This window comes from Bombina bombina, chromosome 7 (assembly GCF_027579735.1).
Source record: "Bombina bombina isolate aBomBom1 chromosome 7, aBomBom1.pri, whole genome shotgun sequence".
NCBI classification, from domain to species: Eukaryota; Metazoa; Chordata; class Amphibia; order Anura; family Bombinatoridae; genus Bombina; species Bombina bombina.
This window is the reverse complement of record NC_069505.1, coordinates 563263778-563385673: the sequence shown is the minus strand read 5'-3', so window position 1 is coordinate 563385673 and position 121896 is coordinate 563263778. Positions and strand designations below refer to the sequence as shown.

Genomic DNA, 121896 nt, shown 5'->3' with positions numbered 1-121896 from the left:
TGCCTATGCAAATATATGCAAATCAGTCATTCCTCCTGTATCCATTTTGGTGGTGAACTTGCAAACTATAGAGGGCACGGTGTTATGATATTTTTGGGATAGTTCAACCAATAGATGGCACTGTGTCACACATGCTCCCACAATGGGCACTCACACCCTGTACCCATCCTGTATCTATATATACAGGGTGACATGGACATAAGACAGAGTTATGAAAGTACATGGGGTGTCCAGCATATAAAATTCCACATTTCAATGCAGTCTCTGGTTATCCTTAAGTCAATGTACCGCCGGCCCAAAGAGTGTTCCATAATAGGCTGCCAGATGATGGTGACTCGCGTCACATAGAGTAACACTGGAGTAATATAAGGTTGATCTACTTGTGTATTAAGTTACAACTCCCTGTGAGTTCACACAGCGCCGAACACCAACCGACTGTGAGATACATTCAATCCCTTTGTTGCAATTTATTGTGCAACAATCTCACCATAAGTATTGGGGTACTTTAGATAATCGAGATAATCGAGAGGTAGACATTTTCAGGTGTATAATCCTCAGCAATATTCAAATAGAAATTAAACCTGAATAACCACCAGAACAATGACTGCTTCTTCATAGTAATTCACAATACTATACAACATTGTCAGAGGTGTACAAGATTAACACTGGATTAATAACAGGTTGATTTATTTATTCATTTGCCCTTAACTCCCTGTAGGCTTTTATAACATTATACTCCTACCCAATCTGAATAATATTAAATTGTTGTGTTGCAATTTATTTTGTAACAATTGTACAAGAGTGTTACATAATTACATCTATCTGTTAACTCCTTCCTATTAGTAAGACTCAATTAACGGGCACAATTTAGTAATTTAATCCCTTGCTGAAATTCATTTCAACTAAACAAGTCATACAAATACAGGTTGATATTATACGCTAGTGGTAAAACGGATAAATCAAGCACCCTTTATATATCAGTTACTTGTGCTCATGTGAAGTTGTCAAACACCCTGTATAAAGTGACCCTAGTGGTTGCTGTTACTCTGTTACACCACGTTATAGGTCCAGTACTGACAGTTATGCCACAACAGGTTTATTAGTTCTTATATACCAAACATATACACTTGAACATAGTAAATTATAGGTATTACCAGATCAACTAGAATGCTATAATAGTATTATGATATTGCATTTCCAGAATCTCTCTTGTATTTTTTAACTTCACACATTTGTTTTTAATTTATGCATTAAAAGTTATATTTTAATTATAGATAAGGTTTTTCACCCCGTGGAAAAAAAAATGTATAAAACCTTAGGGGACACAAAAGTGCTATATTTGTCCATACTTTCTAGTCAGACTGTCCTGACTCAACTCTGTAAACAAAGCATTACGTAAGCTCTCAAGTCACGCTAACCCGATGAGTGTAAATCACGAATGCGCTCCAGTGAAGTCATTTACTTTCAACTTGTAATGCGACCGCAATTTCCATTGTGCAAAAAGAAAAACAAAACTGACAGAGTTTGCGTACAAACGGTAGCTCTCCACTCGTAATCTAGCCCTTAATGTTCATTTGTTGTGGAAGGAAACATTCAGATTAAGGTCCAGACAAGTTGAAAGTAAAAAGTTATTGCTCTGCAGCTAACCCGTAAAAAGCCAAACTTAGAATATTGCACACACGATAACCTTTTCCCCCATGCAATTCAATGGAGCAAAAAAAGTGAGTGGAAAAAACTAACAACCTACTCATGTGCAAAGCTGATTGCATATTCTCAAGTGCCCTAACCCGATTCCAATGTTCTTCACATAGCAAAATATGTTTTATTTATCCACAATACATATTTTTACATATATCTGATGTGTTTTTTTTTTTTTGGTACAATATATATATATATATATATATATATATATATATATATATATATATATATATACTGTATATATATATATATATATATATATATATATACACACACACATTATTATATATAGGTATAGATATATACATCAATATATGGGAACATCTATTTACAAATACATAGAACATATTCTGCTATGTGCAGAACATTGGATTGTGAAATAAACAGTATAACACTTTATTAAATATGAATTTTGCATACATATGATTCTACATGTTTTCATCTACTTAAACTGCAAAGGGCTACAAGGCACTTATATATATGTCTATATATGTTTACATATGTATTTATGTGTATATATATGTCTGCCTTTTTTTCTAACACCTAAAACCTCATATCTTTGAGCCATTATAAATTTTGTGTGCAATAATTTTGTGAATAATTTTTATTAGATAGTGCGCTCTAACTATTAGACAGGTCGCTCTAACTAGTCGCACATTAACTTCAATTGCTCTCAAGAGATAGCGTTTCCTTTAAACACCTGCTTTGACACCCCCTGCTAGCGGCCCATTGGCCGTGAATTTGCAAGTGGCGGCATACGCTTTCGGCATTTAGCGAGGTGCAGCATAATAAATAGGCCCTATTGTCTTGAGAACAGCGCAGTGACATGAGGAAGACACTCTCGGACAGTGTTTCACTTGTACAGAGCGCAGAGATTGATGAAACACGCTTCCAATCGAGAGGACTGCTGAGCTGCAAGTGTTTATCAAATGGGTTCTGCTGATTGATTGTTTTATGAAATACATTACCATGTTATATTTCTGTATATGTCTGACCATTTTAGCAGGTTTGCAACAGTTAAATATACTGTTAACCTGATTCCCTTGTGCTTCCAGTTTCTTTTGCATTTGTGACTCGGATATTAACAGAATAAAAACCATTTAAAGGGATAGAAAAGGTCAAAATTGGAATATGCACAAGTGCATTTCAATTTTAAATTGGACCAATTTTTAAATTTACTTACATTTAGTAGAAATAGTTCTAGTAAAATCTTTTACTGGTTTTGAGCAGCATATGCACATATTCTGCGAGGACCTGTGAACCAGTAAGCTCAGAGAACTGAGGGCAGTGTGTATTGTGTTGGTGAAGACTTAGAGGCCCATTTATCAAGCTACGAATGGAGCTTGAGGGCCCGTGTTTAAAGACCGCTGCTCCATATCCCTGTATGCCTGCTCTGATGAGGCAGACAGAGATCGCCGAAATTCAACCCGATCGAGTACGATCGGGTTGATTGACACCCCCCTGCTGGCGGCCCATTGGCCGCAAGTCTGTAGGGGGCGGCGTTGCACCAGCAGCTCACAAGAGCTGCTGGTGCAATGCTGAATACGGAGAGCGTATTGCTCTCCGCATTCAGCGAGGTCTGTTGGACCTGATCCGCACTGTCAGATCAGGTCCGACAGACATTTGATAATTCAGCCTCAATATTTGTGACATATAAGCCACTGCTGACTGACTCTCAAGGAGCGTTGCTTGAATACTGGTCCATGGGCCCTCGCAGCATATGTGCATATGCTACTGAAAAACAGTTAACCCCTTAATGACTGAGGACGTGCAGGGTACGTCCTCAGAAAAAAGGCAGTTAATGCCTGAGAACGTACCCTGCACGTCCTCAGTCTGGAAAGCAGCTGGAAGCGATCCTGCTCGCTTCCAGCTGCTTTCCGGTTATTGCAGTGATGCCTCGATATCGAGGCATCCTGCAATAACATTTTTAAGCCATCCGGTGCAGAGAGAGCCACTCTGTGGCCCTCTCTGCACCGGAGATTGTTGGCTTACCGGCGTTGGTGGGTGGGAGGCTGGTGGGAGGCGGGTGGTGGCCATCGATGGCCTTGGCGACTTGCAGGAGGGGCGGGATCGTGGGCGTGGGCGGTTGGGGGCGCGCACTGGCGCGCGCACGTGCACGGAAGGGCGGGGGCGGGCGCGTGCACGGGGAGGGAGCGGGTGGGAACCGCTACACTACAGAATAAAGTAAAAAAAAAAAGCATACAAAAGGGAATAAAAGTTTTTTTAATTATAAATCAATTAAGGTGTTGGGGTTTGTCTGTTAGGGGGGGTGAATCTACACTGCAGAATTTATATTTTTGTTTTAAAAAAACACTTTTTTTTCTTGAAACTGGGTACTGGCAGACAGCTGCCAGTACCCAAGATGGCCCCCAATAATGCAGAGGGGGAGGGTAAGAGAGCTGTTTTGGGGGTGGATCAGGGAGGTTGGGGGCTAAGGGGGGATTCTACAAAGTAGCATATGTAAATATGCTAAAAAAAAAAAAAGAACAAATTAAAAAAACCTTTTATTTTAGTACTGGCAGAGTTTCTGCCAGTACTTAAGATGGCGGGGACAATTGTGGGGTGGGGGAGGGAAGGGAGCTGTTTGGGAGGGATCAGGGGGTCTGATGTGTCAGGTGGGAGGCTGATCTCTACACTAAAGCTAAAATTAACCCTGCAAGCTCCCCACAAACTACCTAATTAACCCCTTCACTGCTAGCCATAATATACGTGTGATGCGCAGCAGCATTTAGCGGCCTTCTAATTACCAAAAAGCAACGCCGAAGTCATATATGTCTGCTATTTCTGAACAAAGGGGATCCCAGAAAAGCATTTACAACCATTTGTGCCATAATTGCATAAGCTGTTTGTAAATAATTTCAGTGAGAAACCTAAAATTTTGAAAAATTTAACGTTTTTTTAAATTTGATCGCATATGGTGGTGAAATGGTGGCATGAAATATACCAAAATGGGCCTAGATCAATACTTGGGGTTGTCTACTACACTACACTAAAGCTAAAATTAACCATACAAGCTCCCTACATGCTCCCTAATTAACCCCTTCACTGCTGGGCATAAAACACGTGTGGTGCGCAGTGGCATTTAGCAGCCTTCTAATTACCAAAAAGCAACACCAAAGCCATATATGTCTGCTATTTATGAACAAAGGGGATCCCAGAGAAGAATTTACAACCATTTATGCCATAATTGCACAAGTTGTTTGTAAATAATTTCAGTGAGAAACCTAAAGTTTGTGAAAAAATTTGTGAAAAAGTGAACAATTTTTTTTATTTGATCGCATTTGGCGGTGAAATGGTGGCATGAAATATACCAAAATGGGCCTAGATCAATACTTTGGGATATCTTCTAAAAAAAAATATATACATGTCAATGGATATTCAGGGATTCCTGAAAGATATCAGTGTCCCAATGTAACTAGCACTCATTTTGAAAAAAAGTGGTTTGGAAATAGCAAAGTGCTACTTGTATTTATGGACCTATAACTTGCAAAAAAAGCAAAGAACATGTAAACATTGGGTATTTCTAAACTCAGAACAAAATTTAGAAACTATTTAGCATGGGATTTTTTTGGTGGTTGTAGATGTGTAACAGATTTTGGGGGTCAAAGTTAGAAAAAGTGTGTTTTCTTCCATTTTTTCCTCATATTTTATAAAAAAAATTAGAGTAAATTATAAGATATGATAAAAATAATGGTATCTTTAGAAAGCCCATTTAATGGCGAGAAAAACGGTATATAATATGTGTGGGTACAGTAAATGAGTAAGAGGAAAATTACAGCTAAACACAAACACCGCAAAAATGTAAAAATAGCCTTGGTCCCAAACGGACAGAAAATGGAAAAGTGCTGCGGTCATTAAGGGGTTAAAGGGACACTAAACCCAAATTTTTTTCTTTCATGATTCAGTTAGAGCATGCAATTTTAAGCAACTTTCTAATTTACTCCTATTATGAATTTTTCTTCGTTCACTTGCTATCTTTATTTGAAAAAAAGGCATCTAAGCTTCTTTTTTTGTTCAGAACCCTGGAGAGCACTTTTTTATTGGTGGATGAATTTATCCACCAATCAGCAAGAATAACCCAGGTTATTCAACAAAAATGGGCCGGCATCTAAACTTACATTCTTGCATTTCAAATAAAGATAACAAGAGAATGAAGAAAATATGATAATAGGAGTAAATTAGAAAGTTGCTTAAAATTGCATGCTCTATCTGAATCACAAAAGAAAACATTTGGGTTTAGTGTCCCTTTAATACGCTTCACTAGAAGCGTTTTTTGCTAATGGAAGTGTATTGCAAAAAAGACTACTATTTAAAATTGAAATGCACCCATGTACATTTCATGTTGGCCTTTCTGCACCTTTAAGATATTGCAGCTCCTTGTGCTAATTAAATGAAGAAAATAAACAGATCATTGATGTTGTCTTATATCATACTCTGATGTGAAGTAACATTTTAGCAATGTGAAATTTAAAGGGGTAGTCTACAATATATATTTTGTTTTGTTTTAAAAGATAGATAAATTACCCATTCCCTAGTTTTGCATAACCAAGACAGTTATATTAATATACTTTTTACCTCTATGATTACCTTGTATCTAAGCATTTTCTGACAGCCCCCTGATCGCATGAGTTTTTTATTTATTATCTATTGAGTTCCATTTAGTACTGTGTTGTACTAACTCTTAAATAACTTTCCGGGCGTGAACGCTTTGTTATCTGTATGGCCCACATGAACTACCACTCTCCTGTTGTGAAAAGCAAATACAAAAGCATGTGATTAAGAGGCTGTCAATAGAGCCTTTGAAACAAGCAGAAATTTAGAGGTTTAAATGTTATTAAGTATATTAATATATCAATGTTGGTTGTGCAAAGATGGGGAATGAGTAGTAAAGGCGTTACTTATCTTTTTAAACAATAACAATGTTTGTGTAGACTGTCCCTTTAAAGGGTTGTGAAACAGTAAAACACATGCTTGATATAATGATGTATTCAAAGCAAAGTCTAGCTTTAGAATACTATGGAGATATATTTTTACAATTATATTACTCCCTGAAACATTGAATATATAAGTGTAAAGGTTTAGTTTCTATAAATTACTTTAGTTTCTATAAAGTAATGGGCACCACCATGTTTGAACTAGTTTTCTATTTTTGTTTGTGCAAACAAGGCTGTGTGGAATCCTTTTTTTCCCCACACAGTCTTGTTTTGACAGTGTCTTTGCCTATGTCTTTTTTTTTTATCTGTTCCTAATTGTCATCAGTGGGAAAGATAGATAAGGGAAACTTACGTTAACGTCAAACATGGCATTGCTCATTAATTTATGGAGACTTGGTGGAATTTAGAAAATCATCAATTTCCAGCATTAAATTATAGGAAAAGGAGACAGAATAAATAATGAAAGTGTATTGCAAAGGTTTTAAATAATTTTACAACCCAGAGAGGTGACAGATTCAACAGGATATTTTTTTCAAAGTGACAGTTTATTTTATTGAGATTTAAGCCAACAATAAATATTCCTTATTTTACAGGGATGTTCAAGTGTTTTTGATCATTATGTAGTATTTGTGTTACATAAAGAAAATGCTGCCTAATGCTTGTTTGTAGTCATTTGAATTTTCAGATATTCGGCATTCATTTGCATAAACAAATGTCAGCTACAGCAGTGGATAGCAGTGTTTGGCTATTCAGGGGCCAGATTTAATTGTCTTATTAGTGAAAAACATAAAGATCTGGATTTGCACAGATATTTGTGTCTTGTAGTATTAGACAAATAAATCTGTCTCCGAAGAGCTAAATGACTCAACCCACGGCAATATTAATTATTAGTTTGTGCAAACAGATGCCAAATATCCGAATACACCTACCTGTTAGTGTGTATGTTGATGTTGTACTGCTAATTAATTTAAAATTAATTAAAAAATAAAAATAATAATGTCTTAGATATACATTTTCAGTTTTCTTGCAAACAAATTAAATCAAGTTTTATAGTTGAGATAGAGAGAGTAAAAGAGAGAGGGGGAGGGTTTAAAAAATAAAAAAAACATTAAAAATGCATTACAAATAAATATAAAAAGTTCTAGAGGTACAATCAGAGAGCCTTTTCTGAGCAACCGCTTGTAAAAATTGGGGTTCTTCTAAAAATACAAAATACAATTGTACTTTTACGCAACCTTTCTTCAAAATTCCCCAACATATTTGACAACTTTGTCCTTTGTCAGCTTCCATTGGGAGTTTCCATTAACCAGTAGTCCTGTGTTTCTCATCCCTTATTCCAGCCTTAACCTTAAGATACATATCTTCAAAGCCATGATAGAATGTTAAAAAATTCCATCTCCCATTTAAAACATACTATGAGGTATTTAAAAGAGTGGTAGGTGATGATGATTCCAAACTTTGCTTTGATTCCTCAGTGCTTACTTTGTGGTGTTGAACTGAAGAAGAAAATAAGGGGTTACAGAGTTATAGGTGGGTTATATGGGTCATAGCAACAGGTCATATGGAACAACATACAAAGGTATATGCCGTTATATTGGGCAATAGGAGGAGATATAGGGAGATGCTATAGGGCTCAACAGAGGCAGCAGTTACATTGGTCAAAAAAAATAATAAAATAAATCTAATCTTAAAAAATAAATAAATAAACAAAAAATGAGAGGTTATATGGATCAATAGGAAGGTTATATGCAGAGGTAGGAGGAGTTATATAGGGTATATAGCGTAATAGGAGGAGTAATAAGGAGATTTTCTCAGAAGTAAAATGATGGGTTATTGGTAAAGCTTTTATGGGACACATTAGTAGGTTATAGGAATTTATATATAATCAATAGGAGGAGTTATACAAAGATAATTTATGGGACAATAGGATCGGTTTTAGAAATAAATTATGTGGTGTTATTAATAGGTTAAAAGAGACAGTTATATGGGGTAATATAATGCTTTATAGAGAGAAGTAATATTGGGTAATAGGAAAAGAGTCGGCATATTTATCAATGTGCGAGTGGACATGAAACAAAGTAGCGTATCATGTCTGCCACACATTGATAAATGCCGACAGCATTCTTGTGAACTGCTGGTGCAATGTCACCCCCTGCAGATTTGCGGCCAATCAGTCGCTAGCAGGGGGTGTCAATCATCCCGATCGTATTTGATCGGGTTGATTTCTGTCCGTGGCCTCAGATCAGGCGGACAAGTTATGGAGCAGCAGTCTTTAGAGGGGCACTCTAACAACAGGCAAGCTACGGAGCTTGGTAAATATGCCCCTAAGTAGTGGTTTTATGAATCAATATGATGGATTTTAACAATGGTCTATATGCATAGTACATAGTTATAGTAATAAGTTATACAAAGCAAAAAAAAGAGATGTAAAGGATGGTTGTGTGGAGCCAAATACTGAGTTAGTGAGAGAAGTTATATAGAACAATAAAAAGACTGTAGATAGATAATGGGGGAATTAAAATGAGAGGGTTATTTGGTAAAGTAGGATGGATTCTGTGTTAAAGTTAAATGGGGTAATAGTAGATATTAAAGGGACATTAAACACTAAATAAATGCTAGATAGAATGATGCATTCAAAGTAAAGATTAGCCCATGACTAACATGTAGATGTATTTATTAAAGTTTCTTTAGTTGTTTAAAAAGTGACAGAATAAGTGTAAAGTTTTAGTGTCTATAAAACACTGGGAGCTGCCATGTGGTAACTTGTGTTACCTTCTCTGCTGTGGCCAATTAGGGACAGTTATAAATAGGTCACTAGAGTGTGCAGCCAATGGTTGTGCTGGATTTAACAGTGTTCTGTACTTCCATTTCTAACAGGAACTGAAAAGCTCACAATTTCAGAATGGAATTACAGGCAAAGAGGACAAAATAAATAATGAAAGTATATTGCAGAGTTGTTTTATTATATACAATTTATCATTTTATATTACCATCTCAAAGTGTTTTATGTCCCTTTAATGAGCAAGGTTATAAGGACCTTTATGTGGTGTTAAAGGTTTTATGTAAAATCTTATAAGATTTTACAGAGTAATAGAGGGTAATAAATACAGTTTTATTGTACAGCAATAGGAAGGGTTATAGTGACACTTATAGTAGGAGCTATAAGGCGTAGGTATATGGGGAAATAGGAGGAAATGTAAGCTAATTTCATATGGATAAAAAAATGCTGTTATAACTCATGATTTTGCACCATGTAACTTCCCCTTAAAACTCCTTTTTTATTTAAAATCCCTTTAAATCTACAGATTCTGAAATCTAAATTCATATACAAGACACCCACCAGCTATGCTAGAAATTATGTTAGTGATTACTGGTAAATACGTTTTTATCCAAGATGGCTGCCAAGTGTAGCTTTAAAAATCAGATCACTTGGTAGCCATATATTAAAATAATAAGTAGAATTTTCAATGAAACATTAAGGAAATTGTAAAAACATTGGGACATTGATGGAGACAGCTGTGACTTCAGTCCAAAATGGGAATAATTCCAAGGTTTCCAAGACAATTGGGAGCTATGAAATGGAGGTTTTAGTTAGGATAAAACAACTAAGTAGAGATTCCATGGATGTTTATGTCAGTCTATAAAAAACAAAGCTATATAATTTATTCATCTGAAAAAAATATGTTTTACAATATAGAGAATTAATCTGTAATTAATCTAACTCACCTGAAAAACTCTTGTATATGAATATTCCAACCCCAGCGAGAATGACAACAGCAAGAACAGTAATTATACTGATGATGACACCAAGCACAAGGTTGTCAGTACTTATTCTTCTGGGTTCTGTTAATATAAAATTTAACAAGAGAAAAGAGAAAAATAATAATAATTATTATTGTTATAGTTTATTTAGAAAGTGTCAGCATTTTACGCAGCGCTATACAAATGTATATTACAATGATAAGGATACAATACAATAAAAACTCATAAGAAAAGTTCATAATTTCAGAATGGAATTACAGGAAAAGGGGACAAAATAAATAATGAAAGTATAATGCAGAGTTTTTATATACAGGTAGCCCTCAGTTTACGCTGGGGTTAGGTTCCAGAAGGAATGGTTGTAAATCGAAACCGTTGTAAATTGAAACCCAGTTTATAATGTAAGTCAATGGGAAGTGAGGGAGTTAGGTTCCAGGCCCCTCTCAAAATTGTCATAAGTAACACCTAATACATTATTTTTAAAGCTTTGAAATAAAGACTTTAAATGCTAAACAGCATTTTAAACCTAATAAAATAATCACACAACACAGAATATATAATTAAACTAAGTTAAATGAACAAAAACATTTCCTAAACAGCATTATAAACCTAATAAAATAATCACACAACACAGACTTTACTTGCATTTTTCTGCAAACAGTTCTTTCTATGCATTTCAATCTGGACTGATTTATAGACAGGAAGATCTTGTTCCTTTGAAAACTGCTCAATAGCTCAGGTCTAGTTACACAAATTAATTTCAGCTTGCTTGGCTTGCATATCTTTTCTGCAACACAAGCGGACAGCTCCACCTACTGGCTATTTTAATCAATGTACTGCTTCTCAATGCTTTTCAATAGCAGTCACATGACTGAAAAAAATGGTTGTTATTCTGAAACGGCTTAAATTGAACCGTTGTAAACCGAGGGCCACCTGTATACAGGGAGTGCAGAATTATTAGGCAAGTTGTATTTTTGAGGATTAATTTTTATTTTTTTTTTCAAATAGTTTTTATTGATTTTTAACAATATATAACAGTAAATGGGGACTCGCAGGTCCCCTGCAAATTTCAGTGCATAACATGTAGAAAGTATTATGGAAAAATTACAACTGAGACATTCAAGTTTCAAAGATAGGGTCAGTACATTTCCAAACAGCTGTGAAAGAAGGGTAAGAGGGTGGGGGTGGGGGGAGGGTTCATCTGTAAGGATGGGAGAGGGGGGGGGGGGGGAATACTGCCGGGGATCGCCTGAGGCCTACGTAACGAGGATTCTTAAACTCTAACCTGGGGAAGCCATGTGGTGTCATGTGTGTCTGTCCAGTCAGTCCAAACCATTTCAAAAAGGTCACTTCTGTCCAAACTATAGAATATGTCCTTTTCCATAGCATGTAAGTAAGCCATTGTTTTGAGAATATCAGGCCAACTAGGGGGGGATGTTTTTTTCCAGTACCTGGCAATATTGGTTTTAACCGATGACAGGAGATAAACGCAGAGAATCTGCTGATGTTTAGGAAGGGCCTGCAGGTTTAGGTGTAGGAGTGCAGTGGCAGGGTTTTTTGGTAGCTGAATCCCAAGAGCAGACAGAGTACGGAAACAGGTGTTCCACAGGGGAGTCAACTTAGGACATTCCCACCATATGTGAAGCATATTCCCGTGGGAGCCACATTCCCTCCAGCACTGCGGAGAAGATGTCGGGAACATCTTAGATAGCCGCGCGGGGACCAGATACCATTGGGAAATAACTTTATAATAGGTTTCGAACATTGTCACACAATGTAATGATTTTTTGGTTAAGGTGAGGGACCCCTGCCAGGCATCAGCCGAGATTCGAGAGTGAAGAATAGTGTCCCACTTACGTAGGTGCGGGGCCAAGTCTGGGGGCACAGTACCGTCCAGCAGGCTATAATGTCTCGAAAGAGGTTTGTGGAGTCTACGTCCTCCTTTCCATACAGACTCCCATGGGGTGAGCTGACGTGGAGCAGAGGGAAAAAAGCCCCAGCTAGAGAGGAAACTCTTGATCCTGGTGAACTCGAATAGGAGGTAGGGTGGGATGTCTTCGCCTGGTCTGTCCTTAGACAGCGAGAGATATCCATCGACATTAGTCTCTGACCAAAAGTCTGAAACTTGTTTTACACCCAACCTAGCCCACGTATTGGGGTGTGTTTCTGCTAGACCTGTAAAGAGGCCTGGGATGGAGGTGATCGGGGAGGGGTGTGGCGCAATTAGTTTACGGTGCCGGATCTTATCCCAGATTGCCAGGCATTCCAAAACTACAGACTTATGTATCTTTAGGGTTCTGCGGCTATGGACCGGAGTCCAGATTAGATCTTTTAGGTATATATCAAACGGTAATGAGGCTTGTTCAATGTCTCTCCACCTGTCTTGTGAGTGGAGCACTCCCCACTGGGAGATGTGCGTAAGCATAGCTCCCTCATAGTACTTTACTATGGATGGGGAAGCCAGACCCCCAAGCTGGACAGGGAACTGCAGGATTTTGTGAGCTATTCTAGGAGTTTTGTTTTGCCAAATGAATTTTGTACACTCACTTTGAAACTGTAGCAAAAGGTGAGTGGGTATTCTGATTGGAAGGCATCTAAATATATAGGTGAGCCGAGGGAGGAACGACATCTTAAGGGACGCTATACGGCCCATCCAAGAGATGTTCTTATGATCCCAAACATGTTTTAACGCCCTTAGGTCCGCTAGGAGGGGTAAATAGTTGTCCTTAACCATCTGTTTCAAATCATTAGAGATTTGAATTCCAAGGTGAGTAATCCCTTTGCTAGACCACTTGAAGTCAAATTGTCTTTGGAGGGCTGTGGCATATTTTTGGGGAAATCCCCACAAGTAAATTTCCGTTTTGGGGGTGTTTAGCTTGTAGAAGGAAAGGGAGCCAAAGTCCTCAAGGATCTTCAAAAGTCTAGGGATTGTGCTAAGCGGATCAGCAGAAAACACCGTCACATCATCTGCAAACAATGCGATGTTGTGTTTGGAGCCAGAAAGTGTAATTCCTACAATGTCCCTGTCAGTACGAATTGTTTCCGCTAGAGGCTCGATTGCCAGCGCAAACAAGAGCGGGGAAAGTGGGCAACCCTGCCTTGTGCCATTAAAAATGGGGAATGGAGACGAATGGAACCCTACCCCCCTGACCGTTGCCGTGGGGTTGGAGTATAAAGCTTGGATCGCGAGGTGTATGTCAGATGGAAATTTGAAGGCGACAAGAGTCTCCCACAGGTAACTCCATCTGACCCTGTCAAAAGCCTTCTCGGCATCCAGAGAGATAACCGAGAAAGGCTTGTTCATTCTTGTCGATTCGCAAGCAATATTGATAAGGCGCCTAGTGTTATCCGGGCCCTCACGATTATGTACAAATCCTACTTGATCTGGGTTGACTAGGGTAGGCAGAAGTTTGCATATTCGATTAGCGAGAAGTTTGGAATAGATTTTTATATCAACGTTTATAAGCGAGATGGGCCTATAGTTGGGGCAGTAGGAGGGGTCCTTGTTTGGTTTGGGAATCATGATAATTTCAGCCTCCAAGAATTCTCGGTTGAAACTTCCCTCTTGCCTGGCAGTATTAAAAAACCTAAGGAGCAGCGGTATTAGTTCTCGACTATAAGTTTTGTAGAACTGTGCGGGGAACCCATCTGGGCTGGGGGCCTTAAGAGATTTGAGGCGCTGGATGACCTGCTTAATTTCCAGCTGTGTAAATGGGTTGGACAGAGACTCTTGTTGTTCCGTAGTTAAGGACGGTAAATTTAGGGACTCTAGAAATGTTTTAATCTGTTGTGTGGAGGCAGGGGCTTTAACTTCAGTGCCCTCAAGGTTGTAGAGTTTAGAATAGTAGTCTGAGAAGCAGTCCCCTATCTGTGAGGGAAGTTTATGGGTCTTTTTGTTGTGACAAATTTGGTGTATGCGAGAAGAGCTATTCCGCTGACGCAATTTGTGTGCTAACAGAGTGTCGGCCCTATTGCCTTTATAATAAAATAACTGCTTAAGTTTTGTGAGGTTCTCTTGGGTGCGCCGTAACTCTAGGTGATTAATATGCGCTCGTACGGCTGAGATCTGAGAGGTCAGTACTTCAGAGACGTTAGCTCTGTTGGAGGATTCAAGCAGCCGAAGTTTGCAGTGGGCTTGGGCTAAGGAAAGTCCAGCCAGTTTCCTAAGGCGAGCTTGCTTGCGGATAATATAGCCTCTGGATACTGCTTTAATAGCTCCCCAGAGTGTATCATCAGTTGTCTGACCATTGTCGTTAAGTTGAATAAGTTCTATAAGATCTCTTCGCCGCTCTTCCCTGAAGGGGATGTCTGCTAGAATGTTGCGCGGAAGGGACCACCTGCTTTTATGAAGACAAGGGTCACTGGTGTGTAGGTCCACCAGTACTGGGTCGTGATCTGACCATGAGCAGAGGGGGATACTAGATTGGAGTACTGAGTCCAGGGTCGTTGCCGAGCAGAAAATATGGTCTAACCTAGAATAGGTTTTGTGTGCCTGGGAGAAGTGGGTGAAATCCCTGTCTGTAGCGTGTAATGAGCGCCAGATGTCATAATATCCAAATTCAGACATGATTGATTTAAAGCGTGTGGAGAGGAGAGTTAGTTGGGAGTTGGTCTTGGTTGGGGATAACGTCTTGCGGTCTAGTTTAGTGTCCCAGATCATGTTGTAGTCCCCCGCTATTATGACTCTGCCCTGTTTGTGTAGGTCGATTAATCTCAGAATTTTTCTGAGGCAAGCAGGTTGTTGGGTATTGGGAAGGTATACTGAAACTAGGGTGTGTGTGGCGTGATCAAGCTTGCAGACTACTATAGTGTATCTAGCCTGGGGGTCCCTTATTACCTCAATTTCCTCGTAGGCTACCCTCCTGTGAATCAGGACCGCAGTCCCTCGAGCTTTTTTTGTAAATGAAGAGCATTCTATGGTCGTATATGAGCGAGAGTGGAATCTATGGGGAGCGTCTAACATCCAGTGCGTTTCTTGCAGAAACACAACATCGGGGTTGTGGTGGTTAAGCATACGAGTGAGTAGGCTCCTTTTGAAGGGAGAGTTTAAGCCCCTGGAATTATGTGTGCATATTCGTAATCGGGACATGGTCCACTACCAGCCCAGGGGAGTGGGTGGGCAGTAGGGAGATCTGGGAGACTTAGGTTAAGGTCTTGGAATGAGGTATGTAGGGGATGGGAGGGGAGGGGGTTAGTCAGATTGTAAGGCGGAAATGTACTGACAACACAGGTGGAAATAGTCCACCTAGGTGGAACCCTGGTGTGGGTTAACCTATAGGGGGGGGAGCTAAGGGCAAATGTATGAGAGGAGCTGGAAGGTCCAGCCCCACTCCACTAGCTGAGTGACTAGACAATGAGATAGTGAACTAAGGTGCAAGAAAATGTAAACCTGTGGGCCCCATAGAGGGCGTGACCAAAACATAATGAGCTAAAATGAACACAGGAACCTGATAGGAAGCAGTGGATACAATAAGCAATCTGCACATACATGCCAACATAAAACAATAGAACGTGGTTACATATGATCAAAGGCTGCATATTTTAGTCAATGCGGGCCCTACTCAAGAACACTTTAAAATATCAACAAAGAGTGAGGAGATTGAGGTTAAGGACATTTTATCTTATTGTGCCTGTAGAATAAAAAACAGGGTGAACTCAGAGGTCTGGCATGAAACGACAGAATGTAATGAACATTGTAAACACATAGTTTCAATCAATGTAGACCTAGCTCAGTGACGCGTCAGCGTATCAGCAAAAAATAGAGAGAGCAGAGGTAGGAACATTCTATCGCGTCATGCCTGTATTATATAAGACTAGTGGAACACAAGGGCCTAACCTGAAACATCGGAAAGCAATGAACAGTGAAAACACATAAGTCTAGTATGAAACAGTAGAAAGTGGGCATATATGATTAAGAAGTCACATTTTTGAGACAATACAGCTCCTACTCCGTTACATGTTAACATAGCAACACAAGGTAATGAGAGTAGGGGTAGGCAAATTGTATCTTATCAGACCTGCAAAATAAACATAAGTAAGCTCATATTCAGGAGGATGGAGACTCTAATTGGATTTCGTCAGTAGGCTGCTGTGTTCTCATCCTCTTAGGCCTTTGTTCCTTAACAGACCATTCGGGGGCTGTGACTCTTAGCTTAGACTGAACAGCCGGGGGTCCTCGTGAGTCCACCGCCATGAGTCCCCATTGGCCAAGGAGAGAAGTCCCCTGAGAAAGAGAGGTCACAGTGAATGATTTGTTGTCTTTTGTGATTATTAGTTTAGTAGGGTAACCCCATCTATACTTAATACTCTCCCTGCGAAGAATCTGTGTAACTGGCTGGAAGTATCTCCGGTGCTGCAGAGTGTGTGCGGATAGGTCGGGCAGCAGTTGAATGTCTTTAAATCTTTCCGATGTCTGCGGCTTCTGAAAGGCCGCCTGCATGAGTCTGTCTTTAAAGATAAAACTGTGGAAGCAGACTATGACATCTCTCGGTTTCTCCTGAGAGACTGTTCTAGGTCGTAAGGCTCTGTGGGCCCTTTCCATGGTGTCTGTCAGCCCCTCTGTTGGTCCCAACAGTTCTTTAAAGAGATCTTTCAGGAAGTTTTGAATCTCTGCCGGTTGGATGTCCTCTGATATTCCTCTAAACCTTACGTTGTTTCTGCGTGCCCTATCCTCCACATCAGCAAGTTTGAACTCCAGCTGGCTGATTTGATCCGCAAGAGATTCCGAGTAGGACAGTAAATTTGTATGGTCAGTGGCAAGATCGTCCTGTTTTCTTTCCAGGGAGTCCACCCTGTCACCTATCTCAGAGATGTCTTTACGGAGTTCAGCATGATTGCGCTGGATTTCCTTGGTTATGGAGATAGTTTGGTTTGCAAGCATTTTCTTAAGAGTTGCCTCCGTTATAAGATGTTGTGAGCTCACATGGGGCATATGGTCAGGTTGGGATCCATCCCCCAGAGACTCAGACTCACTCAGACCTTCATTGGAATCCTCAATCTGGTCTTTGGGAGGTTGTGTGAAATGATCCAGGACCGTTTTTTTCACAGAACCTGGTGTCTTCGAGTGTCTCCTGGCGTTGTGTGACATTTTCGTATGAGAAGAGAGAACCTCCAACTAAACCAATGAGCCTGAATTAGGAATAGATAAGGGGGCTATTGGACCCGACAGGCTAATAAAATAAAAAGAGGATAATACACATGCACATTAGTATTATGTAGCGGAGTAGGGCCAGCCGACCACCTGTAACCTCTACCTCCCCATAGCGGCGTTTATGGGCAGCATGTTACCCTACAAGGCTTTGTATATATCAAAAGATGCCAACTCAGGTGGAGAAAGAAGCCAGGTGGGCGCCTTATTTAGATTACCCCTTTACTTGTGGTGAGGCACCTCTAAGATTCTTAAGGGAGGTATGCCCCTCGGACTCAGGGAAGGAGGGATACGACCCGGAGGAAGGGAAAAAGGAGAGTGGTAGTGACCAGCCCACGTAAGCAGGCCGGAAAGGATGAGTCCGAGAGGGGGGGGGGGTTCAATGATAGAAAGTGATATTAACACACAAATGGGCTGCTAAGCCCAGAGTACCTGGAACAGTGACTTCTGCCGGTCAGCGCACAGGGTGAGAGGCTAAATTTGCGCTCTCTATTAGTTAACGGTTTACATAAGTGCGACAAACAGGCAGGAGCAACTGGGTTCTAAAGAGTTAAATACCAATCGACCTGTGAAAGGAAAAATGCAAGTTATGCAAGGTCACAACACAAAAATAAAATAAAACACTACACTCTGAGCTGGGCCGCAGAGAAACAGAAGCTGACGCAGCAGCACAATAAATCACAATTCTATGACAGTGGACTCAGTCCAAGGGATCAGCAGTGATTAAGAACAAAGTCTGCCTCCCAGTAGGTACTGTGCTTAAGGGGACTTGGGAGTGACCTGGGATGTAACTTTGCAAATGTAACCTTGAGACCCAGTGCTGATCCAGTGAGAGGATTTGGTTTCTATTGTTAAAGAGATTTAAGTGAAGGTAATACAGTGACTTTAAGCTGTTATTTACTGCAATAATAGATTTGTGTAGACCAACAAATGAATGAAGTTATGGGTGGCTACCTGTGTTTGGCAAGGGTAGCAGTTCATCCGCACTACACGTAAGCAGGACAACAAGCTGTCAGAGGTAGCAGCTCAAACGGACAGAACACAGAATTTCAATGCTGCCCCTGTATGGAGAGCCTTATGTTGATAGCGCCTCTGAACAGAGATCTCTCAATGTAAAAGAGGTGGGTACACTGTTTTTCTCTTTATTTTTCCTCACACACACAGCCACATAAATTCAAGCAAGGCCCAAAGTAAATGTTGCGGTGCAATTTAGAACGATGACGCTGCAGAGTTAGAGAAGGAGCAATGGCGGATTTTGGCGCCTTTTCACTTATCAGGCTCAATTGTCCCAAAATAAGCCCCTTTGAAAACCCGGCTTCTTAATTTAACCTTTTAGGGGTCTAACCCGAAGTCCAGCACCATCCGGCTGTTCCGGTATCAGGGGGAGTACGCTTTTGTCCTTATGTACCTCAGATCGGACCTTAGGCGGTGCACTAATTATGACCTCACAGGCTTGATCGGGCAAGATGTAGGGCCCGGACTATACTTTCCCTGAAGTGACCGGGAACAGCTTTTAGGAGCGTGAACCAAAAGAGCTCAGGGATAGGGGACGATTAACCTCACCTTTCTTCAACACCTCAGTGTCCTCCAAGTAGGTCCCCTCTGCGTGTTGTTACTGAGAGGTAGGAGGCATCCCAGTCTGCAGGACGGGTGATCTCAGCTCCGGAGTGGAGCCCCAACCCTCCGGAGCCAGTGCTGAAGCCTGACGCACCCACGTGGAGAAGATCGCCTCTGCCGGAACTCACAAGTTTTTAGGCTGAAAGGGACCACTGCTGCGGCTAACAGAAGAGGACCTGGGATGGTCAAGAACAGCAACCGAAACTTGTGATCTGCGCCAGCCGAGCCCAGTGTCGAGGAAGCTGGTGTGAGCGGGAGGTCGGCAGGCCCAAGATGGCGTCCTTTAGCGCCGTTTCACCCTAGGGGCGCAGGCAGGCTCATCCAGACCCAGTCCAAAAGGGCCCCAATCTATACTGTTGTTAGGTGCAGATTCACTCACCGGCTTAGCCTCTCTCCCTCTTAGCAGCCGGAACAGCGGTCAGGGCAAGTCACCTCCGATAACTGTAGGGGCCCAAATGGTGTCGGGCCGATCCGCAGCAGCAGCAGCTCTCCGATCTTGGTTATGTGGAGGATGAAGCGGGTGTCACTGCCGCAGCTCTGGAGCGGAGCCCCGACCCTCCAGAGCTGATCTCAATGCGAGCCTGGTTGTGGAGCTGCGTGGTATGTTTTCAGCGTCTGCCTTGCTGGTTAGTCTCCTAGCCGCCGTGATAGGACTCAGCCTTGAAGTTCCTAGCTCAGTGAGGGACACACAAATATAAACTGTTGTATAGACCCACCGACCAGGGGGATACAGATAGGTGATAAAAGTCAATAATAAAGTGCACTGATGTGGTTAATTAATATTATATAGAGTATTTCTATCAGAGCCTCTCTCAGTTGCGACTGATCCGTTAGGCAGTTAGCTCCGCCCCCCTTGAGGATTAATTTTATTATTGAACAACAACCATGTTCTCAATGAACCCAAAAAACTCATTAATATCAAAGCTGAATAGTTTTGGAAGTAGTTTTTAGTTTGTTTTTAGTTATAGCTATTTTAGGGGGATATCTGTGTGTGCAGGTGACTATTACTGTGCATAATTATTAGGCAACTTAACAAAAAACAAATATATACCCATTTCAATTATTTATTTTTCCAGTGAAACCAATATAACATCTCAACATTCACAAATATACATTTCTGACATTCAAAAACAAAACAAAAACAAATCAGTGACCAATATAGCCACCTTTCTTTGCAAGGACACTCAAAAGCCTGCCATCCATGGATTCTGTCAGTGTTTTGATCTGTTCACCATCAACATTGCGTGCAGCAGCAACCACAGCCTCCCAGACACTGTTCAGAGAGGTGTACTGTTTTCCCTCCTTGTAAATCTCACATTTGATGATGGACCACAGGTTCTCAATGGGGTTCAGATCAGGTGAACAAGGAGGCCATGTAATTAGATTTTCTTCTTTTATACCCTTTCTTGCCAGCCACGCTGTGGAGTACTTGGACGCGTGTGATGGAGCATTGTTCTGCATAAAAATCATGTTTTTCTTGAAGGATGCAGACTTCTTCCTGTACCACTGCTTGAAGAAGGTGTCTTCCAGAAACTGGCAGTAGGACTGGGAGTTGAGCTTGACTCCATCCTCAACCCGAAAAGGCCCCACAAGCTCATCTTTGATGATACCAGCCCAAACCAGTACTCCACCTCCACCTTGCTTGCGTCTGAGTCGGACTGGAGCTCTCTGCCCTTTACCAATCCAGCCACGGGCCCATCCATCTGGCCCATCAAGACTCACTCTCATTTCATCAGTCCATAAAACCTTAGAAAAATCAGTCTTGAGATATTTCTTGGCCCAGTCTTGACATTTCAGCTTGTGTGTCTTGTTCAGTGGTGGTCGTCTTTCAGCCTTTCTTACCTTGGCCATGTCTCTGAGTATTGCACACCTTGTGCTTTTGGGCACTCCAGTGATGTTGCAGCTCTGAAATATGGCCAAACTGGTGGCAAGTGGCATCTTGGCAGCTGCACGCTTGACTTTTCTCAGTTCATGGGCAGTTATTTTGCGCCTTGGTTTTTCCACACGCTTCTTGCGACCCTGTTGACTATTTTGAATGAAACGCTTGATTGTTCGATGATCACGCTTCAGAAGCTTTGCAATTTTAAGAGTGCTGCATCCCTCTGCAAGATATCTCACTATTTTTGACTTTTCTGAGCCTGTCAAGTCCTTCTTTTGACCCATTTTGCCAAAGGAAAGGAAGTTGCCTAATAATTATGCACACCTGATATAGGGTGTTGATGTCATTAGACCACACCCCTTCTCATTACAGAGATGCACATCACCTAATATGCTTAATTGGTAGTAGGCTTTCAAGCCTATACAGCTTGGAGTAAGACAACATGCATAAAGAGGATGATGTGGTCAAAATACTCATTTGCCTAATAATTCTGCACTCCCTGTATATATATATACATTTATCATTTATATTACCATGTTAAAGTGTTTAATATCCCTTTAAAGTACTCACCCCATAAAATAATCATAGTATTATCCAGGCTGCTGTGGGTCACATGACAAGTGTAATTGTCTCCATCCTTTGGAATAACTTCAACCGTTACGCTGACCTGATAGGTCCCATCAGGGTTGGGAAGGATCTGTTTTACCTCTTCTGAGTAAACCTCATTCACACCGTTCTTCACCCAATTGACAATCACAGTTTGAGGGTAAAATCCGTACACATGGCAGTGAAGCTTTGCCGCATTGTCTAATTGGCGATCAGAAATTTTCACTTTGGGTGGAACTAATAGAAGAAACAAAGAGATTATCAGACTTTATGATTCTAGTAAATGATACCCAGGGGTCAATTTATTAATGTATGGATAGACATGATACAATGTAGCTTATCTTGTCCGCCGCACATCGATAAATGCCGACAGCATACACTGTCAGCATTTATCATTGCACCAGCAGTTCTGGTTAACTGTTGGTGTAATGCCGCCCCCTGCAGATTCGTGACCAATTGGCCGCTAGCCGGGGGTGTCAATCAACCTGATCGTATTCGATTGGGTTGATTTCTGTCCGCCGCCTCAGAGCAGACGGACAAGTTATGGAGCCTCATTCTTTAGACTGCTGCTTCACAACTTCTGTTCCCGGCGAGCCTGAAGGCTTGCTGGAAACACGGGGCATCAAGCTCCATACGGAGCTTGATAAATTGACCCCTCTATGTTTATCCTGTCCATTATATAATATATTCAGTTTATGCTAACAGAACATAACAATACCTTACTGGGTTTTACTAATACATTGATTGAATAAACAATCTTTACATTTCAATCAACTAGAAATGCTTGATTTCTATATAATTAATGTTAAACTTCCTATAGCTCAGAGCTTAACATATATTAGGAACCAGGTCAGGATACAGAATGAAAATTAGGGCCTGGCCCCCATTAGACTGTTTCCAGGGGTCAACTGAAATAAAAGAAAAGGTCCATGCCTTGCCTTGAATGTTTCTTCACCCTCTTCTCATTTTATTGTGTCCACCTACACCACACCACACATTGGGGGGTAGTTATCAAGCCGTCAACCTCAAATACGCTGGAATTCCGCAGCGTATTTGTGGCGAGGCTGATTCGCCTTAGTTATCAAAGGCTAGAGACCGGCAAAAGTAGAATTTTGTGACGTAAACTTCGATCCGCCGGACTCAGTCTGACACAGATCGATTCTTACGTCACTCCAGATGTTCCGCACACAAGTGCGGCACAATCTGACTACTTTTGCTAGTTATCAAAAAACTAGCAGGTACGCTCGGCACTTTTACGGCCCAGCGTACCTGGTTTTCAAACCGCCACCCTGGAGGCGGCGGATCCCATAGGAATCAATGGGAGTCTGACCATAGCGAAAGTACAAGTTCGCTGCTGCCAGACATCCCATTGATTCCTATGGGAGCTGTCTACACCTAACACCCTAACATGTACCCCGAGTCTAAACACCACTAATCTGTCCCCCCTACACCGCCGCAACTAAATAAAGTTATTACTCCCTAAACCGCCGCTCCCGGAGCCCACCGCCACTATAATAAATATGTTAACCCCTAAACCGCCGCTCCCGGAGCCCACCGCAAGCTACTCTATACATATTAACCCCTAAACTGCCTCTCCCGGAGCCCACCGCCACCTACATTATACCTAGTAACCCCTTATCCTGCCCCCCTATACCGCCGCCCTCTATAATAAAGTTATTAACCCCTATCCTGCAGATCCCGCAACTCGCCGCAAATAAATAGTTTAACCCCTAAACCGCCGCTCCCTGACCCTGCCGCAACCTATATTAAATTTATTAACCCCTAATCTGCCCCCCCTACACCGTCGCCACCTATAATACATTTATTAACCCCTATCCTGCCCCCCACTACACCGCCGCCACTGCAATAAAATGATTAACCCCTAAACCTAAGTCTAACACTAACCCTAACACCCCCCTAACTTAAATATTAATTAAATAAATCTAAATCATATTTCTATTATGAACTAAATTAATCCTATTTAAAACTAAATACTTACCTTTAAAATAAACCCTAATATAGCTACAATATAAATAATAATTATATTGTAGCTATCTTAGGATTTATTTTTATTTTACAGGTACCTTTCAATTTATTTTAACTAGGTACAATTAGCTATTAAATAGTTATTAACTATTTAATAGCTTACCTAGCTAAAATAAAGAGAAATGTAACTGTAAACTAAAAACTAACCTAAGTTACAATTACACCTAACACTACACTATACTTTAATAAATTATTCCTATTTAAAACTAAATACTTACCTGTAAAATAAACCCTAAGATAGCTACAATATAATTAATAATTACATTGTAGCTATCTTAGGCCTAGATTTGGAGTTCGGCGGTAAAAGGGCTGTTAACGCTCCGCGGGTTTTTTTCTGGCCGCACCATAAAATTAACTCTGGTATCGAGAGTCCAAAAAAATGCTGCGTTAGGCTCCAAAAAAGGAGCGTAGAGCATTTTTACCGCAAATGCAACTCTCGATACCAGAGTTGCTTACGGACGCGGCCAGCCTCAAAAACGTGCTCGTGCACGATTCTCCCATAGGAAACAATGGGGCTGTTTGAGCTGAAAAAAAACCTAACACCTGCAAAAAAGCCGCGTTCAGCTCCTAACGCAGCCCCATTGTTTCCTATGGGAAAACACTTCCTACGTCTGCACCTAACACCCTAACATGTACCCCGAGTCTAAACACCCCTAACCTTACACTTATTAACCCCTATTCTGCCGCCCCCGCTATCGCTGACCCCTGCATTACACTTTTAACCCCTAATCTGCCGCTCCGTAAACCGCCGCCACCTACGTTATCCCTATGTACCCCTAATCTGCTGCCCTAACATCGCCGACCCCTATGTTATATTTATTAACCCCTAATCTGCCCCCCACAACGTCGCCGACACCTGCCTACACTTATTAACCCCTAATCTGCCGAGCGGACCTGAGCGCTACTATAATAAAGTTATTAACCCCTAATCCGCCTCACTAACCCTATCATAAATAGTATTAACCCCTAATCTGCCCTCCCTAACATCGCCGACACCTACCTTCAATTATTAACCCCTAATCTTCCGATCGGAGCTCACCGCTATTCTAATAAATGTATTAACCCCTAAAGCTAAGTCTAACCCTAACCCTAACACCCCCCTAACTTAAATATAATTTACATCTAACGAAATAAATTAACTCTTATTAAATAAATTAATCCTATTTAAAGCTAAATACTTACCTGTAAAATAAACCCTAATATAGCTACAATATAAATTATAATTATATTATAGCTATTTTAGGATTAATATTTATTTTACAGGCAACTTGGTATTTATTTTAACTAGGTACAATAGCTATTAAATAGTTAAGAACTATTTAATAGTTACCTAGTTAAAATATTTACAAAATTACCTGTAAAATAAATCCTAACCTAAGATATAATTAAACCTAACACTACCCTATCAATAAAATAATTAAATAAACTACCTACAATTACCTACAATTAACCTAACACTACACTATCAATAAATTAAATAAACACAATTTCTACAAATAAATACAATTAAATAAACTAGCTAAAGTACAAAAAATAAAAAAGAACTAAGTTACAGAAAATAAAAAAATATTTACAAACATAAGAAAAATATTACAACAATTTTAAACTAATTACACCTACTCTAAGCCCCCTAATAAAATAACAAAGCCCCCCAAAATAAAAAATTCACTACCCTATTCTAAATAAAAAAAGTTACAAGCTCTTTTACCTTACCAGCCCTGAACAGGGCCCTTTGCGGGGCATGCCCCAAGAAGTTCAGCTCTTTTCTTTTGCCTGTAAAAAAACACATACAATACCCCCCCCCCCAACATTACAACCCACCACCCACATACCCCTAATCTAACCCAAACCCCCCTTAAATAAACCTAACACTAATCCCCTGAAGATCTTCCTACCTTGTCTTCACCATCCAGGTATCACCGATCGGTCCTGGCTCCGATATCTTCATCCAACCCAAGCGGGGGCTAGACATCCACTGAAGAAGTCCAGAAGAGGGTCCAAAGTCTTCCTCCTATCCGGCAAGAAGAGGACATCCGGACCGGCAAACATCTTCTCCAAGCGGCATCTTCTATCTTCTTCCATCCGGAGCGAAGCGGCAGGATCCTGAAGACCTCCAGCGCGGAACGTCCATCCGGCCCGACGACTGATCGACGAATGACTGTTCCTTTAAGGGACGTCATCCAAGATGGCGTCCCTCGAATTCCGATTGGCTGATAGGATTCTATCAGCCAATCGGAATTAAGGTAGGAATTTTCTGATTGGCTGATGGAATCAGCCAATCAGAATCTAGTTCAATCCGATTGGCTGATCCAATCAGCCAATCAGATTGAGCTCGCATTCTATTGGCTGTTCCGATCAGCCAATAGAATGCGAGCTCAATCTGATTGGCTGATTGGATCAGCCAATCGGATTGAACTAGATTCTGATTGGCTGATTCCATCAGCCAATCAGAAAATTCCTACCTTAATTCCGATTGGCTGATAGAATCCTATCAGCCAATCGGAATTCGAGGGACGCCATCTTGGATGACGTCCCTTAAAGGAACAGTCATTCGTCGATCAGTCGTCGGGCCGGATGGACGTTCCGCGCTGGAGGTCTTCAGGATCCTGCCGCTTCGCTCCGGATGGAAGAAGATAGAAGATGCCGCTTGGAGAAGATGTTTGCCGGTCCGGATGTCCTCTTCTTGCCGGATAGGAGGAAGACTTTGGACCCTCTTCTGGACTTCTTCAGTGGATGTCTAGCCCCCGCTTGGGTTGGATGAAGATATCGGAGCCAGGACCGATCGGTGATACCTGGATGGTGAAGACAAGGTAGGAAGATCTTCAGGGGATTAGTGTTAGGTTTATTTAAGGGGGGTTTGGGTTAGATTAGGGGTATGTGGGTGGTGGGTTGTAATGTTGGGGGGGGGGGGTATTGTATGTGTTTTTTTACAGGCAAAAGAGCTGAACTTCTTGGGGCATGCCCCGCAAAGGGCCCTGTTCAGGGCTGGTAAGGTAAAAGAGCTTGTAACTTTTTTTATTTAGAATAGGGTAGTGAATTTTTTATTTTGGGGGGCTTTGTTATTTTATTAGGGGGCTTAGAGTAGGTGTAATTAGTTTAAAATTGTTGTAATATTTTTCTTATGTTTGTAAATATTTTTTTATTTTCTGTAACTTAGTTCTTTTTTATTTTTTGTACTTTAGCTAGTTTATTTAATTGTATTTATTTGTAGCAATTGTGTTTATTTAATTTATTGATAGTGTAGTGTTAGGTTAATTGTAGGTAATTGTAGGTAGTTTATTTAATTATTTTATTGATAGGGTAGTGTTAGGTTTAATTATATCTTAGGTTAGGATTTATTTTACAGGTAATTTTGTAAATATTTTAACTAGGTAACTATTAAATAGTTCTTAACTATTTAATAGCTATTGTACCTAGTTAAAATAAATACCAAGTTGCCTGTAAAATAAATATTAATCCTAAAATAGCTATAATATAATTATAATTTATATTGTAGCTATATTAGGGTTTATTTTACAGGTAAGTATTTAGCTTTAAATAGGATTAATTTATTTAATAAGAGTTAATTAATTTCGTTAGATGTAAATTATATTTAAGTTAGGGGGGTGTTAGGGTTAGGGTTAGACTTAGCTTTAGGGGTTAATACATTTATTAGAATAGCGGTGAGCTCCGATCGGAAGATTAGGGGTTAATAATTGAAGTTAAGTGTCGGCGATGTTAGGGAGGGCAGATTAGGGGTTAATACTATTTATGATAGGGTTAGTGAGGCGGATTAGGGCTTAATAACTTTATTATAGTAGCGCTCAGGTCCGCTCGGCAGATTAGGGGTTAATAAGTGTAGGCAGGTGTCGGCGACGTTGAGGGGGGCAGATTAGGGGTTAATAAATGTAATATAGGGGTCGGCGGGGGTTAGGGGCAGCAGATTAGGGGTACATAGGGATAACGTAGGTGGCGGCGATTTGCGGTCGGAAGATTAGGGGTTAATTATTTTAAGTAGCTTGCGGCGACGTTGTGGGGGGCAAGTTAGGGGTTAATAAATATAATATAGGGGTCGGCGGTGTTAGGGGCAGCAGATTAGGGGTACATAAGTATAACGTAGGTGGCGGTCGGCAGATTAGGGGTTAAAAATTTTAATCGAGTGGCGGCGATGTGGGGGGAGCTCGGTTTAGGGGTACATAGGTAGTTTATGGGTGTTAGTGTACTTTAGGGTACAGTAGTTAAGAGCTTTATAAACCGGCGTTAGCCAGAAAGCTCTTAACTCCTGCTTTTTTTCTGCGGCTGGAATCTTGTCGTTAGAGCTCTAACGCTCACTGCAGAAACGACTCTAAATACCGGAGTTAGGAAGATCCCATTGAAAAGATAGGATACGCAAATGGCGTAGGGGGATCTGCGGTATGGAAAAGTCGCGGCTGAAAAGTGAGCGTTAGACCCTTACCTACATGACTCTAAATACCGGCGGTAGCCTAAAACCAGCGTTAGGAGCCTCTAACGCTGGTTTTCACGGCTACCGCCGAACTCCAAATCTAGGTCTTAGGATTTATATTTATTTTACAGGTAACTTTGTATTTATTTTAGCTAGTTAGAATAGTTATTAAATAGTTATTAACTATTTAATAACTACCTAGCTAAAAGAAATACAAAATTACCTGTAAAATAAATCCTAACCTAAGTTACAATTAAACCTAACACTACACTATCATTACATTAATTAAATAAATTAACTACAAATAACTACAATTAAATACAATTACATAAACTAACTAAAGTACAAAAAAAAAAGCTAAGTTACAAAAAATAAAAAAAATAAGTACAACAATTTTAAGCTACTTACACCTAATCTAAGCCCCCTAATAAAATAAAAAACCCCCCCAAAATAAAAAAAATGCCCTACCCTATTCTACATTAAAAAAGTTCAAAGCTCTCTTACCTTACCAGCCCTTAAAAGGGCCTTTTGTGGGGGCATGCCCCAAAGAATTCAGCTCTTTTGCCTGTAAAAGAAAAATACAACCCCCCTAACATTAAAACCCACCACCCACATACCCCTAATCTAACCCAAACCCCCCTTAAAATAACCTAACACTAATCCCCTGAAGATCATCCTACCTTGAGTCGTCTTCACTCAACCGAGCAGTGATGGAACCGAAGAGGACATCCGGAGCGGCAGAAGTGATCATCCAAGGGGCGCTGAAGAAATCTTCCATCCGATGAAGTGATCCTCCAAGCGGCGCTGAAGAAATCTTCCATCCGGGCGAGGTCATCTTCCAAGAGGCGCTGAAGAAGTCTTCTATCCGGGCGAGGTCATCTTCCAAGCCGGGACTTGAATCTTCATCCCGCCGATGCGGAACATCCTTCTTTCCCAACGGACTACCGACAAATGAAGGCTCCTTTAAGGGACGTCATCCAAGATGGCGTCCCTTCAATTCCTATTGGCTGATAGGATTCTATCAGCCAATCGGAATTAAGGTAGGAAAAATCTGATTGGCTGATTGAATCAGCCAATCAGATTCAAGTTCAATCCGATTGGCTGATCCAGTCAGCCAATTAGATTGAGCTCGCATTCTATTGGCTGATCGGAACAGCCAATAGAATGCGAGCTCAATCTAATTGGCTGACTGGATCAGCCAATCGGATTGAACTTGAATCTGATTGGCTGATTCAATCAGCCAATCAGATTTTTCCTACCTTAATTCCGATTGGCTGATAGAATCCTATCAGCCAATCGGAATTGAAGGGAAGCCATCTTGGATGACGTCCCTTAAAGGAGCCTTCATTCGTCGGTAGTCCGTCGGGAAAGAAGGATGTTCCGCGTCGGCGGGATTAAGATTCAAGACCCGGCTTGGAAGATGACCTCGCCCGGATAGAAGACTTCTTCAGCGCCTCTTGGAAGATGACCTCGCCCGGATGGAAGATTTCTTCAGCGCCGCTTGGAGGATCACTTCATCGGATGGAAGATTTCTTCAGCGCCCCTTGGATGATCACTTCTGCCGCTCCGGATGTCCTCTTCGGTTCCATCACTGCTCGGTTGAGTGAAGACGACTCAAGGTAGGATGATCTTCAGGGGATTAGTGTTAGGTTATTTTAAGGGGGGTTTGGGTTAGATTAGGGGTATGTGGGTGGTGGGTTTTAATGTTGGGGGGGTTGTATTTTTCTTTTACAGGCAAAAGAGCTGAATTCTTTGGGGCATGCCCCCACAAAAGGCCCTTTTAAGGGCTGGTAAGGTAAAAGAGCTTTGAACTTTTTTAATGTAGAATAGGGTAGGGCATTTTTTTATTTTGGGGGGGTTTGTTATTTTATTAGGGGGCTTAGATTAGGTGTAAGTAGCTTAAAATTGTTGTAATATTTTTTTTAAATGTTTATAACTTATTTTTTTTATTTTTTGTACTTTAGTTAGTTTATGTAATTGTATTTAATTGTAGTTATTTGTAGTTAATATATTTAATTAATGTAATGATAGTGTAGTGTTAGGTTTAATTGTAACTTTTACAGGTAATTTTGTATTTCTTTTAGCTAGGTAGTTATTAAATAGTTAATAACTATTTAATAACTATTCTAACTAGCTAAAATAAATACAAAGTTACCTGTAAAATAAATATAAATCCTAAGATAGCTACAATGTAATTATAATTTATATTGTAGCTATATTAGGGTTTATTTTACAGGTAAGTATTTAGCTTTAAATAGGAATACTTTATTTAATAAGAGTTAATTAATTTCGTTAGATTAAAATTATATTTAATTTAGGGGGGTGTTAGTGTTAGGGTTAGACTTAGCTTTAGGGGTTAATACATTTATTAGAATAGCGGTGAGCTCCGGTCGGCAGATTAGGGGTTAATAATTGAAGTTAGGTGTCGGTGATGTTAGGGAGGGCAGATTAGGGGTTAATACTATTTATTATAGGGTTAGTGAGGCGGATTAGGGGTTAATAACTTTATTAAAGTAGCGGTGCGGTCCGCTCGGCAGATTAGGGGTTAATAAGTGTAGGCAGGTGGGGGCGACGTTGAGGGGGGCAGATTAGGGGTTAATAAATATAATATAGGGGTCGGCGGTGTTAGGGGCAGCAGATTAGGGGTACATAGCTATAATGTAGGTGGCGGCGCTTTGCGGTCGGCAGATTAGGGGTTAATTATTGTAGGTAGCTGGCGGTGACGTTGTGGGGGGCAGATTAGGGGTTAATAAATATAATACAGGGGTCGGCGGTGTTAGGGGCAGCAGATTAGGGGTACATAGGGATAACTTAGCTGGCGGCGCTTTGCGGTAGGCAGATTAGGGGTTAATTATTGTAGGTAGCTGGCGAAGTTGTGGGGGGCAGATTAGGGGTTAATAAATATAATACAGGGGTCGGCGGTGTTAGGGGCAGCAGATTAGGGGTACATAAGTATAACGTAGGTGGCGGTTGGCAGATTAGGGGTTAAAAAAATTTAATCGAGTGGCGGCGATGTGGGGGGACCTCGGTTTAGGGGTACATAGGTAGTTTATGGGTGTTAGTGTACTTTAGAGTACAGTAGTTAAGAGCTTTATGAACCGGCGTTAGCCCAGAAAGCTCTTAACTACTGACTTTTTTCCGGCGGCTGGAGTTTTGTCGTTAGATGTCTAACGCTCACTTCAGACACGACTCTAAATACCGGAGTTAGAAAGATCCCATTGAAAAGATAGGATACGCAATTGACGTAAGGGGATCTGCGGTATGGAAAAGTCGCGGCTGAAAAGTGAGCGTTAGACCCTATTTTGAGTGACTCCAAATACCGGAGTTAGCCTAAAACCAGCGTTAGGAGCCTCTAACGCTGGTTTTCACGGCTACCGCCAAACTCCAAATCTAGGCCTTAGGGTTTATTTTACAGGTAAGTATTTAGTTTTAAATAGGAATAATTTATTAAAGTATAGTGTAGTGTTAGGTGTAATTGTAACTTAGGTTAGTTTTTAGTTTACAGGTACATTTCTCTTTATTTTAGCTAGGTAAGCTATTAAATGGTTAATAACTATTTAATAGCTATTGTACCTAGTTAAAATAAATTGAAAGGTACCTGTAAAATAAAAATAAATCCTAAGATAGCTACAATATAATTATTATTTATATTGTAGCTATATTAGGGTTTATTTTATAGGTAAGTATTTAGTTTTAAATAGGATTAACTTAGTTAATAATAAAAATATTATTTAGATTTATTTAATTAATATTTAAGTTAGGGGGGTGTTAGGGTTAGTGTTAGACTTAGGTTTAGGGGTTAATAATTTTATTACAGTGGCGGCGGTGTAGTGGGGGGCAGGATAGGGGTTAATACATTTATTATAGGTGGTGACGGTGTAGGGGGGGCAGGATAGGGGTTAATAAATTTAATATAGGTTGCGGCGGGTTCAGGGAGCGGCGGTTTAGGGGTTAAACTATTTATTTATTTGCGGCGAGGTGCGGGATCAGCAGGATAGGGGTTAATAACTTTATTATAGAGGGCGATGGTATAGGGGGGGCAGGATAGGGGTTACTAGGTATAATGTAGGTGGCAGCGGTGTCCGGGAGCGGCGGTTTAGGGGTTAATACATTTATAAGACTTACGGCGGGGGTCTAGGAGTGGCGGTTTAGGGGTTAGTAACTTTATTTAGTTGCGGGGGGCTCCGGGGGTGCCGGGGGCGCCGGTATAGGGGGTAGAACAGTGTAGTTTAGTGTGAGTGCTTAGTGACAGGCTAGCAAGAAAGCTGTCAAACAGCCGAAGAGCAGCGAGATCGGATGAGTGATAACTCTCACAGTCCGCTGCTCATCGCCCCGCGGCTTTTTGACAGCTTTACTTGATAACTTAGGCGAATTTTTTCAGGTCCGCGGCGGCGATGTGAGGCGAGCTTAGGCGGGCGTATTGGGCCGGCGAAGGCAGGAAAGTTGACACGTTGATAACTACCCCCCATTACATCTGTTAGACCATCCTCTCCTCCCTCCCCTGAAAATAAATACTATTTTTTATGTAAAGTTAAATCTCTTTCTTCATGTTCTATGTGAAATAAATCAGGAGAAGATTCTTTGCTAATCTGTTAATAGCAAACTGCTCCAAACAGATATTTGAGCTAAGATTCCTCCTCAACTTGCTCACTCTTTTCTATGTCCAGTTTTATACTCTAGCCTGGTGAAAGAGCCACATTGTGTAATAGAGATCGGAGCCACGGATGGGAGGTTGTTCAATGTCACTCAGAATGTAAAGAAGAGCATTTTACAGTAAGCAGAAAATCCTGTTTTTTAATGGTTCGTTACTAAAGTAGTCCAAACCATCTCTAGAAAAGCAAATGGTGCTTTGGCCAAGTTTCAAAGATGACTTTGACTAAAATCCATATTGTGTACTAGTGAAGTATAAGTGAGAATGTTTTATAGCCATGCATACTCCTGTTAGAATGAACTGTTGCCTTGAACATTCAGGTTCTAGTGTAAAATCAATATTAAACTTTCATGATTCAAATAGGGCTTGCAATATGAAACAACTTTCCAGTTCACATTAATTATAACATTTTCTTGGGGCTTGATAATCAGAAACTCATCAGTATGGAGAAAACAATTTGCAAAAACTTTTTTTTTTTAGCATCTTTATTTGTAGAAGAATAGAAGGAATCATTGAATCAACTTGAACATAAGGGTATAAAGAAAAGTTATCAACCGCTTCATATTCACTGTTCCTATAGTTGACTCACTAAAGAATTAAGAACTGAATGGGCTTTTAGTGAATACGGCATAAAGAATAAGATCTTGTTTGGGGAAAAAATGCTTTATATGTAGGAGCAGATACTTTTAAGAACTTCACTTTTATGTCAATTATAGACCAAACACAAGATAGACATGAGATTCAAAATTAAACTTTCATGATTAAGATAGAACATGCAATTTTAAAAAATTTTTATTTTTACTTCTATTATCTAAGTTTCTATATTCCCTTGGTATCCTTTCTTGAAAAGCATAACTAGATTTAGGAGCAGCTAGCTGCTGATTGGTGACTGCACATAAATGCCTCTTGTTATTGTCTCACCTAATGTGATCAGCTAGTTCCCAGTCATGGCCGGACTGTTATCCGATGGACATTTGTCTGACTGTCATTTGTGTGCCAGATAATATTCTGATAGACAAATGGCTGACAGATAACAGTCTAGCCAGGAGATAGATAGATAAAGATACAGTTTTACCCAGACATAGATCCACAAGACGTGTGGGTGGGACGCATGGTTAGGTTCCCAGAGGCAGTTGTGGCGCCCAAGGCTCTGATTAGAACACTCTGGAGCATATTTGCCCTCGGCCGAACTTGGAACATAGTCTCTCAGACATATATCTGACGGACAAATGTGCTTCAGCATTCTGTCAGTCCGGATTCTGTTCGAGAACTGTTCCCAGTAGTGTATTTCTAGGCTCCTTCAGCAAAGGATAAAAAGAAAATTTAAGACAATCTGATAGATGTAAACTGAAAAGCTTAAAATTGTATGCTCTATCTGATTCATGAAAGAAAATTTTGTGTTAATGTCCTTTTAAATAACTAATACTGAAACTAGTAACTAGAAAACATTACATGTGTTATCTAACCTTTCCTCTCCAGTGTATTGTTCCCATGGCTGAAGTACGTCTTCATCCACTTTATGCAGTGGTGCTCAATTAAAGCTTTATGTCTTTCCGCTGAACCTGGATTAACGTTCCACCTCTGTGTTATTATCTGAGCCTCTTGTGTCAATGGAATAAAAACCAGTCTCTTTTTATCAAATACAATGATTTCCTTCCCATCGTAACCAAACTCTTCACCTCCATTAATGGTTCCATCGTTATGCAATTCACATTCAAGCTTTACCTGGAGAATGTTGTTTTCTGCATGAAAAATATAGAATACACATATTACTGAGGTTATATGCAATTCACAATGTAATTACACAAGGAAAAATATGATAATATAAGAAATAAAATGATGGTGACCATGCAATAGAACAAGCTACTGAGCTGCTGTTCGTTCCTGGAAGAATGCCTCTCTTTCTGTATGAACTTATTTTAAATTTTGACTCTAGGCCCCTGATTTAGAAATGTAAGAGTTTTATAAGGAAAAATTTAAAAAGAGAATAGGCTTAAGATATAACACTGGTTCTATTGCATTAACAACATCAAAGCATTTATATGATGCAGGGGATGATACATTTGATATTCCTTCCACTAATAGATATAATTATCTACAGATTCATTATATGGCTCCTGGAAGAAGACTGCAATTGACAACTTTGGAAAATTGTTCTTTGGTTCTTTGTGTCACCAATATACAAATCCATTAATAATAATAATAAACCACAAAAATCCTTTCAAACTAGATGGGAGATGCTTGGGGTAACCAATTCACTGATAACTAGTCTTAAAGGGATTAAAGGGCACATACAAGGCAAAACCTAACTGCCAGCAAAAGCAAATCATATTTATTTTCATAAACTCCATTTTTATTTTTTAAGAGAACCTACGAGGAAGATGGCAATTTAACTTTGAAAAGTCTTGAGGGCAGGGAACTAGATATACATCTAACATAGCATAGTTAGTTGAGGAGACAAAGTTTAGTCAAATTTTGGTGTCATACGGAAAAGAGGTGGTTGTTGTTGATTGTTTTATGTTTTAAATTTATGGGGAAAAAGTGGTATAAGAAGGTCAGAGTATTTTCGGCATTGGTTCAGTTAGATATAAAGCGTTCTTGGCATTGAGATAACCAATTGATTCCAATTTGTGGAAACAGTAGACATGTCTTAGTATAATGACTCATGATGAGACAATGAAATGTACGGTAAACAGGTTTGTAACTTTAAGTCAAGTTTAATTGTCCTATATACTGTGTTTAAAATTAAAGAGGACAAAGTACCTTAGATACTGCATCTTACCCGTTCAGTTTACATTTACAGGTGGATAACAATCTTATGTTAGCAAAGTCAAACAGGTCTTTATGTATTATTTATGTAAAATAACATATAAAGCTTATAAAGCTAATTATAACCACCCAAAAGTGTTTGCCATCTATTTAAATTTCTCAAGTACCTTCCTCTGGCATAGAGCCAGGCACTCCCTTTCAACTCAATTTTTCTTTCCTATGACCCAGGAGGAACCAGCACCCAACCACAATATTTATACCAAAAGCGCAAGCACCCAACCACGTGGCTGTGAAAATCTACCTAAAAAAATTCTGGAGGGAGGGCAGGAGCTTTTCTTTCCCCAACTCCTCTCACTGACCTAACTCTGACCCCTACTCTAGGACCTGCATTGGATCGCCAACCTTTCATACAGGGTTTCATTTATCAGTTGGGTTCGATTGGCACTTCTATTAATATATAATGTTAAGTATTGAGGTGGAGATCTGTTTAATGTCAACCTATAACAAAAAATGGCCAATCAGTCCACAGTAATCTTATTGGCTGTGTTATTTTGGCTAATGAAAGTTACCTTATAAATTACTAACATCCTATTTCTTTGTGTTACACTTACCAGTTGTCTGGTTAAACAGAGCTTTTAACAAACCTATAAAATTTTTGTGATAGCTTTCAAAGTATTGGGCTATTTTATTCATCTCTTTCCAGTGTTCAGGTTTAATTTTCTTTTCCATCCATTTATAAAAAGGCTGAGCCTGACCCGTTTCACTAGAGTATCTCCCAAGTGGCATGTCATCGATGCTTCCAACAATGGAGAACATAGGCAGCCCAGGAATAGGTACAGAGGTTGTGGTGACAAAATATCTTAGACTGTGCCTCTCTAAAAAAGGTAAGAAAAAAGGTTATGCATTAGTAATTGATTTGTATTTAACTTTAGCAAAATCAAAGCCGTATCTAATGGCATAGTTTACGAGAATCAATCATTATGTTTATTAGTGTAAAAAATGCAAAACACAGATTTTTTTTTATTTGAATAGTAGAAAGGAACGTGAACTTATACACGGAGCTAGTAAGGAAAGAAAGATCTATAAACCTACAAAAAAAAACAGGTACTGCAAACACTCTACAACAGTCAAAATTATTAATATTTTATCTAAAATTTTTCAACAACAGTGTAAACATTCCCTAAATGTATCATAGAATTATTTTTTGTTCAACGTAATAAAGTTATTAAAAAAAACAGCTGAATTCCTTCCTTTTTATAGGGCGTTATTTTCTCTCTACCAGGTTGTTTTTGGTTGGTTATATGTCATTTGAGATTTTGCACCAGTGGTTTAATATATATTTTTGAATCTGATGTATGGCATAATTTTATAAAAGCACACTATTTTTAGTTATGCAGATCACTATCTATATGAATCCCTCTGTCTTGCAGACAAATAATATTATATGATCTTCAAATATTATCCTTTTTAAAGTCTATAAAATCTAGCATTATAAAGACAATAATTAAATGAGATGAGTTTTATTTTCTTGGAATGAATGTTTTGTTTTTCTTTCTATTTTTAACATTATCCCAAAATCCATAATATCCAATCCTTTCAGAATTCTATATCACATCTTTATTGTGCAATAGGTAATAAAAATGGTTTAAGCGTAGTTCATAAAATACTACAATTTGCAGAATTTGCCTTCACCATAATGTTATTTTAATTTATTGCATGAGATACATTTTAAAGATTATTTTATGATCGATGGGAACGTCTATCAATATTTTACAGCAATAGGTACATTAATAAGACCATATTTTGCTTATATTTTTGCTAATTTGGACTTTTTCAGACTGAAAAATATATTTAATCTAATTGCAATTTTTTTTTACAATTTACTGTTTTTATGATTTACTACTAAAAGATATATAGATGATGTTTTCATAATCTAGAAGAACACTTTAGAATCTTTCAATACATTTTTAATTACCTAAATTAAATTTTAGTTTTTATTCTTCATTATAAAGTGAAGCAGTTATAAATGTAATTTTAGCTATTTTAATTAAAATGGAAGAAGTAGAAGATGTATTTAAAATATTTACATTTAAATATGTAGATCAGAACAAGCATTTTGTCCTGATTAAATGTATTTATACAAAAATAAGTGTTAAATAATGATTTATATATTCAGGCTAATATGCTTAAAAAGAGGTTAACCCTTTCCGGTCCTATGTCGGAATCCATTTGACAAAGGGTTTTACTGCTTGCAGTCCAATGTCGGCTATATTCCGACATGACTTTTCACAGGGGAGACACGGAAGTAGATCGTCATCTGCATAATGTACAGATGGAGACGATTAGATCATCTGATGATGAGACATAGCTGCCAACTCTGACAGCTGTACACAGGGGTGGAACTACCGCGGCCATATATTAACTAATTAGAATATTCTTCCCGTAGAAATCTGTCTCCCCTGCCGCTCGGCTATTTCAATAGCCGCATCGCTCCTGACAGAACCGCCCATCACTTCTTACATCACTGTCAACTAATGTTCCCTGGGAACTTCCCTCTAAAGTGAGTGGTAGCGCACCTTCCCTCTTGGTTAAGCGCAGGCATCATGTCAGGCCTCGTGACACTGGAGGGATGTAAAAAAAGTACTGCTCTTCTCGCTATTTCTTAGGCTCACTGTGGGTTACTTTATGGAGAAGCATTGGAACCCTGAGTCGCCTTTTCGGCCTCCCACTGTCCTTATTGCGAGAAATGCAGAGAGCTCCCTGCCCGAAGTGCTGGGGGCTGTGGATAGGCTGCAGTATCCCAAGGACAGGATCTCCCTATGGTAAGAACTTTACTGGCTATTGTGCATGCTGAAATATACTGATTATTTACATTGTGGGGAACATATGCTGTAGACTCCTGCGGATAAAGAACAGTATAGTATAAATACAGGGAGCAGCACAACTCCTGTGGATACACTGAGTGAGTAGTATAGGCTGCAGATTCCTGAGGATACAGAGCAGTAAGGGCACATTTTTTCTTTTGTGATTCAGATAGAGCATGAATATTTAAGCAACTTTGTAATTTACTCCTATTATCAAATGTTCTTCGTTCTCTTGGTATCTTTATTTGAAATGCAAGAATGTAAGTTTAGATGCCGGCCCATTTTTGGTGAACAACCTGGGTTGTCCTTGCTGATTGGTGGATAAATTCATCCACCAATAAAAAAGTGCTGTCCAGAGTCTGAATAAAAAAAAAAGCTAAGATGCCTTCTTTTTCAAATAAAGATAACAAGATAATGAAGAAAGATTGATAATAGGAGTAAAATAGAAAGTTGATTAAAATTGCATGCTCTGTCTCAATCATGAAAATTTGGGTTCAGTGTCCCTTTAAATAAGACCTACTGACACACTAAAGTGAAAATGTATAGGACCGGAAAGGGTTAAATGAGAAGGAATTTAATAAAGCAAAAGTGAAGACGTTAGTGCTTGTCAAAAAAGAAACATACAGCTAGATTACGAGTTTTGCGTTATGAGTGAAAAAGAGCCATAACGCTGCTTTTTACTGCTGGTATTACGAGTCTTGCAGGTATATCTGTACCGCACACTTTTTTGGCCGTAACGCAATGTAACTACTGCAGCTTTCAAAAAGTCCTTTTTCAATGGACTTCCACAACGCAGGTATTATGAGTTTGCCTCTCCGGCCAAAAAGTGAAAGTCAGTAGTTATGGCTTTTATGTTACAAATCCGTAACATAAAACTCATAACTAAAGTGCTAAAAAGTACACTAACACCCATAAACTACCTATTAACCCCTAAACCGAGGCCCTCCCACATCGCAAACACTAAAATAAAATTATAACCCCTAATCTGCTTCTCCCGACATAGCCACCACTAGAGTAAACATATTAACCCCAAAACCGCCGTACTCCCGCATCGCAAACACTAGTTAAATATTATTAACCCCTAATCTGCTGTCCCTAACATTGACGCAACCTACATTACTGTTATTAACCCCTAATCTGCTGCCCCCAAAATCACTGCCACTATACTAAAGTTATAAACCCTTAAATCTAACCCTAAGTGTAACCCTAACACCCACTAACTGTAATATAATTTAAATAAATTGAAATAAATATTGCTATCATTAACTAAATACTTCCTAATTAAAACTAAATACTTACCTATAAAATAAACCCTAAGCTAGCTACAATATAACTAATAGTTACATTGTATCTATCTTAGGTTTTATTTTTATTTCACAGGCAAGTTTGTATTTATTTTAACTAGGTAGACTAGTTAGTAAATAGTTATTAACTATTTACTAACTACCTAACTAAAATAAATACAAATTTACCTGTAAAATAAAACCTAACCTGTCTTACACTAGCACCTAACCTTACACTACAATTAAATACATTACATTAATTAAATACAATTAACTAAATTACAAAAAAATTACACAAAATAAAAAAGGAATTATCAAATATTTTAACTAATTACACCTAATCTAATAGCCCTATCAAAATAAAAAAATCCCCCCAAAATAAAAAAAACATAGCCTAAACTAAACTGCCAATAGCCCTTAAAAGGGCCTTTTACGGGGCATTGCCCCAAAGAAATCAGCTCTTTAACCTGTAACCAAAAATACAAACAACTCCTCAACAGTAAAACCCACCACCCACACAACCAAACCCCCCAAATAAAATCCTATCTAAAAAACCTAAGCTCCCCATTGCCCTGAAAAGGGCATTTGGATGGGCATTGCCCTTAAAAGGGCATTTAGCTCTTTTCCAGCCCAAACCCTAATCTAAAAATAAAACTCACCCAATAAACCCTTAATAAAACCTAACACTAAAAAAACTGTAAGTGGATCTTCGGGGGTTAGTGCTTTTTTTAAGGGTCTATTGGCAGTTTAGTTTAGGCTAGGTTTTTGTTTTTATTTTGGGGGGGGCTTTTTATTTAGATTAGGTGTTATTAGTTTAAATATTTAATAATTTCTTTTTTATTTTGTGTAATTTAGTTTTTTTTTGTAATTTAGTTAGGTAAGTATTTATTTAGTTTTAAATAGCAATTATTTAGGTATTAATTGTAATTTTTATTTAGATTTATTTTAATTATGTTCAAGTTAGTGGGTGTTAGGGTTAGACTTAGGGTTAAGTTTAGGGGTCAATAACTTTAGGATAGTGGCGGCGACGTTGGGGGCGGAAGATAAGTTAATAAGTGTAGGTAGGTGGCAGCGATGTTAGGGGAAGCAGATTAGGGGTTAATAAGTATAATGTAGGTGGCAGCAATGTTAAGAGTGGCAGATTAGGGGTTAATAAGTGTAATGTAGGTGGCGCCGATGTTGGGGCAGCAGATTAGGGGTTAATAAGTATAATGTAGGTGTCAGCGATGTTGGGGGCGGCAGATTAGGGGTGTTTAGACTCTGGGTTTATGTTAGGGTGTTAGGTGTAAACATAACTTTTCTTTCCCCATAGGAATCAATGGGGCTGCGTTACAGAGCTTTACGCTCCGTTATTGCAGCTGTTAGGATTTTTTTTAGCAGGCTCTCCCCATTAATGTCTATGGGGAAATCGTGCAAGAGCACGTAAAACCAGCTCACCGCAGCGCTGGTATTTGTGTGTGGTATGGAGCTCAACGCTGCCGTATTGCCTGCTAACGCCGGGTTTTTGAAAACCTGTAATAGCAGCGCTGTAGGGAGGTGAGCGGTGGAAAATACAAATTATGAGTACCACAGAGATACACATGACCCCTTATTTGAAAGAGCTAAGTTATATAATTTAATAGGTCACATGGTTCTTTAAGTTACAAAGGAGAAAACATTTGGGCTTTAGGAAATAACCAGACAGTACCATGAGCAATAAGGAAATGCCCCTGCCTCATTGTGTGCAATATCATTGTTATAACAGTATTGGAACCTAAGCTAATATTGAGTGCTAAGAAATTAGAATGAGGGGAGAAGCACAGTCCCTCCTAGTTCTTGCATTATAAAAAATGTGAGCTACTATAGAGAATAACACTGTCACTCTCATAGAAACCCATGGCTCCGTAAACCCTTTTCCCAAAACTGCCTTCCCTGTCTTATCTTTACATATTGTACTCCCGTATAGTGTACTGAATCTGTGCATTACAAATAAATATCCTATATAATAAAAGACAAGAGTTTGTCTGAAGCCGTCATGCGCAGTTCAGACAAACTCTTGCCGCGAGGACCCGGCAGCAGCTCAGCTGTAGGAGGCGCGCGAGGACCCGGCAGCAGCTCAGCTGTAGGAGGCGCACGAGGACCCGGCAGCAGCTCAGCTGTAGGAGGCGCGCGAGGACCCGGCAGCAGCTCAGCTGTAGGAGGCGCGCGAGGACCCGGCAGCAGCTCAGCTGTAGGAGGCGCGCGAGGACCCGGTGGGGGGGGGGGGGGGGGGGGGAAGAGGAGAGAGAGAGAGAGAGAGAGAGAGAGAGAGAGAGAGAGAGAGAGAGAGAGAGAGAGAGAGAGAGAGAGAGAGAGAGAGAGAGAGAGAGAGAGATAACACGGCCCGTGTCAACGGGCTTTAGGACTTGTAGATGATAATAGATAAGAAATGAAATGATAACATTACATTATCTGTTGTTACCCAAATAATGAATCTCATGAAAGTGATTCAGCATATCTGTAAAAAGCTCACTAGATAATATCACATGTACATAGTGTAAAACAGGAAATTTACTAAATAGCCACATCTTATCGCAAAGGGAATTGGAAGGAACAGGAAGCCTTATTATAGAGATTGCCCATAACATATACTTACGCCAGTATTACATATTGTGCTAATAGTTTTGCTCATTTGGACTTTTTTGGACTGAAAAAAATATATTTAATCTAATTGCAATTTTTTTTACAATTTAATTTTTTTTATCATTTGCTGCTAAAAGATATATAATGTTTTTATAATCTAGAAGGATAGTTTAGAATCATTCAATTGATTTTCAATTACCTAAATAAAAATGTAGTTTTTATTATAAAGTGAAGCAGTTTTTGAATGGAATTTTAGCTATTTTTCTTTTTTTCTTACAAAGCACTTAGGCCTAGATTTAGAGTTCGGCGGTAAAAGGGCTGTTAACGCCACGCGTGTTTTATGTCTAACGCACGGCATTGTTTGACTCCGGTATTTAGAGTTAAAATAAGACCATCTAACGATGCTCCTAACGCGTGTATGTCACATGCGTAATACTGCCCGCGTAAGACAGTCTCCCATAGAGATCAATGGGAAAGCAAAAAAATATCTTTTTTCACCTAACACTCGATCTCGCGAGAATACGCACAGCTCAGTCATATGACGCATACCACATCATGCACAACAATAACACGCCGCAAATGTCACAACAACAATCAATCAACAAATCACACAAGCATTACACATTCACAAGCGGGGGATGTTTTAATAAAATTTTTATACGGGGAATACGCATATACTTTAAGATGCGGAAAATCGCAAAATAACAACAAGGATTAAAAATGATATACATACACTAGAAAAAAGATCGTATTCAATATCACTATATATTAGGACAGACATACATATACAACACTTCACTAATAACACACCATCGCAAATTCACATTTAAAATGAATACTATTGGACAATGTTAGAGAAAACGACCACTATGACATCATCGCATTCTGCACATTCCACAAATACCAACTCAAAATGAGCATGCGCAAATTCACACACCTAATACACATTGCAATAATATTAATTGCTAATAAAGCACACCTGAACACTATTTACAACGCAAATAGGTACATCATTAAACATTTACACAGGGTATATAAGCACCACACAAGCATGGCTTCTTTGACTGTGTTGCTGTTGGGTCTTTGGAGATTGGAGGTTTAAGAATAGAGAGTTTGCGAATTTTTGAGAGTTAGTGTTAGCGTGAGAGAGTCAGTTGGTAGTGTTAGCGTGAGAGAGTGAGTGAGTTAGTGGTAGTTAGTGGGAGTGGGAGAGAGTCTGTTAGTGGGAGCGTGAGTGAGTTAGTGGGAGTTATTAGTGAGAGTTGTTAGTGTGAGCGTCAGTTAGTGGTAGTTAGTGAGCGTTAGTGGGAGTGTTTGTTAGTGAGAATTAGAAGTAGTGTGAGTTAGCGAGCGAGTGATTTTTCTGTACACTTAACACATTTACACGCAAACACATTCAATACATACATACACTTATCAATAACACTACATACACTCCATACCCCCTACCCCCTCATACTACACTCCATACCCCATTCCTTGTAGTCCCATTCCCTTTCATCCCATTTACTCTTATCCCATACCCCATACCCATCCCATACCCATCCCCTAGTTACATTTAGTTTACATATCCTCCTTTTAGTCTTATTCTTTTCGTTTATTTAAAGACTCCTTACCCTCTTTGTTTTTTACATCCCTCTCACACTTTAAGCACCTTTTTTGTCTTTTTAGTTCTTTATTTTGACCCCCTTTAATTTCATCACACTCACTTTTTGTTTGATTATTTGGGGTTTAGTTTAGGGAAGAGATGGAGGCCAGGCAGGGGACAGGTAGAGGGGGGAGTAGAGGGAGGGGGAGAGGAACAGGGCAGGAAGGGGGGCAGGAAGGGGGGCAGGAAGCGGGGGTGGAAGCGGTGGGTGGACCCAGCCACTTGGTTCAAGATGACCAAGTGGCTGGGCCCAGTGGCGGTCAGAGTAGGGCTTCACAGTCCGGGAAACAGAGGGCATCATCACAGGGGAAGGCCAAGGCGACCAGGGAGGCGAGGTTTTCGATGGAGGAGAAGGAGGCCCTCGTAGAGGCCTATATGGCCAGGCATAGGATGCTGCAGCACCAAAAGACCACCCCGACTGACAGGAGGAGGCTCTGGAACGAGATTAGGAATGCAGTCAATGCAGTGGGTGGCCGGAACCGCGATATGGATTCTATCAAACATCGGTACCGGGACTGTAAACTTGAACTGAAAAAAAAGTTAAGCCTGGAGGCCCGACATGCCGCAGGGACCGGTGGCGGCCCTGCCATTGAAATGGACTACTGCCGATGGGAGGAAATGTTGCGTCCCAGCATCTCCGAGGTGGAAGTAGTCGGTATCGGAGGAATCGATACCGGGAACCTGCCACTCTCATCTGACGGTAAGCTTATTGAACAATAATTTCACATACAAATGTATTTCAAGGGACACTATACGCAAACATTTACTTTCATGATTGAGGTAGCGAATACAATTTGTCAAAACATTCAAATGTACTTATATTACCTCATTTGATTCATTCTTGAGATATATTTTAATGAAGAAATAGCCATGCACACGGTGAAACAATCACAGGAGGCAGCTATATTCAGCTAACAATCAGCATCTTATAAGCATATTTAGATATGCTTTTCAGCAAAGAATATCCAGAGAATGAAGCGAATTAGATAAGAAAAGTACATTCGAAAGTTGATACAAAATGTATGCTTCTAAATCATGAAAGATAAAACATTGGGTTTCATGTGTTAAGTATCCGATTAATGCTATAACGTTGTTTACACGCATTCAATTACTTTGCGGTTACATCAGTATCTAGGCTATAGGTTAGGTGTGCATTTAAACAGACTGAAAACAAACGCAAAAACATTCACATTGACCAGATATCACAAACACGGTTTATGAAAAAGATGAAATCGTATTGATTGTTTGTTAGATTTCAAAGTGGATTAATGATTCTGCATTTGTAATTGTATCGGAAGCTAAGTCATTTAAACCTTTATTTGCAAATATGCTAATATATACTTTTTTTCTTTTTTTCTTTTTTTTTTTATATACAGAGTCTGGGGACGAGGCAGCACAGCCTCCTGCATCTCCCCGGGATGAGAGTGGTGGTGAGGAATTTCCACTTCGGAGGGAAGAGGCCCCCCGTGACGAACAGCGCACGGGAGATGATCAAGAGGCCCCGGAAGCACAGGAGGAACCCGCGGAACCCGAGGTCCCTCAAAGACCCGCACTCCGCCGTGCACGGGCACCCCGCCGTGCACGGGTTCAACATGCACAACAAGAGGAGATAGCGGAGGTGCGGGTTCTACTGGAGTACATAGACCAGATGCGTACCTCCCGGATAGAAAATATAGAAGGACGACACAGAATACTTGATGGCCAAAATCAGATTATTCAAGGCCAAAATGAAATCATAAACATACTGAATAGAATAGAAGAAGGCCAAACAAGAATATTTAATCTTCATCAACAAATGTTCACATTTTTCCGGGAGGCGCATGCTGGTCTACCTCCTGTTGCTGTGCCTCTTGTTGCTGGGCCTCTTGCTGCTGGGCCATCTCCTCCTGCCGGCCCATCTCATCCTCCTCAGCCATCTACTCCTCCTACTCAGCCATCTACTCCTACTCCTCCTCAGCCATCTACTCATCCTCCTCCTCAGCCATCTTCTCCTCCTCATCCATCTTCTCCTCCCCAGCCATCTACTCCTCACCTTGGTCGTCCCAGTACTCTTCCTTCCACTCCTCCCACAACAGCTCCAAGGAGGGCTCTTCGGAGTCGGCAGTTGCCTCTCCCAGAGCCTCAGCCCCGTGGGAAGAGGGGAAGGAAGAGGAAGTAAGTATTTTTTTCATCTTCACTGCTTTTTTTAATTTAATGTGTAATGGATAGGTATGTGATGATGTGGTTTTCATACACTTGTGGACCACACTCTGTATATAATCGACTTCTATGGGGCCGGGTCCATGGAGGCAGATTGTTTGCAGAGTGTGGGTTATAAGTGTGTGAAAACCACATCATCACATACCTATCCTTGTTCATGATATTGATTGGTTTCTGTGATGTGATGTCCAAACTGTTTCCCCAATCGCTAACTCAATTACCATAACAATTTTCCATGATGGCATATTACTGTTTGAATGCCAATAACACAGCTTAAAGGGACAGTCAGAAAATTATTGATTACAAATAAAACACTGTATTACGCATTATAAAGTTTGAAACAACAAAACATGGAGAAATACATGTGTGACTTATGTGCTTACCCTTGTATCTATGACTATGAAAAATGACCACTTATTTGTTGTTCTGACATAACAACATTTTAGATATCAATGATCAATACATGGTCAATAATATGCTGTATGAGCCCAAGGTTTTACATATACAAATGCTATCAAAATGCCCTCTAGTGCTCAAATTGTATAATGATTACAAGCACTCTTCAAGATGGAAGAAATGAGCACACCAACCTCATAAGTTTAGATAGCAAATTTAAATAAACCCAGACAAATGTTCAATTGTTGAGAAACATTTGATATCCTTGATATTACAGAATTGACTTTTAGAATAATGACAAACATTATATATTTTCTAAACTGTCCCTTTAACAACATTACATATGCTAACACATATTTTAAACTTGTTGGTATATCTACATGTACTTTGTCAAATTAAAAAAAATTGAAATCACATTTATATTGACGTGTTAAATAAAGTCTATTTTCTTTAAGAGACATTATTGTGTTAATATTTTATTGTAAAGACATTTTTATTTAACAATGAATATGGTTTAAAGTCCTTTTAGGAGGGGGGGGGGGGGAGAAAATATGCTAACAATAATATATTTGAAGATTAAACTATGTGGATCTCATACATGATACAAAAAACAACATTTGCATTCAAGGGACAGTATCCTATATTTTTAACATAACTGTATGTAATAGACACTACTACAAACAACAAGATTAACATATACTGATATCAATCTTAAAAAGCTTCAAACAATTGAAAATAAAATAGGGTTAGCTATATTGAAAATATAGACGAAACCCCCATTACAACCGTAAAACAACACAATACACCATCATTAACATATGAAAAGACCCTTTACACAAACTGGAGAAAGCTGGAGAATGTACTCACATGAAACTCAGAGGCTTTGCGAGGAGTAAGAAAATTACTTACATTTTCTTAGAACAGAAGAAAAAATAAACGTATTGGTTAAACAATGGACTATCTAACTAGAGACAAAATCCAAGCTTTTGATTTATAATGTGAGTGTCTAATGAACCTTTAATAAAATATACAACGAAATTACATTTAGAAGAAGTCGGCATCATATATTTAGCATATGATAAAGATAAATGCATATTGATTAATTTATTCAAACACAATAGCGCTTATTTATTAATTAGATATATTCAACATTAAACACAACATTAATTTTTTAAGAAAAAGGAACATATTGTTGACAAACATATTAAACATGGACTGTAGAGATTTGCACTTGCCTAGAAATATCCTATGCATGAAAACATTTTTCTTTAGTTCGATGATTCAACCAGACATACAGCAAAAGAGAATGTGGTGGTCTTTATCAGCTACGGGTCAACAATGTAACATGATGCAAATAATACATATTCGCAAGCTTTTTAAAATTGGATGCAGTCACAAACGTTTTTAACGTGCACAAATATTGCGGGACTACGTAATCCAATCAGACGTTTTTTTAACTTTACATGTGCCGTCTTAACATCGCGCTTCCTTGATCACGTAAGAACGCCATCCAATGAAAGGCACATTATTGATCACGTAAGAACGCCCAAAATAAAAGGCGCATCCTTGATCGCGTCAAAACGCAATCCAATAAAAGGCATATTCCTGATCACGTAAGAACGTCAGTCAATACAAGGAATCATTGGACAGCCTGGCAGGTGACGTCTTAAGCAACATGGCGCATCCGAGATCGCTGAAAAACCGCTGACAATACAAGGACTCAGTGACAGCTTGGCATATCACTAAGAAACGTATTTATATTTTAGGAACTAGTATGTGTGTAGATTGCTATCTAGGAATGACAACAAATCCTGATTCATCTTTTCGGACTTGACTGTACCTTGAACTATAGCTATGGTGTATATCTTTAACATTTAAAAGATACACATGAGAAATACATATGCCATTGATGTTTTAAGATATGTTTGGATTGTTGTTGAATAACAATAGTTATACATGTATTGATTAAACGTGTCATTTATTCAGGTTTAATTATTGTCAGCCTACCTATAGCCATATATGGGAGGAGATGTATTTTGTTAACATATTAGTTAACTAATATTCATCATCTAAATTATTTGCATTACACACAGAGATTTATTTGGTTACACCTTTACACTAATATAGATTTGAAAATGAAATACAGGTGCTGTCAACATTACAATAAGATTGTTTATTAATAAAATTATATGTCTTTGTTCTTGTAAAAAGGACAAAAACGCTTTACAAATGGAAAAACATTCATTAACAATTGTGATCAACATCACTTAAAGGGACATTATTTTGTTTTTAAAAAGAGCATACACATAGTCAATACTATTTCAATAAAATGAAGACTTTACAGGGATTATATCATTTTATCAATACTCAGATCATTTGGTAAAGGTGCATCAATTCATGCAGACTTTCTAAATACACACATGGATCTGAACATTTAAATATACATATATACACAAATACCAATCTATATATACATATATAAAGAAATTACTCTGCTAATCATAATCAGGCAATGATAGAGCTAAGAGAAAATAATATAAAGACAAATAATAAGATTACATTGGAGATGTTAATCTTAAAGTCATTTACTATTGTCTTACATATATGATTTCAGTATAACAAATATATTTGGTAGGTCCCTTTAAGGATCAACAACATAAACTAGAGCTTTCAAAAAATAACAGGAAGAATGAGGACAATTATTTGTGAAATAAAATGTATTTTATTAGTATGTAAGAAAACATACACAACGTTTATAAATAATCTTGTAAAAATAAGGAATCTATGAGCCATATGACAAGGTAACACAGTGCATCACAGTCCATGAAGAGAGTTGCCAAGGGCCAGCATAGCCCCATTGGAGACACATGGCAAGGTAACACAGTGCATCACAGTCCATGAAGAGAGTTGCCAAGGGCCAGCATAGCCCCATTGGAGACACATGGCAAGGTAACACAGTGCATCACAGTCCATGAAGAGAGTTGCCAAGGGCCAGCATAGCCCTATTGGAGACACATGGCAAGGTAACACAGTGCATCACAGTCCATGAAGAGAGTTGCCAAGGGCCAGCATAGCCCCATTGGAGACACATGACAAGGTAACACAGTGCATCACAGTCCATGAAGAGAGTTGCCAAGGGCCAGCATAGCCCCATTGGAGACACATGACAAGGTAACACAGTGCATCACAGTCCATGAAGAGAGTTGCCAAGGGCCAGCATAGCCCCATTGGAGACACATGACAAGGTAACACAGTGCATCACAGTCCATGAAGAGAGTTGCCAAGGGCCAGCATAGCCCCATTGGAGACACATGACAAGGTAACACAGTGCATCACAGTCCATGAAGAGAGTTGCCAAGGGCCAGCATAGCCCCATTGGAGACACATGGCAAGGTAACACAGTGCATCACAGTCCATGAAGAGAGTTGCCAAGGGCCAGCATAGCCCCATTGGAGACACATGGCAAGGTAACACAGTGCATTACAGTCCATGAAGAGAGTTGCCAAGGGCCAGCATAGCCCCATTGGAGACACATGACAAGGTAACACAGTGCATCACAGTCCATGAAGAGAGTTGCCAAGGGCCAGCATAGCCCCATTGGAGACACATGACAAGGTAACACAGTGCATCACAGTCCATGAAGAGAGTTGCCAAGGGCCAGCATAGCCCCATTGGAGACACATGACAAGGTAACACAGTGCATCACAGTCCATGAAGAGAGTTGCCAAGGGCCAGCATAGCCCCATTGGAGACACATGGCAAGGTAACACAGTGCATCACAGTCCATGAAGAGAGTTGCCAAGGGCCAGCATAGCCCCATTGGAGACACATGACAAGGTAACACAGTGCATCACAGTCCATGAAGAGAGTTGCCAAGGGCCAGCATAGCCCCATTGGAGACACATGGCAAGGTAACACAGTGCATCACAGTCCATGAAGAGAGTTGCCAAGGGCCAGCATAGCCCCATTGGAGACATATGACAAGGTAAAAGAGTGCAACAGGCACAACAATAAACCGAAAAAAAGGCCAAATGGCAACACTAACAATAAAAATTCAACATGTGGACGGAGGATTCTTATCTGCCACCATGGAGCATATCCAGATCCTCCACTTACTGGTCATCCTCTTCATTGTCCTGTGCATGTCCAGCTCCAGATTCAGGCCTTGAACGTAATTGCATAATTTCACGCAGAGTCAAGTCCTGAACCCGGAGCTGGGCCTGCATGGTGTCGTTCATCCCTCTCAGGACAGCTGCGTTCCTCAACACGGCCTGCTCTACTCTTGCTATCCCTTCTAGCATGAGCCATGCTGAGTCACAGCCTAAAATAAAATAAAATTAAAGATTAAGGATAATTACACAACAGACTAAAAATTTTAATACATACATTGTCATCATAAAGACAAATAATTATTTACATTAATTAGTTTACATTTATTCTTTACACATGAATTAGGTTATTCAGACAGACAGAAATCATTAAAGGGACATGTTACTCAAACATGTTGTCCCCTTTAATTGGTTTTAGATGATCCACTTATACAGCTTGAGTGTATCAAATCTTGTTAAAGGATTTACATTGTACTTACATCAGAAATTTAAAAATTTAATTTAGACTGTGGTAGGCACACCTATCCTTAAACATTTTTGCATTGAGGACAAGCTGTGTAAACATAGCAACCAGAAGAAATTACATTCCCACTGGGTTAGACAAGAGATAATGTATCCACATTTGTACATAAAATTTTGGATCCAAGTAGTGGTGATTGGTATATGTAGTGATATCCAATTAAAGGGACACTGAACCTAAATATTTAATGGACTCATTCAGATAGAGCATGACATGACAAATCTTTATAAATTACACATATTCATTATATGTTTTAATTCTCAAGCTATATTTTGAAAGCAAGAATGTTGCTTTTTATGGAAGCAAATATTTGTTTATCAACTTTGTTTGTGCATGCTGGTTGATGGATACATTCATCCAACAATAAAGAAATGATGGCCAGATTTATTTTATTGTTTAAACTAATTATAGTAATTACTTTTTTTACAAAAATATATCAAGAGAATGACGAATAATTAATAAGAGTATGAAATTATAAATTTGATTAACATTGCATGCTGGATTTGATTCACAATTTAACTTCACTGTACCTTTAAGTATCTTATAAAGTGTATTTAGAATGATACTTACAGCTGTGCCTGGGAAGGACAATCTGACACCCAGGACAATGAAGGTTGAGACAGGGGGGAGGGATGGGATTGGCTTGGGGAGGGATGTGAATGGCTTGGGGAGGGGTGAGCTGCCGCTCCGGGGTAGGCCGTACAGCTGGGGAGTGGGGAGTTTGGGTCTGGGCAGCTGTACGGGCCAGAATACGGGGAGAGCGGCGAAGGGGGGTGTATGGGCGTTTTTTGGGAGGGACAGGATATGAAATATGGGAAGGGCTGGCAGTGGTCTGGGCATGGTCATGAGTTTTGTCATGGGAAGGGCTCTGGGTCTGTGCAGGGGTGTGGCCATGGTCATGGGTGTGTGCATGGGGAAGGGTCTGTGACTGGGCAGGGGCGGAAACCAGATGACCAGAAGTGGTGGATCCATCTGAAAATGTAAAGAAAATATATTAACATCTCATACATCCTGACATCAAATCAACGCATTTCAAATTGATTATGTTTTCAATATACTTCGAAGTGTGTTTGAATTTTTAAAAAATTCTGAAATGAGGATATGGTATGTATATAGGCACTCAGATGAATATCAATGACTGTCTGTACAATTTGAACCTTATTATTATTGTTTTTTGGCATGGAATATGCATGTGACATAATGATGGCATGAATTAGAAATATTTCAAAATAAATATACAAGCAGAATTTCATGCTGCCTGATATAGAAAGGGGGCAGTAGTGTATTTGAACAGACAAATAATATTCCTTTTTAAAGGGCAAAAGCTGTAGACTTTTAAGGTCTTCAATAAAATGATTTCCAAAAAAAAAACATGTTGGAAACATGATAGATATATTTCACATACCATCAGACTCCAAGGCAGCCTCTTCCTCCTCCGTCCCACATGTGACAGCAATCTCTGTAAAACATAACATGTTGTGTACACGTTAAGATCAGATATTATAACATATGTTACTGTTGCTCAAATACGCACATCAATGTTGCATTAAAGATATACACACACAAAGTTATGATTTACATCATTTTGATGGAGCATACAAATGACAATAGATTTGTTATTGTCAATGAATATTAATTTTAATGTATTGTTTGTATTAATGTTAAATTCATAAAAGCATAGTACATAGAACATTTAAGATTTCTCATGTGTGTATAACTTGATGACTGTTGTCAAAAAATCTAATGGAAACAAACATATGTTATACATCTTATGAATAACAAATGTGTAGACTAATAAAGTAGAAATTATTAATCGTTCAATATGAAAAATAAATTAATATATAATCAGAAGATAAATATTTTGAATTTTTATAATGTTATGCTTCATCAGAATCATGATCATAATATTGATTAGCAATACACCTTCAATTACATATAAATGAGTCAATGGACTTACCAGGAGACCGCAAAGGCGTCTCTATGTCACTGCTGGATTCCTGTGGGCTCACCACACCAACTCTCTCTATGAATGATATAGATATATATTATTAAACACATTTTGGATATCACTAAATCACATCTGTCTAGAATTTTAACATGAATCAACTTTAAAATGTGAAGAATAGAGCAGTCATTACACAAGAAAATGCTTGATTGAATCAAGGGGATTCTGTAAAAATATCTGTATTGAACATATGTTTAATGTCAGACTACATTAGACATCAAAGTCATCTCAGATGCTGCTATTGCATATCTAAATATACCCAATGATCAATGTTCTTAACCCTTTAAGGACACGCCTTTCACTTTGCTCAATTGTTTTATGACAGAATAATTCCGTCATATGTCCTTAAGAAGTTACAAGAATACACACAAACCACATATTGAGTAGCATCTGTTGACAAATCTAAACAAACACATGTGTCACATCGACCCATTTTTTCAATGTACAGTAATCTTGTTTAGGACACAACACATATTTATCACAATACAAAACAAAATTGATTATTACAAATATGTAATCATGGTGCTGTTAGAGTATGCAGATATCTATAAAGTAACTCCAACAGAGAATGTGATTTATATATCAATAGTTTTTAATAAAAAGAATGTAAAGATGAATGAATCTATTTTGTCTTAAAGGGACACTGACATGATTAATTTAAATAATTGATTTCTATGTTCAAACTGTAAAAAATGATTTAACATTGACTCCTATTATAATTAGAATGTTGCTCGATATTAATCTTAAAGGCAGATAAGGAATATTGGATTCAATAAATATTGTTTGTTGAAGGTATCCACCAATCATCAATAAAAACCCAGGTTGGTCAACCAAAATTTAGATGCACATCAACGTACTTTCTTTATTTTACAATACATTTAGCAATAGAATATGTCACATATGATGATAGTATTATATTTTTGTGTTTATTAATATTGCATACTGTATCTGAATGACAATATTAATAATTGTAGCTCAGTATCCCTTTAATGTAAAATTAAATTGATTCCACAATGTTGTTGTTAATGAATTATCTACTCCATATGTTGATGTCATGAATGGTATTGAGCATGCAATTAAAATGTAATATGTTATTTAAGGATATCCGAATAATTATTTAATTTTCATCTATTAAATAGACATTACATCTAAATATTGAACAATGTGTATTTAGTATGTAATGTTCAGTCCATGTTTCTAAGACAAATGTCAATTAAAAAGAGACATACCATACTGTGACAAGCCCTGGCTTGAGGATCCAGCAGCCACATCCATATCTGTAATATATTAAATGAGGATTGCATATCATTAATACTAATCATGCCATGTTTAAAAAATTTACATTAATAACAAATCAATTGAAAAATATTAATCCTTTGGTAGTCCCATGAGTTAATAGTTTCCTCAATTAAATTAATTAAAAATATATCCTGGACTCTTATTTTCAATCAGTTGTGTTGTTTACTGTATCTTTAAGAATATCTGCTTGTTATTACATAATCATCAATTGATGGCCATATGTTATAATTGTTTTGTATTATTGGTTTTTTATTAGCTATAATATTGAAAATAAGAATACTGTATTCTTCACTAATCTAAGAATTCCCATTTAATTTTTAACAACATGTATAAAGCAATGCCACTTTCCGCAAACCCATGTTAACGTGGATGAGAAATGCCATTTTCGCGATCATTGCGCAATGATTCCAAGCGGAATTACGCATCCGTCATTTCACCAATATGTATAAAGCAATGCCACTTTCCGCAAACCCATGTTAACGTGGATGAGAAATGCCATTTTCGCGATCATTGCGCAATGATTCCAAGCGGAATTACGCATCCGTCATTTCACCAATATGTATAAAGCAATGCCACTTTCCGCAAACCCATGTTAACGTGGATGAGAAATTACATTTCCGCTCTGTGACGCATATTCTGTAGAGCGCAAGAAACATCATTCCTATTTCATGTGTCAATAATCTAAAATCAGATATCTAAACATCATATGTAGTGTATGTTGTGAGATCTGTATAGGTTTAGTATCTGACTATATGCACATTTTCTAAAAGTCTAATAAAATATTAACATATTATATGAAGTTGGAGAATTACCTGGTTCAGATTCTCTATCATCTCCTCCCAGGCCACCGGACGGAGAAGCATCTGCCCTGTCCCCCGCGTCAGGACTTTCAGATCCCGCAGCTGGGAGGGAAGAAGAGGAGGCCGAGGATGGCGAGGATCTAAATCTTTTGGGGACCCGGAGATTGAGGAGCTCGCATAAAGTCACCTCATAAGGGAGTAGGTACAGTTTCCGCGGGGCCTCTCTTTTGCCACCTCTTTTACGGGCTTGTACCCAGTCCCTTATGAGGTTTACTTTTTTCGATAAACGCAACCTCATATCTCCGAATCTCCTCATGATCTGATCCTGGGTCCTCTGGACGTCACACACCAATCTAACCGCATTGGTGATAGACTCCCAGAGGGCCTTCTTAACATGCGCATCTGTCAACCTCCTCTTGTTCCCAAACAGCTGGGGATAAAAGTCCTTGACGGCGTGGACCAGTGCAGCGCTCTCCTCCTTGGTGAACCTGGGAACTGACATGCCTGCTGGGTTGTCTTCTCAAATATATATATATATATAAAAATATATCTAGTACGCCTGCAGGCATTAGAGAACTGACAAAGATGGCAACGTGTAATGGACTTTTATATGGTGAAGTAAACATGAGATGCACCATGGGACAAGTTATCTGTACATCTGATTGGATAAAAGTTTGAAATATTGTTAGAATGTGTGTGAGACCATCCTGACTCAAGTTGTGTTTGTGTGATGAACTCTGATTGGCCGTTCCTTAATGTTTCATATCTTAGTAACTTCCTTACACATACCTCATGGTGGTGCTGTAACTTCATTTTTCATGTATACTTATTTGTAACTCATGGGCCTGTCATGCGGATATGTGTGACGCAGATTTAATATCCGTGATACGTTAAATATTAATGATTAAATACTCTTTAAAATCTAATACTGTCACATTATTAATGTTGTCGACATTTCTCGGTTTAATAACGGTCTGTTTCTTTAATACAAATACAAATTTCATATTGTATGTCTTTATTGTTCTTTAAATACATTTATTGTGAAGTATTGACATTGCTCTATTAAATGCATTTCATAATGCACATTGATTGTGTGCTATTGCGTGACATTAGACTCTAATGTTTAAAGATGCTAATCTGGTGTTTCAAGATGCGTTTCCCACGCAATATTTATTAATGTTAAAATTCAGGTTAGAATGTCAGTAACTTGGATAATCTGTTTATAAATATTAAACTACAGCTTTGTTATTCGCAAATAAACCTCGAGCTTGTATTTGTCTGAAGTGCTCATATATGTTATTGTGCAATGGCGTCTTTAGTTTTAAAGAGACATTACAAACAATTGTATCAAATGATCTGTAGAGATAGAAGATTGTTTAGACTTTAAAATGTAAATCAATTTCTCTTAGTATTTAGATATCCTCAACATAAGAAATTTAAATGCACATGGTTGAGCCAATCACATAAGGCATCTCTGTGCATCCACCAATCTTCATCTACTGAGCCGATCTCGATATGCTTTTCAAGCAAAGTATGTGAAGATATCAAGATAAGTAAATACACTCTTTAAATCTCTTAAAGGGACAGTGTACTGTAAAATAGTTTTTCCCTTAATGTGTTTACAATTGCTTTTTTTACCAACTGCAGAGTAAAAAATTTATGAAAATTAGCTTTTTGAGGTTTATTTCTGTATATTAAAGCTCTGATTTTGTGTTTTGAAGCCACAGCCTAATAAAATAGGTTGAGCTTGTAGATATAATCAGATCTTATTACTGTATCACATTGTGCACATATACTTGCTTCTTTATCTTACATCTGTTCATAAAACAATCACCAGTACTTTGAGAGAACAATGGAAAATCAACATTTTATTACCTTATCTCTGCTTTATCACACTGGGAGTGTAATTTCTTCTGCTGGCTGTGTTTACAAAGCTTATCTATAGCTGGTACGCGCGGCCACAAACTTTCAGAATAGGTGGGGATACCACATGCTAAATTTACAATTTCAAATGCCAATATAAGGGTAAAGGAGTTACTTGTAAACAATTTAATACACTCCAGCAGGTAAAGTGGATCAATGGGAACAAATTAAAGGGAAGAAAATTTCCCAACAAATTTAGCATTGGTGATTGAGCATGAAATGTTAATCAACTTTATTCTTTAATCAGATTATCAAATTTTAACAGTTATCTTGTTATGTTTCTTTGCAAATCAATAATGATATTTTATATTACGGACAATTGTTTTATAAAAACATGGGTTGTCCTTGACGATTGTTGCATCAATTATTCCAAACAATCAAGTTCTGTCCAGAGTACTGAAGCAAATAAATTAGCTATTTACTGCCTTAATTTTAAAGTAATGATAGCAACATCACAATGAGCATTCATAATATGAGACAAGTTTTAAAGTTGATTCCAATAGAATACTCATTCAGAATGTATAAATCATTAATTTTTTAACTGTCTACCTTTAAGTATATTTTGAGTTCATGTCCCTTTAAATAAACATTTCACAATAATGGTTAAAATATCATAAACCTAGGCACCTTCCTTTTGCTAAATGAGTCTAACATATGAGTAAAGCAAATTAAGATTAAATTCTAGATTGTTTTACACACTGACTGAAATATATTTATTAAATGATGTATTTTTTAGCCTTCAGTGTAGAGGGACATTAAGCTATATGTTATGTATGCATTTTGTATAATATTCTTATATTTGAACAACTTAATATGTTTTGTTATTCAATCATTATATTGTAATTATATATATTCTTGGATTAAATACATCTCTACATAGGCTATTTTGATGCTGATTGTTGTTTGCATATAGATGCCTTATATCATTGACTAAGATATGTGCATTTTTTTTTTTAGAAAACAAGTATATTTAAAGACTGAATGTAATTCTATAGTACTTTCTAAATATGTTTAAATTCTTGTATGATATTTTTTACAATCTATACAAAATATACTTTGTGATTGTCCCTTTAAGGACCCAAACATTTGGTATTTTTATTTAACATTGACAAAATAAACAAAAGGGGAATTTACATTCTATATAGATATTTGATGTCGAACCCAAGAGGTAAGATTGTAATAAATACATAATATTACTAAGTATAGTTAAATGACTCCACTAGAAAATTACATAGATTAACCTGGCATCCAATTACTAATTTTTAAAAATTATCAAGTTAAATGACCTACCATTCATAAATGTAATAATTTAAATAATTTCTATTAATTTTTTTAGATACCTAAGGAAGATACATGATCTTATACAATTATTTTTACATTCAACAACACTGTCACTTTCATGTAATTGAACCACTTCACCTTATTATATGTTAAACAAAAAATTATTTTACTACATATCCTAAATAATTGTAATATATACATTTTCAATATAAAAGCATTGAAGAATCTGACTCCCCAATTAATGTTATAAAATATATATTTATATTCTCGGAAGCATTTTATTTTCTAATATTAAAGCATTATTTTATCTTATGCATGTGCTTGTCAAATAGCCAACTACCAGTCATGGGAGTCCAAGTTTGATTTATTTACAGATTATATTGATATTTAGTAGAATCTGTTCAAAATAATGTATTTAATAATAAAATGTTTAGTATTAACATGTCAAAATATAATTAATCAAAAAAAATTAAATATTCCTGGAAGTCATCAGATGCCAATCTGAAAAGAAAAATAATAAAAATGGAACAAAGTTAATACACACGTTGTCAAATATTCATAAAATACATTTAAAATCATATGGTGTCTATGCTCTAACTTTGATCAACATTTTTTAAAGATAATCATTAAATTGATTTAAAATTCATGAAATACATACACCATTATATTGTTGATTAAAAATTCAATTTAAATATCCAAATTTCAAATTATACATAATAATGTATATCACATTTCAACAATATATGTATGCTGAACATAAATCTAATATTTCATGTCCATTCAAATACCTCTATATCAACTATAATATGTATTCCTTTTTCTGATTGTGATCCCTAAATATCTAATGATGAAATAAGTATGACTAATGTATGTAAGCTAACAATAATCAACATTCTTCATGTGATTCTTAACTAGCATGCACCAACCTGGATAATGCATGGTCTTTGAAAGTCAATTCAGGGGTAAACAGTTGATCTTCAATAGGTGTCTTATTCATCAGTTCATTAAATAGAGGACTGGGAAATACCATCTACAAAATAGAAAATCATCTAAGTGTCTCCAATAGGATGTCTCCACAGCCTTATTCTATCAAATAGTTTGCACTTACCATGTGAACATGTCTTTGTATGGTTTTCAAGGTCAGCAGAATTGAAATATAATGCCAGACATGATCCCATTGGTATACTTCAATTTCAATCTTGGCTTTTTCCCCACTGTCAGTCTGGGCAATCTTGACTGTCAGGCTTCAAATTGTTCCCTTTCAGTCTTTAGATTAAGTCATCTCCCTAATGTAATAAATTTAATAAAAAAAAATTCATACAAGTGTGTGAATCAGTTCAGTACCCCTCTCCCACCCCCCATTTCATAATAAATATCTGTCACTAGCTTACTAAGCCTGTGTATGAACCTGTGTTATTTTCTAGCAAGTGTGAAGATGAGTCATATTGAGCATAAAAAACCTCTGTGTGACATTGAACCATAGTCATTCTAGAGTATCCCTTTCTGATTATGTACATTTTAAGTAATGTGTAAACAAAAATCTATTTATTAAAATGTATGCCATATGATGTTTTTGTGTACAAATCATGCCAGCAACAGTCCAAACATTTCTACTTACCATCTGATGTCCTCTTTAAAAACCAGGTGGCAAAGACTCGCTATAGGACCCAATGCCCAGAGCATCACCTATATTATGAAAATTAAAATTTATTCTAACATTTGATCAATACTAACATGTTTGCACAATTCTCTACTTGTCATTTCCCTAGAGTTCACATCTATTGAAAATACTACACAGTCTAACTTCTATTCTTTACCGTCTAAAGTGGCGGTTGATGACGTCTGCTCTGACATCAAGTCCCTCGTCCTGGAATTCCCCCTCTAGAACAGGATCATCCTCCTCATCTCTGAGGAGGTCTCTGTCCACCGGGACGGCCTGCAGCATCCCAGCCCGCTGTGCAATATTATGCAGGACGCTACAGGTTACAACGATCTTCGCCACCTTCTTTGGGTTGTACTGGAGTGCTCCTCCAGAACGGTCCAGGCACCTGAACCTCATCTTCAGGAGCCCGAACATCCGTTCAACCACCGCCCTGGTTCTCTTATGAGCCCTATTGTAGCGCTCCTCAGACACATCAGTCGGGCTACGCAAGGGGGTAATGAGCCAAGGCCGGCTCATATACCCAGAATCACCTATAAATTTTGAACAGAACATAATTCAAACAGAATACTTAAACTAGTATATTGTTGTATAATTTTTTTTTAGTTAAAAACCATAATCCATATTAAAACTTTTCAGAAACATACCAATAAAAAAATTTCTATATTATTTTGTATCTTCCCATTTCAGCTAAGACATGCTACATATGCGTATTGTTCTGAAAACAAACCTTGTTTTAAATGCTAAATACATGGTTACATTGCATTCTCTATCTGAACACTTAAGGTAAGACATGCTACATATCTGCATTTAAATAAAACTAGACATTAGCAGAAAGAGACAATGACAGGGTTAAATTGCATGAGATAATAGCTTCCCATTTCAGCTAAGACATGCTACATATGCGTATTGTTCTGAAAACAAACCTTGTGTAAAATGCTAAATACATGGTTACATTGCATTCTCTATCTGAACACTTAAGGTAAGACATGCTACATATCTGCATTTAAATAAAAATAGACATTAGCGTCGGTAAATAACAAATGGTTAAATTTAATTCTATAGCTGAACATGACGCTAACAGTTAAAAAATACAGGGCCAATTGTCAACATTATTAACCATGTTGAGCACAAATACTCACCAACGAGATAACCAGGGGGCATTTGTCTTTCCTCAAACTGGCTCCACAGGGACGACAGAGAGAGGATGCGGGCATCATGACAAGCCCCTCCAAAATTCGCATACACATGCATAATCCTCATCCGTGCGTCACAAACATACTGCACGTTGAGGCTATGAAAATGTTTGCGATTTCTGAAGGGCAAGTCATCAATTGGAGCACGCAGCGCAATGTGGGTACAATCTATGGCTCCCAAGACATTGGGCAATTGAGCAATATCAAAGAATTCCCGCTTCAGGCGCCTCCAATCACCATCATTCTGTGGGAATCCTATGTATTGCTTACTGATACGTACCATGGCGTTCAGAAAGTTATCAAACACCCCAGAGAATGTACCTTGAGCCAGGCCATGCATGTACAGTTCTCCGGATTGAAAACTCCCGGAGGCCAGGACGTATAGACAGCTTAGCATCTTACTCATGGGGGGAACAGCAGTCCTTATTTGTATACGTGGCTCCAAATGAGGTTTAAGAAGCTCGTAAAGGCCAATGAGCTGTTCGCGATCGAGCCGATACTTATCAAAAACCTCAAAGTCACTCATGTTTTCCAAGGTGGGTCTCACCCTGTAGACACGAGGACCTCGAACCAGACGACCCCTTCGTCTCAGTCTGAGCCGCCGAGGCTGCCTGATTCGACCAACAGCTAGTTCGCCAATAGCAGCACCAGCAGTGTCTACCATGTCATCGTCATCCATCTTTCAAAACAGCGTAACAAGGTATGCACTTGATCTGATGTGGATCACAAGTGATGCATTGGCCATGTTGTTTGGGGGATTTATAGTACAATTAGTCCAATGGTATTGAGTTTGTAATGATTGCTAATTGTATTCACTTGTTTGTATGTGAGCGGCGCGAATGCTTTCACAGTGGGCGTTTATTTGTTGTTTGCTGAAATGTTAGTTTCAAACAATGATTCTCAATGTGAAAGTGTCAAATATCACACATACAGTGCATGTTTGTAATGTTTGATCATATGCGTAATCAATATTTCTTAAACGCGATCTTCTAGTAACAAGCACACGTCCAGGTTAACATGAATGAAAGTGCATAGTTGTGTATAATGTGCATCGAATGTGATCGATCAATGTTGCTGCAACATTGTTTGTAAACGATAAAGTAACATCTGTAGTATTGTATATATAAGTGATTTCAGAGCTGTCAATATTGTATGCGTCCCTTTAAAATCGCAATAATAATTCCGAACTTCCCGTCTGCCATCTGTAGTATTGTGTATATAAGTGATTGCCGAGCTGTCAATATTGTATGCGTCCCTTTAAAATCGCAATAATAATTCCGAACTTCCCGTCTGCCATCTGTAGTATTGTATATATAAGTGATTGCCGAGCAGTCAATATTGTATGCGTCCCTTTAAAATCGCACTAATACTGAATAACTTCCCGTCTGCCATCTGTAGTATTGTATATATAAGTGATTGCCGAGCTGTAAATATTGTATGCGTCCCTTTCAAATCGCACTAATACTGAATAACTTCCGGCTGTCATCTGTAGTATTGTATATATAAGTGATTTGCGATCTGACAATATTTCTTAATTGTCCCATTCAAATCTCCCTAATAATGCTGTTCCAAACAGTTGTTTACGTATATGTTGTATTGTAGTATTGAGTGTTAAAGTTCCTAAAGGGGCGGTACAGTGGTGAATCTGTGATGTGTATGGTTGAATCTTGTAATGACGTAATGATATTATTAACCTGCCTATGTAGTTGTGAAATCCTCATTGTGTTGTTGCATTGTGCTACATTGTTATTGTGTGCTGAATAAAATCTAAATGTGTGCTTTGTGGTTGCGTGATGGGTGATGCGTGTTATGTACATATACGTATATATTGTGATTGTGTCCCACATATGCTGACTTCTATATAGCGGTGTGGCATTGTTGTTCCTTCCCATAAAGTGACATCTGTAATCTGGTGTAAGGATGTTCTTCTTGTACGTAATTCCTAATGGTTTATTGTGAGTGAATCATGTTGTTAAAAGTACAGTAAAATCCATATGTTGTGTTTTGTGATTCCTCTAGAAAATGTAATGTGTTTTTCCCCCATCATTTGAATGCACATGTATGAGTGAATGTTAAAAGTAATGTATGTGCATCCATGAGTGATCATGTGTTAAGCCTATGTAGATATGCTGTTGCTGCAAGCATATGAGTTGAATAACTGAAATGCAATAATAAAGGTAAATGAGAGGTGTTTCCCATTGTGTAGTGTTTGTGAATCCAGAAATGTGTCTAGAATTTTATTTTAATTTTAAATGTAATTTTATTGAAATAATAATGTGTTACTAGTGATGTGGATTTGTAGTTGATGTAATCTAAAAGTGTGAAACAAATTTATGGTGTTGTGAATATTTAATAATTAAAAACCATAAGTCCACCATAGGGAAATAGTCATTTCTTAATCTATTTATCATCGCTAGGTCTAACGCATAAAATCATGTATTTTCTAGCGCTGGTATTTGGAGTTTTTCAGTCTACGCTATTTGCGTGCGTTAGGGAAATGAGGGTTTCGCGTGCACGAGCACGTCTTCCCAATAGAAGTCAATGGAGGCTCTAAAGATTTCTAATTTTTTTTTCTAAGACTGGTTTTCCTCGTAAAGTGAGTGACGTCATGAGCTTGTGTGAAAAAGTAACTAAATCGTGTTGTTTTTGTAATAAATAAAAATTTTGTGCATGTCATGTGGTGTATATTGTTTGTATGCATCGATGAGTGTATGTTTGTGATAATGTTATTAGTTAGATGTAGGTATATGAGGGTCTTTTCCCGTGTGTCAATGTAAGTCAATGGGAAAATGGATTTTTGTGGATTTATTTCAAACACCCGAGATCTCGCAACTTTAATCCTTTGTATTTTAACGAAAACAAAATAAATATTAAAAATAAAGATAGTGTAGTGTTTGTATGAGTGTAAGAGTACTTTGTGTAATATTTGTTTTGTGATTCGTGGATGTTTTTTTTGTCGGTATATGTTTACTACTGGGTCTGAGGTGGCGGTAGAAAGGTGAGCGTTAGGTGTATTTTGAGTCGCGGTAAATAAACTCTAAATACCGGAGTGCGTAAGAAACCAGCGTTAGGAGCCTCTAACGCTGGTTTTCACGGTTAACGCCGAACTCTAAATCTAGGCCTTACTTTGGTGAGTATGCTTTCTTTTTCATAGAGATGGTCAGGTGATATTTTCTAGACTATTTTCTACAGATAGGCTACATCACTTGATTATTTAAACAGAGTTTAATATTAAAGAAATAAAAAACCTTGTAATTCCAAGACTTTTTGTAGTATTGTTATAAATTAACATACCAACGGAGTATAAATACTATATGAACACATTAACACCTTCCTTTAATTGTTTATCAAAGTCTAAACTCCCCCAACACTTTTCTTATTTAGAGGAGTGCATCCCGGTTGATTATAGACATAGACAAGGCTAGCCACTGCCATTATATTAGTAAAAGTTCCATTGTTATGCAGTTTTCTTTAACATTTGTATTAATTATAATTCTGCTTTAAAATATTTGTTTTGTTCTTTTCATAATAATGTTAAAGGGACAGGACCCCCCCCCCCCTCTTAAAAAAAACAAACCTTTCATGATTCAGACAAAGCATACCATTTTTAAGCCTTGTCATTGTCAGAGTAACGAACTGTAGTAGGTTAGACCAAAAGCTATGGCTATATATAGCTATTTTACTGGTATTAAAGTCATGTGCTTCTATTTTAAAGGGATATGAAACTCAAAAAAGTTATTTCCAATTTACTTCTATAATCAAATTTGCTTCTTTATCTTGCTCTACTGGGGGCTATGCCTATGACAAGAGTCTTATATAAGCAGCCACCAATCAGCAGCTAGCTCTCAGTAGTGCTTTGCTGCCCCTGAGCCTACCTAGGTATGCTTTTCAGCAAAAGATACCAAGAGAATTAAGCAAATTCAATGAATGTTGTATTTGAAATAGCTAGCTGTGCTCATTGAATCCCCAGCCATAATTATCATTCCAATAACTAACAAGGCTGTGTGTTTAGACATACAGTAGATGACATTAGCAGTTCTGTTTTACCTTCAAGCTCAGCCCACTTTTATGGACATGTCCATGAGAACAGCAGGTGGTGGTTTTATTGAGCAAAACCAGCTATTTCAAATATAAAAATAAACATAATGGGACAATTTCCCATACATTTTATACTCTGTACTAGGTTAAACAAGTTATTAAGAACACATTAAGGGGAAGCACATTTTAATCCCAAGCAAACAAATTATGCTTACAGTTAAACATTGCTACTAGTATATTAAGAAGAAAAACAAATAACCCTCTCTTATTTAATGGTAATACAGTATCAATAAACATACAGGTTATAACATATTAAATACATTTAACATTCTTTGGTGCAGTAACATCATTTGTGAAAACAATTTCAGCAAATAAAGAAATAATTTTAATGTGTTTAATCATAACAAAGCTGTAACACATAATAAAAAATAAAGTACAATGATCTCACACACAGTTACCAGGAAGTAGAAATGTATTCAGAGACTTCAGACTCTTTACAAAGTGAACAATTAAATATCAGACTATGGCAGTTATACAAAACAAATACTCACCACAAGCCACACAATAAACCAGCAGAGATAACACAAATAGTGGTTGTATTTCCATAGATTTGTGAGTAATCCGCAAATTCCCCTTTAATGTCTTAGACAAACTGCCAGAACTGAAACAAAACCACTGCTCAATGCTTAATTTCTACAAGTTTTCTCCAATTACAAAACTACTTATTGTTGTGGTAAGTAGTTACTAGGGAGATTTGTAAGCACCGCCCTTATTATATAGATCTGTGCTGTTTGTTCATGTTTCACGCTGTATACATATTTCCTGTAATTGACACACTTAGAGAGGTCTAAAGTTAGCACCTACAGAACATTTCTGTTCAAATCCTCTAGTTAAAGGGACAGTTTAACCTAAATTTTTCTCCCCTTCTTAATGTGTTCCCAATGACCCATTTACCTGTTGGAGTGTATTAAAATTGTGCCTCCTTTACCCTTATTTAGATATTTGAAATAGCTACTTTTGCCTGCGGTATCCCTACAATACTGAAAGTTTCTATAATTAAATATAGGCTATTGACAAACAATGCAAACACAGCCAGCAGAATAAATTATACTCCCAGTGGGGTGTAGTAGAGATACATAATAAAATGTTAACTTTATATTGTTCTGGGCTTTGCTTTACATGCAGATATAAGATAAGGAAGCATGTGTGTGTGTACAGAAAGTAATAAAATAAGAACTGATTTTCTTGCAAGATCAGCCCATTTTAGTGGGTTGCAGAGCACAAAGCCAGCTATTTCATATACACAAATACACCTGAAAATGTAATTTACAGTACAATGTCCATTTAAAAATAAATTAAAAATAATAGTTGGTGAATAATCTCATTGTGAAGGCTGAGAAATGTTTTGTCACTTTGAAAACACTGTTTATAATTTCTGGGTTAAATCCTACCTGAAGAGATTGCAGATAGATTTAGGGCAGATGTGCACTTCTGGAAGCTATCTAAACACACTGGGTGAGCCAATGAAAAGAGTCATATAAATGCAGCAACCAATCAACAGCTAGTAGTGCATTATTGCTTCTGAGCATACCCATGTATGCTTTTCAACAAAGAATTCCAAGAGAATAAAGCAAATGAGATAATAGAAGTACATTGGAAAGTTGTTTGAAATTGCATTCTCTGTCTGATTAATGAAAGCTTAATTTTGACTTTACTGTCCCTTTAAAGATCATGGAGTTGCAGATGAAAGATATCAGAACTCTTAAAGGGTAGTAAACACCTTTATATATCTATATAAAATGTTCAGTCATGCGTAATGAAACAAATTTGCAATGTAGTTTAAGAAATTATTTAGCTACATTTTCATGTAAGGGTTAATACAGCTCAAGCCATCCAACAGGTTGCTTGACCATTTTTTATTTTCCTATTTTTTTAAGTGATTACCTCTAAGTATTGGTATTGCAAGAACACCAGATTTTATTTTTATTTTACTTGTTTAACCACGGCGGCTGTCTTTGTGTCATGGCGAACAACAAAGTTTGGTTATACAGATGTTTACGTAAACCTAAATATCTCAGCTCCTTGTAACACAAACTGATCTCTATATCACATTACGCGTTTTGCACATTCTTGATCCTTAGATTTAAAAATTAAGGGCTAATGTAAATTTAGGGTCAATTTATAATAGAAAGTGTTTGATCCTCAGTCCTAAAATTTTAGAGGATATATATGTAAGTATAGTGTGCATGCAGAACATTTCAGGTATGAGACTTCTCTTATTTTTGTTATGGGGGTTAGAGAGCCTGAAATGCACTCTGCTGACTTCTTATAACTCCATGTGTGTCTCTAAGTGGATTTATCAGATAATAACTGCAAAACAATGCACTTTATACAACATTTTGAGAGTAGCGTGTGTGAGCACACATTTTTAAAACAGAGCGCACCAACATTTTTAAAATGCGCACAGTCCTGAGAAATACAGTTTTTTTTGTTTGTATTTATTTATTTTTAAATGTGGTGGTCAGGGTCAGGCTAATTAAAGGTGAGAAGAGTGTGCACTATTTGTATAGAGCAGTATTACAGGGTATTGGAGAGCACACCCCTAGTAATATAGCGCAGGCAAAAGCAGAGACAGAGAGAACAGTAATTACTTACATCAGCAGTAGTTAGCAGAGGGAGCACAGTAAATACTTTTTAATCGGTTGCACTTCAGTCTGAGACTTGCCGTCATTCAGATGGAAGGCATAAGAGTCATACGGCTAGATTTAGAGTTTGGCGTTAGCCGTCAAAACTAGCCTTAGAGGCTCCTAACGCTGGTTTTGGGCTACCGCTGGTATTTAGAGTCAGTCAGGAAAGGGTTTAACTCTCACTTTCCAGCCGCGACTTTTCCATAACGCAGATCCCCCTACGCCATTTGTGTATCCTATCTTTTCAATGGGATCTTTCTAATGCCGGTATTTAGAGTCTTGGCTGAAGTGAGCGTTAGAAATCGAACAACAAAACTCCAGCCGCAGAAAAAAGTCAGGAGTTAAGAGCTTTCTGGGCTAACGCCGGTTCATAAAGCTCTTAACTACTGTGCTCTAAAGTACACTAACACCCATAAACTACCTATGTACCCCTAAACCGAGGTCCCCCCACATCGCCGCCACTCTATTAAAAATGTTTAACCCCTACTCTGCCGACCGCACACCGCCGCCACCTACGTTATCCCTATGTATCCCAAATCTGCTGCCCCTAACACCGCCGACCCCTATATTATATTTATTAACCCCTAATCTGCCCCCCACAACTTTGCCGCCAGCTACCTACAATCATTAACCCCTAATCTGCCGACCGGACCTCACCGCTACTATAATAAAGTTATTAACCCCTAATCCGCCTCACTCCCGCCTCAATAACCCTATAATAAATAGTATTAACCCCTAATCTGCCCTCCCTAACATCGCCGACACTTAACTTCAAGTATTAACCCCTAATATGCCGAACGGACCTCGCCGCTACGCTAATAAATTTATTAACCCCTAAAGCTAAGTCTAACCCTAACCCTAACACCCCCCTAAGTTAAATATAATTTAAATCTAACAAAATAAATTAACTCTTATTAAATAAATTATTATTATTTAAAGCTAAATACTTACCTGTAAAATAAACCCTAATATAGCTACAATATAAATAATAATTATATTGTAGCTATTTTAGGATTAATATTTATTTTACAGGCAACTTTGTATTTATTTTAACCAGGTACAATAGCTATTAAATAGTTATTTACTATTTAATAGCTACCTAGTTAAAATAATTACAAAATTACCTGTAAAATAAATCCTAACCTAAGTTACAATTAAACCTAACACTAGACTATCAATAAATTAATTAAATAAAATACCTACAATTATCTACAATTAAACCCAACACTACACTATCAATAAATTAATTAAATAAAATTCCTACAATTATCTACAATTAAACCTAACACTACACTATCAATAAATTAATTAAATACAATACCTACAAATAAATACAATTAAATAAACTAACTAAAGTACAAAAAATAAAAAAGAACTAAGTTACAAAAAATAAAAAAATATTTACAAACATTAGAAAAATATTACAACAATTTAAAAAAAATTACACCTACTCTAAGCCCCCTAATAAAATAACAAAGCCCCCCAAAATAAAAAAAATGCCCTACCCTATTCTAAATTAAAAAAGTTCAAAGCTCTTTTACCTTACCAGCCCTGAAAAGGGCCTTTTGTGGGGCATGCCCCAAAGAAAACTGCTCTTTTGCCTGTAAAAGAAAAATACAACCCCCCCAACATTAAAACCCACCACCCACATACCCCTAATCTAACCCAAACCCCCCTTAAAAAAACCTAACACTACCCCCTTGAAGATCATCCTACCTTGAGTCGTCTTCACTCAGCCGAGCCACCGATGGAACTGAAGAGGAGATCCGGAGCGGCAGAAGTGATCCTCCAAGGGGCGCTGAAGAAGTCTTCCATCCGATGAAGTGATCCTCCAAGCGGCGCTGAAGAAGTCTTCCATCCGATGAAGTGATCCTCCAAGCGGCGCTGAAGAAGTCTTCCATCCGGGCGATGTCATCTTCCAAGCAGGGTCTTCAATCTTCTTTCTTCAGGATCCATCTTGCAGATGGAATCAGCCAATCAGATTCAAGTTCAATCCGATTGGCTGATCCAATCAGCCAATCAGATTGAACTCGCATTCTATTGGCTGATCGGAACAGCCAATAGAATGCGAGCTCAATCTGATTGGCTGATTGGATGTAAGTGGGTAAGTGTAAGTGTAAGTGGGTTTATTAAAGGGTTTCTTGGGTGGGTTTTATTTTTAGAGTAGGGTCTGGGCAGGTAAAAGAGCTAAATGCCCTTTTAAGGGCAATGCCCATACAAATACCCTTTTCAGGGCAATGGGGAGCTAAGGTTTTAGATAGGCTTTTTATTTGGGGGGGTTGGGGGTGGGTGGTGGGTTTTACTGTTGGGGGTGTTTGTATTTTTTTTATAGGTAAAATAACTGATTTCTTTGGGGCAATGCCCATCAAAAGGCCCTTTTATGGGCCATTGGTAGTTTATTGTAGGCTAGGGTTTTTTTTTATTTGGGGGGGCTTTTTTATTTTGATAGGGCTATTAGTTTCGGTGTAATTCTTTTTTATTTTTGATACTGTGGATTTTTTTCTTTCCGTAATTTAGTGTTTTTTATTTTTTGTAACTTAGCGTTAATTTTGTTTTGTAATTTAGCTATTTTTAATAGTAGATTTAAATAATTCGAGTAGGGTTAGGGTTTTTTAATATGTAATTTAGTTAATTTAATTGCTAGTTTAATGTAATTTTAGTATAATAGGGTAGGTTAATTAATAGTTTAATATAGTTTCTTTTAATTCTACAGGTAAGTTTTAATTTATTATAAGATAGGGATGTTGTAATTTTAATGTAAAGTTAGCGGGTTGTTAGGTTTAGTGGTTAATAGCTTAATTTAGTTGATGGCGATGTGGGGAGCTAGCGGTTTAGGGGTTAATAGGTTAGTGGCGGCGGGATAGGGGTTAATAAATTTTATTTAGGTTGCGGCGGTGTCCGGGAGCGGAGGGTTAGGGGTTAATAACTTTATTTAGTTGCGGCGGGATAGGGGTTAATACATTTTATTTAGGTTCCGGCGGTGTCAGGGAGCGGTGGGATAGGGGTTAATAACTTTATTAAAGTTGCGGTGGGGTCTGGGAGCGGCGGGATAGGGGTTAAACATTTTAGTATAGTAGCGGCATTTAGTGACAGGGTATAAATAAAGTTTGTAATAAGCCGAATAGCAGCGAGATCGATGACTGCTAGTTAACAACAGTCCGATGCTCATCGGCCCGTACTTGGTGCGCGTCTTTTTGTCGGCCTTTTTTCTAAATATGGAAAATGTATTCAGGTCCACGGCCGCGATGTTAGGTGAGCATATTGGTGCCGGCGAATGCAGCATAGTTCAGGCTTTGATAAATATCCCCCTATGTGTGAGTTTTTGTACGTGTTATTGCCATTACTATATTTTCAAGTTTGACTACACTCAAGAATAAATTGCATGCACATTTTAGTCACCTGGCCAAAATTTGCTCAGATAAAAAAATGTTGTGCACAGAGCTAAAAAAGCTTAGAGAGAACATTGGTAACAAGCCTTGTTGTCTGTAAACTAAAGCCCAGATTGACTCCTATAAATAAGGCAAATGGTGGTTGGAGGTGGCTATTGAACAACTAATTGCAATAAAAAACAATATTAATTTGTTCTTAAAATATTTAGATTTGGCTGAGATTTTATTCTATACCAAGACAACAGAAATGTCTTGTCATAACAAAGTGTTTACTTTACCTTTTGAATTTATTGACTTGGCACGATGACCACATGAAATCTTAACTTTATTATTTAATTAACAAAATATATGGTATCTGCAACTTTTTGAGACAAGCTCTTAGTCATGCATAAAGAAATCACATACAGGACCGCTTTTCAAACACTTAAAGGGACACTAAACCCAATTTTCTTTCTTTCATGGTTCAGATAGAGCATGTAATTTTAAGCAACTTTCTAATTTACTTCTAATATCAATTTTTCATTGTTCTCTTGGTATCTTTATTTAAAAAGCAGGAATGGGATGCATAGGAGCCGGCCCATTTTTGGTTGAGAGCCTGGGTTATGCTTGCTTATTGGTGGGTGATTGTAAGCCTCCAATAAGAAAGTTCTATCCATTGTGCTGAACCTAAAATGGGCTGGCTGCTAATATTTACATTCCTGCTTTTAAAATAAAGATAGCAAGAGAATGAAGAAAATTTGATAATAGGAGTCAATTAGAAAGTTGGTTAAAATTTCTTGCTCTATCTGAATCATGAAAGAACAAATTTGGGTTCAGTGTCCCTTTAATTTTACACCATTTTCTCATTATATATTATCTTAATATCATATCACAATCCATTAAAAAAACTACAAATAGCTACAAATATGAAACAATATATGTTTCTCATTTTTTATTTCACCTCCTGCTAGTTTCTAAGGCTAATAAGATACTAGCATGTATTAAAAGAAGCAAGGGAGGAAAGCATAATTTTGTCACTATATACATCCCTGGTAAGACGTCACCTTGAGTATGGAGTGCAGTTCTGGGGACTAATCTCTAAACAATACATTGAAAAGGTTCAGAGAAGGGCCACAAAACTAATAAGGGGAATGGAAAATTTAAGCGGAGAGGTTAGCCAAACTGTTTCTGTTTTCTCTAGAAAAAGGTGCTTGAGAAGTGATATGATTACGTTATATAAATATATTCAAGGCCCATATACAGAAATGGCAGAAGCTCTGTTTATTCCAAGAAAATAGTTTGTGACAAAAGGTCACAATTTAAGGCTGGAGAAAAGGAGATTTAATCTCTTGCAACATAAACTTTTTTCACTATAAGAGCAATAAAATTGTGGAACTCATTACCTAAGGAGGTAGTAAATGCCAATACCTTAGATACATTTAAAAATGCTTTAGATACAGTTCTGGCTAGAAATAGAAAATTAGGGATATGATTGCTTGTGTTAAATAGGTCACCTTTTAATGCATTCATGTAAGCTCAACTGGAGCTTTTTTGTAAGTATATTAAGATTTGGGTTATGTGAATCTGGCCCCCCTGCACAAATAAAAAAATCCACTGTGTTTTGTTAGTGCTACATTTGTGCTGTTTTGTGCCGCAAAAATTAAGATTTGTGCTGCTTTTATTTTTAACATAATAGCAATTGTTTTGTGAGTTTTTACAGATTAAATAAAGGTCACCAAAGGTCACCTAGCCCCCCTAAAACAGCCAAAAGTCATGAAACTGTGTTTGTGCTGTTAAAATTTTTATTTGTGCTGCTTTGGTTTTTTAGTTATAACAGTTAGTTTTTTTGTCAGTGAAAATTATGTAACCTGCCATCCAATTCGCCTCAGCTGTGTATACTTTTCACTCCATGTTTTTAAAATGTGAATACAAATATACCATCTATTTGTGCTGTGTTTTTGCTGTTTTTTGCTGCAAAAATTAACATTAGTGCCAGTTTCAGTTTGGATATATTAAGCATTATATTTGATAAAACTCCGCCCACTTTGGACTCCACATTATTCAAATTTTAAAACCAATCATACCATTCATTTGTGATGAGATTTTGTTGATTTGTGCTAAAAAAAAATTAAGTTTGTGCCACTTTGGTTTTCGAAATATTGATTATTATATTTGATCAGACTCCGCCCACTTTGCACGCCACATTATAAAATTTTAAAAACAAATATAACATTTGTTTGTGCTGTGTTTGTGCTGTTAAAACTTTTATTTGTACTGATTTGGTTTTTTAAATTATAACAGTTTTTTCTTTTTCTTTTTTAGGGAAATCATGTAACCCGGCACCCATTTTGACTCCAATGTCGCCCAAACCTGACTGTTTTGCTAGGGTTGTGTATGCACCTGTTAGTGCCATTTATATAAATCAAGCTTCTATTATAGTTACTGAAATATTAATGATGATTTAAAGATCACAAAACAGTACGTTTAGTGCTGCATTTGTGCTGTTTAAATCTCAGTTGTGTTTCTTTTTTGTTTTCGAGTTATTAAAGGGACCGTATACACCAATTTTCATATAACTGCATGTAATAGACACTACTATAAAGAATAAGATGCACAGATACTGATATAAAAATCCAGTATAGAACGTTTTAAAAACTTACTTAGAAGCTCTCAGTTTAGCACTGTTATAAAGGTTAGGCTGTGAGACACCCGCTCCCGGGTAGAGTTTGATCATATATAATTCTCAGTATTTCAAAAAGTAAACTGGCACAAATGATCGATTTTGCTGCACAAATCAGCACAAAGGCAGCACATACAAATGGTAAATTTGTTTTTAAAATTGTAAAACTTGGGGTGCGAAGTGGGTGGAGTCTGATCAAATGTAATAATCACTATTTCCATAACCAAACTGGCACAAATGTACGTTTTTACAACACACAAGTCAGCACAAATGCAGCACAAACAAATGGCATATTTGCTTTTAAAGTGTAATAACATGCATTGAAAAAGTGTGCGGGCGTTGATCAAATATAATGCTCAATAAAAAAACAAAACCAGTACAAAGTTAATTTTTTTAGCACAAATCAACAGAATCTCAGCACAAATGAATGGTATGTTTGTTTTTGAAATTTTAATCATGTGGAGTGCAAAGTGGGCAGAGTTTGATCATATATAATGCTTAATATGTCCAAAACGAAACTGGAACTAATGCTAATTTTTGCAGCAAAAATCAGCAGAAACACAGCACAAATGAATAGTATACTTTTATTAACATTTTAAAAACATGGAGTGCCAACTTTACACAGCTGAGGCGAATTAGATGGTGGGTTACATAATTTTCACTGACAAAAAACTAAACTGTTATAACTAAAAGAAACAAAGCAGCACAAATAAAAAATGTAATTGCAAAAAATGGCACAAACACAACACTAACCAACCAGCCCAGTTTCATGTGTTTTGGCTGTTGTAGGGGGGCTGGGTGACCTTTAGTGACCTTTATTAAATCGTTAATAAATCAAAAACGAAATGAGATAGAACAGAGATTTAAACAGCACAAACCAGCACAAACGCAGAACTATTCAACCAGCCAGTTTCATGCATTTTTGCTGCTATAGGGGGGCTGGGTGACCTTTCATGACCTTTGGCGACCTTTATTAAATTGCTAATAACTCAAAAATGAAACAAGATAGAACGGAGATTTAAACAGCACAAACATAGTACTAACTAACAAGCCCAGTTTCATGACTTTTGGCTGTTGTAGGGAGGCTGGGTGACCTTTGCTGACCTTTATTTAATCTGTAATACCTCAAAAAACAATTGCTAGTATCTTAAAAATAAAAGCAGAACAAATCTTAGTTTTTGCGGCACAAAATAGCACAAACATAGCACTAACAAAACACAGTGGATTTTTTATTTGTGCCGATTGTAGGGGTCCAGCTTCACACAGGCTTTTAGGTTTGTATAGGTTGAACTTAATGGACGTGTCTTTTTTTTTTTACCTCATCTACTATGTTACATATTGTTTCATATTTGTAACAATTTGGTGTTTTTTAATGTGTAAAATTGATAAAAAGCTGCAATAGTTTTTTCATGCCAGTAGATGGCGATATATTAAAATTAAATATAATTGCCTAGATTTAGAGTTCTGCGTTAGCCGTCAAAACCAGCGTTAAGGGGTCCTAACGCTGGTTTTGGCCGCCCGCTGGTATTTAGAGTCAGTCAGGAAAGGGTGTAACGCTCACTTTCCAGCCGCGACTGTTCCATACCGCAGATCCCCTTATGCCAGTTGCGTATCCTATCTTTTCAATGGGATCTTTCTTACGCTGGTATTTGGAGTCTTGGCTGAAGTGAGCGTTAGAACTCTAACGACAAGACTCCAGCCGCAGAAAAAAGTCAGGAGTTAAGAGCTTTATGGGCTAACGCCGGTTCATAAAGCTCTTAACTACTGTGCTCTAAAGTACACTAACACCCATAAACTACCTATGTACCCCTAAACCGAGGTCCCCCCACATCGCCGACACCTACATAATATTTATTATTAACCCCTAATCTGCCACCCCCCAATGTCGCCGCTACCTTACCTACACTTATTAACCCCTAATCTGCCGACCGGACCTAGCCGCTACTCTAATAAATGCATTAACCCCTAAACCGCCTCACTCCTGCCTCAAAAACCCTATAATAAATAGTATTAACCCCTAATCTGCCCTCCCTAACATCGCTGACACCTAACTTCAAGTATTAACCCCTAATCTGCCGACTGGAACTCACCGCTACTCTAATAAATGTATTAACCCCTAAAGCTAAGTCTAACCCTAACACTAACACCCCCTAAGTTAAATATAATTTAAATCTAACAAAATAAAATAAATCTTATTAAATAAATGAATCCTATTTAAAGCTAAATACTTACCTGTAAAATAAATCCTAATATAGCTACAATATAACGAATAATTATTTTGTAGCTATTTTAGGATTTAAATTTATTTTACAGGCAAATTTCAATTTATCTAGGTACAATAGCTATTAAATAGTTAATAACTATTTAATAGCTACCTAGTTAAAATAAGTACAAAATTACCTGTAAAATAAATCCTAACCTAAGTTACAATTAAACCTAACACTAAACTAGCAATAAATTAATTAACTAAACTATCTACAATTATCTACAATTAAATCAACTAAACTAAATTACAAAAAAAAACAAACACTAAATTACAAAAAATAAAAAAAGATTACAAGAATTTTAAACTAATTACACCTACTCTAAGCCCCCTAAAAAAATAACAAAGCCCCCAAAATAAAAAAATGCCCTACCCTATTCTAAAATAAAAAGTTAACAGCTCTTTTACCTTACCAGCCCTTAAAAGGGCCTTTTGCGGGGCATGCCCCAAAGAAAACAGCTCTTTTGCATTTAAAAAAAACATACAATACCCCTAATCTAACCTAAACACCCCTTAAAAAAACCTAACACTAAGCCCATGAAGATCTCGCTACCTTATCTTCACCACGCCGGGTATCACCGATCCGTCCAGAAGAGGGTCCGAAGTCTTCATCCTATCCGGCAAGAAGAGGTCCAGAAGAGGGTCCGAAGTCTTCATCCTATCCGGCAAGAAGAGGACATCCGGACCGGTAGACATGTTCATCCAGGCAGCGTCTTCTATCTTCATCCATCCGGCGCGGAGCGGGACCATCTTGAAGCAGCCGACGCGGATCCATCCTCTTCTTCCGGCGACTCCCGACGAATGAAGGTTCCTTTAAGTGAAGTCTTCCAAGATAGCGTCCCTCGAATTCCAATTGGCTGATAGGATTCTATCAGCCAATCGGAATTAAGGTAGGAAAAATCTGATTGGCTGATTGAATCAGCCAATCAGATTCAAGTTCAATCCGATTGGCTGATTGGATCAGCCAATCATATTGAGCTCGCATTCTATTGGCTGATCGTAACAGCCAATAGAATGCAAGCTCAATCTGATTGGATCAGCCAATCCGATTGAACTTGAATCTGATTGGCTGGTTAATACATTTATTATAGTGGCAGCGAGGTCCTGTCGGCGCACTTTAAAAAATAATCCTGCAGCCAATATAAATCGCATTACGCTGCTTTCTGTTTATAGCATCTTACAATCGCCTCTATTCTTGTATGCATGTGTTCTTCTATTAGGGTGTTAAATATTTTTTTTATATTTAGATAAAAACTCGCCACATTTGAATTTGAGAAAAAAAACTGTGAGATCTGTACAGTAGGGCAGAAATGTTTACAGAATTAAGATGTGATTAGAGACATACGGCTAGATTACAAGTTGTGTGTTAAGGTAAAAAAGCAGCGTTAACAGGTCCTAACGGTGCTTTTTCACTACCGCTGGTATTACGAGTCTTGCAGGTATAGGTGTACCGCACACTTTGTTGGCCTTACCGCAAACCGACTTACGTAAAGTTCGGAAACCCTTTTTTCTATGGGAGGCCAAAAAGTGAGCGGTACACCCTCTACCTCCAAGATCCCTAACGCATTCTAAAGTCAGTAGTTATGAGTTTTATGGTACAATGCTGTAGCATAAAACTCATAACTAAAGTGTTACAAAGTACACTAACACCCATAAACTACCTATTAACCCCTAAACCGAGGCCCTCCTGCATCGCAAACACTATAATAAAATGATTAACCCCTAATCTGCTGCTCCGGACATCGCTGCCACTATAATAAACATATTAACCCCTAAACCGCTGTACTGCTGCCTTACAAACATTAGTTAAATATTATTAACCCCTAATCTGCCGCCCCTAACATCGGCGCCACCTACATTATACTTATTAACCCCTAATATGCCACTCCGGACATCGCTGCAACCTATATTATATTGATTAACCCTTAATCTGCTGCCCCCAACATCGCCGCCACCTACATTACATTTATTAACCCCTAATCTGCCGCCCCTAACGTCGTCGCCACTATATTACATTTATTAACCCCTAAGTCTAACCCTAACACCCACTAACTTAAATATAATTTAAATAAATATAAATAAAATTACTATCATTAACTACATTAGTCCTAATTAAAACTAAATACTTACCTATAAAATAAACCCTAAACTAGTTACAATATAACTAATAGTTACATTGTATCTAGCTTACAGTTTATTTTTATTTTACAGGCAAGTTTGTATTTATTTTAACTAGGTAGAATAGTTACTAAAAAATACAAACACCCCCCTACAGTAAAACCCACCACCCACACAACCAACCCCCCAAATAAAATACTAACTAAAAAAACCTAAGCTCCCCATTGCCCTGAAAAGGACATTTGGATGTGCATTGCCCTTAAAAGGGCATTTACCTCTATTGCGGCCCAAAGTCCCTAACCTAAAACATAAACCCACCCAATACACCCTTAAATAAATCCTAACACTAACCCCCGAAGATTCACTTACCGAGAGAATTCTTCATCCAAGCGGCAAGATGTCCTCAACAAAGCCGGCAGAAGTGGTCCTCCAGATAGGCATAAGTGGTCCTCCAGACGGGCAGAAGTCTTCATCCATACGGCATCTTCTATCTTCATCCTTCTGGCGCGGAGTAGGCTCATCTTCAAGACATCCGACGCGGAGCACTTCTTCAAATGACTGCTTCTTCATAATGAATATCTCTTTAAGTGACGTCATCCAAGATGGCGTCCCTTAGATTCCGATTGGCTAATAGAATCAGCCAATAGGATTGAGCTTGCATTCCATTGGCTGATTGGAACAGCCGATAGAATGCGAGCTCAATCATATTGGCTGGTTTGATCAGCCAGTAGGATTGAAATTCAATCCTATTGGCTGATCCAATCAGCCAATAGGATTTTGTCTACCTTAATTCCGATTGGCTGATAGAATTCTATCAGCCAATCGGAATCTAAGGGACGCCATCTTGGATGACGTCACTTAAAGAGATATTCATTATGAAGAAGACGTCGTTTGAAGAGGATGCTCCGCGTCGGATGTCTTGAAGATGGACCTGCTCCATGCCGGAAGGATGAAGATAGAAGATTCTGTCTGGATGAAGACTTCTGCCCATGTGGAGGACCACTTCTGCCTGTCTGGAGGACCACTTCTACCTTTAGTGACCTTTATTAAATCATTAATAAATAAAAAACGAAATGAGATAGAACTGAGATTTAAACAGCACAAACGCAGCACTATTCAAACAGCCAGTTTTATGCATTTTGGCTGTTGTAGGGGGCTGGGTGACCTTTCATGACCTTTGGCAACCTTTATTAAATCGCTAATAACTCAAAAATGAAAAAAAGATAAAACAGAGATTTAAACAGCACAAACCAGCACATAGTACTAACAAGACCAGTTTCATGCCTTTTGGCTGTTGTAGGGGGGCTAGGTGACCTTTGCTGACCTTTATTTAATCTGTAATACCACAAAAAACAATTGCTATTATCTTAAAAATAAAAGCAGAACAAATCATACGCCTAGATTTAGAGTTCTGCGTTAGCCTTCAAAACCAGCGTTAGGGGCTCCTAACGCTGGTTTTGGCCGCCCGCTGGTATCTAATAATTTTTTTTAACCCCTAATCTGCCGACCGCACACTGCCGCAACCTACGTTATCCCTATGTACCCCTAATCTGCTGCCCCTAACACCGCCGACCCCTATATTATATTTATTAACCCCTAATCTGCCCTCCCTAACATCACCAACACCTAACTTCAAGTATTAACCCCTAATCTGCCGACCGGACCTCACTGCTACTCTATTAAATTTATTAACCCCTAAAGCTAAGTCTAACCCTACACTAACACCCCCCTAAGTTAAATATAATTTTTATCTAACGAAATAAATTAACTCTTATTAAATAAATTATTCCTATTTAAAGCTAAATACTTACCTGTAAAATAAACCCTAATATAGCTACAATATAAATTATAATTATTTTGCAGCTATTTTAGGATTTATATTTATTTTACAGGCAACTTTTTATTTATTTTAACCAGGTACAATAGCTATTAAATAGTTAATAACTATTTAATAGCTACCAAGTTAAAATAATTACAAAATTACCTGTAAAATAAATCCTAACCTAAGTTTCAATTAAACCTATCACTACACTATCAATAAATTAATTAAATAAAATACCTACAATTATCTACAATTAAACCTAACACTACACTATCAATAAATTAATTACATACAAATACCTACAAATAAATACAATTAAATAAACTAACTAAATTACAAAAAATAAAAAAAGAACTAAGTTACAAAAAATAAAAAAATAATTTACAAACATTATAAAAATATTACAACAATTTTAAGCTAATTACACCTACTCTAAGCCCCCTAATAAAATAACAAAGCCCCCCAAAATAAAAAAATGCCCTACCCTATTCTAAAATAAAAATTGAAAAGCTCTTTTACCTTACCAGCCCTTAAAAGGGCCTTTTTGAGGGGCATGCCCCAAAGAATTCTGCTCTTTTGCCTGTAAAAAAAACCATACAATACCTCCCCACAACATTTACAACCCACCACCCACATACCCCTAATCTAACCCAAACCCCCCTTAAATAAACCTAACACTAAGCCCCTGAAGATCTCCCTACCTTGTCTTCACCACGCCGGGTATCACCGATCCGTCCAGAAGAGGCTCCGAAATCTTCATCCAAGCCCAAGCGGGGGCTGAAGAGGTCCATCATCGGGCGGAAGAGGTCCATCATCGGGCTGAAGAGGTCCATCATCGGCTGAAGAGGTCCATCATCTGGCTGAAGTCTTGATCCAAGCGGGGCTGAAGAGATCCATCATCTGGCTGAAGTCTTCTATCAAGCGGCATCTTCAATCTTCTTTCTTCCGGATCCATCTTCATCCCACCGACACGGAACATCCATCAGCCAATCAGAATTTTCCTACCTTAATTCCGATTGGCTGGTAGAATCCTATCAGCCAATCGGAAATCGAGGGACGCCATCTTGGATGACGTCATTTAAAGGAACCGTCATTCGTCGGGAAGTCGTCGGCCAGGATGGATGTTCCGCGTCGGCGGGATGAAGATGGATCCAGAAGAAAGAAGATTGAAGATGCCGTTTGATAGAAGACATCAGCCGGATGATGGATCTCTTCAGCCCCCGCTTGGATCAAGACTTCAGCCGGATGATGGACCTCTTCAGCCCGATGATGGACCTCTTCAGCCGGATGATGGACCTCTTCAGCCGGATGATGGACCACTTCAGCCCGATGATGGACCTCTTCAGCCCGATGATGGACCTCTTCAGCCCCCGCTTGGGCTTGGATGAAGATTTCGGAGCCTCTTCTGGACGGATCGGTGATACCCGGCGTGGTGAAGATAAGGTAGGGAGATCTTCAGGGGCTTAGTGTTAGGTTTATTTAAGGGGGGTTTGGGTTAGATTAGGGGTATGTGGGTGGTGGGTTGTAATGTTGGGGGGGTATTGTATGTTTTTTTTTACAGGCAAAAGAGCAGAATTCTTTGGGCATGCCCCGCAAAAGGCCCTTTTAAGGGCTGGTAAGGTAAAAGAGCTTTTCTATTTTTATTTTAGAATAGGGTAGGGCATTTTTTTATTTTGGGGGGCTTTGTAATTTTATTAGGGGGCTTAGAGTAGGTGTAACTAGCTTAAAATTGTAATATTTTTATAATGTTTGTAAATTATTTTTTTATTTTTTGTAACTTAGTTCTTTTTTTATTTTTTGTACTTCAGTTAGTTTATTTAATTGTAGGTATTTGTATGTAATTCATTTATTGATAGTGTAGTGTTAGGTTTAATTGTAGATAATTGTAGGTATTTTATTTAATTAATTTATTGATAGTGTAGTGTTAGGTTTAATTGTAACTTAGGTTAGGATTTATTTTACAGGTAATTTTGTAATTATTTTAACTATTTAATAACTATTGTACCTGGTTAAAATAAATAAAAAGTTACCTGTAAAATAAATATTAATCCTAAAATAGCTACAATATAATTATAATTTATATTGTATCTATATAAGGGTTTATTTTACAGGTAAGTATTTAGCTTTAAATAGGATTAATTTATTTAATAAGAGTTAATTTATTTTGTTAGATAAAAATTATATTTAACTTAGGGGGGTATTAGTGTTAGGGTTAGACTTAGCTTTAGGGGTTAATACATTTATTAGAGTAGCGGCGAGGTCCGGTCGGCAGATTAGGGGTTAATACTTGAAGTTAGGTGTCGGTGATGTTAATGAGGGCAGATTAGGGGTTAATACTATTTATTATAGGGTTTTTGAGGTGGGAGTGAGGCGGATTAGGGGTTAATAACTTTATTATAGTAGCGGTGAGGTCCGGTCGGCAGATTAGGGGTTAATAATTGTAGGTAGGTGGCGGCAACGTTGGGGGCGGCAGATTAGGGGTTAATAAATATAATATAGTGGTCAGCGGTGTTAGCGGCAGCAGATTATGTGTACATAGGGATAATGTAGGTTGCGGCGGTGTACGGAGCGGCAGATTAGGGGTTAATAATAATATGCAGGGGTCAGCGATAGCGGGGGCGGCAGATTAGGGGTTAATAAGTGTAAGGTTAGGGGTGTTTAGACTCGGGGTAATTGTTAGGGTGTTAGGTGCAGACTTAGGAAGTGTTTCCCCATAGGAAACAATGGGGCTGCGTTAGGAGCTGAACGCTGCTTTTTTGCAGGTGTTAGGTTTTTTTCAGCTCAAACGGCCCCATTGTTTCCTATGGGGGAATCATGCACGAGCATGTTTTTGAAGCTGGCCGCGTCCGTAAGCACCGCTGGTATTTAGAGTTGTAGTGGCGGCAAATTATGCTCTACGCTCCCTTTTTGGAGCCTAACGCAGCCCTTCTGTGAACTCTAAATACCAGCGGTATTTAAAAGGTGCGGGGGAAAAAAACACGCGTAGCTAACGCACCCCTTTGGCCGCAGAACTCTAAATCTATCGGTTAATTTTTGCGGCACAAAATAGCACAAACGTAGCACTAACAAAATACAGTGGATTTTTTATTTGTGCCAATTGTAGGGGTCCAGCTTCACACAGGCTTTTAGGTTTGCATAGGTTGAACTTGATGGACTTGTCTTTTTTTTTACCTCATCTACTATGTTTTTAATATGTAAAATTGGTAAAAAGCTGCAATAGTTTTTTCATGCCAGTAGATGGCGATATGATATTAAAATTAAATATAATGTGATTTCTTTATGCATGAAAAAGAGCTTGTCTCAAAAATGTTGCATATACTGTAATGTCTGTATATTAATAAAGAAGAAACCATTTTAAACTTCAAGTACTGTGGACCATATACTTTGTTGCATAAACTGTGGGGATAGTGGCAGAAACCCTGGTTTACATGGGCACTTAATATTCATTTGACTTGCTGCTGTTGAAAGTATACTGTGTTATTTGTTAATTAAAGAGACTGTACTTGTAATGTAAACTATTCTCCTCTTTAATGTATACCCATAAATCTGTTTTACTTACCATAGTTCTTCCTTTTCCCTAGTTTGTCATATGAAATAGCTGTTTTCTCCTGTTGAAACCAACCACTTCTACTGAGGGGCCGATTATCTATTCCTTGCCAGATCAGAAGTTTTTTTTTTTCACTCGAACCCTCGCAGGGGATACCCTGGTGGAATTATCTTAAATAAGGGGCAGTCCCTGCGACTGACGAGATGTCGCCTATATTAAGTAATAGAGCTTTCTGGAAAGGGACACTTTGCACTGTAGAGCAGTTAGCAGTGAGCACGGAGCGCACTTTAAAAATTAAATCCTGCAGCCAATATAAATCGCATTACGCTGCTTTCTGTTTATAGAATCTTACAATCACCTCTATTCTTGTATGCATGTGTTCTTCTATTAGGGTGTTAAGTATTTTTTTTATATTTAGATAAAAACTCGCCACATTTGAGTTTGAGAAAAAAAACTGTGAGATCTGTACAGTAGGGCAGAAATGTTTACAGAATTAAGATGTGATTAGAGACATAATTTCCTATACGCCTATGCAACACCCATGTTCAGCCATTGTACAAAAAAACAAAAAAACAATTAAGCTTTGTATTTTGAACTTATAAATACCAATTTCTTTGTATGTTTTGCACACCTATTGTATTTAAATTACGATGTACATTGTGCATATTTAATACAATTTATTTCTGTGTAATTTACATACACATTTTTATGTTTTTAATAAAATATGATTTCTGGTGAACAATTTTGTTATGATTTGTGATTAGGGATGTGCGAATGTGTTTATATTTGAATTTGAATGTTAGAACTAATGTTATTGCAGAAATTCAATTTACATAATAGAATGTTGATAAGAACGAATATTCTTAAAAATTCAATTTTCGAATGTTATTTACAGTTTTCGAATGTCACTTTCGAATTCGAATATTACATTTATAAAACACAATTGTAGACTAGAAACACTATTTTGAATTCGAATGTCACATTCAAATCTAATATCACATTTGAATCGAATATCACATTCGAATTTGAATATTACATTTAAAAAACACAGTATTAGACTAGAAATACTATTTCAAATTCGAATGTCACATTCAAATTCGAATATTACTTTTCGAAAATTGAATGAATACATAGCTAAATATTCTATTATTCGAACGAAACAAAAATTCGAAAATAGAATGTTATATAAACATTCGAAATTCGATTAGAACGAACGAATGTATCAAAATTCGTTTTAAATTTCAAATTTTTAGAAACATTCGCCCATCCCTATTTGTGATGCACCTTAACAATACATTTTTTTACTGAGTATTTCTGTGTGAATGGTTATATTTTTAATCGTGTGTGATTTTTAAATTACGATTTTCATTGTGCCCTTTTGTAATGTATGTATCTCCTCCCCATACGAAAATGCAGTATACATCCCTAAGCGAGACACCCTGTTTTCTGGGTAAAAAACGGCTTTATATAATTACACCAGAGAAGTAGAAAGACTGACGAGCATTCTTTATAGGGTGACCATATTGCCGCTTTAAAAAGGGACATATATGAAAAGAAATGTTTTGTATAAGAACCCGGACATTTGTATTTTTTAATATGTTTACCTTTTAAAAGCGACAATATGGTCACCCTAATTCTTTAATAATCTCATCAGGCCAGAGAACTTTAGATAATCTGCTCCGTGAGAGCGTGAGCCAAGCCCTTTGCATATTGGTATTTCTGCAGCAGCTATGAAATCTTCACAGCTGCTTGCCTGAATACAGTGTCACTTTAAATGGACATAAAAAAACCTTGCAATTATAATTATGTTGCTTCAGAATAACATGTCACCCAAGTCTAAATGTTTTTAAAACAACTTAACATAATTTTTACTGCAATAGTTATTCAGTACTACAGTAGTCAAAGTCCACCCAGAGTTTGTTTTATTGGAAGTAGCCAATCTGGACTGAGTATAACATGAATTGTTTTGCAGTTGTTATCTGTTGAAGCCAATTGGAAACACATATGTAGCAGAGTTCGCCTTGAGTAGGGCAGTGAAAGTAAAACAAAAAAGGTAAAGAAAAAAAGAAGAGAAGCTAGTTGGTTCAGGTGTTAAGGGACCATTAAAAAGACAGTAAACACATGGTAATTCCAAGACATTTCTGTTGTGCTGCTATAGAATACCAGGTCAGCTAAGTCTTAATGTTTTTAGAACAAATTAACATAATTTTACTGCAACTACTATTCAATAGCCAAATTCCCCCCACTATTTGCCTTATTTGGAGAAGCCAATCTGGGCTTTAATCCACAGACAACAAGGCTAACCACAATCTTAATGTTAGTAAACAGTGAATTGTTTTGCAGTTGTTATCTGATAAAGCCAATTATTGACTGATATGTAGCAGAGTTAGCCTTGATAAGTCAGTAGGGAGCCTTTAATGGTCTGCCAATAAAAAATCTACTCATTTTCAGAGCTACATTACATGAAAATGGGCAAAATAAATAATGGAAGTATATTGCAAAGAGAGTCCCTTTTGGCTAATTGTAAAGGGCAGTCCCTTCCATTGAGACAAGGGAAGCTAAAATGTGTCACTTCATATTCTAATCAATATGATCAAATTTGCAAGATTGTGAGTAAGAACCTACCTATATTGATGGGGGACAAGAAACTGAGACACACAATTGAGTATGGGGGCATGTTTAGAACCAAAAGGAGTGCCACCTTGGGTAATCTTCTGTCTCCAAGTACGCTTAAGGATGGGGCATCTCAAAACTTATGGCTACATTGTCATGGCACCTACAAGTGTGGGAGACATGCATGTACCTCTTGTGATCATATCCAGGTTGGCAAAACATTTACTTCCCTCCATACTGGGGAGGTTTTTGAAACAAAAGGTTGTGTTAATTGCAAAAGCACTTTCACTGTCTATTTGATTGAATGTACACAATGTTACAGATACTATGTGGGTAGAACTACTAGGGAAATAGGTTCCCGGATTAGGGAACATCTTTCCTATATATCAAGTAAAAGACCTTGTTCTGCCCTTTCCAGACATTTTCTGGAAGTACATAACCAAGATGTGAATAGTTTCAGATGGAGAGCTATAGAACAAATTAGGAGACCACCTCGGGGAGGGGATAAATTATCCCTGCTCTGTCGGCAGGAAATCTACTGGATTTTTAAGATGAAAAGTTTGGTTCCAGTAGCTTTCAATTCAGAATACAATATAATTAATTACTGGCAACGTTAACTTGGCCTTTGGTCCAGTAAGAGAAAATATTTTTCTGTCTATATAACCTTTTGGTTTACATATCTATCTATATATATGGATATTCCATTAATGTTTGGTTCTTAATCCTTGGAGCTATTTAGCTCTATTATATAAATGTTATCTTTGCTATGGTCTATATATGTATGCACATACCATTTATGATTATATTATATGGCTTTTTATACTTATTCGATCTATTTTGTGTATCATCTATATTCATCAAATAGTGTTTATTATATGGGGATACTTTAGTATCCTAAACATTATGCCTATAACTTTGTAGGATTATGCATTATCTATCTTATCCCTCCAGTGTACTTATTCATATACTTTGTTAGTCTCATGTATACACTTGTTCATCACTTAAGGAGCTATAGTGTCTCTTTTTATGGGGCCTTGCATATGTTTGTATATGGGTTAAATACATTGTACACTAGCCTCCTGTTCAATTTGTTCATTATATATTGGCTCTGTTTACTATGCTCTATAACGTTAATCACGTATATTTGGTGTGTATTGTGCGCTAACTATCCTCGATGTATCTGTACCTTTAAGCAGCTTCAATTTACAAGCCATTGGTTTTAACCAATTAGAATGTTGTTTTAACCTTTATATTGTTACTCTTTATGTCTATGATTAGGGTCCCTGGGACCGAAACCGGTCAGACTTGCTTTTTGACTGGGACTGTTTTTTTCCATTTTTCCTGCATCGATTTTTAATTATGCATTAAAATAAAAGTTGGTTTTACTTTTACTAAAGAACTTTGTGTGGAGACCTCTGGATATTTCATTGTTCACTCATATATTGCAAAGTTGTTTCATTATGCATAGCTAAATATTTTATATGAATATCCCATGATGTTTACTGTCCTTTCTTGATAATAAAAAACATGGTGACACATAAATACATGGACCAAAAGGGGCAGGGGCACCAAAATAAAATAAAATGATAACAGGTAAATAAAATACACCATAGTCACACAACAGAGCCCTAAAGTTAAGTTAAACAACACCATTCAGCATTCACATTAAAAGTACTTTATACACTAAGGGGCCTATGTATCAAAGGTCTTGCGGATCTGATTCGACAGTGCGGATCAGGTCCGCCAGACCTCGCTCAATGCGAAGAGCAATACGCTCTCCATATTCAGCATTGCACCAACAGCTCACAAGAGCTGCTGGTGCAACACCGCCCCCTGCAGACTCGCCGCCAATCAGCAGGGGGGTGTCAATCAACCCGATCGGACAGGGTTATGGAGCAGCGTTATGGAGCAGCGGTCTTTAGACCATTGCTTCATAACTGGTGTTTCTGGCGAGTCTGCAGGGGGCAACACGGAGCATCAAGCTCCATTCGGAGCTTGATAGATATTCCCCAGAGCATGCAATTTTAAGCAACTTTCTAATTTACTCCAATTATAAATTTGTCTTCGTTCTCTGAGTATCTTTATTTGGAAAACAAAACAAAACAGGAATGTAAGCTTAGGAGGCGGCTCATCTTTAGTTTAGCACCCGCATAGCGCTTGCTTATTGGTAGCTGAATGTAGCTTACATTTCTGCTTTTGAAAATAAAGATACCTGGAGAATGAAGAGAAATTTATAACATGATTAAATTAGAAAGTTGCTTAAAATTAAAAGAAAAAGTTGGGTTCAGTGTCCCTTTAATTAATATATCTTACTTATAACAATGTGAGATCTGTATTTTATTGGGGAGCCCCTTATATTTGTCTCTACACAAATTATTGAAAATTCCCCAATCACAATTATAATATCAAAATGTTGTATAAAGTCTGTTCAATATTCCCTTTGTCTGGCAATTATAATACAATGAAAGCCATTCTCTCTCTCCCTAAGCCTGTTTTGTGATTTTAGTGTTAAAGGGACACTCCAGACAAAATTGGAAACCACATGGGTGCGTTTCGATATTGAACAGAAGCAATTTTGTAATATACATGCATTAGCAAAAATGCTTCTAATAAAAGCTATAGCTGTTTCAAAAGTGTATTTAAGTATGCACCGTGCACCAGCATTTTACACGCAGCACTTGCTGAGAGAGCCTAAGGTGCTTGTACCATCTGTTAATCACTCAATTTGTTACTTGCTGACATGATATAAGCCCCACTGATGATCTGAGCATCTGCATTATTTAAAATGTGAGTGCAGTGACAATATCTAGCTATGCTTCACATGCACGTGCAAAAAAAAATGTTAACACTAAAACAGTGATAACGTTTACTAGAAGCATTTTTGCTAATAAGTGTATATTGAAAATATGTTTCTATTCAAAGATGTAATTAATCTATGTGCATTTACATTTTGACCGGAATTAGGGATGGGCGAATGCTTCGCAACATTCGAAAAACGGCACGAATTTTAACACATTTGTTCGTTCGAATCAAATTTCGAATGTTTACATAACATTCTAACATTCGATTTTCGAATGTTCGGTTTCGAATTTTACGATTACATTCGAAAATATTCTTGTCGAAAAATTTGAATTTAGATTGTAATAGTATTTCTAATGCTTTTTCTTTAAATGTAATATTCGAATTATGCAATATTCGAATTCGAAAAATTTGAATTTAGATTGTAATAGTATTTCTAATGCTTTTTCTTTACATGTAATATTCGAATTATGCAATATTCGAATTCGAAAAATTCGAATTTAGATTGTAGATTGTAATAGTATTTCTAATGCTTTTTCTTTAAATGTAATATTCAAATTATGCAATATTCGAATTCGAAAAATTCGAATTTAGATTGTAATAGTATTTCTAATGCTTTTTCTTTAAATGTAATATTCGAATTATGCAATATTCGAATTCGAAAAATTCGAATTTAGATTGTAGATTGTAAAAGTATTTCTAATGCTTTTTCTTTAAATGTAATATTCGAATTATGCAATATTCTATATAGAAACATTCAAAATGATATATTTGTATCTATTATGTATCAATTTACTAAATTCCCGCCCTACCACATGAACTATTGAACTTCTGAATAGTAAAATAAATAATGGAAGTATATTGCAAAGAGAGTCCCTTTTGGCTAATTGTAAAGGGCAGTCCCTTCCATTGAGACAAGGGAAGCTAAAATTTGTCACTTCATATTCTAATCAATATGATCAAATTTGCAAGATTGTGAGTAAGAACCTACCTATATTGATGGGGGACAAGAAACTGAGACACACAATTGAGTATGGGGGCATGTTTAGAACCAAAAGGAGTGCCACCTTGGGTAATCTTCTGTCTCCAAGTACGCTTAAGGATGGGGCATCTCAAAACTTATGGCTACATTGTCATGGCACCTACAAGTGTGGGAGACATGCATGTACCTCTTGTGATCATATCCAGGTTGGCAAAACATTTACTTCCCTCCATACTGGGGAGGTTTTTGAAACAAAAGGTTGTGTTAATTGCAAAAGCACTTTCACTGTCTATTTGATTGAATGTACACAATGTTACAGATACTATGTGGGTAGAACTACTAGGGAAATAGGTTCCCGGATTAGGGAACATCTTTCCTATATATCAAGTAAAAGACCTTGTTCTGCCCTTTCCAGACATTTTCTGGAAGTACATAACCAAGATGTGAATAGTTTCAGATGGAGAGCTATAGAACAAATTAGGAGACCACCTCGGGGAGGGGATAAATTATCCCTGCTCTGTCGGCAGGAAATCTACTGGATTTTTAAGATGAAAAGTTTGGTTCCAGTAGGTTTCAATTCAGAATATGATATAATTAATTACTGGCAACGTTAACTTGGCCTTTGGTCCAGTAAGAGAAAATATTTTTCTGTCTATATAACCTTTTGGTTTACATATCTATCTATATATATGGATATTCCATTAATGTTTGGTTCTTAATCCTTGGAGCTATTTAGCTCTATTATATAAATGTTATCTTTGCTATGGTCTATATATGTATGCACATACCATTTATGATTATATTATATGGCTTTTTATACTTATTCGATCTATTTTGTGTATCATCTATATTCATCAAATAGTGTTTATTATATGGGGATACTTTAGTATCCTAAACATTATGCCTATAACTTTGTAGGATTATACATTATCTATCTTATCCTTCCAGTGTACTTATTCATATACTTTGTTAGCCTCATGTATATACTTGTTCATCACTTAAGGAACTATAGTGTCTCTTTTTATGGGGCCTTGCTTATGTTTGTATATGGGTTAAATACATTGTACACTAGCCTCCTGTTCAATTTGTTCATTATATATTGGCTCTGTTTACTATGCTCTATAACGTTAATCACGTATATTTGGTGTGTATTGTGCGCTAACTATCCTCGATGTATCTGTACCTTTAAGCAGCTTCAATTTACAAGCCATTGGTTTTAACCAATTAGAATGTTGTTTTAACCTTTATATTGTTACTCTTTATGTCTATGATTACGGTCCCTGGGACCGAAACCGGTCAGACTTGCTTTTTGACTGGGACTGTTTTTTTTTTTGCATTTTTCCTGCATTAAAATAAAAGTTGGTTTTACTTTTACTAAAGAACTTTGTGTGGAGACCTCTGGATATTTCATTGTTCACTCATATATTGCAAAGTTGTTTCATTATGCATAGCTAAATATTTTATTTAAAAATCCCATGATGTTTACTGTCCTTTCTTGATAATAAAAAACATGGTGACACATAAATACATGGACCAAAAGGGGCAGGGGAACCAAAATAAAATAAAATGATAACAGGTAAATAAAATACACCATAGTCACACAACAGAGCCCTAAACTTCAGTTAAACAACACCATTCAGCATTCACATTAAAAGTACTTTATATACTAAGGGGCCTATGTATCAAAGGTCTTGCGGACCTGATTCGACAGTGCGGATCAGGTCCGCCAGACCTCGCTCAATGCGAAGAGCAATATGCTCTCCATATTCAGCATTGCACCAACAGCTCACAAGAGCTGCTGGTGCAACACCGCCCCCTGCAGACTCGCGGCCAATCAGCAGAGGGGTGTCAATCAACCCGATCGGACAGGGTTATGGAGCAGCGTTATGGAGCAGCGGTCTTTAGACCGTTGCTTCATAACTGGTGTTTCTGGCGAGTCTGCAGGGGGCAACACGGGGCATCAAGCTCCATTCGGAGCTTGATAGATATTCCCCAGAGCATGCAATTTTAAGTAACTTTCTTATTTACTCCAATTATAAATTTGTCTTCGTTCTCTGAGTATCTTTATTTGGAAAAAAAACCAAAACAGGAATGTAAGCTTAGGAGGCGGCTCATCTTTAGTTTAGCACCTGCATAGCGCTTGCTTATTGGTAGCTGAATGTAGCTTACATTTCTGCTTTTGAAAATAAAGATACCTAGAGAATGAAGATAAATTTATAACATGATTAAATTTGAAAGTTGCTTAAAATTTCTGCTCTATCTGAATCATGAAAGAAAAAGTTGGGTTCAGTGTCCCTTTAATTAATATATCTTACTTATAACAATGTGAGGTCTGTATTTTATTGGAGAGTCCCTTATATTTGTCTCTCCAAAAGACAATTATTGGAGGTTCCCCAATCACAATTATAATATCAAAATGTTTCATAAAGTCTGTTCAATATTCCCTTTGTCTAGCAATTATAATACAATGAAAGCCATTTTCTCTTCCAAAGCCTGCTTTGTAATTTTAGTGTTAAACCAACAATTCTATCTTTGTAATATTTGGCATACATTTCTTATAAATTACTTAGAAACCTAGAGATAAGGGGTATTCCTAAAATAAGAACAACATAATGAATTTATTTGGAAGCATTTTTCTTTAGCTACACTTTTTTTTTTTAAAAAAAATTGTTATGAAGAAAACAGCTTTTTTCATCCTTCTCCCTATTTTCAGTATTAAAGGGGGCAATAAACCTACAAAATAATGTTATATAATTCTGCACATAGTGCAGAATTATAACATTATCTTAGCGCAAACTTTATGCAACATAATATTGCAGCTAAAATTTGATTATAAAAGAAGATTTTTCAGACCACCGCTCTTGCTCTATGGAGCGGGTTTGGTTTTCCCCCTGAGCGCATCTGGGCAGTGGTCTAGTCACAGCCCGGCCCGATCGCGCCATTACACTCAATGTAGCTCGCTCCTGCTCTGTCTGATAGCGGGAGCGAGCTACATTGTGTGTAATGGCATGATCGGGCCGGGCTGTGACTAGACTAGACTAGAGCAAGAGCGGCGGTGTAGAATTATATAGCATTATTTTGTTGGTTTACTGCCCCTTTAAATTCCTGTTTATTGTTATTTTATATACCCATAAAGGGTACCACTAGAAAGGTTATAAAATGCTACCATATTTAAAGGGATATGAAACCTACATTTTTTTCTTTCATGATTCAGATAGAGCAACAATTTTCTAATTTACTCCTATTATAATTTTTCTTCGTTCTTGATATCTTTATTTGAAAATATTTTTTGGTTCAGCACCTGGGTAACACTTACTGATTTGTTAATAGCAGCAAATTAAAAAGGTACTTAAAATTGCATGCTCTATCTGAATCACGAAAGAAATATTCTGTGTTTCATATCCCTTTAATGGTCATTTATGTATGTATTGTAATTCTAAAAATTAACCACTAGAGTGTGCTACAATATTAAACATTTTTATTTGCTCTCTGCAACTAATTTGGGCTAGATTACAAGTGAGGTGCTAAAATATTTTTTCAGTCGCAGGCTAACTGCACTTAAAGTTACATTTTAATATGGCCGGGTTAGTGCATTTACAAGTTGAAAGTAAAAAGTTGACCTTGCTGTCTACCTTGACTAAGTGCAAGTAATAAATTGTCTTAGACCATATAATTCCTTGTTAGGCTATGTTGACAATAATTATACCGGTTTCCTACTTTTCAAAATTTTGTACTGATGTGACACTCTAACTTGTGGAAAAATTAGAAACATATGAAAAGGTTTCATATCCGGTGGCAAAAAAAAGATGGTGAATCATAAGCTTTACCAAGTAAATAATTTCAAACAGGCAAATTTACTGAGAAGTCAGCTGTTTACAACTATACATCATAATGTGAGTACCAAGACAGTTTTTGAAATAGGTTAAGCGATTCTCAACACCAGTGTACAACATGCCAATCAAACCCTGGTCTATGTGTCGTAGACAATTTAGAAATATTTCATACAGCTTTAAATTACTGGGGGGGGGGGGGGGAATCCAATTTTGAAAAATATTTTCAGTTCCATAAATGTGTGTAAATAATTTCAATGAGGGTACCCAATGTATGTGAAAAAGTATTTTTGTTTATTTATCATATTTGGCCAGCATTAAATTCCCTTATATATATTCCCTTATGTGAATAACATTTTACAGGACATGTACAGTTAAACACATTATACAATATTAATATTCAGTAAAAATTATTATTTGTGTTTTTTAAGCTATTAGACTGCAATTACCGGTATATACATTATATATATTTGTATATATATGTATACATATGTATATGTGTGTTTATATGTGTATATATGTATGTAAATACATACACACACACATATATATATATACATATATATATATATATATATATATATATATATATAAATATATATATATATATATATATATATATATACAGGGAGTGCAGAATTATTAGGCAAATGAGTATTTTGACCACATCATCCTCTTTATGCATGTTGTCTTACTCCAAGGTGTATAGGCTCGAAAGCCTACTACCAATTAAGCATATTAGGTGATGTGCATCTCTGTAATGAGAAGGGGTGTGGTCTAATGACATCAACACCCTATATCAGGTGTGCATAATTATTAGGCAACTTCCTTTCCTTTGGCAAAATGGGTCAAAAGAAGGACTTGACAGGCTTAGAAAAGTCAAAAATAGTGAGATATCTTGCAGAGGGATGCAGCACTCTTAAAATTGCAAAGCTTCTGAAGCGTGATCATCGAACAATCAAGCGTTTCATTCAAAATAGTCAACAGGGTCGCAAGAAGCGTGTGGAAAAACCAAGGCGCAAAATAACTGCCCATGAACTGAGAAAAGTCAAGCGTGCAGCTGCCAAGATGCCACTTGCCACCAGTTTGGCCATATTTCAGAGCTGCAACATCACTGGAGTGCCCAAAAGCACAAGGTGTGCAATACTCAGAGACATGGCCAAGGTAAGAAAGGCTGAAAGACGACCACCACTGAACAAGACACACAAGCTGAAACGTCAAAACTGGGCCAAGAAATATCTCAAGACTGCACTTTTTCTAAGGTTTTATGGACTGATGAAATGAGAGTGAGTCTTGATGGGCCAGATGGATGGGCCCGTGGCTGGGTTGGTAAAGGGCAGAGAGCTCCAGTCCGACTCAGACGCCAGCAAGGTGGAGGTGGAATACTGGTTTGGGCTGGTATCATCAAAGATGAGCTTGTGGGGCCTTTTCGGGTTGAGGATGGAGTAAAGCTCAACTCCCAGTCCTACTGCCAGTTTCTGGAAGACACCTTCTTCAAGCAGTGGTACAAGAAGAAGTCTGCATCCTTCAAGAAAAACATGATTTTCATGCAGGACAATGCTCCATCACACACGTCCAAGTACTCCACAGCATGGCTGGCAAGAAAATGTATAAAAGAAGAAAATCTAATGACATGGCCTCCTTGTTCACCTGATCTGAACCCCATTGAGAACCTGTGGTCCATCATCAAATGTGAGATTTACAAGGAGGGAAAACAGTACACCTCTCTGAACAGTGTCTGGGACGCTGTGGTTGCTGCTGCACGCAATGTTGATGGTGAACAGATCAAAACACTGACAGAATCCATGGATGACAGGCTTTTGAGTGTCCTTGCAAAGAAAGGTGGCTATATTGGTCACTGATTTGTTTTTGTTTTGTTTTTGAATGTCAGAAATGTATATTTGTGAATGTTGAGATGTTATATTGGTTTCACTGGTAAAAATAAATAATTGAAATGGGTATATATTTGTTTTTTGTTAAGTTGCCTAATAATTATGCACAGTAATAGTCACCTGCACACACAGATATCCCCCTAAAATAGCTATAACTAAAAACAAACTAAAAACTACTTCCAAAACTATTCAGCTTTGATATTAATGAGTTTGTTGGGTTCATTGAGAACATGGTTGTTGTTCAATAATAAAATTAATCCTCAAAAATACAACTTGCCTAATAATTCTGCACTCCCTGTATATATATATATATATATATATATATATATATATACATATATATATATATATATATATGTATATACACATATTTAGACAAGTCCGTCTTTGCTGTTCTATTATATTATGCTTATATTTAGGTATATTTGCATTTGTATCTGTGTCTATGTTGTACAGCTTGTTTGTAGCTGTAACCCCCCGATTATGTTTCAAATAGGGGCTTACTGTTCATATTTTATGTCTTATTTTTGTAAACCCCCCCCCCCCTTATTTTTATTATGGTGCATATTAGCATTTCACTATGTTTCATTCACAGATTAGTTTTCCCCCTCAAGGATCTTACACATTCTTATCTGTTCGTTGACATTACTTTTTGATATAACATCAATATATCCCATTGACTCAAGCTTTAAAAAGCTATCACTTTTGTCTGCACATAATGTATTTACAGCTCAGTTCTTGTTAGTTATTTTACGAGACACGGATACACCATATTATGCACTAGTTATCTCTATTGTTAGGTATTTTACATTAGTTTGTTTATATATTACTTTTTATTTTTAGTGATGCATCTTTGATGTATTTTTCTTATATATTAGCACTTTGGCTAACACTCGACAGCCATTTGGTATTTAGTATTCACTTATTTCCTATCGTTACCATTCTTTTCTTATATTTTTTCCCCTTTTTTGTTATACATTGGCATAGATCCACTTGCATACTTCTTTTTACTACACAGAAGCACTTGTTTGTGCTCAGTACCTTGGCATAGTCACGCCCACCACATTAACTTATTCCACGCCATTGGTTGTGGATCCATGTGATGTAAGTAGAATCATGCCTACCATTATTGATACTGTAAACTCCAATATTATTGGCTTAAGACATACGCAACGTCATAGAACTTACGCCCACTTTCTCGGACACCACACACTAAAGAGTACACATAGAGTAAGATGCAATAGCAGATGCAATAGCAGTTTTAATGAGATTACAAGTCCGTTTTAAAGTAAGTACTGCTTTAAGTATGACATATCTTAAAGGTAAGGTAAAGTTGAGCACACAACTTAACGCTATCTTTCGAAAAATTAGCATAAGTTTCATTCATCATTATAATAATATGTCTCATAATTACTTTTTTTTCTAGCTTAGAATTACTGTTCCGACACCAATCTTTTGTCCGCCCAACATTTTCTAAACTTTGATTGACAGGTGAGAGCGATATTATAGTCCAATCAGCTGTTTCCCATTCAGGAGTTTAGCCCATCCATTCCTACGTCACTCGATGACTGAGCGCATGCGTCGGACTAAACTCAACCCACTTCCACCCGTGCTTGTCCATGAGTCGCGCATGCTCAGTGCTTCCTCTGTAGCGATTGCTTTGTTTTGTATCATAATAACAATTGGAACGATCGGCGCAGCAATTGAGTGTTTTAAACGTAATATGTATTTACATCTCTACGGTCTTTATTTATATATTCAATTTAAATTATTATTTTCATTTTGTAAACAGCATTACATACATTGGGCAGTGGGGGAAGTGGCGCATGCGCATACGAAATCCAGTCTGTGAACGCGCATTGAGCTGACGTAAGCAGAGGGGTGAGACCGCTCTGTGAAAAAAGAGATAGAAACACGGAAGTGACATGGGGGAGGAGAATCGGATAAAACGGTAGGAAATATCAACTTTGGATTGCATGTAAACTACATAATAAAACACAAGATAAAGTTAGCGACTACATTCTGGTTATTTTTTACATTGATTATATGATTTCAATAACCCTAAACTTTACCTTACCTTTAATTCAGTCTTATTCGATACTACATATCACTACATTAGACCCTTGAATAAAATCACAGTAGCTAATGTTTGTGTCTGAGAAGTTGGGTCACGATCTGACATACTCTTGATATTATGTTTGTGTTTGCATGCGTCAAACTTCCTTTGGTAACAACAATTTGTTTTATATATAAAAGGAAATTTGATACATGTTCAGCGTTCCTATGTTTATTAATAAACTTCAGGTGTACACATTATTTACCTATAGAGACAAAGAGCTGGGATTGGCCTTCTAAGTCGTGTGTTAAGGGGAGGAGTTTTCTCCACTTACAGGTAGCGTAGCCCTATTTAAGGATGTACTTTGTATCAGTTAGATATGCATGATAAATCAGCCTTAGAGCTGAGAAACGCATCACATATTGCCCCACTATTGGAGGACTGCATACTCAGATGGTACTCTTTGTGTTTTTATTCTTTTTATCTTGCTGTTTAAATTTAGTTTTTTAAGAAATACCTTAAGATGTTTTATACATACACATTGGAGCCACTGTGTGGATTTTTAGTTGAGTCTTCGCTACCTGGCTTAGTCTTTTCACCTGTATCCTGAGACATCATCGAAGATTCGCCATTTGCTCAGTAAGAGCTAAGCGAGCGGGGCTGCTGTCAAAGGCCCAGCCTGCCCTACTTGGCATTTTGAGTGCCGCCATCTTTGTGAGTATCCTGTATTTGTATACTTCTTATATAATCTACTTAATGAATACACACATGTGGCATTTGTTTTTTCTCCTTATTACATCTATATTTCACATATGAAGATTGGGAGCACACCTTACAATTAATCAGCGAGCTGGGCTGCTATTAAAGGTCTAGCCTGCATCTATTGGCACATTTGGGTGCCTCTGGCAGATGTGAGTACCTTGTACTCAACTGCTCCTTACCATGATATTTTTCTACTGATACACACATATGGCACCTCTTTCTCTGCTCTTGTATATAAATGTTATAGCCCTTTTATTTTTTGTCAAACATCTTCTACCATATATCTTTGAGCTCTTATAACTTTTTTCTTAGAACACCACTTTGTTTTTGTTTTTTTGGAGTGTTTCCTACTGGTTACTGGTGACTTCAGTCAGCTGGGTGGCTGTGAAGCCCCAGTCCGTTCATACTGCACCTGGAGGTGCTTTCTATCCTGTAAGTGCAATCAATCTTCTTTTTCTTGCCCTTGTATTGGTATTGGGCTATGGTTGGTAATGGGCTATTGGGCTAAGATTGTTGGATCTGGTACTACTGCTTGGTTAGTAACAGTGAGCTGGACTTCCTCAAAGTTCCAGCCTGCCCCACTAGCACCGTTAGGTGCAACACGTCTGTGAGTAGAATACCCATTTCTCTCATCATTTGTCACTTGTTTTGGTGGTACTAGGCCATTGTGGCGCCTCTGTTCTTTTTACTGCAGATTACCTTACATCAGGATTTGACCGTCCTTCGACAGAGAGCTGCCTTGTTTCGGATTGTATGGACTTTATGTTCAGTTTGCATATGTCTCATGTCATTTAGTATTGACCTTTGGAGTGAGTAGGAAGCGCCCCCTATGGGTTTTGGTGTGCTCTTGTACACCAATCTCATTTCTTTTAACTTTTTTGTTCATTTTTTAAAATATTTTTTATTAGATAGTGTTTATATGAGTGTAATTGTATTTTTAAATTCATTTATGTAGTGTTAAATGGTACTTTTTTCTCCCCCTACCCTTTACACAAGTTATTCCGGTTCACTATGATTGCTATCCGCCACCTCAGAGTTAAGGAGCCAGTGAGTCTAAATGCTCACGTAGAATATGATATAAAATATAAAGAGTCTAAAGGCTCACATAGAAACTGCTGCATTTGCAGGGTGCTAAATCAACCCCTATGTATAAACAATTTCAACCAAAAACCCAAAGCTTTTTTTTAAAAGTGTATGACTTTGTTTTATATGATCAAATTCCAAAAATCCAAATAAATGGACCAAGATGAATACATTGGGTTGTGTACTTTAAAGATATAATTTGTTGATCAGTTTTTAAATTGTAGGCATTAATGCCACATATAATGAGTCTTGGACCTATTGCCTAAACATGTCTGAAAATCCAATTTCACAACTCTGATGCACAGCTGCAATTAGCAGTCTTCTAATTACCAAACCCAATGAGAAACCCATACATGTCTGGTATTTCTGAGCACAGGAAATCATAAAGCAGTTTGAAGGACCTTTTGTCCTGGCTGCACTATCATTATGTTAAAAAACATCACAATTGTTTTGCAGTTACTTATCTGATAATATCTGGTGAAGCTAATTAGTGACAGATATTTCTTAGTGTTAGGATTGTGATGCCTGCTATGTGCCGTCCTGTTGTCAGAATTGGAAAACTCTTAATTTTCAGACTTAAAGGGACAGTCTAGTCCAAAATAAACTTTAATGATTCCGATAGGCCATGCAATTTAAAACAACTTTCCAATTTACTTTTATCACCAATTTTGCTTTGTTCTCTTGATATTCTTAGTTGAAAGCTAAACCTATGAGGTTCATATGTTGAATTCTTAGACCTTAAAGATCGCCTCTAATCTGAATGCATTTTGACAGTTTTTCATCACAAGAGGGTGTTAGTTCATGTGTGTCATATAGATCACATTGTGCTCATGCCCGTGAAGATACTTATGAGAGGAAACTGGCTAAAATGCAAGTCTGTCAAAAGAACTGAAATAAGGGGGCAGTCTGGAGAGGCTTAGATACAAGGTAATCACAGAGGTAAAACCTGTATTATTATAACTGTGTTGGTTATGCATAACTAGGGAATGGGTAATAAAGGGATTATCTATCTTTTAAAACAATAAAAAAAATCTGGTGTAGACTGTCCCTTTAAATTAGAAGAAAAGTGGTAAAATACATTATAAAATAATATCACATAGTTTACTACACATTATTAAAGGGACATGATGCCCAAATGTTGAAGCACTTAAAAGTGATACAGCATAGCTGTAAAAAGCTGACTGGAAAATATCACCTGAGCATCTCTATGTAAAAAAGGAAGATATTTACCTCAACATTTTCTAAGTATTCACACCCCACCCTTTCAAGTGATTTAGCATCTGAGTATTATGTCCCTTCAACTACTTCACTGCTGAGCCATTTCACACCCCTGGGGTGAAACTACTTTAAGTTGTTTGACCCTCATTGATTTTACAATCAAAATTTAACCTTTTCTTTCTGTGAGGTACTCACCCAAGTTATACTTTGTTTTTAGTAAACCAAGCATTTTTATAAAATAACTTTATTTTGCAGAAATACCCTAACATGAGAAAATGAACAGAAAAAAAACATTTTGTTTACTGTTCCATGAGAAACAGGGCAAATGGCGGCAAGGAGCAATGATTCCACATTTAGCATTAACTCAGCAATACCAAAATGTAATAGCTTTATGGTTCAGTAAAAATCATAATAAAAAATTGTACTTTCTTGTATTTTATTTATAAAATATTGAACAATAGAAATATTAGATACATGTTCCCTATTACCTATTGTGAAAATGGGGCCGATCTATCATGGCCCGAATGGGGCCAAATACTCCTGTTTTGCGCACGAGCCTTCAGGCTCACCAGAAACAGGAGTTAAGAAGCAGCGGTCTTAAGAACACTACTCCTAAATTCGTCCACCACTTCTGAGGCGGTGGACAGCAATCCACCCATTCGCATACGATCGGGTTGTTTGACAACCCCAGCTAACGGCCGATTGCCCGGAAATCTGCAGGGGGTGGCATTGCACAAAGCAGTTCACCAGAACTGCTTGTGCAATGATAAATACCGCCAGACAAATTCTAAATTGGCCCCAATGTGTGTTCTTGCTGTCCCTGTCCAAACTTACTCATTGTAGCAAAAAAATATTAAGCAAACACCACACATAAATTTGTATTATTATTATTTATTTGTAGCATGCCAACAGATTCTGCAGCCCTATATAGATATACTGTAGATATAATATGCAAAAGTAACATTTATATGAAGCAAATGGGTGGAGGGCCCTGCCTAGAGTTGCACTGTTATAAGTTACCATACATGAAGGTGATCTACAAACCGCTCGGCTCGTAGCTTTCATGCTAAGGGGGTTTAAGGGAAAGACAAAAGATAGAGAGGAACTGAGGTAAGAAATGGTGGGAATGCTAGCAGATAGGTTGAAATCACATGAGGGCAGTGGTGTCTGAGGAGAGGAATACGGTAGCCAGGCAGCAAAGTTATCAAGAAATTGAGTTGAGGAGCCAGGGAAGGCAATATAACTGCAACACGTAGCAAGACAGGAGAGAATAAGTGAATCACCTGGGTCTCGAAGGATGAAAATATGAGGGAAGAGATGAGTTGTATTTGTTAAAAGGTGCAATGACAATAAGAGGTAAACAAAATACCTACACCACCTCCATGTCTGTTTCCAGATCTAGGGGTGTGGCAGAAGTGGAGACCCCCATGTGACAATGCAACTAGGATTGCCACCTTTTCTGGAAAAAAATACCGGCCATGCTCATTAGCATAGATTTGCATAAATAATTATACAGCTGCAGGAACAAAAGCTGCTAGGACTGAGGTGAAATGATCATTTGTTTATAATTAGATTCCAACACAATTAGAAGACGTTTCACTATGATAGCATCTTTATTTCTGTATTTATTTGCAACTTTGTTCTGAACCTAAAAAATACCGGTCATGGTAATAAAATACTGGCTGGGTGGCAACCCTACAAGGAGCGCAAAGACCAACAACTTAACCCTATCTGTGCTGGGGCAATAATATGCTGATTAAGAAAATGACAACACAATTGTTTGAAAAGAATCATCAACTCTCTGTTGACCTGTGGGAAATGATCTAGCAATCAGATAATGTTCAGGAATGTGGTCATCTTAACTCTTAAACTGCCAAAGGCTTTGAGTTATTTCTGGTAACAAAATTGTTTATTGCAACTGGTAGCAAACACATGGGCAGTTAATCATTCATCTCTCAACTGTTTGTTGCTGGAAAAGACAATTGAAAACTCAGCTTCTGTTACCTCGCCTTGGGCAGGTTACCATTGAGTAACTTCTGTTACATGTTATTCCGCCGTCACCACCACCGCCTCTAAAAATTCCCGCTCTGTGAATTCAGCTCAATAGGCGCTCCAACTCCCTCACTGTCCTGTCATGCGTGGGCTGTCTTTATCTGTGCGCGGGCCTTTCCAAATGACTGCGCATCCATGCACCTTACAGGTTACATTAGTTAGAATTTAAAAAGAAATGGCTTTTGCATTGCCAGTATTTTACTAATGCTGGCACCAGCTCCTAATCGCCGATTACCGGATGTGCCGATAAAATACCGGCTGGGTGGCAACCCTAAATGCAACAGGGGAGGCTGTGTATTAAGGAGAGAGGCAGGTTATTGTGAGATCCAGAAGGTTGAGGGAATGGGTGATGAAGAGGTCATGGATAGAAATGAGCTTATTGCAAACAGAGCGACAGTTCCAGAGTGCACAAGTGAAGGTGGTGCTATAGATACAAAAGGAATTGGAGTTACATTTCCATAGTTCTGTTTTTCAGGTATATGGAAAGGCATACATAGGCAGATGAGATTAGGAAGCTGTGAACCATGATTGGGAGAGATATCACCAGTAGCTAGTATTAGCATGTGAGAGAGAAAGAGAGACAGAAGATGATATACAGATTTGCAGTATTGAGAGTGTCTTTGGAAAGTGGTTCAGGGAGGAGAGTGAGAGTTTAGAAATGTGTGGAGCTCATAAGAGTGAAGTGAGGTTAAGAGAGATGGGCCAATGAATGTTTCAAGTGGTGATGGGAAAGATTTATGACATTAAAGGGATAGGAAAGTCAAAATTAAATGTGCAGGATTTAGATAGAGCAGGTCATTTTAAGACACTTTTAAATTGACTTCTGTTTTCAAACGTCATTTGTTCTCTTGGGGGTCGATCCGATATAAATCGTCGCCCGCAAATGCCGGCGACGCCAATATTTGCGCGGATTTGGTATCACATATACGGCGTAACCTAGAAGTTACGCCCGTATATTTCTGCCGTCGCCATAGGCAGGTATACCAAACCCGCGCAGCATCCATCCCGGCCGACTGGTACCTCATTCCAAGATTGAATCAGCCAATCAGATTCAAGTTCAATCCGATTGGCTGATCCAATCAGCCAATCAGATTGAGCTCGCATTCTATTGGCTGTTCCGATCAGCCAATAGAATGCGAGCTCAATCTGATTGGCTGATTGGATCAGCCAATCGGATTGAACTTGAATCTGATTGGCTGATTCAATCAGCCAATCAGATTTTTTTAACTTAATTCCGATTGGCTGATAGAATCCTATCAGCCAATCGGAATTCGGCGGACGCCATCTTGGATGACGTCATTTAAAGGTACCTCATTCCAAGTTCAGCAGTCGGCCGGGATGGATGCTCCGCGGCGGCGGAGCGAAGAAAGAAGATTGAAGATGCCGCCGGAAGAATGAAGACTTTGCTGCCGCTTGGAGGAAGACGTCGCCGGAGGAAGAATTCTTCTTTGCCGCTTGGAGGATGACATCGCCGGAGGAAGAATTCTTCTTTGCCGCTTGGAGGAAGACATCGCCCGGATCGGATCAGGAGTTCGGCCCGGTGTGGTGAAGACAAGGTAGGGAGATCTTCAGGGGGGTAGTGTTAGGCTTTTTTAAGGGGGGTTTGGGTGGTTTTAGAATAGGGGTATGTGGGTGGTGGGTTGTAATGGGGGGGGGGGGGTATTGTATTTGTATGCAAAAGAGCTGTTTTCTTTGGGGCATGCCCCACAAAAGGCCCTTTTAAGGGCTGGTAAGGTAAAGAGCTTATTTTAATTTAGAATAGGGCAGGGAATTTTTTTTATTTTGGGGGTTTATTATTTTATTAGGGGGCTTAGAATAGGTGTAATTAGCTTAAATATCTTGTAATCTTTTTTTTATTTTTTGTAATTTAGTGTTTGTTTTTTTTTGTAATTTAGTTTAGTTAATTTAATTGTATTTTTAGATAGATGTTTGTAGTTTATTTAATTTATTGATAGTGTAGGTGTATTTGTAACTTAGGTTAGGATTTATTTTACAGGTAATTGGGTAATTATTTTAACTAGGTAGATATTAAATAGTTAATAACTATTTAATATCTATTATACCTAGTTAAAATAATTAACAATTTACCTGTAAAATAAATATTAACCCTAACATAGCTACAATGTAATTATTAATTATATTGTAGCTATCTTAGGGTTTATTTTATAGGTAAGTATTTAGATTTAAATAGGAATATTTTAGTTTATAAATGAATTAGATTAATTTAATATAAATTTAGTTAGGGTTAGATAGAGTTAATATAGTTAATATAAATACTATAGTAACTATATTAACTATATTAACCCTAATATAATTAGGGTTAAGATAGTTAATATAGCTGGCGGCGGTGTAGGGGGATTAGATTAGGGGTTAATACATTTATTATAGGTGGCCGCGGTGTAGGGGGATGTAGATTGTAGGCAAAAGAGCAGTTTACTTTGTGACAAAGCCCCGCCAAAAGCCCTTTTAAGGGCTGGCAAAAGAGCTGTTACTTTGGGGCAATGCCACGCAAAAAGCCCTTTTCAGGGCTATTTGTAGGGTTAGACTTAGGTTTAGTGGTAGGGATAGTTTAGTATTTTAGGGGTTAAATAATTTAATATAGATGGCGGCGGGGTAGGGGGATTAGATTAGGGGTTAATAATTTTAAAATAGCGGCGGGGTAGGGGCTCACTTTAGGGGATAGGTAAGGTAGATGGCGGCGGTGTTAGGGGCTCAATTTAGGGGGTTATAGATTTAATATAGCTGGCGGCGGTTTAGGGGTTAATAACTTTATTAGGTATCGGCGGGCTCTGGGAGCGGCGGTTTAGGGGTTAATACATATTTTATTGTTAGGCTAGTGAGGGGGGATAGCGGATAGAGGGTTAGACGTGTCGGGCTATGTTAGGGAGGCGTGTTAGACGTGTCGGGCTATGTTAGGGAGGCGTGTTAGACAGTGCGGGTGATTTAGACTTTAGTCAGGTTTTATAGGCGCCGGCAGTTTCTAACGTGCCGCAAGTCACTGGCGACGCCAGAAATTTGTACTTACGCAGATTTCTGGACATCGCTGGTTTGTGAGACTTGCGGCACGTTAGCATCTGACGGCGACTTATATGGGATAGCTCGAGTTGCGAGCTGAAACTGCGGGCGACGCCGGTTCCCTCGCTTGCGCCGCAAACTGCGATCGATATCGGATCGCGCCCTTGGTATCCTTTGTTGAAAAAGAGCATGCATATATACTACACTAGTGTGAGTTAGCTGCTGATTGGTGCCTGCACACATTTGTCTCTTGTGATTGGCTAACTAGATGTGTTCAGCTAGCTGCCAGTAGTGTAATGCTGTTCATTCAACAAAGGATAACAAGATAATGAAGCAAATTTGATAATATAAGTACATGAGAAAGTTGTTTAAAATTGTATGTTGTATCCAAAGTATGAGACAATTTGGGGGTTTTCTGTCCCTTTAATATAGTTTGTGTTTATAGAGGCAGGAAGTAGCAAAAAAGAACATGAAGACACAGGATATTTTTACCAAAAAATAGGGAATCCGTGAAACACTTGGAACAATATAACATCAGCATGCTTTATGTTTTTTCTTTTGATCAGTTAGTGGGGCCCATTTATCAAGCAAAATACGGAGCTTGTGGGCCCCTGTTTCTAGCGAGTCTTCAGACACCCAGCAGTTATGAAGCAGCAGTCTAAAGACCACTGCTCCATAACCCTGTCCGTCTGCTCTGAGCAGGCGGACAGGAATCGCTGGAAATCAACCCGATCGAGTATGATCGGGTTGATTGAAACCTCGCTGCTGGCGGCCTATTGGCTACGAGTCAGCAGGGGGCGGCGTTGCACCAGCAGCTCTTGTGAGCTGCTGGTGCAATGTAACATGTGGAGAGCGTATTGCTCTCCGCATTCAGCGAGGTCTTGCGGACCTGATCCGCACTGTCGGATCAGGTCCGCAAGACCGATGATAAATAGGCCCCATTGTATCATTTGTATTGCCTATCTTTTAAATCTCACTTGAATAATGCAGTTGGCTGGGTCTACTAAATTAGGTAATGAGTTGATTACAAATATTCAAAATGCCAATAGGGGAAAGTTTTATTCAGGACAGGATACAGTAAGGAAATCAGAGTCACATGTGGATGCTGCCCTGCAAGGGCTCAAAAGCAGCAATTGCTTAATAAATGAAGCCCATAATATTAATGGACAAGTAAATTTAGGAATTATAGCAAGTAACAAGACTTGACCATTACATAACAAAAGACAGTTACAGAGTATGAAATAGAACTAGAAAAACTGTGGATTTTGCAGGAGATTCTACAGGAACTGGAATCCCATACTAAAAGATAGTTCTACCAAGAATAATCCTATATAACTTTTAACAATCATTTTACATTTACCCAGTTCTCCTATTTATTTAGATTTTTGGTACCAGTAGAAAGCCTTAAAGGGACATTGTACACTAGATTTTTCTTTGCATAAATATTTTGTAGATGATCCATTTATATAGCCCATCTGGGAGTGTTTTTATAAAAATGTATAATTTTGCTTATTTTTTTTAATAACGTTATGTTGATTTTCAGACTCCTAACCAAGCCCCACAGTGTCAGATGTATACTGATGTCTACAGGTTCCTGCTGGCTCCTGTTTGTTATCTGTCTTTTCATATGCAGGGAAGGGGAGGAGGGGGAGTGTCTGCACTTATTGTTTCCCTAGCTCCTTTCAGTGAGTGTCCCAGTCTAACCTCATCAACAGTGCTAAACTGGGAGCTTCTAAGTAAGTTTTTAAAAGGTTTTATACTAGATTTTTATATCAGTACCTGTGCATATTTGTCTTTATAGTAGTGTCTATTACATGCAGTTATATTAAATTGTGTATACTGTCCCCTTTTAAGGACTAAATAGCCTAGTCCAGGATTCCCATGTGAAAGAACTGACACATAACCAGAAAAAAACTTACCCCCTTGAACCCATTCAAATAACAGACACTACAACAGAGATGGACCAAACTGGTCACATTTATTAAATTGTATACATTTATATAAATACATTCACCATCTGAGAGGTTAACTTTAACCAACTGGTGTACTTAAATATGGGTGGTGGATATGAGTCTAATTTCAATAGGGGTATGGTGGAACCCACCGGATGGCTCCACCCAGCCATATTGCATGAAAAAGGGTAAATTATATTCTCCTGGCCTCCCTACCTGTGAGGAAAGGCACCCTAGGCCCAATCCTACAAGCCTGACCCTCACACTGAAAGAGTAGGATTGCTGCTTTTTAAAATAGTGGTCTCAAGCTTTTTTATGCATTGTTGGGAGTAACATAGGGGAGACCCCACCACCATGATGCTGTTTTACATGTCTATTGTTGTAGCATGTGATCACTGTTGCCATGGTAATCATCTGGGCATATAGTCACAAGTTTTTAAAAAAAGCTGTTAATAGCCTCATTGTAGTTTTTATTTTGGGATGCTTGGGTAAATTTTAAAGTCCAGCACACCATAAAGGCTTGACGACTCTTAAAAGTCCAGAAGGCGGTTGTGACACTTCTCAAGTGTCCTTTATCTTGTAAGTATGGTCTTACTTGTTATTTTTGGCGTGTTTTATACATCTGATTGTGCACTATGGTGGCGCCTTCTTTTATATCATCCATATCTGCAGATTTCATTATCTTGGGACACCAACAAGATTCCTGAAGAAGCAGCTTGCCACCAGATCATTGATATAGGACTTTGATTTTGGAGTTTAAGAACTGTCCTGATTATTATCCATCCGAACACCCTTTTAATCAGTGGTGTGGTTTGTTTTTTAATATTTTTCTTGTACTTTTTTATGTATTTTTGTGTTGATATCATATCATTTTCATATCAGCTTATATCATAATTACATCTGGTTTTGTTGCAAAAGTATACAATACCAGTACAGCCTATCATCTAGCTTTAATCTGCATAATTTTACACTTTGGCATTATTGCCTTATTAGTTTGTATGGCTATTGAGGTCGTTTGATTATTTGATATCTGACCCAGCATTATTTACCTCATTAGAGATAATTATCACACATTTCTTACACTTTTTGGCACCCTGATTTTTTTTTATGTTTGTTAACTATGTATAAACTGGCTGCTATGGGCCCCCAAACGCTTGAGCCCTGGTGCCACTGCACTTGCTGCACTAATGGTGTGTGTATATATATATATATATATATATATATATATATATATATATATATATATGGTATAAAAAAAGGGTTTTTGGGTAATGTTTTTGTAAATACAAAGACAATAATGGAAGGCGCTACTGCTGACAATGTGTGTAAGTAAAGCTGCTGGAGTTAAACAAAATATGTGTAGCTGGGAAGCCCTCGCTTACAGCTACACAACAAGTAATATACAAACAGAAGAGGCAGTAATCTTTGCAGCGCTAAACCTACTTATAGTTGAATCAAAATAATAAATACATTAGATTTAAGCAAAAAAAGATAAAATAGTAATAAATAATATTTGTTCATCAAAGGATATATATAAAAGATATGTGAAAAATAGGCTGTTGCAATATAGCAAAAATAGCAAAAACCTTGCAAAGAGTAATCAATTTGTTAGAATGATGTTTCAAAATACAAGATACAAGACCGCTGCTCCATAACCCTGTCTACCTGCTCTGAGCAGGCGGACAGACATCGCCGGAAATCAACCCGATCGAGTACGATCGGGTTGATTGACACCCCCCTGCTGGCGGCCCATTGGCCCGCGAGTCAGCAGGCGGCGTTGCTGAATACGGCGAGCTGTATTCAGTGATGTCTGTCGGACCTGATCCGCTCTGTCGGATCAGGTTCGATAGACATTAATAACTAGAGGCCAAAATATCAAAGCATGAACGTACAGAAAAATATATATTGTTAATCAACAATTAATAGAGTAATATGTATTAGCAAGACCAAACAGAGAAGTCCATATGTAGAAAAATGTCTTTTATATCATATATTTCATCTCATTCAGTTAGTCTTCTCTGTGTCTGGATATCACAAGAATGACTTATGATTCTACTTACATTCAGTGCCCTCAATCCAATGAGGTAAGGGGAAGGTGTGTAGCCAGATGGATTTTTGGCTGTAATGATGTTCCACAGGTTTCGTCTGCTTCTGTAGTCCGTTAGAACGTGAACCGGTTCTTTCTTAGAAGTCTGTGTCTCAAATCTCTTTCCAATCACCCAATTTTAAACCGAGATGTATTCTTTCTATTTCTCTTTCGTTCTCTCTCTCTTTCTTTCTCTCTCTTTATTTCTCTTTATCTCTCTCTTGCTTTCTTTCTTTCTCTCAAAATTTCTTCAGCTCACATAAGTAAGTGCTCTGGTAACAGTTATACTTCAGCTTCTGTCCAGTTTCTTTTAATGCAGAAAGTATAACAGGCCTAGAGACCCTTTGTTTTAAAACCCAGAAGACCCTCTTACAAATAAAGCCCATATATAGATTTTGGGAGCCAGGTGATAATTGTGGTAATAGTGACTACTGTGGAACATCATTAAAGCCATCCATCTGGCTACACACCTTCCCCTTACCTCATTGGACTGAGGGCACTGAATGTAAGTAGAATCATAAGTCATTCTTGTGATATCCGGACACAGAGAAGACTAACTGAATGAGATGCAATATATGATATAAAAGACATTTTTATACATATGGACCTCTAGTTATGAAAGTCTGGTGAACCTGATCCGCCAGTGAGGATCAGGTCCGCCAGACTTCGCTGAATACGGTGAGCAATACGCTTGCTGTATTCATCATTGCACGAGCAGCTCACAAGAGCTGCTGGTGCAACGCCGCCCCCTGCAGACTCGCGGCCAATAGGCCGCCAGCAGGGGGTGTCAATCAACCCAATCGTACTCGATCAGGTTGTATTGTTGCAATGTCTGTCCGCCTGCTCAGAGCAGGCAGACAGGTTATGGAGCAGCGGTCTTTGTGACCGCTGCTTCATAACTGCTGTTTCTGGCGAGTCTGATGACTCGCCAGAAACACGGGGCATCAAGCTCCATACGGTGCTTGATACATATGCCCCATGGACTTCTCTGTTTGGTCTTGCAAATACATATCACTCTATTAATTGTTGATTAACAATATATATTTTTTTGTACGTTCATGCTTTGATATTTTGTATCTTGTATTTTGAAACATCATTCTAACAAATTGATTACTCTTTTTTTGTTATTTTTGCTATATTGCAACAGCCTATTTTTCACATATCTTTTATATATATCCTTTAAAGAACAAATATTATTTATTACTATTTTATATTTTTGCTTAAATCTAATGTATTTATTATTTTGATTCAACTATAAGTAGGTTTAGCGCTGTGTAGATTACTGCCTCTTCTGTTTGTATATATATATATATATGAAATGTTATGTTCTTAATATTATCAGAACACCCATATCCAGTATTATTTTTTTTTAAATTATAACTCTTTTATTAATTATGTACATTATCATCAGCATAGAAGATGGGTCTCATGGTTTATTTTTAGAAAGCCATATTCTTCTAAAATTAGGAATTTATCAGTTAATTTACTTCAGATCTCTTTTGTTGGGATTTGTTGTCGTTTCCATAGTTTGACTTGGCTCCTTCGAAGGGCTATTTGTATAAGCTGCAAATGTTATTTACATTTACAGGGCATAGTTATATTTAAAGGGGCATGAAACCCAAAATTGTTCTTTCTTGATAAGAATGTAATGTTAAAGGGAAAGTAAACCACTAACATCGCTATCTATTATAAAAATCCATAACCATTCTATCATTATTCACATACCCCCAACTGTGAAGAAGAGCAGCAACCATAAATATCCCTAATGTAATCATCGATTTATAGGTCTCTAAAATGCCCCCCAATCTCCTCCTCCCTTTACCTTCTTTATCAACATTCACTTTTTTTTCAATACCTCGGCTTGTTCCGAGGCTTTCAACTGTGTCATCACGCAGTGAAGGTAACATAGAAACGCAACTCGCACGGCAATGCGCATGCAAACCGCAATGTGTTTCCCTGTCTTCATTACCGGATGAGCAGAGGGAACGCTTTCAGTAGCAGAACCAGTCTGAAGTGTTCCACTTCCGGCTCAACATGTTGTGGCTTTGAAAAATTATTCCCTGTATTATTAAATTTATATTATTCATATATTATAAGCCCCTTACTGTAATTGGCATTTAGTGAAAAATCAATAAAATTAAGATAACAATTAGTCCAGCTAGCCTGCTTTAAACATAGCACAGAAAAGTGGTTATCTGAAGGTTCCGGTTCTTTCATTACCGCTAGACGTTGCGCATGTGCAAATTTGGCGAGTCACGTGTGAAAAGATCCGATCATGCAAGCACAACAGTCCGTGCACAGACAGAACAAATTATTTGCTTACTAGAGCAATGCACAGTTTGAACATAGGTGCCTATCTACAAATTCAGTGATGTCTTGCGGACCTGATCGGATCAGGTCCGCAAGACATTTGTTAAATATGCCTCATAGAATCCAACACAATACGATGTGAACAAGTATATTTCAAAGGTTGCAGGCGTATCATCAGGTTTACAACTTTTGATTACGGTAATTATATAAGGTGTGTTTACTGTCCTTTTAAACAGTTTTCTTATTTTCGACTTTTATTAATAATTTTTCTTCATTTTCTTGATAACCCTTGTTGAAAGCAGGGAGGTAATCTTGGGAGTGTACATATGTCTGCAGTACTATAGGGTTGCAATATTGTATATATGTTCTTTATTTGCAAGAGAAGTAGATGGCATCACTTTTTTTCTCCGCCATTTAGTGCAAACTACCTACCTAAGTACATTATAAACATGAAATTAGTTCATGCATTGAACAAAAATATGCTTCTCTCCCCAGCAACTGCAAAACATCAAGAACTTTCTGGTTCTGGTTCTCGAGTATTCACCGTCTGGTGTTGTATGTCTGTAGAATACAAACGGAAAATAAAATCAATTTTGTCAAAAAACAAGTTCTAAATAAAAGCTTATATTGTATAATTGGAGATTTGCAGAGACAGGTTATATTGTGTGAGAGAAATCTTTTTAAAAAAAAGAAGTTAAAAGAACATCAAACTCAATTTTTTTTCTTTCTTTCATGATATAACATGTCATTTTAAAAGACATTCCATTTTACTTCTTTTATCTAATTTGTTTGTTCTTTTGGTATCCTTTGTTAAAAAAGAATACCTAGGTAGCCTTATGGAACTGATATTTGGTGGCTGCACATATATGCCTCATCTTTTTCTCATCTCCAACAAAGGACACCGAGAGACTCCTTTGATCCCACACAACTGGATAAGTTAGTGAAACCAGAATAATATGTAACAACAGGAGCCCTTGATGATTTAGGACTAGATTTCGAATGGCGCACTCTCTTTAATTTCCACGCATTTGGGCATATAAGTGCCCTTTTGCATGTGCATTAAAAAAACATTCCTATTACTTATGTGTATACATATGTATTTAAGTGTTTATATTTGTATATATGTCTATAAATATATATAGGTAACAAAAGGAGAAGTGCTTGCATGTATCAATGAAAAGTAAAAAAATGTATTAGAAAAATTGTAAAAACAGCATGATGAAGGTACACAGCAACATACAGAGTGCAATGGGTATGTTAGAACATGGCTTACGCATTTCGGCTGGTAGCATAAACACATACACACACACACACATATATATATATATATATATATATATACATATATACACATATATATATATACACTCACTGGCTACTTTATTAGGTACAGCTTGCTAGTACCCGGTTGGACCCCCTTTTGTCTTCAGATTAAGAACTGCCTTAATTCTTCATGGTATTGATTCAACAAAGTGTTGAAAGCATTCCTCAGAGATTTTCGTTCATATTGACATGATAGCATCACACAGTTGCTGCAGATTTGTCGGCTGCACATCCATGATGCAAATCTTCCATTCCACTCTATTGGATTGAGATCTGGTGACTGTGGAGGCCATTGGAGTACAGTGAACTAATTATCATGTTCAAGAAACAAGTTTGAACTTTCTGACATAGTGCATTATCCTGCTGAAAGTAGCCATCAGAAGATGAGTACACTGTAGTCATAAAGGGATGGACATGGTCGACAACAATATTCAGGTAGGCTGTGACTGAAATTGAGACTCATCAGACCAGGCAACATTTTTCCTTCTCCTATTGTCAAAGTTTGGTGAGTCTGTGGGAATTGTAGCCTCAGTTTCCTGTTCTTAGCTGACAGGAGTGGCACCCGGTGTGGTCTTTTGCTACTGTAGCCCATCTGCTTCAAGGTTCGACAGGTTGTGCATTCAGAGATGGAATTCTGCATGCCTTGGTTGTAACAAGTGGTTATTTGAGTTTATTTTGCCTTTCTATCATCTCGAACCAGTCTGCCCATTCTCCTCTGACCTCAACAAGGCATTTTCATCCACACAACTGTTGCTCTTTTTAGACCATTCTCTGTAAACCCTAGAGATGATTGTGCATGAAAATCCCGGCAGATCAGCAATTTTAGAAATACTCAGACCAGCTGGTCTGGCACCAACCACCATGCTACGTTCAAAGTCACTTAAATCCCTTTTTTCCCCCATTCTGATGCTCGGTTTGAACTTCAGCAAGTCATCTTCACTACGTCTAGTAGCTGCCATGTGAGTTGCTGATTAGCAATTTGTGTTACCAAGCAATTGAACAGGTGTACCTCAAACACATTTGTAACCACATTTAACACTAACCACAATAAGATTAGTAACATTTTGAACAGACATAGTGACATATTGAAATCAGATAAAGATCTGTCAACATTTCTGGGAGATAGAATTAAGACTAGTTGGAGGAGAGCTCCCACGATCGGCAACAAACTGGTTAAGAGTCACTTTACAAGGAAAAATCCTAATAACAGACATATATGTGGAACTTATACATGTGGCACATGCAGTTTTTGTAGGTACATACACAATGAAAGGGAATTCATTACTCAGATTGGTAGCACTAAAAGAATGCTTGGCTTTGCAAATTGCAAAACCAAAAATGTGGTGTACTGCCTGTTATGTAAATGTGGAAAAAGATATATAGGGATAACGACGCGTGAATTACGTGTGAGACTTGGAGAACAGTACACATAAACAGTATTAAGAATTGAAAAAAAGACCACCAAAAAGGTAAGAACCTAACCCCTGTGGCTAAACACTATCTTAGTAAACATGATATGAAACCAGACCTAAAAGTCTCTGTCCTACAAGTAATCAAACCTGGAATCAGAGGTGGTAATGTGGAAACTATGCTCTTACAAGCGGAATGCCGGTGGATATTCTGGCTTGACCCCCTACACCACAGGGACTTAATGAACAAGATGGCTATAATTAATTTTTGTAATATAAGACAGTTTACACTCAGATAGACTAGAATTATGTTTAAATGATTTATACTGTTGATGTATTATTATCTGTTCTAATGGGAACCAATATGGTAAGTCTGCTATTAACCTCAATCTACTAAGATATGATCTAGTTCCCTGTTATAATAATCATAATAACTAAGAGGAAATACAAGTTATTGGGAATAATGTGTTGATAATTATAATTCTAAAGGAATGATGAGTCTTTTTATGAGACTATTAACACTATATATCTGAGAAATCTCAATAAGGGTCTCTAGTATCTCAAGATGTTTATACACGTTCACATGTGCGTTATGAATATTGGTTTAAATAATAACTCTATTTTAAGAGAGTATGAATATATATTTTGATGCATGTATGGTACTAACGAACTAGGAATCACTAGCCCGGATGTATCCATCACTTTATATAAGTGGTAAGACTGAATGCTTGCCTTACATCTCCCTTTGTATCAAAGTTATCGTTATCAAATAGAAGATTCTTTAATTTAATACAGATAGTTCACACACACCAATGAACATACTAGGCAAAACTATGATATAATTAAAAAAAAAAAAAAAACATATCAATCATAATCGTTTCCTAATGATGCAACAGTACTCTACATGTAGAAAACTGCTATACTACATAGTCTTTGATGACATTTCAACAATATTATTAATAAACTGGAGATCAACAATTGGCTTCTTTAGATATGACTACCTCACAATAACAACAATCGAGTTTTTCATCTGTTCCCGTGGTTCAATGAAATTATGTAGAAAAATTGTTAGAGATTTATCAATTGGCTTATTTTGGGACTTTTTATTATGCTTTGATCATGATACACCACCATAGCATCTTTACTTTAAGCTTAATTACGTGTTTATCATGTATTTTATTTTTAAGCAATATATATATATTCTTTGTCTTTATAACATTAGGATGTTCCACTTGCTATTAATCGTTTACCTAGAATGTAACTGGATACTCTAGATGTAGGAAACTATCAGTTTCAAAAGGGTAATTTTCCAGCCTCCAGTAGATTTTAAAAGACCTTTATTAGTTTCTTACAGGGTCCATTGTAACAACGACGTTTCGAACCTATACTAGGTTCTTAATCATGTTTATAGAATAGTGTGCAGGTGTGTCTTTTATACCTGTCCATTTCCTATAAGATTACACAACAGTGCCATCATGTGGTCAAAATTTAAAATTACAAGTGATAAATAAAAAACTTGAGTTATTCAGCTTCTTGTACATATCAAATTGAATTTTTAAGCTAGTTATCCTCTTTTTCTTAATTTGTATATAGTTATCACATGCAACATTAAAACCAAATTTTACTATATTTACAAATAAAACCTATACACATAAGATATTGGAATCATATTAGCTACTACAGATAAATGCTACAGTTATCAATTAGAAAAATAATGACCATTCAAAATCTTTATTCAAACCTTCAGGTATCATGGTGTTTAACTTATTAATCCAAAACATCTCCCTTCTTTTGAGCAATTGGTCTCTGTCACCTCCTCTCCTGGGTCTGTCAACTTGCTCAATGACTTGAAATCTCAGTTGACTGATGTTATGACCCATGGAGAGGAAGTGACAGGAAACAGGTGCCTCTGTATTTTTATTCCTGATGTTGGATTTGTGTTCAGTGATTCTTGTTCTTACTTCCCTACTGGTTTCACCTATATAAATCCTGGCACACGGACATTTAATGAGGTATATAGAGTATGTGCTTCTACATGTTAGATATTTTTTGATTGGATACTTAGTCCCCTTAATAGGGTGGAAAAATTCTTTCCCCTTTATTATGGAGCTACAATGGCTACAATGTAGGCAAGGATAACAACCTCTATTGTCAGGTCCTATTGATGTTTGAATGCTTTTCTTTTTGCTACCAATATCTGCTCTTACTACTAAATCTCTCAGGTTCTTGGTTTTTTTGTAAGCTACAATAGGTATATTTTTAAAATCTTCAACTTGAGGATTGCATTCTCGAAGTATGTGCCAGTGTTTGTTAATAATATGTGAAATTTTAGATCCTAATGTATTGTATTGAGTTACAAAAACCATTCTGTTTTCTTTTGTTTTATTTTTTGTATTACAATCTTCCTTATCTTTACAGTACTCTAATTGTTTTGTGATTAGTTCTTCTGGGTATCCTCTTCTTTTAAATTTTTCTGCCATTTCTTTTAATCTTATATCACATTTCTTTTTGTCAGTAACTATTCTTTTTACTCTTTTAAATTGACCTTCGGGTATGGCTTCTATTGTTTTTTTAGAGCGGAAGCTATCATATTGTAATACTTTATTTTTGTCTGTGGGTTTCACATATAGATCTGTTTTTAGGAAACCTTGTTCTTTATATACAAAAGTGTCCAAAAATGCTACTCCTGTATCTTCAATGTTAAGAGTGAATTTTAAGCCTGTGACAGATGAATTAAGGTGCTCAACAAACTGCCATAGGCTCTCAGTGTCGCCCCACCATATGCCAAATATGTCATCCACAAATCTCCACCATGCTGCACCATATTGAAGAAATAATGGATTTGAGTATACAAATTTCTCTTCTATGTGGGACATAAAAATATTGGCATATGTTGGGGCGACACTGGAGCCCATCGCAGTACCTTGTTTTTGCAAATAAAAGGTGTCTTGGAATAGGAAGTAATTTTGATATAGAATAACAGACAATAAGTCTGTCAAAAACTGTATTTCTTTCTCAGTGTATTTGTTATTTACTTTTAATGTGTTTGTTACAGCCTCAATGCCACTGGTGTGCTTTATGGAAGTATATAAACTAGTGACGTCTAGTGTATATAGGATGCATTTATCTCCAATTGGTCCAATATCTTTTAGTTTCTCAAGGAAATCATTGGTGTCTTTTAGGTAAGAAGATGTTTCTAACAAGAAGGGCTGTAACACTTTATCTAAGAAGGTTGCAATTTTAGAAAAAATGGAATTTACTCCTGCCACTATTGGGCGGCCTGGGGGTTTAAATTTGTCTTTATGTATTTTGGGTGAAGCATAAATTACAGGTCTTACTGGGTTTTTTTCTATTAGACACTCTTTAAATTCACTAGTGATGATGCCATTCTTGACTGCTATATTGGTAATGTGTTCTATTTCTTTATTTATTTGCATTGTGGGATCTCCAGTTAGTGCTTCATATACTGTAGTATCATTTAATTGTTTTAAAATTTCATTTACATAATCTGTTTTGTTTAGTAGCACTACTGCCCCGCCCTTATCTGCCTCCTTTATTATGATTTCTTTGTTGTTTTGTAATTTATTGATGGCTTCTTGCTGTTTCTTATCAATTTGTACTAATTCTCTTTTTCTGTTTCTTTTTAATAAATTTTTTACTTCTTTTTGAACTAATTTTGCAAATGTAGCTACACTATGTTGTGTTGGTGGGTTAAATTTTCTCTTACCTTTGATCCCATATATCCCTGGATTATTAAATTTAGTGTCCTTATTGATACTGTCTTTTGCCATTATAACTGGTATTTCTGTCATACTTGTGAGTGTAGAGAAATGTACCTTAAGTTTTAGTTTTCTAAAAAATCTCTCTAAATCTTGTTCTATGACAAATTCATCATGCATATTGGATACACAATATGATAAACCTTTATTTAAAATTTTGTATTCTGTTTCTGATAAGGTGTAATTAGAAATGTTATGGACTAAATCATCCTCTGTGGTTTCTTTATTGTGATATGACTCAGTATTGCTTTTAACCATAGTTTTACCATTGGATTCAGTGGATATTTTCTTAAATTTTAAGGTGCTAATGCCTTCAGTAGTGTCCCTTACTAAAGTGCTTTCTGCATAAAAAGTGCTATTCAAGTTTAAAGTGCTAACCTTGTTATCAGTATTAACTACTAACGTGCTATCTAATTCTAAAGTGTCTGTGTCTTTAACAAAATTACTTTCTAAAGTGTTGACATTAATTGAATCAGAAGTGCCTTTTTCATTGTGAATTATTTTAACATTCAAAGACTTTTTGTTAGTGCTAGTGCTTAAGTTACCATTGTGAATGTTAGAGCAATATACAGAATCTTTGATCATATCATACATTTCATTAAACTGTCCATCATGTTTTTGTTGAATTGTCTCTTTAAAATGTCTATGCACTGTATGTTTAGGTACATTTACTTTACCCATATTGTTCATGTGTTCTTGTGTCATTTTCTTACTGTGCCTTGTTTGTTCCATATATGTTGTTAGGAGAATGTTTTCTTGGTTCTCGGATGCCATTTCACCGGTGTTTTCTTTTTGTTGGGGAGGTTCTGTCTGTCTATCGACTTTGTCTGCTTCATTAGATGTGCCTGATGGTTCTGCCTCGCTACTCAGTAGCGGTATTGCCCCCGCTGGTATCCTTTCGTCCGTTTGGCTCTCTGGCGCTCCGGTTGTGACGTCGAATAGTATGCGCCTTTTCCGATGCTTGCGCCCGGCGCGGTGTGATCTACGTCTGAATCCTCGGTTAAAAAACCGGCAGACGATTCTGAACCACTACCGCTGATGTCTTCCTGAGCCGGGCGTTTTCTGGCTTCTTTCCTTCGATCTTTGATGTCAGCATTAGGATGCCTTTGATTACTGCTTCTCTGGCGCCACTTGTAGACGTTACCAGATGAGTAGTCTTGATCATCTCGTATGAATTTTGATCTTTTGCACAGGAATATCGAAAACAACTAGAGAGCCGCAAAAGATCAAAATTCATACGAGATGAACAAGACTACTCATCTGGTAACGTCTACAAGTGGCGCCAGAGAAGCAGTAATCAAAGGCATCCTAATGCTGACATCAAAGATCGAAGGAAAGAAGCCAGAAAACGCCCGGCTCAGGAAGACATCAGCGGTAGTGGTTCAGAATCGTCTGCCGGTTTTTTAACCGAGGATTCAGACGTAGATCACACCGCGCCGGGCGCAAGCATCGGAAGAGGCGCATACTATTCGACGTCACAACCGGAGCGCCAGAGAGCCAAACGGACGAAAGGATACCAGCGGGGGCAATACCGCTACTGAGTAGCGAGGCAGAACCATCAGGCACATCTAATGAAGCAGACAAAGTCGATAGACAGACAGAACCTCCCCAACAAAAAGAAAACACCGGTGAAATGGCATCCGAGAACCAAGAAAACATTCTCCTAACAACATATATGGAACAAACAAGGCACAGTAAGAAAATGACACAAGAACACATGAACAATATGGGTAAAGTAAATGTACCTAAACATACAGTGCATAGACATTTTAAAGAGACAATTCAACAAAAACATGATGGACAGTTTAATGAAATGTATGATATGATCAAAGATTCTGTATATTGCTCTAACATTCACAATGGTAACTTAAGCACTAGCACTAACAAAAAGTCTTTGAATGTTAAAATAATTCACAATGAAAAAAGCACTTCTGATTCAATTAATGTCAACACTTTAGAAAGTAATTTTGTTAAAAACACAGACACTTTAGAATTAGATAACACGTTAGTAGTTAATACTGATAACAAGGTTAGCACTTTAAACTTGAATAGCACTTTTTATGCAGAAAGCACTTTAGTAAGGGACACTACTGAAGGCATTAGCACCTTAAAATTTAAGAAAATATCCACTGAATCCAATGGTAAAACTATGGTTAAAAGCAATACTGAGTCATATCACAATAAAGAAACCACAGAGGATGATTTAGTCCATAACATTTCTAATTACACCTTATCAGAAACAGAATACAAAATTTTAAATAAAGGTTTATCATATTGTGTATCCAATATGCATGATGAATTTGTCATAGAACAAGATTTAGAGAGATTTTTTAGAAAACTAAAACTTAAGGTACATTTCTCTACACTCACTAGTATGACAGAAATACCAGTTATAATGGCAAAAGACAGTATCAATAAGGACACTAAATTTAATAATCCAGGGATATATGGGATCAAAGGTAAGAGAAAATTTAACCCACCAACACAACATAGTGTAGCTACATTTGCAAAATTAGTTCAAAAAGAAGTAAAAAATGTATTAAAAAGAAACAGAAAAAGAGAATTAGTACAAATTGATAAGAAACAGCAAGAAGCCATCAATAAATTACAAAACAACAAAGAAATCATAATAAAGGAGGCAGATAAGGGCGGGGCAGTAGTGCTACTAAACAAAACAGATTATGTAAATGAAATTTTAAAACAATTAAATGATACTACAGTATATGAAGCACTAACTGGAGATCCCACAATGCAAATAAATAAAGAAATAGAACACATTACCAATATAGCAGTCAAGAATGGCATCATCACTAGTGAATTTAAAGAGTGTCTAATAGAAAAAAAACCCAGTAAGACCTGTAATTTATGCTTCACCCAAAATACATAAAGACAAATT

At 37.5% G+C, this 121896-nt stretch overlaps 2 protein-coding genes across 2 annotated transcripts in view; both read right to left on the bottom strand.

Annotated features, from left to right (window-relative positions):
* Positions 1–7161: 7161 nt before the first annotated feature.
* On the bottom strand, positions 7162–66006 carry LOC128667061 (major histocompatibility complex class I-related gene protein). The gene is made up of 6 exons (XM_053721945.1): positions 65906–66006; positions 36144–36407; positions 34230–34505; positions 21608–21880; positions 10362–10478; positions 7162–8131 (listed from the first exon to the last, which is right to left on the bottom strand). Exons 1-6 carry the CDS (start codon positions 65958–65960, stop codon positions 8049–8051), a joined length of 1068 nt encoding a protein of 355 aa, XP_053577920.1. The 5' UTR covers positions 65961–66006; the 3' UTR covers positions 7162–8048.
* Positions 66007–112621: 46615 nt separating this feature from the next.
* LOC128667060 (major histocompatibility complex class I-related gene protein) overlaps positions 112622–121896 on the bottom strand; it is a 119291-nt gene continuing 110016 nt past the window's right edge. The window contains exon 6 of the mRNA XM_053721944.1: positions 112622–113050. Coding sequence (XP_053577919.1) covers positions 112998–113050 — 53 coding nt within the window. The 3' untranslated portion in view covers positions 112622–112997. The remainder of the gene's footprint in view (positions 113051–121896) is intronic.

Coding starts and splice junctions, on each gene's coding strand:
- LOC128667061 (XM_053721945.1), bottom strand. CDS start 65,960: ATGGAAATACAACCACTATTTGTGTTATCTCTGCTGGTTTATTGTGTG. Junction 34,506..36,143: donor TCTGTTTAACCAGACAACTG/GTAAGTGTAACA, acceptor TTTTTCATGCAG/AAAACAACATTCTCCAGGTA. Junction 10,479..21,607: donor TACTATGATTATTTTATGGG/GTGAGTACTTTA, acceptor TTATATTAACAG/AACCCAGAAGAATAAGTACT.